Source organism: Primulina tabacum, chromosome 2 (assembly GCF_025594145.1).
Source record: "Primulina tabacum isolate GXHZ01 chromosome 2, ASM2559414v2, whole genome shotgun sequence".
Lineage (NCBI taxonomy): Eukaryota > Viridiplantae > Streptophyta > Magnoliopsida > Lamiales > Gesneriaceae > Primulina > Primulina tabacum.
The window spans coordinates 5981146-6107130 of record NC_134551.1 but is presented as its reverse complement, the minus strand read 5'-3'; the positions used below and the strand labels follow the sequence as shown (position 1 = coordinate 6107130).

Here is a 125985-nt window from a genome sequence, read left to right as displayed (position 1 = left end):
ATTTCACACAAAACAAATTCATATATATTTTCAACATCCGAACAGTCTCGTACGCATTGATTTATCATACAATTAAATTTAATATGCAGACCCTCATATACGTGTATATATGGGAAAGTGAAGCTGGTAAGGGCAGCGGGCGGCCACTGGTCAATGGGTTTTCGTAGCCACAAAATTTTAGCGAGGACCAAAATTATTCGGACCTATATGCAAATATATATATATGCATGTGTGAGTATTCGTATTTATCGGCGACAGAGACCAGCTGTCTTTTTCAAATTTTTTTATAAAGAAAAACTATAAATTAAACAGAAGGCTTCTTTCTTCATTCACGCTTCTGTTTAATCTATTGTTTCTCTTATAAAAATTTTTTTGAAAAAAACAGCTGACCTCTGTCGCCCATAAATACGGTTCGGTCGACCCTACCCCTGCGGGCACTGCCTGCAGGGGTCGATTCGAGCCAAATTTTTTTTTTTTTTTTACATGGAGTGATCTGGGCCGTTCATTGCCCATGCAGGTAGTAAGTTGAAACAAACCCATAAATACCTTGCACCCTTGGTGCAGGGTATCAAGTCTCTATATATATATATATGTATGTATGTATATCCCTATGGATGACTTTAATAATATAATGTGAGAAAATGGGCAGCACTAGCTAGTTGTTTAGTAGGAGAGGCTTTGCGTGCACATAGGCAGAGGTCAGAATAATTTTAGTGAGGTACATACGAGAGGAAATATATTTTTGGTTTCTATATTTTTTAAATTTATCATATAATTGATTAATTCAAGATTTCAATTATCTAACTTGAACATTTTTCAAATTTATTTTTTTTGCTTGAAGTTTTGACGTGACCCCAGACATGTCGTCAATTTCATATTTCATGACAGCATTTTCTGGTGAGACGTGAGTATTTTCTACTGTAACGTCAGTATTTTGGTGAAATATAACCGAAATTGAAAAAATATTCAAGTTACATGACTAAAATCATGAATTGACCAATAACATAAACAAAAAATGAAAAATGCGCAAATTACAACATAACAAATGTAATTTTCCGGTATCTACATGTATGTGTGTGCGCTTGCCCACACATAAGATTTAATACATATTATTCTTATATTCTTAGAAAGTGTAATTACCTAGAATTTGAGCGAGTTAATGACAAAGAAGGATTTGAGTTTGTGTCACTATACGGTTTGAAAAGATTCGAATACACAATTAAGAGTAATTGTATATAATTTTTTACTCTTGATGTTATAATAAAATATTTTTTGATTACTAAAAAATAAACGTTTGCATCCAAATATTTTGAGTGAGCGTTTAATTTTTTTACACAATTAAGTGTCTAATTTTATTAGGGTGAGATATTGAAAATATGTGTGGTAGTTTAATTTGGATGAAAATTTGAATAAGATATATTTTTCCTTGAAAAAAGATATTTATGGAATTCTAGAAAAAACTTCAACAACACACCAAGAGTTATTTATTCGAGATTTAACTTTAATTAATAGTATTAACGGTATAGATGGACGAAAAATCAACTAACCATTAACTAGGGACAATTACTCCCCACTTAGTTAAATTTTAAAATAAAAAAATAGTCACCTACAATCAGAAATATTTCGATTTTTGCAAAACAATTTAATTATGCAAATGCAAGGGTAATTTGATCTGATATATGTGGAGTGAAATTGGAGAAAATGGCCAGCAGGGTTTTAAAATAAGTTTACTTCAAATATTAGAAAAATCATACAAAAATACTCCATTTATCTAATGTGATAAAATTTAAATTTCGTAAGTTAAACTTATATAAAAAATTCATATTTAATTTTTTTTAATGTAATAGGGTGAATCTGGACCTTATCTAACTCAAAAAATAAAAATAATTTGTTGGTTTTTTATTTCATCGTGTATTGTTATTATTATTATTATTATTTGAAAGGATTTTTAATATATTTTTGGTCTACTAAAATGGCATTTCAGAGCTTCGAGAATGATTCAACCAAAACATGAAAAATGACTTGATAGGCATCAACGAGCTAGTTGTTCACCGGTTTAAGTTGTAAGAAATAAATGCTCCATAAAAAGGGGATCATATTCCCATAGCTGTCACTTAAATAAAAATAAATTTGGTAGTTTTTTATGTGTTTGTTTTTCTTTTCTTTTCAATTTTTTTTTGGGTCGGGATAATAAGTATCAAGTGTTGATGGCATCAAATTTGCAATATCTTTTGGGAAAAAAAACAAGATTTTAAGAGTTTTGCTTGTAGGATCACGTGTCTCGAGCAATGATAAAGTTATATTCGATTGTAAATATGTACCCGACTTTTATGAAAAATAAAATATCTCAAACTCCATCTTTTGACGATAAAAACTTGTTACAACATGAAATTATTAAATGTTACCTAATCTCTATAACCGTGGACGTATAAAGTCTATGGGTCTATCTCTTTTGAGTCCTATAATCACAGTCTCCATGAGCTCAATTGGTACCGAGTTTCTTTAAACATGTGGTCTGGATGGTCTTAGGTTTGAGACCTGAGGAGACATGTACTCTACTGTCATGAGTGAGGAGTTCTGTGGGTAAGAGCTCAATGGACTATCACGAGGGCTGTGATTGCATGACCAAAAGGGGGTAGTCTTGCAATCACATACCTCATGAAAGCTAGCTCAATTGATATTAGGTCTCTTTAATTCAAGTACTTATGACCTGGACGGTCTTGGGTTCGAGACATAGGGAGACATGTACTCCCTGTCAGGATTGAAGAGTTCTGTGAATAAGGTTTTTATGTCATATCATTAGGACAGTGATTGCAAGACCCAAAAAAAGTAGAAACATATGCCTTATTCGACCTAACCTAGTTTTTATAAAAACCTAACATATATTCTTAAAAAACTAACATATATTATTATGATATCAATTAGAATTATGATAGCAACTTCCATATTATCGAAAGTTCTTATATTAATGTTAATGACATAACTCTTTTTTTTTAAAAAAATATTTATATAAAAAATCTCATGGACGATATTTGTAAATATTGTGTCAAATAAATAACAGTACAAAATAATGGAGATGATAATTACAAAGACGGAGCACCACCCAACAATTATTTTGTTGGTTTTCTATTAAAACAGTTGGGATAAGTGAGAAGGGAAGAGAAGTATTTGGATAGATGATCTTTTGAGAAATGCATTGATATTGTGTCATTTGATCTGGTTGGCTAAATTACTCATAAAAAGAGGGACGTCAAATCTTAATGAATAATAATATGATGTATCTGTTAAGGACAACACTAGCGGTAGGATAAGGATAAGACTAATCTCGATAGATGACCAGAAGTGACGCACAACCCCAAAGCCCCTCTCGGATTCATCGGCCAAACAACTCAATCCATTGGCACCCACATCAGTGTAACTCCTCACGTCAACTTATTACTTAGCATGAGGTTATGTGTTATCACAAGTATAAAAAAATAAAATTGTATCTCGATTAATAACTACTTTTGATCTAATGGTAATCATTTGATCTAACAAAATCTAAGTCGCCCAATTTGTTATATTTAAAAAAAAAAAAAAACTAGGTTTGGTAAAAATAGGCATGATTATACATTTGTATGTAATTTTAGTAAGATAAATGTAATTTTTTATAGTTCAATTTGAATTAGAATTATTGACCCAAATGAACATTTTTGGGCAATTCCACCATCGAAGAAGGCGGAAGCGGAAAATAATTGGGTTCTTCAATTTAAAAGTAATCAGATCCATAAAAAAAAAAAAAAAAAATGAAAATCAAGGAACTCAAACCTGTTAAAAAAGATTTTGCCACCAATTCCCCCTTGTCATGTGTAGGACAAACTAATTAGTATTGAAATAAATTTAAAAATAACTGAACTGAGACATCTAAATAATTTACTCACATGGGAACATGATATTAAATGAATAATAAAGACCCAACAAAAATCAAATAATGTTGCAAATTGTATTTTGGTTTAAAGAAAATTAAATGTGACATTCATAAGGAATATCGGTTTCTTGCATCCGTGAACTTTAAAGAACTCTTTGATATGTTTGCTTTTGTTTTGGAGATTTGAAGCCATTGGATTTGAAAGGAAATATTTATTTCTAATTTTAATTGATATATCTTATTGATTTATTTCCCTAATATTATCTTTTCTTTGTTGATTTGATTGAGTATAATATTTAATTATGGTTTTGCCTTTCTAGATAATTATGTTAAGATTTTATTGTGATATGATTTCTTCCTTGAATTTAATTTCCTATTGATAAGATTATGTGGAATATTGGGTTTTATCTTTCTAGATATTATCTTTGTGATAAATATCTTCTAGATATAATATTTATGATAATGATTTACATGATATGATATTATTGATTTGTTTATAATAGAATTCTTGTTTACCATATCTTAAAGATTTCTTTATGGAAGATAAACTCTAGGAGAGATGAAAGCTATACATAAGAGGTGATCAACGTGAGGTGATAGAGGGCGAATAGAGAGAAGAGTGTAGAGAGAGACAAAGAAAAATCAGAGAGTTTTAGTGGAAGAGATTTTTCGTGGAAGAGTTTTTCGTGGAGATAGTTTTTCGTGGAGGTGATTTTCATGGGAGTTTTTCGTGAGAGATTTTCGTGCTGCTTCTCCTCTCTCGGTTAATATTCACTCACGTGTGCACGTTCAGGAATTCAGAGAAAATCTATTCAAGAGACGTGCTGTGAAGAGCGTGATAGAGTGTTGCTCTGAATGTTGAGAACATCTGCGGACAACATCTGGGAAGAAGTTGGCCGAAGATTGCTTCTCGTGGATTTACCTTTTTGGATCACGTTTTTTTGCTTTCTTGTTTTAGTTTTATTCTGGTTGTTTGTTTTAGAAAGCTTTATTTTTCTCAAAGGGTTGAGAAAATTGATTTTCGTGAAAATCACTAGTGATAGGTTTTTGTAAACGATTTGGTTTTCTAATGATTAATTTTTGCCATAAGGCACCACACAAGTATTTATACTTGTGCAAATTTAATCTAGTCCATCTGTTTATTTAAAGTGAATTTGTGTTACAAAATATAATATTCCGCTGCATGTTGTCCGAGATGTTGTAACATCTGGCACAGCATTTAATTCTGATAAAACACGAATTTACTATTTTACATCATATTCTGATATTTTTATTATTTTGAGCATCTGTCGGACAAAATAATCCTTCCAGGATTCACTTGTTTCATGTTTCAAGATTGAGTTTTGATTGATTAATTATTTGGAGAGATGAATTTGATTTGAGAAATGATTTGAATGACAATTTTTTAATGACATTTTCTTAGGTATATTTTCAACACATGACTTGACATGATTTGAATTTGAACTCCACTTGATTTTTATCTATCCAAATAAGTCAAGAAACGTGAAATCAATTGATTGATTTCAAATCCGTAATATCAAATTCATCAAGTCAAGTACAACCCAAGTGAATTTTAAATTCACTTTATATCAAGTTTAGCACTTTCAAATTCATCAAGTCAAGTACAACCCAATTGTATCAAGTTTAGCACTTTCAATTGTAGCTGTGATGAATTTTAAAGTGTAAAATATTTGAAATTCATTTTCCAATTCATTTATCAAATAAAATTAAACATAAAAAATATTGTAGAAATAGAACTATTATTACATTTCCCTAATCGCACAAAATTTATTTAATGATTTTTTTTTCGGTTTATGTAAATATAATATTTCTTAGAAGAGAAAAAAAAAAAGTTCAAGTTAAATTCAAAGATTTGGTGGAGATATAAAAATATGAAATATATAATTTGGTTGGAAAATATAAAAATGAAGGATAATTATATATTTTTACGGGCACCATTAAGGCACGTTCAGTGAGTGCAGAAAACGCACGATGATGCGAGGAAGATGGTGGGCGTCGCACACGGATGTTTCCGCATGCGAGGAAGATGGTAGGCCCCGTGTGGAGATATTTTACGTGGTGAAGTGCCTACCAAATATATTTTTTTAAATTTTTTTTATCCAACAATCATATTAATCTGACAGTTTTAAAAAATAAAAAATTTAATAATTTTAAAATCATTAAAAAGTACAAAAATTGGTTTAAAAAAATGTGGTTTTTTTTTTTTAAGTATGAAAATCCAACAGCTATATTTTATAAAATTCAAATATTCGTGGCTACAAGCCCTTGAGAAAGCTAGTTTCTATAAATAAACTTCAATTTTATTTTCATTTTCCACACAATCTTCAATTTCTTACATATAAAAAATATTCAATATTTTTACCCACGTACTCTTCGATCTTTCTCATATCAAACAAAAAATCTTTAACATCATACAATGAAAATACGTCATATTATGTGATGAACCAATTGTTGCTCTCGTCAAGAGTCAAGACGGCAACCAACCCAGATATTATTGGCACACGCTGTTGTAGCACTTGAAGCAGGGGAGTCAACCCGCATACGTGGTAACAAATGGTAACAAAAACATCTATTAGATATAACTAACTGACGTAGTTAGTTACAAGTAGTTAGTAACCAAAATTATAACTAAGAAAGTGATTTGTAAACATTAATTCATTTCAGTTCCTATTCTTCTGATATATGAAATAAGAAAGATTCTTCTCTCTCGATAAACTTCCGCAATATGGTATTAGAGCAAACCGCTCTGCTCGCCGGAAATCAGAGCTGAACCGTTCTGCTCGCCGGAAATAAATCCCTCATGCCGATGCTGCTCAGATAAATTTAACAATCCGCTGAATATCTTCTTACATATACTCCTTTGACCTGATTTGATTCATTATCCTCTACTTCGTTTGGATTAAGGGTTTCAGAATTCATGGCGAACCCAGGCACATCAACATGGAACTTACCGGTGCGATCGGCAACTGATGATCCATTGAGTCCTTATTTTCTTCATCATTATGATAATCCAGGAATTACGCTTGTTTCTCAACCACTCACAGGTGACAATTTTGCGTCGTGGAGCCGAGCTATGAAGATTGCAATCTCAGTCAAGAACAAATTTGGTTTTATTGATGGATCCATTCCCAAACCAGCAGAGTCTGAATCAAATTTGATGAATGCTTGGAATCGTAACAACAACATAGTCATATCATGGCTATTGAATTCCGTTTCTAAAGACATTTCAGCTAGCGTTTTGTTTGCAGAATCAGCTGCAGAAATTTGGAACGATCTCAAGGAACGATTCCAGCAGAGCAATGGCCCTAGAATCTTCCAACTTCGCCGCGAATTGCTCAACCTTAGACAAGATCAAGATTCGGTTAGTGTCTATTTCACCAAACTTAAGGCACTATGGGAAGAGCTGAATCATTTTCGCCCCTCGTGTAATTGTGGAAAATGCATATGTGGTGGAACAAAGAATGTTGAGGCGTATGTTCAAACGGATTATACAATGACATTCCTTATAGGTCTCAATGAGTCTTTCACTCACATCAGAAGTCAAGTTTTGCTTCATGAACCACTGCCATCAATCAGTCGAGTCTTTGCTCTAATTGTTCAAGAAGAACGCCAACGGGAAATCGGAGGACATCAAGGCACTATCCTACCAAATCAAGGCATGGAATTTACACTCAAAGCTGATCAATCTCAGGCACAACTGAGTAATCGCAAACCACAAAAATATCAGAAAGGAAGGCCATTCTGCACAACCTGTAATATTCCAGGACACACGATTGACACATGCTATAAGATACATGGCTACCCACCTGGATATAAGACTCGTTTTAAAGGGTGGATCTAGAAACCCAGTTGCTCCTGTCAATCATGTGCTGGGACAAACCAGTGTCCCTGAAACCCAAGATGACACAAATGTTTTCCATAATATCAACAAAGGCCAAATGGAGCAATTAATGGCCATGTTTATTCAACAACTTTCTTCAGCAGACACAAAAGGAAACTCACTGGATAACTCCAGTCCTTCCCCATCACAGGTACTTGCCTATCCATCTCAATTCCAAATGCATTGAATATTTCTACATGTTGGATAGTAGACTCAGGTGCATCTAGGCACATTTGCTCCAACAAAGACAACCTTTATAGTACTTAAGGCAGTACATGATTCAAGAGTGACTTTACCAAACAATGAACGAGTGGAGGTGCACTTCTGTGGTGAAGTTCGGTTGGGAGCAAACTTGATTATTTCAGATGTTCTATATATTCCAGAATTCAAGTTTAATCTACTGTCTGTCAGCTGTCTACTTGCCAACACCGATAATATGATGAGTTTCTATCGTGATTCTTTTATAATTCAGGACACCCGAACACAGAAAATGATTGGCAAGGGTAGAAAACTAGCAGGGCTATATGTGCTGGACTCGGATTCCATGGGTATTGATCACCACATAAATCTCGTTGGGAGTCAAACTTGGCACAAGAGACTTGGACACCCCTCCCCGAAGGTCATGAATGCTTTAAAATCTAGTCTACAACTTGAATCAGATGTTATTTGTAGCAAAGATTTTTGTCATATCTGTCCATTAGCAAAACAGAAACGTTTGCCATTTGCTTCCAATCATAGATTGTCTTCTACTGCTCTTGAACTCGTACATTGTGACATTTGGGGTCCTTATCATGTCCCTACATATAATAATCAACGATATTTTCTGACCTTGGTTGATGATTGTACAAGATTTACATGGGTTTTTCTTATTACACATAAATCTGAAGCAACAAAGGTTGTTTCCGAATTTTGCATTATGGTTGAGACACAATTCAGTAGTAAAATCAAGGCATTCCGCACTGATAATGCTAAAGAACTTGCCTTCACTGAATTATGTCAACAACGGGGTATACTTCATCAGTTCTCATGCGTTCAAACTCCTCAACAAAACTCTGTTGTAGAACGGAAACACCAACACTTACTCAATGTGGCGCGAGCACTATTTTTCCAAGCTCGGGTCCCTATCAAGTTTTGGAGTGAATGCTTATTGACAGCTACATATCTGATAAATCGTATCCCTTCACCATGGACTGGAAATAAGTCAGCCATATGAATTACTTTACCATCAACAAGTGGATTACGCTCATTTTCGAGTATTTGGATGCCTAGCTTTCTCATCCACTTTAGCTGCACATCGGGATAAATTCATGCCACGAGCTCGTGCATGTGTGTTTCTAGGATACCCTCCTGGAATTAAAGGCTACAAACTGATGGAGATTACGAGCCAAGAAGTATTCATATCACGTGATGTCAAGTTTCACGAATCAATATTTCCTTTTCATTGTCTTCCTCATAACCAGAATGCTTTTGATCCATTTCCAGAAGTAGTTATTCCTCAAGCAGCATCAATAGACATCTCTAATCATTCGGTCAGTAACCTGCCATCAGCTATACAACCCGACCAAGTGGTTTTAGTTGAACCCACGGAAGCTCTCACTGATTCATCTGAATCATCACAAGTAGTTCCCATTCGTTCTTCCACAAGAGTTTCAAGAACACCCTCTTATCTCCGGGACTATCATTGTCACATGCTCACACATAATTCTCCCCCTCCTTCCACAAATGTCTATTCTCTTAACAACTACATTTCCTATTAGGCACTCTCCGGACCGTACCGTAATTTGGCACTCAACATATCATCTCAAGTTGAACCTCAATTTTATCATCAAGCAGTTAAGTGTGATAAATGGAGAATAGCCATGGGAGATGAACTTACTGCCTTGGAAGCAAACAACACTTGGACAGTAGTACCACTTCCTCAGGGCAAACAACCCATTGGTTGTCGTTGGGTCTACAAAATAAAACATAATTCTGATGGTTCCATTGCTCGATATAAAGCTCGTTTAGTGGCCAAAGGCTACACTCAACAAGAAGGAGTGGACTTCTTTGAGACTTTTTCCCCAGTCGCCAAACTTGCCACAATCAAAGTCATTCTTGCATTAGCGGCAAGCCAAAATTGGCATCTTGCTCAATTAGATATCAACAATGCTTTCCTAAATGGTGATCTTTCCGAAGAGGTCTATATGGATCTCCCACTGGGATATAACTCTCATTTTCCAACCTACCACAATAGTCCAAAACTTGTTTGTCATTTACGCAAATCACTTTATGGGCTCCGTCAAGCATCAAGACAATGGTACACGAAATTTTCCGATGTGTTGCTGGAATCTGAATTTGTGCAATCCAAAGCTGACCACACATTGTTCACCAAAGGTTCAGGCCATAGTTTTATCGCCTTACTGGTTTATGTCGATGACATAATCATCGCAGGTCCCTCTCTTTCCATCATACAGCAGCTCAAATCTGATCTCCAAGGGAAGTTCAAACTTAGAGATTTGGGTGATCTCAAGTATTTCATCGGTCTCGAAATAGCTCGATCATCGAGTGGCATTTTCGTGTCTCAACAAAATTATGCACTTCAACTACTCGAAGACACGGGTTTCCTCGCTTGTAAACCTGCTAAAATGCCAATGGAACCACGTTCTCACATCACTTCTGCTGATGGTGAGCCTCTAGTTGATATCACTACATATCGCCGTCTAATCGGACGCCTTTTATATCTAACATTAACGAGACCTGATATTACATTTGCGGTCCATAAGCTCAGTCAATACGTGGCTACACCACATACTTCTCATTTGCATGCAATTCACCAACTCTTACGGTATATCAAATCCAATCCCGGTCAAGGATTACTCTTCTCGGCTTCATCACCAATTCAGCTCCGGGCTTTCTCAGATGCTGATTGGGCAGCATGCAAGGATACTAGAAAATCAGTAACTGGGTTCTGTGTATTCCTTGGTGATGCTCTTATATCGTGGAAAACAAAGAAGCATCTGACAGTCTCTAGATCATTAACTGAAGCCGAATATAGAGCCCTGGCCACCACCACCACCGAGATATTATGGCTCATATAACTCCTCAAGGATCTTCAGTTTGACATCAACACACCAGCTGTCATTTTTTGCGATAATCAGTCTGCCATTCATCTAGCCAATAATCCTATTTTCCATGAAAGAACCAAACATATCGAGATTGACTGCCATTTCATTCGAGATAAGATTAAGGAAGGCTTCATCAAACTATTACCGATCACTTCTCACTTGCAACTTGCAGACATGTTCACTAAGTCTCTTCCATCCTCCAATCTCTCCTCATTAATGTCCAAGATGTCTATCAAGAACATTTATAGTCCATCTTGAGGGGGGACTATTAGATATAACTAACTGACGTAGTTAGTTACAAGTATTTAGTAACCAAAATTATAACTAAGAAAGTGATTTGTAAACATTAATTCATTTCAGTTCCTATTCTTCTGATATATGAAATAAGAAAGATTCTTCTCTCTCGATAAACTTCCGCAATAACATCGAAAACGTGTTGATGGGGCTGAAGTGTTATATCAAGATTACTTCGTTGATAATCCCGTCTACAACGAGAAAGATTTTCAAAGGTGATTCTGAATAAAGAGATATCTGTTTTTAAGAATTGAGAAAAATTTACAAATCAATGTGTCTTATTTTGTCCAACAGATGAATGCAATCGATAGTCTTAGGTTGTCATCATTTCAGAAAGTTTCGATTGCGATCCAACTGCTTGCACATGATTTTCCAGGCGATAATGTTGACTATACTCGAGAATGGATGCATCAACCACGTTCGAATGCTTGAAAATATTTTACATGGGATGTATGACATATTTTCTGAGCAATATTTGAGACAACCAACACTCGTGTACGTTACTCGAAAAACTGCTGAAAATGATTAAATGTGATATCCCAATATGCTTGGAAGCATTGATTGCATGCATTAGCTTGGAAGAATTTTCCAACAGCATGTGCATGATAATATCAAAGTAGACTCCAAAATAAACTTTTAATCATATTACAAGCAGTTGCATGACATGCATATTTCAGCATATTAAGATGCAACAAGGACATCAACGTGCTGTAGAGATTTAATTTGTTCTTAAATCTTGCAGAAGGTGAAGCTCCCCCAATGCAGTTTGAGGTGAACGAGAATAAGTATAACATGAGTTACTGCTTCGCCGATGATATTTATCCATCTTGAGCTACTTTTGTAAAAAGCATCCTAAGTCCCTTTCGCAAAAAAAATAAAAATATTTTTACACGTTATCAAGAGTTTGTGAGAAATGATATTGAACTAGCCTTTGATATACTCTAAGCATGTTGACATATATTGAGAGGTTCATCTCACATGTGAAATCCAATTGATTTAGATTATATAATGAAAACTTGTATCATTCTCCATGACATAATTATTGAGGACGAAAAAGATGAAAAGTAGGAAGATAGTGATTTCCCAGCTCGAGACGATGAATAAATGCCCTAGATGTTGTCCTTTCAAGTGATCTTACCGTAGAATTCAATGCATTTCTGGAGTGACGTGTCCTCATTCTGAGCCAAGAATTGCACCACAGACTTCAAAAGAACTTGATCGAACATAGTTGGAATTTACATGATGATGCATAGTTGAATTATTTCATTTTTTTTAAATTATTTGTATTATAGATTTTTTAAATTATGTATATTTTTCTAATCATGTTTTAAAATTTAATTATATGTAATTGTATTTTTTAATTATGTACAATTGTGTTGTTTTCAATTTAATAGAAAGTTATTAAATGAAATTAAAAAAAATTAATATTTCGATATTATTTCTACAATATCATATCACCAATGTAGAAATATGGGATGACATTATCAATACCGACATAAAATTCGATCTCACCAACTTGCTCACGCTATGAAGATGCTCTTACAGATACCACATAATACAAATAAATACTTCTGTCCTTGATTTTTCACCAGCCACCCGGTTAAAGACTGGGACCCCCATTTGCATTGATCTATTTTCTACAAAATTTAAAATTTCCAGATATTTTAATCATAAATTTAATCGAAAGATACGAACAGTAGATTTTTTTTTGTTTTTACAAGATTCAGAACATTATTGGGGAGGGGTTGAAAAGACATGACATGTAAGATATTAGTTACGCTTCTACCACTGATTAGCGACATTATTGTGAATTATGAAGCTGTATACCATTTTCTTATATACTCATCTATTTCTACCATATAAAATTGACATATAATACATATATTATGATCTTAAAACGTATATAAATACTCGTGCGTCCACGAAAGCATTGTACCTGTCGGAGGTAGATTATGCAACTGTAAATATGTTGTCATGAACATATAGACTCTTGAATCGTTCAAGTTTTACGAGTGAATAAACTTATAAATCATTATATTTATCGATAATATATATAATATATATATATTATACATTTTTATCATGTCATCTCAAAAGCCAAATGACCATCTTTGTCGAGTCCGAGTGGAAATTGAATTAAGGCAACAGGCCCGGCCCTAGTTTATAAAAATTTTAGACATAAGAGTGTGGTTATAAATGCTGCAATTATGTTGTTGTGAGGACCGAATATTTTTGTTAACCAACCTTGTAATTAATCTTTTCAAAGAAATTAGGACATTGGATTCTTGAATTAAATGAGAAACATATTGTAAATCCTTGCATTAGAAATTTTATACATTGGAAATCTTTGGTATCAAGTTAATAATATTTACACCAAGGCATGCATATTTTCGAAAATTGAAAAGGGAATTTACAAAATTGGAAAACCATAGAAAGTAGAGGAATCTCAGTGCCTAGTAAATGTTATGCATGTGATAAGAATGATGTTATGCAAGTTATGTGATTTTCGAAATTATGCATGTCGTTATATTATGCTCGATACGGCCCCACTTGCTGAGTATTTCTCAAAATACTCACCCACTTTCAACCTTTTCCCAGATAAACCCGAGGAAGAACTCGATGAAGAGAAGTCGGACCAATTTTGGGGCTGGTGAAATTCAAGATTTTAGCTTAAGTTACAATTATTATTATTATTCAGTTTTTAACGCTTTCACACTACTATTTCATTTAGGTTGTAAAGACAATGGTTATTTCGTTTGAATTATGATAAATAAACTGGTTTTGGTTTATATTATGCCACGAGACTGGTTGTTTTTCGATTGTGTGATTGTTAAATAACGCCGGTGTCAACCCTGAGTTTCGGACACATTTGTGGTTTAACAGAAGAGTACGTTTGAGTTCGGACTACGAGGTAGGAGGAGGCTTCTTGTTCCTCAACCACATTTCCCATCACATGTCATGTATTTTATAAGAACATGAATGCTGATCGAAATAAAGCCCGATAACTGAACAATCGGTATTAACTCAATAAGATATAAAGTGAGATTCAATGCAATTTAAACTTTGATCTGTCGGCACTCACGGTAGAAAACTCTAAGGCCATAAAAAAAAAGGAAAAAGAACAGTTGAAACAAAAGATTTACATGGGGTTGCATCCCCTTATGATGATGCATGTGGCGAGTGTATTTTTGACTAGGCAAATAAAGAAAGTAGAAAGAAATCACATGGGAGGAGTCTGACAGGTTGAATTCTATGTGTGTTCCCAATCAATGGACAGGGATATCAAACTGCCGGTGAACTGAAGGGCTAAAATCAGGGAGGTAAATGAATCAAATCGTTTGTTAGTTATTCGAAGCTCGATTCGATAAAAGCTCGTTTGATGAGGCTCGTTAAGATAAACGAACCAAGTTCAAGCTCTACAATATTCGGTTCGTTAGCTCGTGAACATGTTCGTTAGTAAATTCATAAGTAATATCTTAGATGAAAAACAATAATTTTGATATTTAATTTATTGATTTAACACATTAATTATGAAGTATATAAAAAAATCTATTAAATTTATTTATTATAATAAATTGACAAATTTTAATAAGAATATTATATTTTTTTCTAAATGTATAATTTATCTTTTAATGAATTTAATGAATATTTAAATGTACAATTCATATTTATTGAGCTCGTTGGTTCGATAAAAGCTTGAATAAGCTCGTGAGCCATGAATATATTTGTTAAATAAAGCTCGACTCGGCTCGATTATAAACAAGTCAAGCTCAAACATTTAATAGCCATGGTTTTTATTCAAAAACACATCTCGTTTCTAAATCAAAACCTTGGTGGTACGTAGTATGTTTTTCGATGAGGGAGCACTAATCCTGTTCACCACCTATCTTGTACGCTGCCCCCTACAGGTGGATTCTTGATGTAGGATAAAAAAAAACCATTTATTGATCCTTATGTATATCTCTGGGCACGTACTCTTTAGTCGAGCATTTAAACTTATTCGGTTTCATCCGTTTTGCTCGGTGCATTATTCTACGGTGTTAGTTGTGCTTAAAGACTCCTACCTAGAATTCAAGAGCTGCTGCAGTCTTTACAGTCACAATTCAATGCGTTTTTTGATTGGGAATCATCACCTTCAAGAGGGAAATGCTTGGATTTTCGGAGGGCTGTTTCAGTAATGGAAAGGGATTCAGAAAGTTCAAAGGGGTGGGAGAGGGAAAATTTAGATCTGCAGAGTGAGAAGTCTGATGAAATCCCAGAAAAATATGGTCACTCCGCATGCCCATCAGGCTGTAATTTATGTTCATACGGTGATGAATTAGGAATCTGCTCGTTTTCGATGCCTCCCGCGTCTGAATCCGCCGCTGTCCATTCTGCAGATGGTTACTGGAAGTTTAGTTCTTCGCCTCAGCACAGCAGGAAGATATATGGTACTGTTTCAGATTGTTCTGAGGCCTCTGTCTTCTCTAGTGAGCTAATGCATATTGGTTTAAATCTTGGAAAACCGAAAGAGTACAGGGATAACTTTTTTCCTATGAGCGCTAAAAGTTTGGTTTCTACAATTCCTGCATCGGGTACCGTCCCGAAAAGATCGAGAGCCTATTACCCAAACTTGCAGAATCCTTTCTGTCAAGTTGATGGGTGTAATCTTGACTTGACCTCAGCAAAAGATTACCATCGCCGCCATAGAATCTGCGAAAGCCATTCCAAATGCCCGTCAATAACCGTTTCGGGGAGCGAACGACGTTTTTGTCAACAATGCAGCAGGCAAGTGTATGATAAATATAGCAGTAGCGTTTGGAAATAAAAAAAATATGTTAAAAAAAAGTTTATACTTTCAAGATTACTAGACGTCGTTGATCTGAATTTCTTGATCGATATTTGATTTCTGAAGGTCACTGTTTCAATGTCTTTCTAAGGTTACATGACTTGTCTGTATTTGATGACAAGAAGAGGAGTTGTCGGAGGCGACTCTCAGACCATAATGCAAGAAGGCGAAGGCTGCCACCAGAGTCTACTAAGCTCAGTTCGCCTGGAGTACTATCTACTGCATCATATGGTGTTATTTCAACCCTTTCAAACTCATCTTCCTCAGTTCATATTCCTTGAATCCTCAACATAAATCGTTTTTCGTTGAAATTAGCAGATCAGAGGCCACATAATGTTTTAGTGGACAGGCTTTCAGCCCCAGTTTTGAATCAAACATGGGAAAATACTAGCATTTCCCTGGCAGCTCCCTCAAAATTTGGTGGACTCGAAGGGACAATATGCTTTTCAGATGACAAGATTCATGATTCTGTTCCCAGTCTGCAAATTGACCAAGAGATGCTACCCGGCATCCAGATTCCAAGTCCTCAGAATCTTAATCAGTGTATGTCGTCAAATTCTCCTCGTCTATTCACAGTTTGAATACTACTTATGTTTGTAATTCTGTGACACCAAATAGAGCATCCCCTTTGAGCCGCAATCATGATTCTGTTCCCTCTCCTCCTTTGTACGGCTACATCTCTTTAACATAAAAAAACAATGAAACATGAGCACCATTCTAGAATTTTCGCAAACCTAATGTGAGATGCCTAAAATTGCCTTCATAAGTTGGGACTCGAACCTGCTTTTCTTCGTTACAATCTATAACATTATGTTATCCATATATATTATTGACACGGATCCATCTTTCGTAAGTCGCTCCTAGTACGATAACAAGGATATATGTTGTCGAGCCTAACTTACAAGACCAAACCGTAATCAGGGACTACCATACTGTACTATCCTTCCACCATATCCTGTTAACTGGATGTGGCTCTTGCACTATATCAGTCATCTCTCGAGAAACCATAGCCCAAAATGACCTAATATTTTAATTTGTAATTGGAGAATCTATGCCTGTTAGTTGGCCATAAATACTGCTCTGATCTAATGAAGTTCTACTCACTGGGGAAATACTTTCTCCAAGAATTCGAGCAAATGGAAGATTGTCCAAATCATGGTTTCTGCTACATCCAATGTCGTGACTTAATATAAACTTAACTGTCACAGGTTTGAATGTATCTCCGGCTAATCCTCAGGCAACACCCGATCTTCTGATCGTTCACTCTCTTCTGTCGTCTAATCCTTGGGTATTAAACGAAGCCATTCCCACTCCAACAGCGTATACTACGAATGCAAATGGTCATTATAATCCAGAAAGCCAGTTAGATCCACATCACTGGGCGGCGGCAGCTCTGCTTCAATCGAGCAACTACATTTCAACGGAACAAGGCCGGATTCTTGTTCCCGATCCAGGCACACCCCTGTTGCAAGAATTTCAATTGTTGAGGGCCGATTATGAATCTGATTGCAATTACTCCAACCAAAGAGACTCGTGATTCCATTCGTAACCCGTTTCAACTGGAAGAGTAGTTGATATAATCTAGGTTTCTCTCTTTTCAAATTGTTCTTCCCACCTTGTATTCGCCTCTGTTTTTTGAACATGTATTCGTTTTATATATATTTCTTTATTTTGCCAACAATTTCACGTAACCCAGCTCATGGAGAATTTAGAACTTAGGTTTAATTCTATCTGTATTTCGATATCTTTAATTTTTTAGCATACATTATATATTATTTCATTCATCTCAAATATCACAAAAACCATTGGGCGGTCGTATCACGAGTCAACTTTGTGAAACGGAGCTTCGATCATACCCAAATAAAAAATATTATTTTTTATGATAAATATATTAGTTTTAAGATTTTGATGTTTCTATCTTTTGGTATTCCGTATAATTTTGATCTATTCATTGATTATTATTATAAATTTATTTATTCATTCATTGAAAAAGATGGCAAATATTTGAGTATACCGTTGATTGCATGTGGACGAGAGTCGAAGGGGTGTTTATTAGTTGTCTGCTGGAGTTGTTTTATGGTTTTTTCGGGAGGTGCAGTGACAATGAATTTTGTATGGATCTGTTTTCAATTACTGATGTCGTTCATTTTTTGTAGGGTGTATTCTTGTATCTCACAAAACTTTGTTGATGTAGAAAATATTTTATTTATTTATGTATTGTGCTTATGACAGAGGAACCAATAATCGATGTCCTCTTATGAGCATGAAGTAAACTTTTGACTTTTTAATGCAATATCCTACACTTCACGTTAAATGATAAACAGATTGTGCAATAGTCTCGTTCAAGAAAATATTTGTAGGACAATCAATTTCATGATTATTTGGCACAAACTTGTCTGTTTTACTAACTCGGATGACCCTAGAGTCCATAAAAAACAATAATCTTTTGTTGTTGCGTGCTTCTCTTTAATCAAAGACCCCTTGGCTTTCGGGTTGACGTGTGCCCTCTCATCCTAAGTATGATGCCACTACATCCACTATCAAAATGGGTTGTGAAATCTGCATCAATTTTTATAATGTTTTATTTCGATGTTTCATGCAAACTAATTGTAGTAATTCATATAAATTAGCGAATAAATTAAATGTAAATTCCTTGAACAATTTAAAAAAACAAATTTATTGTTGTCCATGGATTTGGTAAACAAAAACAATACAACAATCTGACTCACTATTTAACAGGATTTTCTTTTCAACAATGAGGAAATCTTGACCGGAGAAATTATACTATCTGCAATAACAAAAAAAATATTTAATCTTTCACCAATTTTTTTAGTATAAATTAAATAGATGAAATACAAATTGTTATAATATGATTATAAAAAATAACATTAATGACTTTATATCTGTAAATAATCAAGTAATAAAGCTATTCTTACCATTATTATAAATAAAACTCATATTTGAAATACAATCTGCTGCTGTTTTTCTATGATATACAAATGATATTATCTTATAAAATCATGATTTAAAAAATAGTATTGAAACATACAACTTAATTTAACAATGTTTTTTTATTGATGGAAAAAAAAACTATCTTCATTTAACGTTGATTCAGAATTACATGAAATCCTTGGATTTTCATGTTTTTCATCTAATATGTTTACGCCAAAAAACGAGTCAATGATAAATGAATTATTAATCTTCAAATTACTAGGACACTCATCAATGGATCTCTCAACTTGGACCTCATTAGTTTTCACACGTGGTTTCTTACTAGTTAATTTAAAATATTTCAATTATTTATTATTATTTTTCACATGAACACACTGAAATTCAATTTTTATGAACGTGGTGTGATATTCACAAACATTTAGCTTTTAGGAGGAGCTCCAATATGAAATGGAATAAATGAGGAAATATTTTGATGAACAAGTTTATATTTCTCCTCGCCATATAACTATTGTTTCCCTTTCACATGTACCATCGATTCCCTCATAGGCTAGCATTGAAGTGTCTCTACCGCCCTTTTTGTTTTGATATTTGGGGAGGGGTTTTATACGAGTCTCAAACTCGAGATCTTGTCTTACCTGAGCAAGATATACGTAACTTTTACCCCTCTACTAATTTTGATGACGAATCCATGAAGCACAATATGCAATATCCATCTATTGCATCTTTAGCAGAGATAGGGGCGGAGTCACATGCTCCTTTACCCGGGTGTATATGTAACATTTAATTTTTATATATAAATATACTAAGTTGGATATAAATTTTCTTGTGTGCAAGAGCCCACTAATGCCTCAACATAGATATATCTATGAAATCTTTGGGAAGCTCTTCTTCTCTGCCACCTCCTTGGTATTTTCTTCCCCAGCCATGGACATGTAAAAAATTAAGAGCAGAATTGGCAACTATGGAGGATTGATTATATGCACAATGCGGGGAATGTAACACTCAAGTTTTGTACTCAAGTTTTATCGGATGAAATGGTCAAATAAAAATGCAAATTATGCTACAAGATCAATGTTCTTTACATATTGTGTTGGTATCAATGAGACGATCTAACATATATAGATCTGTGAGATATTTTTAACCAATCCATATTAAGAAAGAAAAATAATATTTTTGACATAAAAATTAATATTTTTTTATGAGATAGGTCGAGTATGAGTCCTGTCTTTGTGGGACGGTAGCTTATGTGTTTTTGTGTTACATTATTTAGCTCTAACCCATACAATTTTGTTAATGACGATCCTCTATAAAAATTGATTCTCAGTTGTTACCATGTTTAATTTTTTTGCTTTTAATTTATATTTTATCTATTAAAATTTTATTTATACTTTATTTAATATAACTAAATAATTCTTAAATTTTTATATTTCATAATTATATAAAAAATCATATTAAATATCATAACTAAACCAAAAAATTTGAATTAAAATAAATAAAATATATGTTCATGTATTATGTTACTCACACAACATATGTGTTCGTCGACGGTTAAAATTATACATATTAACCCATTACTTATGAACTAGTATTTAATTAATTTTAATTCAATAAAACCTCACACACACATTGTTATTAATTTAAGGCAAAAACTTATGTGAGACGGTCTCACATGTCGTATTTTACAAAACGGATATCTTATTTGGGTCATCCATGAAAAATTATTATTTTTTATATTACTGGTATTATTTTTATTATTAATATCGATAAGATTGACCAACTTACATATGAAATTCGTGTGACAGTCTAGCACGTTCTCCTAATCTAAAAGAGTAAAAGACTAATACCCATTGGTGTCCGTTAATTTTCAAACCCTCCCGCGAAGACTTTGTTTTGCATTCCAAGATTCCCCGCTACTCCAAGAACACCAATTCTTTGGGAGTAATTGGGATTTTTCACAAGCGTATGCATGATTTCAGTTCAGCTCTTTGTATTGGGTATCTGTTTGGACAAGTCTGAAATTTCTCGACTATTTTACTTCTTTTGATACGATCAGACTTTAATCGGTTACTTTTGATTGGTCTTATGGAAGATTCTAATCAACAGAGCCTCGATCGATTCACCCCCTTTCATACCCCGGTTTGTTCTTTTACATACATCGATTGTACGTGCGTATTTTATGTTCTGTGTGTGTGTTCACAATCAAGAATCGATATGTGTTAGTCTACTCTTGAATGTGATTGAGAATAGGGTTGTAGTTGAATGTTTATGGCGGAAGATTTTCTTTCTTGCAAGGACATATGAGTGAATTGGTTAACTTTTTGAACGAAATTAACAGTCCTGGAAATTAAGGATAACTTTTCTTTTCTTCTTCTTGTTTTTTAGAATCGAGCACTTAAATTTGTGAGAATTCTGATTGTTTGAAGCCTTATTCATGTTTGCATGGGTGGATTTCTTCATCATGGTTCAGTTACCTGCGTACGCAAGAATGCTCATCCCATGGCTCCATTTGATTGATTCAGTTTTCTGATTTTTGTACTTCTTGAAGTTAATAAAATGGCACTTGTCACCCCGTATCAATTTATGCAATGACTGTTTTACCGATTTATTTTAATTGGAAGGGATTTCTGAAAGTTATTTCCTTAGTTTCATACTTCCAATTTGCTTGTTTGCTCTCACCTCATCATATAATGCATATTAGAACTACGGAGTCTTCTGCCTCATTGTTGGTCAATATATCCATTAGTCGACAGCAAATTACTCGGTCTTTACTAATACATGTGCATATAATTAACAAGTCTTGTAAATTTTCCATTTCTTTATTTGTAAGTTGTGTTCTGCCTTGGTAGATGCAGATAATGGAGCTATTGAGATACATAACATGACTGAACATGTGTTCTACTTCAAATTATTATGTACTTGGTTTTTGTTCCTTCAGAGTTCTACATTATAATTTGGTAGAGTTTTTACTCCATGAGTCCATCTCTTTGAATTTCTATGTATGTCAGTCAAGTTTGCCAGTCTATGAAACGGTGTCTTCTACTAGTCCTTTCCCTGATGAAGCAATCTAAGGTGCTTTAAGAAACAACCAGGATATGCTTTCAACTACTGAAATAAGTGGAGGTCAGTCCTCTAACGCTCATCATCTCTTTGGTCAATGTTGTCAGTATTATCGTGTTCAGGCATGGAAAGATCCACTACTAGGATAGTCAGCCATGGTTCATGAAAGATATCAATTTATATTCAATTTAATTATTTCTGGCAACGATCCTCACTGATCTCCCATCGACATTAAGTTTGCTGAGACTCTCTTTTATTTATCAAGATAATTGTCTATTGATTGTGCATGTAATGTCACTTTTTTTAGTTATGCAAAGCTTAATTACGGTTACCCACCTTGAGTATTCAGCATTTGAAATCATCTGTTGATAATTTTTTAGGTTAGAAATACATATTTCAAGAATGAATGCTTAATATCAGGGCTCAAACAATCTGGTCAAGGCTTCAAGCCTGGCCAATAGCCAAATAATGAACCTGACCTGATTGAAACAGGATTTGAAACTGGATATTTGGTTCCTAAGACTGACTGTTACTCTTATATGACCTCGGGTTACACGGGTCTAGTTGATACCCCTAATTAGCAGTCTTGATGAATAGGAAGGTTGTGAATATTGTTGAAAAGACCTTGACGTGTCAATATAACGAGTTAAGTTCAAGAATAATGTGAGGAAAATGAGTATTCACGCTTTCATTCTTTAGAATTCATTACTCATGGACGGTTGCAAGAAATATGATGAACTACACAAAGAAACTAATTAATCATGAAAAGGGAACTAAATCACCTAAAGAAGGAAGGAATACAACCGAGAGAAACATTGACAGTATAGTAGAAGCTAAGATTACAACAAATTTGGTATATGTAGTCCTTAACTCTCTGCAACAGGATCATATATTTATTCCACACCACCTCTTTAATAAAACTTGTTTGTATGGAATACAAATCTACGCTCTCCCACCTTTGCAAAATAATTTATGTACAAAATAATATTCTTAAATAATTATTTGGATTTCTAATCATACAATGGGAATGACCTGAGTCAACAATTGAAGACCCATACCGGTTTTTTGAGGTACCTCAATAGGCTTGCGCATGGTTCTGGAACTGGTGATTGTGGTTCCAATGGTAGGTGGAACTTGAATTAAACCATCTTTAGATAGTTCGGTTCTGTTCCAAACATTTCTGGTTCAATTCAATTTTAATCAAATTTGACTGCCTCAAATTGTAACAGCCAAGGAAAACAATAGCGGAGAAACTTAAGAGGTGATCAAACTATCAACGTCAATGTGTTCAATTATTCAGAACTTGCAATAAAAAAATTTCTGTCTTTCTTTTTTACTTGGAATTACCAAAAAAAAAAAAGAGGTTGGGCATAGTTTATGCTTGTGGCAAGGTACACAATGTAAAGACATCGCATATTCTAAGATATTTTTAGTTATGATGATTTCTAATAGTTTATAACAAACCAATCTAAAATGATTTGATAAATTTGTTATGGTAGTGGGAGAAGATAGGTGGCTTCAATCATTTTACAGGACTTATCATTCACCTTTTTTTTTATCATGGAAAGAGGAGTATGAGTAATTTTTCAACCATAAACCTTCTTCCTTATATTATAGATAAATCAAGTATTTCGAGTTCTATAAATTAAATGCTGGGTAAATTGTTGTGATTCCATATGGTTTTCTATTTCCAGTAATTGAAGCTACACTTTGATTCTTTGTTTCGGTTACAGTTTTAGATATCAAATCAAAACCAAAAATGCTTTAAGTTTTGTTTTTCTGAGACTGTTTTAGTTTCAATTCATGGTTCAAGCCATATCATGGCAAGTGTATATCTAAGTATCGGTGAACTTAGCTTTCTGTGCAATTAGACCTGTTCCAAAACCAAAGCAGACAGATGCTAGGATTGTAATTGGTTGATTTGTGTTAGCAACTTTTGGAAACCATCAAATTGTTCCTTATTGAAAGGGATGCCCTTGCCCATGGGGTTTATAATCTGCTAGTTTTCCATGCAATCTTTATCATTTGCCTGTTGTATGACAACCATAGGAATGTTCACATGTGAGTCTTTCTTTTTTTGATTGGTTTTCATTGGAATTTGATGCATGTGCTTGCACTGTCTTGGTTTTCACTTGTTGCTTTGTCCTCCATGCATTAGTTTCTCCTACTCTCATGACAAGGAATCAGAAGTAGATTCTTGAAGTGGTGGCATAGGCTATCCTCCAGCTATACGACCTTGCACTAGATTGTGACCGAGTCTAAACTCATCAAAGCTTGTACATGAGCTTCTTCTCAAAGAGTTCTTGTAATTTAATCCATCATTCGAATTTTCCCACTCATAAATCTCTAATTAATCGAATTGTTTTCTTTGAATGGTTGGCCGGTTGAGCTATTAGGTCACACCAAGGTGTCCTTGACAAAAACCATTAAGTATCCCGAACCTCCTTCTGTGACAAATGCAATACTTTTTTCTTTGAAAATTTATTAGTTGCATCCATGCAATACTGTTTTCTTTGAAAATTTATTAGTTGCATTCCATATCTCTTTCACTAGGAACATGAATTTATCACCATTCCTTCCTGTCATCAAATTGATTAACCATGTTGTGCTTGGCAGTCCTGGATTTGAATTTGAGGTCCCCCTCTGAAGACTTGATCTTGCTTCCCTTTTCCTTGTAGATCAAAGTCGATTGATACCTCTGAACATAGTATATGGCCTGAAAGCTTATGAATGGTCAAGGGTGAATAGTGTATAATTTTTGAAATTGCCATGATTTGAGAGTTTTTCAGGGACAACAGTGGTACCTGAAGAAACAGGAGGTGTTGGTCAGTGTTAGCCACCGGATTGTTTTTTTGAAAAGAGACTTGGAGTATTTTGAGAGCAACCAGTTTTTACACTTTTATCATTTTAATAGAGGATTACCATCATCAATAAAGTACGCAATGAAACTAATTATCAACAAAGAAGGAAACTAAATCAACAGAAGAAAAAGAATCTGTTCAAGAGACGAGAGTTATCGGAATGATAAGTGATGTAACCCGGGCGAAACGGACGAGTCGGGTCAGGAACTCTGCCGGGTAAACTATCAAGATATTGAAGGAAATAGGAGTTAGACGCTGGACTTGGATTGTAACTTCTCGAGCTCCTTAAAGGATCTGTGAACAAGAAAATAACCACGTGAATGGGCGCCGGAGGGGAGTCCGGCGTGGCCACTCCGATGCTTAAGTCAGCAGGGTACTCAAGCAATAAAACCAATGTAGCCAAGTGATGGCTGTGATGATTGGTGTGTAGTAAATGAGATTATTAAATGTGAATTAATGTTGACGCAGTCTAGAGAAATCTTAGGCTAATTGTTAGAATAATTGCAATAGTTTAGGTCTAGAGAAATCTTAGGCTAGAATAATTGCAATAGTTTAGGTCTAGAGAAATCTTAGGCTAATTGTTAGAGTGATTGCAATATTTTAGGATGTGATTAATTAGTTTTATTCTTTCCTTTTTTATCTCTTGTAACCTACAATATAAATAGATAAGTCTGTATTTACGCTTCCGCATGTTTCTATTTCTTTTGAGTTGTAAAGACAGTGAACTTTTGGGAAATTTATGATAATAAACTGGTTTCGATTTATGATGTACTACGAGGCTAGTTGTTTTTCGATCGTGTGGTTGTTAAACAACGCCGGTGTCATAACCCGGTCTCGGGGCGTGACATTTAAGTCTCATTGTGATCATACATTGTTCTATCATCGGGTCAAGGATAAGATTGCTATTCTTATTGTATATGTTGATGATATTATAATCACCGGGAATGACGTGGCTGAAATAGAGCGAATTAAGAAGAAATTGGCCACTTCTTTTGAAATGAAAGACCTCGGTCACTTGAGATACTTTCTCGGAATGGAGGTAGCTAGAAGCAAGGCTGGAATCTGTGTTTCACAGCGACAGTACGTCATTAACTTACTCAATGATACCGGATTGATGGGTTGTAGACCGGCCGATACCCCCATGGATCCTAACATCAAACTCGAGGCCAAACTAGATGATACACCTGTCGACAGGGGGAGATTTCAACGGTTAGTCGGCAGATTGATATACCTCTCGCACACCCGGCCGGATATTTCCTTCCCCGTGAGTTGCATTAGTCAATTTATGCACTCACCATACCAATGTCATCTTGATGCTGCAATCAGGATATTACGGTACTTAAAGGGCACTCCGGACCGTGGTCTCATGTTCAGAAAGCAAGAAAAGAGGTGTGTTGAAGTCTTTGTTGATGCCGATTGGGCTGGATGCCCAAATGATCGACGCTCCACGTCTGGGTATTGCTCCTTTGTCTTTGGAAATCTGGTTACTTGGCGCAGCAAGAAGCAATCAGTTGTTGCACGAAGTAGCGCGGAGGCAGAACTTCGATCAGCGGCTCTTGGAATTTGTGAAGCTCTTTGGATCAAACTGTTATTGGAAGAACTGAAAATAGAGAAAAAGAGCCCTATGCTTATCCTATGCGACAACAAAGCTGCCATAGCTATTACTCACAACCCGGTTCACCATGATCGTACCAAACACGTTGAAATTGATCGGCATTTCATAAAGGAGAAGATTGATAAGGGGATACTTGAAGTGTCCTATATTCCTACGTCGCAACAAACTGCTGATATCTTAACAAAGGCTTTGTTCAAGCCTATGTTCGAAAGACTGATTGACAAGCTTGGGATGTACAACATTTACCATCCAGCTTGAGGGGGAGTGTTGACGCAGTCTAGAGAAATCTTAGGCTAATTGTTAGAATAATTGCAATAGTTTAGGTCTAGAGAAATCTTAGGCTAGAATAATTGCAATAGTTTAGGTCTAGAGAAATCTTAGGCTAATTGTTAGAGTGATTGCAATATTTTAGGATGTGATTAATTAGTTTTATTCTTTCCTTTTTTATCTCTTGTAACCTACAATATAAATAGATAAGTCTGTATCTTAATTTTTTTTTATGAATGAATCAAAAATTATCATCTCATGTTCTAGTGCTTTTAATTAATATCTGAAAGATAGTAAATGCAAGTAAAGAACCTGATATTTATAGTAGATGATACAATGATGACCTCGTTTTTCGTGTGAGAGCATTAATTATAATAGGGTGGCTGATTATACCCTATTGTTCTGACATGTCAAATCGCACACTTGTCACATCCAGGCCACTTGATTTATTGGCCACTTGTAATAATGTCAGAGATAAATCGGCTATAAACACTATTTATCGGCGGCATTAAATACTTCACTCATATCGAAGTGGTCAGGGTGAGGTATTCCTCGGGATTCCTTATAAGAACATAAGTGTATAACTTCTCAGGGAGGTTATGTTTCGGGTGCTCTCGTGGCCTGGCCTCTGATTGACCGGCCCTTCCGTGGGTTCTTCCAGCCATCCTCTCGTTATCCCGGGTAATTTCATGACTCGAGTGCCGATCCATCCGATTACTTTATTGGTATGGTCAGAACCTTTTATTCTCCTGACCCGGGCGCTAACCGTGGATATTATCCATGACCCGGGAAGTCCCAGGGTTTATCTATGACCCGGGATATCTCGGGGCATCATCACTCATTCCTTAATTAGTCGGGCTAGAGTCCACTCGCTGTCCCGATTAGTCTCGTGTGCCCGGTCGGGAAAATTGTTTGCTTACTCGCTTATTATTATTTTTTTTAGGCTGATCGTAGTATATGGACACGTGGATTATAGCTGACACAGGCCGTAGGATTTGTCAGAGACTCTTCTTTGTTAATGAGATCTCTTCATCGCATTTGATAACGGCTTCCCCGATATTCCCCGCATTATCTCAAACTTTGTATTAACTCTGAATTTCATCAATCATTAACCGATAATTTTCTTTTTCCAAAACAAAAACCCGCGGGACCGATACAACATTAATCTTTACTAAGATCGATAGGCGACCAAGGTACGGGTTTCTGGACTTGACAGATAACCGGGGTACGGGTCCCTGGGCCAGGGTATAGGTCCCTGGACTTGAAAGTATAACCGGGGTACGGGTCCAACGGGCCAGGGTACGGGTCCCTGGATTTGAAAGTATAACCGGGGTACGGGTCCACCGGGCCAGGGTACGGGTCCCTGGATTTTAAAGTATAACCGGGGTACGGGTCCACCGGGCCAGGGTACGGGTTTCTGGACTTGGCATATAACCGGGGTACGGGTCCCTGGGCCAGGGTATAGGTCCCTGGACTTGAAAGTATAACCGGGGTACGGGTCCACCGGGCCAGGGTACGGGTGCCTGGATTTGAAAGTATAACCGGGGTACGGGTCCACCGGGCCAGGGTACGGGTCCACCGGGCCAGGGTACGGGTCCCTGGACTTGAAAGTATAACCGGGGTACGGGTCCATCGGGCCAGGGTACGGGTCCCTGGATTTGAAAGTATAACCGGGGTACGGGTCCACCGGGCCAGGGTACGGGTCCCTGGGCTTTGAAATATTTGAACGCTTTCTCGAACAATCTTTTTATTTGATTTAGAAATCAGTAGATACAAGTATTTTCTACACATAATATCTCTTTAAATGAAAAGCATTCCATGGCCTTTTGAGAGTTTGTCCCAGAGAATCTTCAAGATAATAAGCTGCACCAGAACTGACTCTTTGAATTATTTTGAAGGGTCCTTCCCATTTTGCTTCCAATTTCCCTACATCGCCTACCGGTTTCACCTTTTTCATGACCAAATCCCCTATCTGAAAGTTTCGCGCCCGAACATTCTTATTATAGGATTTCATTACCCGGCTACGATAAGCTTCCATTCGAATGCTAGCTCTGTCTCGCCTTTCTTCAACCAGATCAAGTTCAATGGCCCGGGACTGATCATTGTGATTCGAGTTGTGCCCGGGCCATGGGGAAGGGGCCCACTATATCTAGACCCCATTGATCAAAAGGGCATGAGGCGGAGATTGGTTGCATACTTGCAGTTGGGCGATGGTGAAAATTGGAATGGTGTTGGCAACCCTGGCATTTTTGGACTAGTCTGGCGGCATCTTGATCCATCCGGGGACACCAAAATCCTGCTAATAGGGCTTTCCGAGACAGGGCCATCCCTCCCAAGTGTTCTCCACAGCATCCTTCATGAATTTCCCGGAGGATGTACTCTACTTCACTTTCTGAGACACATTTCAATAGAGGACCCAGGTATGATCGTCTGTAAAGAGTGTTGTTCAATAGAGTGAACCTGGGTGCTTGCTTCTTTATCTTTAAAGCCTGAACTCGGTCAATCGGAAGCTTGGCATGGACTATGTATTCAATCAGGGGAGTCATCCATGAAGTTATTTGGGTAGGTGATGCCTCATCAACAGATAGTACCAATCGGGTAAAACACATTATTTCCCGGGTACTTACTTTGGACATAGAAGCGGCTAACTTAGCCAGACTATCAGCTTCCCCATTCTCTCCCCGGGGGATTTGTTCAATGCTCCAGTCGGTAAAAGTGGCAGCTCGGGCTGTTATGAGTTTCAAGTATTTGAGCATTTTTTCATCTTTGGCCTCGTAAGCACCCTTAATTTGTTGTGCCACTAACTGAGAATCAGAGTAAATAATTACTCGGGAGGCTCCAACTTCTTGGGTGGCTTGTAATCCTGACAAAACAGCTTCATATTCAGCTTCGTTATTTGTAATCCGGGAATCGATTCTCAGGGCCTATTTTATCTTTTCTCCGAATGGGGCGACTGTGACCACTCCAACTCCGCATCCGGATAGATTTGAAGCGCCATCAACGAAGACTCTCCATACTTCCTCCTCTGTCGGTTGGATCATTTCTATCAAGAAGTCTGTCAGAGCCTGAGCTTTGATAGCGGCCCGGGGTTGATACTCAATGTCGTATTCCCCCAGCTCTATTGTTCATTTGACCATTCTTCCTGAGACTTCCGAATGTGTCATTATTCTTCCGAGTGGAGAATTGGTGAGGACCACTATCGGATGAGACAAAAAGTATGGCCTCAATTTTCGGGCAGTCATTACCAGGGCTAGAGCTATTTTTTCCACTTCACTATACTTCAACTCTGCTCCTCGGAGGGCGTGACTAACATAATACACGGGCCTCTGATCTGTCCCTTCTTTCTTGATGAGAACAGAACTGACAGCATGTTCAGTGGCAGACAAATAAATCCACAGCTTTTCCCCCGGCTCCGGCTTTACCAGAACAGATAACTCGGATAAGTATTTTTTCAAGTCTTGGAAAGCCTGTTCGCACCCTTCATTCCAACCAAACTTCTGGGCCTTTATGAGGACTTGAAAAAAAGATAGCTCCGGTGAGCAGATCGAGAGATGAATCGGGACAAAGCAGCAATCCTCCCGGTCAATTTCTGTACATCCCGAGTAGATTGAGGGGAGGGCATGTCAATCACAGCTTTTATCTTTTCCAGGTTGACTTCAATTCCTCTGTCTGTAACCATGAAACCCAGAAACTTTCCACTCTTGACCCCGAACACACATTTGGCCGGGTTGAGCTTAATCTCATACTTTTCCAACGTGGCAAAAGTCTCTGTCAAATCATCAATAAAACAAGACATTTCTCGAGTCTTAATCAAGATATCATCCACATATACCTCGATATTCCTGCCTATCTGCTTTTGGAAGACTTGACTCATTAGGCGTTGGTATGTGTCCCCGGCATTCTTTAATCCAAATGGCATGACCACATAGCAAAAGGTGCCCCCAGAAGTGACGAAGCTGGCCTTATCTTGATCTTCTCGGGCCATGGGGCGTTGGTGATAACCCTGATATGCATCCATGAAACTTAGTAACTCAAAGCCGGAAGTTGAATCCACCAATTGATCGATTCGAGGAAGTGGGTAACAATCTTTCGGGCAAGCTTTGTTCAGATCCCGGAAATCTACACACATCCTCCACTTCCCTGTGGCTTTAGGAACAAGGACCACATTAGAGAGCCATGTGGGAAATTGGACTTCCCTGATGTGGCCGGCTCCCAACATTTCCTTCACCTGCTCTTCTATGATTTTGTCTTTTTCGGGCCCGAAGTGCCTTTTCTTCTGTTTTATAGGTCGGGATCCAGGGATGATGTTTAATTTGTGCTCGGCTACTTTGGGTGATATTCCCACAAGTTCTTGTTGGGACCATGCAAAAATAGAGATATTAGCTCTTAAACAGGCTAGGAGTTTTACCCGGGTGGAGTCTTCCAGGTCTCGGGCCACTCGAATACTTTTTCCTGGTTTTATTTCGACCACCTCTTGCTCGTCCTCTGCAACAAAATTTACTTCATTCCCTTCTACCTCCTTTGCTCCCTGAGCCACTTTCTTTCCCATGTCCTCCCTTCTCGCCCTTTTCTGATCTACTCGGATTGTTTCACCATAGCATTTCCGGGAGGAGGGTTGGTCTCCCTTAACCTCTCCCACCTGCCCTCGTATCGGGAACTTGATCTTCTGGTGATAAGTGGAGGCTACAGCTCTCATCTCGTTCATAGCTGGCCTTCCAAGGATTATGTTATACGAAGATGGGGCATCTACTATGGTGAAAACTGTCATAACTGTCTTCCTCAAATCTCCACTTCCAAGTGTTAGGGGTAGAGTGATTTTCCCTTCAGGGTATACAGCATGACCGGCAAAGCCGAACAGAGCAGTCGCAACTACTTCCAGCGGATATTCATGTAAATCCATCTGGACCAGGGCTTCCTTGAAAATAACATTAACAGAACTCCCATTATCCACAAAAACTCTCAACACGTCATAATTAGCGACCCGGGCCTGAATGACCAGAGCATCATTATGAGGTAGGCTGACTCCTCTGAGGTCTTCCGGGCCAAAACTAATAACCGGCTCACTTCGATCCCTCCCATCAACTTCTAAGCACACTCTTCTACCCCTTGCTTTCCTGGCTCGGTTGGAATCACCATCAGTAGATCCTCCCGAAATCATTTTGATCACTCCCCGGATAGGGAGAAGGTCTTTTCGTTCCACTTGTCTGCTTTTTTCTTCCCGAGAATTCCCTTCTGTTCTCCTGCTTCCACTGGGGATGTCAGCCGATCTCCTAGGAACATTCGGTCCAGGTCGTCGCGATACCCAGGGCGGCGACCTGGGCTCCTCCCGAGTAGGGCGAGATTCCGGCTCAGTATGCTTCTTAAATCCCTTCCTTAGGGATCGGCATTCATTCGTGTTGTGGGAGCACTCTTTATGTAGGGTGCAATATCCGACCTTCTCTGGTCGGACCGGCCGGACTCTGAGATTAGGGAGTGGGGCCACATCCGAGCTGCACTCTTGAACCTCCATACCCCGGGCATTTCTCAGGGGAACATGAGAAAGATGCCCGGAACCATTCCTCTTGTTACTTCTTTCCTCAGGCCTGACAGCCCGGTCTCCCCTTGCTCTCTTCAATGCTTCTCTCTTCTGGTGCTGGGCTTCTTCCATATTGATGTACTTTTCTGCTCGGGACAAAAGATCTTCGAAATCTCCGGGCAGTTTTTTGGTGAGGGAGCGGAAGAAATCCCCTTCTAGCAATCCTTGCGTGAAAGCAGTAGTTTTCGTCTTCGGGCGCGCAAGCAGGCACGTCTGAGGCTACTCGGTTGAATCTTTTGATATAAGCTCTTAGAGTTTCCTCCGGGCGCTGCTTTACCTCGAATAGGCTAAAGGCGGTTCTTTTATATTTCTTGCTACTGCTAAACTGATGTAAGAACACCTTCTGAAAATCTTCGAAAGAAAGAATACTCTGAGGAGCTAAACCCTCGAACCACCTTTGAGCCGAGTCAATCAGAGTGGTTAGAAACACTTTGCATTTAATTTGGTCCCCATAACAATGCAACATAGCCATGTTTTCGAAACGAGCGAGGTGCTCTTCGGGGTCAGAACTCCCATCGTAGTCCTTGATTTTTGCCGACTTGAAATGCCCGGGTAATGGTTCCCGAACAATGATGTCAGAAAATGGGCAACCTTTTGCAACTGGAGCGTTGCCTTTAGAACCAACATGCCCCTCTAACACTTTCACTTTTTTCCTCAATTCTTCCAATTCTTCCGCAACAGTGGGAGACTTAGAACCCGCACTTGATTCCCCCTCCTCTTCCCTTCTCTCTTCCCTTCGCGGCTGTTCACGTTGTTGCTCGGGATGACTGGCATGGTGAGAAGTGGCCTTCTTTGCCGTGGCCATCTTAACAGCATCAGTTATAATCTTCTGTAACTCCTCGGGGGTTAAATGAATGGTAGGCTGAGGACCATTAGGGGGAGGACCACCAGCACCAGAGATACGAGTGTTGTTTTCTCCCTGAACTCGGGAAGTGTCTTGATTTGCTGTTCTTCTGGTAGGAGCCATATCAACGTCTTAGAACTCAGAATTTCCCACAGACGGCGCCAATGACGTAACCCGGGCGAAACGGACGAGTCGGGTCAGGAACTCTGCCGGGTAAACTATCAAGATATTGAAGGAAATAGGAGTTAGACGCTGGACTTGGATTGTAACTTCTCGAGCTCCTTGAAGGATCTGTGAACAAGAAAATAACCACGTGAATGGGCGCCGGAGGGGAGTCCGGCGTGGCCACTCCGATGCTTAAGTCAGCAGGGTACTCAAGCAATAAAACCAATGTAGCCAAGTGATGGCTGTGATGATTGGTGTGTAGTAAATGAGATTATTAAATGTGAATTAATATCTGAAAGATAGTAAATGCAAGTAAAGAACCTGATATTTATAGTAGATGATACAATGATGACCTCGTTTTTCGTGTGAGAGCATTAATTATAATAGGGTGGCTGATTATACCCTATTGTTCTGACATGTCAAATCGCACACTTGTCACATCCAGGCCACTTGATTTATTGGCCACTTGTAATAATGTCAGAGATAAATCGGCTATAAACACTGTTTATCGGCGGCATTAAATACTTCACTCATATCGAAGTGGTCAGGGTGAGGTATTCCTCGGGATTCCTTATAAGAACATAAGTGTATAACTTCTCAGGGAGGTTATGTTTCGGGTGCTCTCGTGGCCTGGCCTCTGATTGACCGGCCCTTCCGTGGGTTCTTCCAGCCATCCTCTCGTTGTCCCGGGTAATTTCATGACTCGGGTGCCGATCCATCCGATTACTTTATTGGTATGGTCAGAACCTTTTATTCTCCTGACCCGGGCACTAACCATGGATATTATCCATGACCCGGGAAGTCCCAGAGTTTATCTATGACCCGAGATATCTCGGGGCATCATCAATAAGATTACGAGAAATCTAGTATATCCAGTCCTAGAGACTAGGTGACTAATTTATGGTATAGAGCATTAAGCTGTGAAGTGAAGAAATCGTGTTAGGCATTGCACAGTGAAGAAATCATTTTTATTATTATTTATACTGTTGATATTTCTGCTTCATGTTGTTTTTATTCCTGACGAACTTGCTTTGGGTCAGGTTTTAGCAGCTGTAGGGGTAACTGGGTTGAGCATTCAAACTATTACGATGACAACGATTTGTGTGTCATTTGGGTGGGTATTGATAATTGTCTTGGGTCTGGATGATCTTTTCTCGATAGAGAATATTCATAGACTAAAGTGTTTCTCATCTTGTTTAAGGCAATGTACAATGATAGTTCTTCGATGTTCCCTCTTCCCGAGTATGGCTTTGACAGCTGGATGGCATTTAAACAGTTTACCCCACTGTCTCACCCTCAATATAGAGTAACAAATGGTGGTCAGCTCTTCTCTCCACATCAAACACATGTTACTCCTCCTTACAATCAACATGCAGTATTACCTGCCCCATTCCATGTTACTTATGTGCCAGCAGCTTCACATACTGAATTGATTCCATCAGGAAGTGGTAGTCAAGAAAACTTTATCAACAGTACTTATTTTGGGCCAGAATCTTTCAGCAGAGGAGATCACTCTCGAAATAGTGTCAGTGATCAGTACAAATTCACAAGAGAATATGGACCTAAAGAACCTTTGCCAAGTGGCCCAAGTGCCTTAGGTACCAACAGGTTCATATCTCCATCCAGAGTTCTATCCTCTACCAATTGACATCAGATCATATGAGCAAAAGTTTGCAAACGTTTGTTTAATGTTTCCTACAAGCACACAACTTAGACAGTTCATGGAACTAGATTACAGCTCACTGCTAGAGAAATAACAACATATGAGCAAAATTTTGCAAAGGTTTGTTTAATGTTTCCTACAAGCACACAAATTAGACAGTTCATGGGACTAGATTACAGCTGACTGCTAGAGAAATAACAACATATTTTTCTCATTGTCGTTGATACTCATTGAAGCTTTACAATAACCACATTTTTCTCATTGTTGTTGATAGTGATAGGAGCTTTAAGTATGATATTTGCTTAAATGTTCGATTTTATTTTCCGCTGGGTCATTCAGCTATTACCTTGGCCTGTGGCAGTATCCAATAACAAACATTCACTCAATTACTGTGGTGCCAAATAGCCCTCTTTTCTGTGCAGAACAGATCATTTGCATGGTCATAGCACAAGGAAATATCAAAGGGATCGATTATAATAATCTAAATATGAAATGTTTTAATTTTACGATGTTAAACTGTACAAGTTTTTGTTACTTCTGCCTGTGCAGTTTTTTCTCCTGTTCCTCTTTGCTATTTTATTTTTCTTTGGCTATATATTGCATGCATAATATTTGCCTGGCTAGAAAATGGTTTTCAATAATGGAAAGTTGAAATATTTTGAACAATTTTAAGGCATTCACTCACAGATCCTTTCACATTCCTTGAATTCTAATTTTGTATTGGAGGGGCTCAACTTCAGGGCTTTGGATCGATGGTGAACTCCTCACCCCGGCATGGGGCTTATCAAAGAAATGTTGGATCTAGTTTTAATCGAAATCAATTTGCTAAAGACAAAGGTGGAATACATGGAAGGGATATGAATGCTGTCAGTATTTCTGCTGATGCACTTGGCAGCTCAGGTAACCGAAACCGTGGGCCCAGGGATTCGAAGCCAAAAGGCACTAGTTTGCTTGACAAGGACTCTATATCAGACATAAAAATGACAAATCTACTTCTGATTTTTGTGCCAACACATTTAACTTACAAGATTTCAAGACTGACTATGAACATGCAAATTTTTTGTCATCAAGTCTTTCAACGAAGATAATATACATAAAAGCATAAAGTACAATGTTTGGGCCAGCACACAACTTGGAAACAAGAAGCTAGATGCTGCCTACAGAGGTGTAAAGGAAATGGAAGGCAGTTGTCCACTCTTTCTATTTTTCTCAGTAAGTTAATTGAACTTCTGATCTGACAATTGTTCCACCTTATTTAAGCTCTCTAAAGAGTAAGTAGGTATCTCAAAGAACCAGATTGACATAGTGAATAGACGAGTTATCAATGTGAGCTGATAAGCTTAATGACATTGTCTTGGTCCAGAATCTGTTTCAGTGATTGAAAATATCCATCAATGGCTGTATAATAGTTGTTCTCCTTTCCTTAGCACCATAGGTGAATTGTAGGTTATTTCTGAAGTTGAACAACGGCCCACAACCAGAATGCAAAATATCAGTTTTTGGGTGTTGATATTTGAACTGTTGGGACCAAATCATATTCTGAATGCCAGTTTTAATGTATGAGCAGTTAACAGAAATTACCAGCTGATCATACAAAATAAGGAATGGAGGTGAAATTATTTTTTTACCTTAATCTGATTTTTTCTCAATCAAGCATTTAACAGTTTGATGTATGTTTTAATTGCATCAATGCTGAGTTTTTCCTGATGGATTATGTGTATGAAGTTGCCACAGATTTAGTAGTTAGTAATATGTTTTGATGAAAGGAGGATAAGCCTTGAAAATATTTTCTGCATTTGTAGCTTTGGCTGAACTTAGAGATGTACCCTTGATATTTTTTCTACAAGATGTGATGCTCCATTCGAGACAAAAAAATACCTCATAGAGTTGTTTTCTATGTGGAGACTGGAGAGGAAGACAATGCCATGTTTCTTTGGGGGCCTTCGATCTTTTCCCATGGATTGCACTATTATGCTTTGGTCATGCCAGTCATTTAAGAAAGCCATTTTGTGTGGTAAAATTTTAGCATGTGACGCCATTTTGAAAATTTGACTATTACTTTGGTGGTATTCATCAGGTTGCAAATAGGTGAGTTTTGGTGTTATGATTATCTTATTCAACCATTTTGAAATGACTGCCTATCTTCAGGTTAATGGTAGTGGACAATTTTGTGGGGTGGCTGAGATGGTTGGACCTGTTGACTTCAAGAATGATGCTGATTGTTGGGATAGATGGAGTGGGCAGTTTCCTGTAAAATGGCCTATTGTCAAGGATGTACCCAACAGTCTCTTCTGTGGCATACGTCTTGAAAATAATGACAAGAACTGTGTTATGTGGAGTCGAGATTCACAAGAGGTACTGTTACAACTGTCATCTGATTTTTTTTTCCAGGCTGAAAGCAGTTTGTTCCCATGTTTTGGTAACAGATGATTCAATTCAGAACTCACAGGACTTTCATATCCATGCTGCCCAAAATGATTAGATTATACTCAATTTGTTTCTTTTCTTGCATTTTCAACCTTTCAGTGGTATTTGGACTCAAGTTCCTACTCCTCTAAATAGAGCTGCCACTTGATATAAATGGCAGTCGAATGTAACATTTTGATGAGTGATTGTGTTCGACTTAAGCTGCATGCTATGATGCAAGTACGCAAGACAATACTTCAATGAAGCCAAATTTCATGTAGGATGGTAGTCAAATTATATAATTAGATTAATCATTGTTTTTTACTTCAGTATATCTCGATGTTCCATTTTCCTAATTCACTTTTGGCCTCTTGACCACTTCTTTTTATATTGATTTGGGTTCTTAACTGTAGTTTTGCTACTGAATTCTCTGCATCTCCTGCTCACACTTCAGACTAGCAACATATATACTTTCATTTTCTGCTACCCTCATGGTTTCGAGTTCATTTACCTTCCATATTATCTTCTCGGTTCGAAAAGTTGACATGCTAAACAGCTCTTCATTCTCGACTTATCCGCCCATGATACCTGATTTCAGATGGAACCGGAACAGGGAGTTGAAATGATCAAAATTTTCAAGAACCATGATGCTAAAACATTCATTCTCGACGATTTCAATTTCTACGAAAGGCGTGAGAAAGTGTTTCGAGAGAGAAAGGAGAAACAGCGGTCTAGTTCAACTGTAAACACATCAGAGCTTCTCCTTCCACGAACCAATAAATCAACTATCCGATAATTTGGCCGACACCCTGAATCTGGATAGCGGTGAAAGCCTTCAGTAGACTGATTTGGGAGTGAATGCAGTGTATCTCACGAGTAGCACACAGACTGTGATTGCATTCAGGAGCTGGGATTCTCAAATGGAAGCCTTTGACTATATAATCACTGAGCTAGGTGATATTTTCATACATCTCATTATAATAGTGTTCAATGCACAAATTCCTCTATCGACATACAATTTTGTGATTTCCAATACATGATTTACAAACTGATATAAAAGATTTTTTAACATCTTGAAATATGGATGCTTTGTCTTTTTAAAAAAAATAAAAAAATTCTCGTTTTAGAAATGGCGTCTAGTTTAATTGTTGTTGGATAATGTTGAATGATATAAGATATATTTAATGCTTAATTAAATTTGAAACAATCAATAAAATTTTGATAAAATCACATATATTATTTCATTGCATATTTCGATTTAAAAAACAATAATTTTTCTACATTGAACTTGTTGCGTGTTTAATCGATGGGACTGATTGACCAATTAGGCTACGTTTGATACGAGGGATGAGGTGGGTTTATAGTTTTTTAACCCACCTAATCTCATGTTTGATATGATTTTTACTTAACCAAGTTAATCTCTCCAATAAATGATTAGATTATATTAACTGAGATAAAATAATCACTCCTCACACCCTAGTATTATTTATCCAACTCTTAATTCATCCTATTTTCCAATTTTACCCTTCTTCTATATCCAAACTCACAACCACTTCCTGCTACCGATCGTCTACCAAACAACGGCCGCCGCCGGCCGACAACCGCCGCTGCCGACCGATCGCCGACTGACCACATCCGTCGCCGTCGGCCGGCCGATCGCCACACTGTCGCCGCCGCCGAAGTGGATGGGCAATTTTGTCAATTCATCAAAAGATTCTTAATTATCACATTCTTAACAATCATACCAAATATATTATTATTTTACCATTATATATTATATTTTTATTGCAATCATTCTTTTTATCATGTCTCTCTTAATCATTTAATAATTTTATATCCAATCAAACGTAGTGTTAAAGTAACAATACATGAAGCACATGCATCATTTATTACTGTTGTCAACAAAAATATATTTGAGCTAAACAAATGACGATAAATAAATAAACCCTAATGCTTTATTCTTCAACAATCTTTGTTCTTCGGGTCAACGTGAGAAAATTCCACCCAATTGCTCCTTTTGAAAGAACAATATTTTTTTCCCAAGTCGAAGTTTCAATATTTTTGATCAAATTTAAATTTAAAATTTTAATATTAAGAACTGAATTGTGATTGGAAATGGAACCACCGATTTCTGAAGCTAGTTTGTTTAGTTTGCCTTTATTTGCTTTAGTCTTAAAACCTGGACAGAGATCTTAACATGGAGGAGTCAGGTTATATAGTATGAAACTTAAAATATAATTTAAACTAAAAATAAAATAAAAATTAAGAAATCAAAACTTAAATATCGAATAATAAAAATATATTTATTTACTTTGAAGCACGTCAATTGCATTAGGTGTGCCTTCATTTATTATTTCATTCACCAACTTTCTTTTCCAGATAAAATGATTCCTTTTGTGACCAATGAAGTTCAAAGTTGAGAATTGCGAAAAAATCCTCGTCTGAATTTTTTCACGTTCACACTGCCACGTTTTGTTATGTGAAAATAGTAAAAATTGTATAAAAATACCAAAAAAATAATGTAATTCTTGAAAAATCAGTAAACTCTCTCCAAAAATTCCAAAAAAATTACCTAACCTACCTCTCATACCCAGAAACCAGTTGGCAAAAATTGTATCAAGATCGTCGAAGAATTTGAGCCAAAAAATAAAAACCGTGAATCACATGAAAGGTCTCAAACCCATGAATCACATTGCTCAGGTTGCATGTCATGAATGTAAATCTTATATTTGTGCGTTGTTTTTAGTTTAGAGGATAACATAAAAGTTGTTCTTTTTACTGTATAGAGTCCACGCATGGCAGCCGATTGGCCAAAAAGACAATAGACGGACAATCATTCCGGAAACAAATTTACTAGGCCTAATGTTTTGAAAACAAATCTGGGAAAAATTTGTTGTTTTTATCGGCAAACTTTGTCTACAAGAGTTGTAGATCTTAGTGCAAGTAATCAACCATAAAATTTTCGGCCACGCATGGCGGCTGGAGCTCAGCCACACGCCTGGGCGACGACTGCGTGAGTTACTCGCGCCACCTCGATGATCGATTTTCCGGTTTCCAAAGCTTTATGCGCTTAATATAGGAAGGTCCTGAAAGTTTTAACAATTTTCAACTTGCCCACTGTTTATTAGGTATAAGTTTTGTTCAAATATGAATTTCAAAAGTTCAAACATCTAATTCAACTCTAAACTATGTAAACTGACTACATTTATATTTTTACGATTTATATTGGCTTAGGATTGACTACCAAGACAAGATTGTAAATTCTCAATGTGAGATTTACTACCGATTTCTTGAATAATAACAGTATTTGACATTTGGTATGAAATTTACAATAATTTTCATCAACTATTATATTGCATCATATCGTGCATTTTTTAAATTTAATTGATCATGTTATCATGCATAGTTGATTATCTAGTGTTTTGCTTCATGATTAGCTATTAATGAAGTAATATAAATGAATGACTGCACTCGAGCTTAGACAATTGCCAATGTATCGGATTTCTAGTCCATTTTATAATATGATTTCAGCTCGAAAAGTGAGTTTAATGAACGAGTTATAAACCCGGGATATATAGGTTCATCTGAACAACACGACTTCGGTTCAAAAATGTGAGTTCGCATTAACTCGTGAATGGTCGATTTTACAGATTGTACTAGAGCACGTGGAAAAAAATGTTAAACCAAATGTTGTTATGAGCCACATCTTTAGACTATATTATTTATTTTAGGACACATATCAGTTCTTACATATGTCATATCATGTTGAATTTTATGCCAATACATTATTGTTTGACATTATGTATAATTGTGTAACTAGGTTATCACTTTTACTAAGTTATCAAGTAACTAGCAACTATTTATAATAGATTACAAAAATATAAGAGAATCATAGTCACTTCTAGAAGAAAATTTCAAAAAAAAAAAAAAAACAGACAATTTGTTGGTTAAATCATGTTATATTATAATGTATTTTGTTGTATTAAATGATATCCCTTCTGGTTCTTGAATTAAAATACGGAACATCGATAAATTATTTATAAATATTTATTTATTTGATTTCTCTTAAATATTTTTATAAGTTGTAATCTTATCTCATATATAATTTTTTGTATGCATGATTAAGTTGTATGCATGTTAGGCAATAATTTAGCCTAAAATCAATAAATTAATTAATTTGAAGAACTAAAAAAATTGTAGGTAACATTATTAATTAACATAATCCATTCCCATGTCTCCTCTCCCTGTCCGTGGTCTGATTTCTCTCTCTAAAAGGGTTTCTCTCAAGGCTCCGTTTTTCCTACTCTATCTTTGATTCTTACTGTGTACGGTTGAAGTTTTGTGGGGGCTGAGAGGGGGGCAAAATCGTGAATTCGCCAGTCTCCTGCGGGATTACATCGCCTTTGGCTGACCGAAGCCGTCGAAAAAAGTGAAGTCAAGCCCTCTTGATGAGATTTTTTTTTTATGTTTGTTGTATATTTTACCATCGGATCACTGAAATCTTTACCTACTCGGAGGTTTTGTGAGCTTGTTCTTTTGATTTTGTATTGTGATTTTCTGGGGTTTCGTTTTGGTATGATTTTTAGCTGGATTGATGTTTTGGGTGTTGATTTTATCGTGTGAAGATTTCATTTTTGTGGATTTGTTGATAAAGGTTGAATCTTGGGTCTACTTTTTTTTTTCTTTTGTTTTGGGAAGTGAAAATTTGATGGTGAAACTGCTAGTTCTGTTATCTGTAACGAGTCTTCTACTCAGGAAAATGGGAGGGAAATGAGTATCTATGGCATGAGCATTGCGATTCTGTTGAATATCAAACTAGATTTATTTTAGGAACTGTGTTTTGAGCTCAACGAAGCTAGTTTAGTTTTGCGTGTGTACGTTTATGCGTATTTCGGCTCTTATCATATAATCTAGATCTGTATTTTTGTGGTGTTACTAGAGCTTCTTTGGTGGTTTTGAGGGTCTTGTTAAAGTTTTGATAATATAAGTAATTTTGGTTTTTTCATTTGGATCAACTATCTTATTGGGCAGGAATTTCTTTTTTATTACAAAACATATAGATGGAGCCATGGAACTTTATTTGGAGTTATCATTTCTTTTTGTGTTCTTTATAGGTATTTGGTGTGAGAGGTTGAGCTTGGAATGCTAAATCATAAAGAATAAAGGGTTTTCAAGGTTCTGTGTAGGTGGTAAATATTGATAAGAAATTCGAGAAAATGTTGGAGGGTCCGAAATTTACTGGAATCATAGACCTTAACCGTAGCCATGAGAATTATGATTTTTCCCAAAATTTCTATCGCAAGCTCAATGAAGGATCAAACATGTCGATAGATAGTTATGGGAGCTTGCAGATGAGCAATGGTGGAGGGTCTGTTGCCATGTCGATGGACAACAGCAGTGTTGGATCAAATGATTCCAACACTCGTATCTTGGGTCACCAGGGCCTCAAGCATGTACACAACTATTCAGTTGCTGCTAGTGTCAATCATGGGAAAGCATCTCAAGGGCTGAGCAATGATGCGCTGGCTCAAGCTTTGATGAACCCTCGGTATCCCACGCAGGGACTTGGTGACTATGATGAGTGGACCATTGACTTGAGGAAGCTGAACATGGGGCCAGCTTTTGCTCAAGGGGCTTTTGGAAAGCTGTACAGAGGCACGTATAATGGTGAGGATGTTGCAATTAAGCTTCTTGAGAAACCAGAGAATGATACAGAGAGGGCACACTTAATGGAGCAGCAGTTTCAACAAGAGGTAATGATGTTAGCAACGTTGAAGCATCCAAATATTGTTCGCTTTATTGGTGCATGCCGCAAACCCATGGTCTGGTGTATTGTGACTGAATATGCGAAGGGAGGTTCAGTGAGGCAGTTCTTGATGAAGAGGCAGAACCGTGCTGTACCCCTTAAATTGGCTGTAAAGCAGGCTTTGGATGTGGCAAGAGGGATGGCCTATGTGCATGGGTTGAATTTAATCCATCGTGACTTGAAGTCCGATAATCTTTTGATATCTGCTGACAAATCCATCAAGATTGCGGATTTTGGTGTGGCTCGCATTGAGGTACAGACCGAAGGAATGACACCAGAGACAGGCACTTATCGTTGGATGGCGCCGTAAGTTAATTATTCTTGTTGTTTCTCTTCTTCTATGTTTTTATACGTGTTCAATCTATTTGGTCACAAGAGTTGTGTGCTAGTCGATTGTATTTTATCTCTTATACATACAAATTTCCTGTTGGTCTGATAGGGCTCACTATTTTTGCTGCCTGAATTAATTATGTAAGAAATTCCATTTCATCATACATTCGAACTGTTTGAATCTTCATAAGTCGTGTGGCCAAATATATGCCTTCTTCTGCGTGATTTTTTTTTTTTTTTGAGCTCTCATCTCTAGCTAAAGATCCTTGGTTTTCTCTAAATTCAAATATTGATGCTGCAGTTCAAACAGTTCAAGTGTGTTGACCGAATATTTGGGATATTGTTCTTAAATTTTAGGGAGATGATTCAGCATAGGCCATATACACAAAAAGTCGATGTATATAGCTTTGGGATTGTGCTGTGGGAGCTTATAACTGGGATGCTTCCGTTCCAGAACATGACTGCTGTTCAGGCAGCATTTGCAGTTGTCAATAAAGGTGTTCGACCAACTATCCCCAATGATGGCCTTCCTGCTCTTGGTCAGATCATGACTCGTTGCTGGGATGTTAATCCCGACGTTAGGCCCTCATTCAGTGAGGTGGTCAGAATGCTCGAGGCTGCAGAGAATGAGATCGTGACGACTGTTAGAAAGGCTCGTTTCAGGTGCTGCATGAATCAACCTATGACTACAGATTAGCAAGCGGGAAAAAACTGGAAAAGGGAAAAAAAGGTGATTCCATGTCGGGTGTGTATGTATCTAGGTTTAATTTCTTGAATCTTGCCCGTGGATAGACACGGGGAGGATGTTTATTACTATGAAAACTGTTTGTTTTGTGGTTCTGTTTTTTGAGTTTATGGATTTAAGATTCCGAACGATCGATAATAGAGGAGATGCAATGTGTATCCATGCATCCGCTTTGTCCAAAATATCAATCACTTTCGATCAAATATAGCAGGTAACATTGAATTCAGTCGAGTCGAGTACGAATCGAGGTACATGCCTGTAACCGGTTCATCTACCGCCGCGTAAAGTTGGTTTATACATTTTGAGTTTCTTGTATGATGATGATACAATATGATACTTCTCTGATCTTTTTTTGGTTCATGGAGTCTGTAAAATTCGAAAATATTTGCAGCAAAGATTTCAAAATCGTTTGCAACAAAGTTTGGCCTTGTAGTGTACGCGAGTAGCACGGTGGATGTTTGGGCCAAACTTTGGCTTCATCGAAATATTTTTAGTACAATTTTCAGTGTTTTGATCAAAGTTCGAGGTACGATGATAATTTAAAGTTTTAAATATTATTTATCTTAATATTTTTGCAATCTCATCAACGACTGAAAATTCACTTTTTTTGTATGCACATCAATGATATAATTCTCAAGTTGATTATGAAGTAACACAAGATCGAATGCGCTTTAGTATCGTATCATTTCTCAAATAGAACTGTGTCCATCTAAAAAAATTGATTGGGATGATTTTGAATAGTTTTTGTCAACTCTATAAAACAAAAAATAAACTAAAAAAAGCATAGAATGTCATAATGTTTGTTATAAAAGTAAATAGTACTAATTTTTTTTTGTTATTATAAAACTTGAGTCAATTGATATATTTATCTTGGTCGCGTCTGGTGTATTTTAATTATATTAATATTAATGTAAGGTGATTTCCACCTTCCACCACCATAATTTTAGAGAATTACAATAATATATTTTAATATATGAAAGTTAACAAAGTTGGTTGGTGTAAATGCACAATATATCATTCAACTTCGTGATCAGTCTAACTTTGACAATATATCATAACAAAAAGGGTCGGTCTTTTAATTTAAAAAAAAAAAATTTAGAAATAAAAATCTATTATTTCAAACTACTTTTAATTAGACCCTTTGAAACATAAAAGTATTTTGAAAAATTTTATTTCATAATATACTAGCAGGACGAGGCACACATGTTACATATATGAGCGATACATAACTATTACACTTGACATATTTATAATATAATGTATTTTATTTTTTGTCAAGATATTTATGCTACATATTCTTTTCATTGAATAATTTGTTTATAGACTTGATGCCTGATTAACTTCTGATTTCGTGGAACGTTTTGGGTTTTGGAATTTTCGATTCACGTGTGAAAACTAGTGATTTTTTGGGGGTTCTTTTTAGCTTCTGAAATCTGGAGCTTTGTTTTTAAAATTTGTAAAAATGACTGTATTTTTATATAACCAATAAATAATCCATGTTATTCTTTTATAATTGTTAAAACTCGTGATCGTTATCATTTGATACGTACCGAGTAAACTCCGAATTAATACAATAAACTACAAATTGATCATGTCAGTCACGAAAATTACATTGGGCAAGCTTTGTATAATAAGTTTCTCCGTCGAACTCATGATCATTGATCAAACATTCACATGTTTAATTAACACGAACACGGGTCAAGCACACTATCTTTTTATCTCTAAGTGGGTGGTCAAAGTTGGTGGTGGAACACAATCATACATTTATATAGTTACATTCCCATCATCATTGCCATACATTTCATAACTTTTCAAACTAGGATACTCTCTAAAATCACATCATAAAACAAAATAAAAGACCAAAAACAATTATTAGAAATACAAAATTACCGTAGAAGCCTTAGATACGTGTAGTTTCCTTCATAGAGAAAAGGGTACAATAGGAATTCACATATTATTTCATGCCTTGTGTGGAAAAAGGCGAACAGGCAGTCCCTTGGCCGGAACAGGCATTGGGTTCACCACAATCTTTTCATCGGCAATCATTTTCTCCCACTTGAATCTCTTGACAAGATGATGCATGAATACAAGTATCTCTAGACGGGCATACTCCTTTCCGGGGCACATTCTCGGGCCTCCGCCGAACGGAACAAATGTATACGGGGCGGGTCCGGATCCTTCAAACCGAGATGGGTCGAACTTTCTCGGATCAGGGAAACACTCGGGGTTGATGTGTGTCGAGTTCGCGCTCCAGTATATCTATTTCACAAAACTAACTTATTAAAATTGTCATGAGATAAATGAATATCGATCGAAAAATTTGAAAAATCTAATAAATTTTATACCTTCCAACCCTTTGGAATAGAGAAACCATTGAACGTGAAATCGGAGAGGGCTTCTCTAAAAGCGCCTTGGAGGGGTGGTGCAAGCCTCAACACTTCACACGCAACATTCCATGAATATTTCATCTTTTGAATATCTTCCCAATTCAATAATTCACCGGGAGCCTTTGCGTTTGCAATTTCCATTTGCTCTATACTCCAAAAATAAAATAAAATTAACATCTTGCAAAATTATATAAGCTTAATTTCTTATAATAAATTACATCTAAGTTTATTTTAAATATAAATTAAAGACCACGACGACGAATTAGTAGTAATTAAGGGTCCTAGCAAGGATCATAAGTTGAAATATGGAATTGTTTTGAAAATGATATGTGAAAAGAAGAAATTAATTAGATATTTGGAGGGTGGAATTGTTTCGAAAATGACCAAAATAAAGTGGCAGTACACTATAAGCCTCCAATTATCACCTATTCGTCAATTTATTATTTTTAAATAAATATGAAATAAAATTTTGGATCAAATATCTAATTATAATTGTAATAAATAAAAAAATATTCGTCCATAATTCCTTGTTAAATCACGACGATATATGATTTCTTAACTTTGGTAATCATCTGAAAAAATAAAATAAAAAATCATGGAGATCAAAATGAATTAACCATATTCCTAAAAATTATCAAGGGAAACAATATTTTCAATTGTGCATATTTGTTTTTTTTTTTTTAATGTTAATCAGCTATGTTATTAAATTTCAATTTTAGCTATTTATATTTCAATTTTTAACAAATTTAATATATTCGCACTGAAAGTTCGGATGTGACAATACATAAATGTCATATAGATAAAAAAACTAAAATTATCCCAAAAAATAATAAAAAAAGCGTATTAAGACTGAAATAGTCGTAAAGAAACTAACATGTATATCAAAAATACAATGTTTTTCCAAAATAATAACCTATTTGTCGATTATACACGTATTGCTGAATTTATTCGATAGAAGTAGATTTACTCGACAGGGTCGAGCATTTGCAAACTTCTAAAAATAGTATCTAAAAATTAATGTGCCTACTGACATCCAAAAAAATAAAATTAATGTACTTACTACCTATAAAAATTAAATAATTTTTCATTAAATTTTTTAGCTTCGAAACTCACGAAGTCTACCATGTTTGTGCCAGAGGATTAATGTGGACAAGAGTACTAACCCATCATTTTTCTTCTTTTTCTTTTTTCAAAAATCATTTTCAATTTTTTTTCTTTAACATATATGTTTCCATGCTCAATCACATGATAACAAACACTAAAATAACACAAAAACTCTTGTGAGACGGTCTCAAGGATCAATTTGTCGAATATTTTGTTTGGGTTATCCATGAAAAAATATTACCTTTTATGTATTACTTTATATTGTGAATATCGGTAAGGTTGACCCGTCTCACAGATAAAGATTCGTAAGACCGTCTCACAAGATATAATTAAAAAAACATTAGTCGTTTAAAAAATTCGAACTCACTGAATATATATAAGCAATAGTTTTATATATTAATATATTCGGAAAAATAAATGAAACCATCCTAAAAGTTGTGCTATTCCAACTCAAGGACAAAACATATATAGTTTATCGCACTAATATCAAAGACAAAAACAAAATTGAATAATGCAATAAATTTGTCGGCAAAAGTCGAAATCTTAAGACGTAGCAAGCAATAAGGTAAATAAATTTTTTTTAAAAAAAAGGCAAGAAGAAGAGAATGAAATGCTGGGCTTACCCTTGTAGACTCCGTCGTAGATTTCAGGCAACTCCGCAAGGTATTTGACGACGAAAGTGCAAGCAGAGCTAGCAGTATCGTGCCCACCAATGAGCAGACCCAAGATCTTATCAGCGATGTCCAATTCATTCATGAATTTCCCATTTTCGTCGCTTGTAAGCAGCATGTGCGACAGTATGTCTTGTGTAGCAGTGGCTTTTCCCTCTGCTAGATCGATTTTTCGTTGTTTGATGATGGAAATAAGCTCTTTCCTGATGAAATTCGATGCCTTGATCGCCTTGTTAAACGGTGTTCCGGGCAAGTCTACAGGGACTGAGATCAAACCAGAAGCCAAAAGATTGAAAGGATCAGCAAATTTAGCCACGTGAATTGGATCCTCAATGCTCACAAACAGCCTACACGCAAGCCAGAAAGTGTAGTTCTTTGCGAGGGGGAACACCACTATTTCTTCCTTGTTTTCCCACCCGTCCGCAAAGTGTCTTCTCGCTATATGATCCATTATCCCCACGTACCGTTGCAACGCTTCGGGTTTAAAGAAATTTGGGAGCATTTTTCTCATCTTGATAGCCTCTTCCTTGGACGAAGATTGATTAGAAGATGGGAAAACCTTGTCCACAGAACTAGGCCACCATGCTTGAACAAGCTTATTCTCATTAGAAAACAAGAACTTGTTGCCGCCCGCGCCACAAAAAACGGCCGCCGGTTCGCCCAAAAGATGGGTTCTGAATACTTGCGACGAGTACTTAGCTATGCGGTCGAATATAAATTTCTCCGGGTATCCCTTCCAGCCTGTGGAGAGGAACTCCAGGCTTTCACCGACAACCGGCCAGCCCGTTTTCCCCGGAGGGAGGGGCGTGCCTCCATGAGTGGATTTGTTCCTGTAAAAGAGGAAGTTGAAGGAGAGAAGAACAAAGAGGAGGAAGAGGGAGAGGAGAGATACATAAAAGAATTCCATGTCCAAGTTTAGATGAAAATGCTGTCTCTGTGGTTTTGTGCAGGTAATTTTAGCATAAGATTTGGGCTCATTTATAGGACTTACAGATGTTGTTTGCCAGTATAATGAAGTCAAAACTTGGAATTTTTAGGTACCCGGCCATCATCGGTTCTCCATAACATTAAAAAATTCTTCTTGGATTCACAACAGGTAATGGAATTTTTATGATCATGACCATGATTACTACTTTTTTTAAAAAAAAAAGATTTTATATTGTCGGGTAATTCTATCCACAACAAGAGATGGTGGCTTAGCTACAATATTGCTGTATATTAAATTATAATGGGCCATTTCTCTAAAGCAATTTGGTGAGAAAAACATTACTAAAAAGTCGCGGTTTATTGGATGCTGACACGTGAAGAAAGGGAGATTATTGACTCCATATATGATTGGATTACCAAATTAATTTTGTTTTATTAAACTGATAAATTTGTTAATACAAAGATAAAATGATATGGGATATTATCAAGATATATTTAATACAATTTTTTTTTTGATTTGGGGTAAGATAATTTTTCAAGATGATGTATGATTTATTTGAACGATGAATTTTAAATCCATGATTTCAGATTGCTCGACTTGTTTAGATGGAAAAATTCAAGTATTTCAAATTCAATTTATATCAAGTTAAACAATTTTAATAATAATTGTGATAGATTCAAACATACACAAAATACGTGTTATTTGAAATTCATTTCTCAAATACTTTCTCAGTCAAATTCATCAATCCAAACGTAATTCAATTTCATTATTTTGTTCCTACATATAATAGTACAAAAATATATGGCAAAAACTTGTGTGAAACAGATTCATGGGTCGTATTTTGTGAGACAGATCTCTTATTTGAGTCATTCATAAAAAAATTTATTTTTTATGCTAAGAGTATTATTTTTTATTGTGAATAGCAGTAGGGTTGACCCGTCTCATAGTTAAAGATTCGCGAGACCGTCTCACAAGATGGCTACTCAAAATATATTTGTTTGCGTTACTTCTTCTGAGTTCAATTTGTGTAATTGTCAAAAAAAAATCAGGTTAAACAAATATGATTAAGAAAGAGATCAATATTTTTAATGCATAATCTTAATATTAGCAAACAAATCACCATGCATGTTGTTTTAGCACTGACGTACAATTTACTTGTGTCACAATTCATTATTGAAACTAATTATATATCTGTGCGCTTTCCATAAGGTTGAACTAAAAAACTAGTTCGATAGTCGACGATAAATAAAAACACAGTTAATGTATTAATCCGAGACGATTAATGATTATAAATCTCTTAATCAAACTTCATACATGGTTTATAGCAATCTCGAGTTCTTTTTTAAACTATGCATAAACATCAACTTATTACCAATCAAATATGCCAATGTTTAGTGAGTAAAAAAAATCAGACAATAATAGGCTTACACAATATGTATAAAACACCTAATCAGACATATTTATTAGCTTAGGTTTCCCTAAAATTCAAAAAAGTATAAGCTTGAACTAATTAATAAATTCAAAAAAAAAAAAATTGTAAACTACAAAATCTTGATAAAATGGAAGTTAGCTCCGGAAGTCAATTCAAGTTAGCTCAAATTTAATGAAATATTAATAACATTGTCAAAGTCTTAATTAATTTGGTGGACGATCAAGAGTTGCCAATTTCTTGAACTTGTGTTTCACATTCCCATTAGCTATACTTTTTAGGACATGAAAATTGAATCCACCACAGGCAAAACCAATAAAGACATGAAAATGCCTTCACTACATAGGCGAGTGCGTAAGGTTTGACATGGGTCGGTACACTCCAGCATCATAAGATCTATTCTCGTGTGAAGCATAATTCTCACAATCTATATATCATACAACCGCGTTTGAATTCTTTTCCTAACGCATCTACTTTTGAAGAAAATCAATCAAGCTAAAAGAGAAGTTGGAAATGTTTTAAAAGGCCCAAGAATGTGTTTTTTTCCAGGAAAAATAGCCAGTCTTTTTTGTATTTCAATCAATACATAGGGGAAGACTTTTAAAAACACACAAAGCGGATCCATTGGCTTTAATTTCCCTCTATTTTAAATATTCTTTATTGCCGGCTAGTGGAAAAATATAGCATTACGTATTTCTATTTCATTAATATATATATATATATATATATATATATATATTGTTGTTTGGGGTATTTAAATTTGAGAGGAGAAGCAAGAAGAAAACAAAGAAATGGCTTTGTAGAGACAAGTGTTGAACACTTCTCCTTAAGAAGAATTTGATCCTCACAATGTGCTAGAGGTTTGTGGCAATCTTCTCCCAAGATACAACTACAACTCTTGAATAATGAGCACTCAAATATTCAAGTTCTATCACAAGAAAATGAAGGAACTCTCTCTTGTTGAAGAAGGAAGAAGAACAATATGCAAAATGATATGTTATGTTGTGTATATGTTTTTTATTTTCAATAAATCAAACATTTAATGTTTTTCATGTGAAAAGACATTATCTTTCATTCATAGTGGTGTCCCTTAGCCATTGTAACTGACCACAATCATCAAACAATGCCAAGGAAATGAAAAAATACCAGAAAAATCCGAAGGGACACGAAACAGCACGAAGGGGCGCGTGCAGCCGCCCCTGTGCGCGCAGCTCCACGCTCAAGTGCGCGCAGCTCCACGCTCAAGTGCGCGCCTGCTACTGTTTACGACCGAATTTTTTTTTCGTTTTCGTCCCTTACATGTTTCGACTACTCGTTTGAATTTCTTTCAACATTTGATGAAATCGTTTCGAGTTTAATTCAGAACCATCGAACTTAATATTCGTTTATTAAGCTTCGTTTTTCGTTTCGAATTTTTCCAATCAAACACATTGATTTATTTGCTTAATTTTAATTCATTAAACATCAAAATTCCAACTATATATATAATATATATATATATATATATATATAACAAAGACATATATATACATGACAAAAAATTAGTTAGTAAAGTATATTCACTTAATTAATAAAATAGAAATAAGCAATGCTGTATTTTTCCAGTAGCCGGCAATAAAGAATAAAAACATTATTTATTATATCAAATTAAGAAAATATTCAATGGTTTGTCTACACTTGGGGGAAGAGGTCAATTGAAATGCTTAAGTTCGCATTATGTGCCGATCGCTTAGAATATCGTGATATAGTTGGATTGTGCTGGATGGTGTGTTTGTCACTTTATTGAAATCTATAGTTTGCGGTAATTGTGTAATTCAAATATTTTTAAATTGTACATTAGAAAAAAAAATCATATTTCGATTGTTCTATCTATCATTAACAATCATTGTACCAACATAAAATTGATCGTTTATGCAATGATATTATATATATATTTATATGAATGTTGTGGTGACAAATAAATCAATTAAATATTGAAAATATTATTAATATTTATAACCAATCATAAAATTTGACAATTTCAAATCTGTGAGTATTTTTTTTATATGAAAAAGCTTCCGATTTTAGTCAACTCTGTGAGTATTTAGTAGTCAAAAAATCAACAATTAGGTAAATAAAAAAAAAAATCTAATGGCTAAAAAATGAGGTCATATTAAATGACTACTTTTCCTATTAATTTTGGTTTTGCTTTAAATTAAGAATATAATCGTAATTTTATCCCAAATTTCACCAATTAATTGAAAATTAGTTAATTAAAATATATCTACTGTAATAATATAGTAAGATAACTAATATACGGATCACACATTACATGCATTTAGAGTATATATTTTTTAATATTAAATATATATTTATGCAAAATAAATATATATTTTTATCAATCACTAATTCAAACGTACAACGATAACTTGTATTGGAAAAGTAATTATTTTAGATTACTTGAATTCCATTTATATTATGAGTAGGTCTCTTGTGAGACGATCTCATGACTCTTTATCAGCTGTAAGACGAGTCAACCCTACCGATATTCACAATAAAAAGTAAAACTCTTAGCATAAAAATTAATATTTTTTTATGGATGACCCAAATAAGAGATCTGTATCACAAAATACGATCTGTGAGACAATCTCACACAAGTTTTTGTCTTATATTATATGTTAATGATTCTTGGATAATTTCTTTTATTTATATTACGATGGACAAGAGGGATTTTTGCTTCCACATGTCTTTCACATTAATCTTAGACAAATCATACTCTTTTCTGTGGGCGCTCGCCTCCTTTGTTTGAAAATTCTGGCAGCGTCACACTAATTTTAGATATTAAGACATTTAAAAATTTATAATATATGTTTTATTTTTTATTTATTTAAACTTTTTTTATATTTAAAAATATGCTACTAGATTCTCGTAAAGTCGTTTAAAAAAATTAATAGGATAACAGTTAAACCGACACATCTTTTGATAGTTTAATAATCTTTATTCAAAATCCGGTCAAATAAATAATAATATTTATTAAAAATAATTAAAATAAATCTAAATTTTATTTATTTTCTTTAACTTTCTCATATTCATTGTCACTTGCTATTTCTCCCTTCACATTCACCAAACAATGTCTAGCAATACACTGATCCATGGGTAAATTCTCCTAGCTTCAATTTGCACGCGACATACACCTTATCCACGTACATATATGCTTACAACTTATTTTAATTGCACAAACACATCTAGAATACCGTTTCGCATGTTAATTTTGTGAGATGTATCTCCAATTAGATCCAAGCTATAAAAAAATTATTATTTTTTATGTCAAAATTATTAGTTTTCACCGGAGGTATGACCAAGTCGACCGTTTCACAAGTTAATTTTGTGAGACGTGTCTCTAATCCGATCCAACATATATATAAAAAAATTATTACTTTTTGCGTCAAAATTATTTTTTATTGGAGGTATAAGCTAAGTCCACCGTCTCACAAACATGTATTTCCTCGAAAGAATACAAAATTAAATCTCGTAAAAACTAACTTTAAAAAAATCATGCAAAACTAGTACGAAAACGTAAAAAAAAAGTCCAAAATTTTGAGTAAAATGATTATTACATTTTTTCCCTTCATTGGAATAAAAATACTGAAACACCATACAAAATGCTCAAGCCTGCTAGCTTAACAATTAATGAGTATATATATGTTTTTTCAAATAAAATTTCAAGAACAAATCTCCTATTTACATATAAAGTATATATATATATACACACACACACACACACACATATATATATATATCATCAAGCTTTATGAGGGAACAGTCGAACTGGAAGACCCTTAGCAGGAATTGGCATTGGATCGACAACTGTTTTCTCGTCTGCTATAAGTTTCTCCCATTTGAATCTCTTCACAAGATGATGCATGAATACAAGTATCTCTAAACGGGCATACTCTTTTCCGGGGCACATTCTCGGGCCTCCGCCGAATGGCACGAATGTGTACGGGGCGGGTCCCGATCCTTCGAACCGAGACGGGTCGAACTTCTGGGGCTCCAGGAAGAATTCTGGGTTTTTGTGTGTTGAGTTTGCACTCCAATATAGCTGCAGTCAAATTAATTATATGAATTAACTACTTTAAACGAATAAAATATATTGTAAATAAAATTTGTTATCCTAACGGGGTTGCGTAATATTTTTGTTGTTTGATTAACGATATTTGAAAATAAAATTATTAATTTTTTTACCTTCCAACCCTTTGGAATCGAAAACCCGTTGAAAACAAAATCGGTAATGGCTTCTCTAAAAGCTCCTTGGAGAGGTGGTGCCAGCCTCAAAACTTCACAGGCAACATTCCATGAATATTTCATCTTCTGAATATCATCCCAAGTCAACAACTCGCCTGGAGCTTTTGATTTAGCAATCTCCATTTGTTCTGGATTTTGTAGTTTACGATAAATTAAATAAGAAATCAAGAAACGTGAATATATAAAAGAATATGTAAAAAAAAACACTTCAGAAATAGATTATTTTACCTTTATAAACTCCGTCGTAGATTTCAGGCAACTCCGCAAGATATTTGACGATGAAAGTGCATGCAGAGCTAGCAGTATCGTGCCCACCAATAAGCAGACCCAAGATCTTATCAGCGATGTCCAATTCATTCATGAATTTCCCGTTTTCATCGCTTGTAAGCAGCATGTGCGACAGTATGTCTTGCGTAGCCGTGGCTTTTCCCTCTGCTAGATCAATTTTGCGCTGTTTGATGATGGAAATAAGCTCTTTCCTGATGAAATTTGATGCCTTGATCGCCTTGTTAAATGGTGTTCCGGGTAAGTCTATAGGGATTGAGATCAAACCAGAAGCCAAAAGATTGAAAGGATCAGCAAATTTAGCCACATGATTTGGATCCTCAATGCTCACAAAAAGTCTACACGCGAGCCAGAAAGTGTAGTTCTTTGCGAGGGGGAACACCACTATTTCTTCCTTGTTTTCCCACCCGTCCGCAAAGTGTCTTCTCGCTATATGATCCATTATCCCCACGTACCGTTGCAACGCTTCGGGTTTAAAGAAATTTGGGAGCATTTTTCTCATCTTGATAGCCTCTTCTTTGGAAGAGGTTTGGTTAGAAGATGGGAAAACTTTGTCCACCGAACTAGGCCACCATGCTTGAACAAGCTTATTCTCATTAGAAAACAAGAACTTGTTGCCACTCGAACCGCAGAAAACGGCAGCCGGTTCGCCTAGAAGGTGAGTCCTAAAGACATTTGATGAGTACTTAGAGATTCTGTCGAAGATGAACTTTTCAGGGTGTCCCTTCCATCCTGTGGAGAGGAATTCGAGGCTTTCACCTATAACTGGCCAACCGGTTTTGCCCGGAGGCAGGGTCCCGGAGCCAGGTTTTGTCTTGTAAAAGAGTAGGTTAAGGGAGAGAAATACAAAAGAAACAAATATGCAAAGAAGAGAGACATAAAAGAACTCCATGCTTGGTTTACAAATTTGAACCAATAGGACAAGTATATATAGGAGATATCTGAGTCGAAAAAGATGTCAAGTAATGGAAATTTAACTGGGGAAGAGTTGGGAATGTGAATATATTGAAACAAAAAACACAAGTGGCGCTGTGTGGTTTTGTCACCGCTTTTGGCTTTCTTAAGTGCGAAACACCTTATTATTTGGTGTGTTGAATGACTCTTAAAGTTCAAAAGGAAGTGATAATATATTTTAATTTTATTGTTTATTATATATAATTGATAAGACATGCATTATATAATTCATTTAAATAAAGGAAACAGTAATTAGGGACGTAAACGATTCAAACCAAACCAAACAGTATCAGGCTTGAGCTTGGCTCGTTTAAGATTGTTTGAGGCTCGAGCTCGAGCTCGATTCGAGCTTTTATTATCAGGCTCGAGCTTGGTTTATCTTGAAATTACCAAACTCGGGAAAAGCTCGAGCTCGGCTCGTTAAAAGCTCGTTTAGCATGATAATCAAGCCACGCTCGAGCTTGATTCATTAATAGCTCGTTTAGCATGTTTAACAAGCCTGGCTTGAACTCGGCTCGTTTTCGAGCTCGTAAAGCATATAATTGAGCTCGAGTTTGAGCTTGATTCGGGCTTGTTAAAAATTAAATATTTCTATAAACTAATTTTAAATCAGACATAAAAATGTAAATTCATTCATAAATAACCAAAACGACACAAATTAAGAGCTAAAAAAACATAAATCAATATATTATTGAACATTCCAAAATAATACATCTAGAATATTCATCATACACTGATATCACCATATAAATAACAATGAAATAATTTCACCCCTTTAACACTTCAACTAAGTCTGGTGAGAAAATATGGAGGATGTCAAAGAATCCATTAAAATCAGGAATTACATAATCATCTCCAATAACAACTAGTCAAGTATCCTGCAAAGTTCATAATAACATTAGTATTAATATTTTTATTTGTCAACTCAACAAATGAGTCAAGCTCAAGCTTACGAGCCACCTAAACGAGCCGAGCTCGAGTTCGAGCTCGCGAGTCTATTATCAAACATGTTTGCAAGCTCACAAGCCGAATATCTTTAGCCTTGAGCTTGGTCTGATTAAATTTTCGAGCTCAAAATCGAGCTTAAGCTTGGCTTGATATGATTAACAAACGATCTCAAACAAGCTTTTTATCGAACCGAGGTTCGAATAATTCGCAAACGGTTTGATTCATTTACATCCATAAAAGTAATGTGAAATAACTATTTAATGTTGAAAAACTGGAACGACCATTTTCATCTTAGTCAAATGAAAACAGCTGAGCGTGGAGGAAAAAGTGAGCATGTGGATATTATAAATCTTGAAGTCTCAAATCATGAAATTAAAGCATTACTTTAAAGGTTGTTAAATGGGTTGTCATGGTGATATCCAGGAAACTGTGATGAAGTTTGTGTAACAAAAGTAAGTATGATGTGTACCTGTTTTGCATATCTATATATATATATGACATGTCGATTTTGTTCGTATCTTTATTGAGAAAAAATTTTGACATAAAAAATATTATTTTTTATAAGTCGAATACTTTTATTTTAAATTAAAATATATCACACAATATTTTTCATAATAGAACTGACTTAAAAAAAATGATATTTTTACACTGAACAATAATACTTTGAACATAAAACGTAATATTCTTTTATTGGCCAGGTTGACTTAGAGATCACTTTCACAAACATGATCCATATGAGTTTTTGTGGTGTAATAATATTATGATACTTTCGCCGTTCAATACATACGGAGATCTATATGTGTTTTCATATAAGTTAAATATATAAATTTATTGGAAAATTAAATATCATAAGATATTTTCCATTATACTCTTATTTAATTTGATAAGATATTTAAGAAAAATGTTCTCATAATATATATATACACACACATACTCAAGGAGCTATGGGAAGAACATTGACTCATTTGCTGGTCTATTAATTTTGGTCCAAAGTGGTGGCTCTAAACGTTCTTGACTCGAGTCGAGACGATGAAAAATATATAATATAATGATGATAAATCAATATATTTAAATTAAATAATGATGTAAATATGATTTACACATAGAAACAAATAGATCTATAGTAAGCATCAACTGCTGACTTATTGTGTGATATCTGCACAAATATTTAGATAATTTTCAACATTTTACACAAATTATTGTCGCCATTGCAACAAAACGCAAGCCTTCAAGTAAGAACAAAGACCACTAAATAATCCACCAACCCTTTCACCATCATCTACCTCAACATATGACTAAACGATTTTAAAAAAATTATTGAAATCACAATTTTTTCCAAAAAAAATCTAGGGTAATTATTCACTTTTAAGTATTCTTTTTGAGTCGTAACATGTTCGAATCGATCCGGTTCCATCATGTTCGAATCGATCCGGTTTCGATTAATTTGATATTAGCTCGGGTGGTTCAATTTAAAAAAGTAAAAGATTATAGAGTTTAAAATCTTATATGCTCTGGCATTGATGCTACTGCTCACTCTGTCGAATTAAATGACAGCATGTTTATTAACTAATTATCCAATCAAAACCTCATTTTACAAGTGTGTTTGGTATTATTCAGAAAAATGGGATTTTATAGGCCATTTTTTAAGAGAGTGGAATTATTCATCCAAACATAGTGTTATGGATTTGGCCCGTTTGGGTATTACTTGTGCATTAATTTCAGCGGCCTCATGTTATTTTGATGATAAGTCAATTGTCCAGCCCAACAAAGTATAGCAGGCTGAGTGACAAAGCCCACAGCCAGTTAATTATTTAATTTGTTTCTGATTTTTTTTATTTTATTATCTAAATTTATATGTAGATATATGCGAATCCATCCGAATATGAATTTTTCTTTTTTTACTTGAATTAGATGTATTCGATTTCGTGTTCGATTCGAAGGTCAAATAATTTGAAATTTTTTATCGAATTAGAGTTCGAATTTTTTCGATTATAGAATAGAAGTAGCTAAGGTTTGATCTAATTTAAGTCCATGAACTCGAATTTAGCTAAAAATTAAATTAAATTTTCATGCAAGAGTAGCTAAGAGGCGACAAATTTTTAAAAATCAGTTGATTTTATAATGAAAAGCACAAATTATTTTGGAGTTTCGAATGTCTAGAAAAGATGACCTAAATATGTAAAAATTTGACAGATGAATTTGAAACCTTCATTTGTCTTTGTAAAATGAGTAGATTTCTTGTGAAACGGTCTCACGAATCTTTATCTGTGAGACGGGTCAACCATATCGATATTCACAATAAAAAGTAATGCCTCTCAGCATAAAAAATAATAATTTTCTTGGATGACCCAAATAAAAAATCCGTCTCACAAAATACGACCCATGACCTTTCACATCGTGATCCACCAACTCATAAATGTTGTCATCCCAATCGTCCTCGTGGCATCCAATCACTGGCCAAATCGCCAAATCTTTGTCACACAAATGTTGATTAGAGTAATTGCCACATCATCAAGTCCATATTTATATGATGTTTGTTGGGTGCAATAATTGTCTATATTGGTTAGAGAAATTGAAACATTTAGGCTTCGACTATTGTACGATTTAAAATATTTGAATAGTACTGTTACCACCATCATCAAGTCCATATTTTTTTATTATTATTATTAACTTGAAAATGCTTGAAAATTTGTCTAAAGGGCCATATTGAAAATAGGGGGTTTATACGATTATTGGGCTAATAACCTTAGAAACAGATCTTTTACAAAACCGTGATTTTTGTGGACACGGTGAGAATGGTAATTTTTATTTGGTAAATTAAATAATAGGCCAAGTTCAATAATGATTCAAGAACACGAGTTTGTCGTAATGTTATCATAAGTTTTACAAAATTATCCATTCGAAAAAAATTATGATGTCGAACCCGTGGTCAAATCTGGGACTACCACGATAGTTTGGAAATCACATTAGTCAGGTAAACCATATTGACAAAATCTTATGTAACAAAAAAAATATCAATAAAAAGAATCATAATCTTAACCATTGACCAACCCTTACTTAAATCTTTTGGGCAAAAATTTGTATGAGACGGTATCAAGGGTCGTATTTTGTGAGACGGATATCTTATTTGAGTCACTCGTGAAAAAATATTATTTTTTATTGTGAATATCGGTAGCGTGAAACCGTCTCACAAATAGTAATTCGTGAGACCATCTCACGATAAATATACTTAATCTTTTGACCAAATCAAACATTGAGTAGCCAGTAAGTTGCACAAATCGCCCTCCTGTCCTCATCTATGGTTGCGTTGAACCGGTCAACTCAATCCAAGACAAAGGAAATATTTAAAGAAAGTATATGGGCTCTCAAAATCTTGACTTTTCATGCTTTAAAATTTTTATTTTTTTTTATTTTATAAAAAGTTAATTCAAAAATTCATTCCCAGTGTTTAATATAAATCATTATTACATATTTTAGGGTAAGTTCGGTGTCACCCTTAGATAATCGTTCATACTTTTTTCAGTATATCTTTTATATATGACAAAATGTCCACTCTTAGATTTAATCTTAAAACAATATTCTATTGAAAGCACCGATTTCTTTCACATTTTAGATATAAAAATTACTAATTATTATATGTGCACAAAAAACTTTCAAACTCAAGTAGTAGCCGCTCGTTAAAAAGGTTCCATATGCATTTTCATAAACTTTGAAGATACTTATTTTACATAAATATTGAATTATATTGAATAGAAAGTATAACACCAGGTGTATCGTTTTTCCAAAAGCTATAGTTTGTGATAACGATACAATTTTAATAATTTAAATCGTATAACAGTTCAAGCACCTACGTTTCAATTGTTTTACCCAATATTTTTCAGAACTGATCCAATGATCGAATCAGTTTACCTTATAAAGATTCAAATGGTCAGACCGAAAAAGCGTAATATTATATATAATAATAATATAATATATTTTACATCATAAATATTTTAAAGTGTACATAAACAATGAAAAGATATATTTATATAAGCTTAAAGTCTAAACATTATGCATATAATCAAATATAATAATATCTATATTTAAAAAAAAAAATCAAAAAATTGGGGACTATAATTTCTGAAAGAGTATATTCCAACATAAAGTTTAACAAAACGTATATGTATTTTATTATATATCCGCATATTTTATATCAAGAGAGAATCCATTATAATATTTTTTTAACAACAAAATATATTCAAATAATATCCCTCTTTTAATAGTTTATATGTAGTTTATAAAACATATTCAAGACAATCACCTAATAATCAATTTTCCAAAAATAAGTATCTTTTTTCTCTGACTATTTAGATGAATATTAAGTAAAAGTTTCTGTTTTCCACTCGTCATTTTTCCAAAATACCCTCTTCGTAATACAATTTGTTTATAAAAATTTAATTTAAAAATATTATTTCAATATAATTATGCTCGAGATCGCATTTGTTTAAAAGGATTGACTGGCAGACGTTGACTGACAGCTGGTCATTTCAAAAGAATCGTTCGAAAAATTGATTACCATAAATAAATATTTAATTTTATTTTATTAAAATAATTTTGCATGGAGAAATAGTATATCTAGAACCGTGTGTTACTGTTTTCAACCGCGTAAAGCATCGGTCAACTATTGATTTCAAATATCTAACATTGCAATCCAAAAAATAAAAAAATAAAAATTAAAATAAAAATTAAAATAAAATCTTCAAGAACATTGCCTTAAATTCCAGAACTACCCTTATATTTATAATATTAATATTTTTAATATTGAGATTTGATTTTGAATAATGTTCATGTAAAAAAACACTAACAAAGAGATACTACAAGATTGCATGTTATATAATTGAATGAGACAAAACCAATAATGCGCACCTATCGTCACTTCTCATAAAGTACCTAATAATCTGAAGTTTTTGCTTTGATAAATGATAATTTGGACATTGATAGTTTTTTTAGAAGGTTGCACGGATTTTTTAGTTATGAGATGAGTCATTTATTTTCATATTTATTATGATCAGTGATAAAAATAGATGATCTGTCTCACAAAAAGATCCGTGAAACTGTCTCATAAAAGTTTTGTGTTTAAAAAAACATATTCACGTATTTATATTCTATATTAGTTACATATAATATGATTTTCTCAACAAAAAAAAAACACGTAAAGTGCTAATTGCGGCTTGGTATCACCAAAAAAAAAAAAAAAAATCTTCGGGTTGAATGATGCAAATCATTTTCCTTGGCATAGAAATTTTCTTCTTTTTGTTTTGTTTTGTTTTTTTTCTGGAAGAGAATAATTTTCCTTTTTGTAATAGTTACGTACGTACATAAATTTTCTTTTTTTATGAGTATATAAACGTTGCAATCAATGAGCATCCTTCCTTCCTCAAATAGCCTCGCGTCAGTCTCAGAGTCTCACTCAATCATCTCTGTTTCTTGAATGTTTATGTGTATATAATACATAATCTATATCATTGATTTCATATCTGGGGAATATTCAGGAGACCCGTATCAATTTCCGGTGGATTTCTTTTCGATTTGGTCGCGCAATCGTTTGGGTTTCTTCGTGGTTCGTTGTTTCGTTTTGTGAATGAAATGGAGTAAAACCAGTGCATAAAAATCCGATTTTGAAGAGATATCGGTTCGAATCATGGAGCTGGAGATGTGAACCTGGTGCAGTTTTGTTTACAAATGGGTTCTTGTTTCAGTGTTGTAGAAGATGAACAACAGTACACTGATAGCAAATCTTCCACCCACAAACCAGGTTTCATTTTCAACAACTGATATTGCTTATGATCTTTGTGATTCAATGTATGTCTCTTCATTTAGAAAGAACTGATTACTTTTTTCCATTTTTTGGGTTTTGTTTGAACTGGGAAATGAGTATCTGCCTGATTCTGAACTGGGAACTTGCATTTTAAGAAAATTTGATCATAAGAATTAACAATCACTGCACCGATAACAGATATTCCAGTCATCAAACAGGTCTTATTTTTAACCATCGATGTCGCTTACTTGCTCACGATCTGCCATCCAAATATGTTTAGCTGCTGATCATGCAGGCCAGAGGAGTTGCTTAAGTGAAAACTGCAGCAATTTTCATGTGTTGTAACAGAGCATAACACCCTGCCCGCTCCTTTTAAAGAAAAATTTGCTTGTTATCAGCTGGAAAGTCTATTTCCTATCTTCGAAAAAAAAGAAAAAGAAAAAGAAAAGTCTTTTGCCTCCGTAAATGGAAATAATGGTTCATCCTTGTCTGAAATTCTTGGTGTTTATATGACTAGTTTCAGGTCTAGAATTTTCAAAGGGTTAATATTCGAAAGTATATATAGATCCTCACTTATTTCTGAAAGACGAATAATTCCATCTTTCCTTATTACCGGCTTTGAATTTATAGCTGTGGCTCAACTACAATGCGTGTTTCTGTTGCTATTCCCTGAACAATGCTGATACTGACTACTTTTGTTAGGTGTTTGCGAAGAGTTGGTGTCACCGAAAAAAGTGGACTCTGTGAATTTAAACACCATCGTGGTAATTTCGAAAAACATAAAGGATCTACTTCAAAGTCCTGGGAATGGTGATCTTGATATTTTCACTTACGAGGAGATGAAGCTGGCTACCAAGCACTTCCGACCAGATCAGGTTCTCGGTGATGGTGGGTTTGGTATCGTCTATAAAGGAGTGATAGATGAAAATGTTCGGCCTGGTTACAAGACAACTCGAGTTGCCATTAAAGAGCTTGATCCCGAAGGCCTACAAGGAGACCGAGAATGGCTGGTATATCCTTTTCTAACCACATATTATATTCATCGAGATTTTCTGATCTTTTGGCTCTTAAAAATTAGCTCAGTTGTTGAAGGATGTTCGTTGCATCAGGCAGAGAGTCACTTAGGACTACTGACTAATGGGTGCAAGCGCTGGCATGCTGACAAGAATTGATTTACTCGTATAGAGGAAGACATTAGCTAAATGGCATACTTTTCCTCTTTATAGAATTAAAAACCGACTGTGTAATCTCTCTGTTTTGCATTCCTAAATCTTCTGAGTTAATGGCCTCAATTCGAGAGAGTATACGGATGCTGCATAAATATGCCAAAAAACTGGTCAAAGTTGTGTCATCTTTAAGGTCCGAAGAATGAAAATAATTTATAATTTACTGATCATATCATGTTACCAGAAAGATTAGGGACCTTTCGTGTCTTGTGGACGGTCGCCTTGCAAAATGTCTTTGCAGATTCTCATGCCCCGTTGAAATCAATGCCTTTTAGTTTTTCTGATTAAGATTGAGATACATTATATAGCAAAATGAATTATGCGCCATTTTGTAAGCTGGTTTAAGCAGCAAGAATTATAAACACGATATAGATATGTTTTATAGCAGAACAAAAAACGAAAGAATGCCTGCACCATATGGTTTACCGCTCAGGATAGACTTTTTTCCTTCTCCAAATGAAAACTTTGTTGAAGTTTCTCGTTTTATTTGCTATATATTGAAAATTTACACTGAAAAAGGTTGTAAGTTGACTCATCGTTAAGTTTTTGCACTTGCAGGCAGAAGTCAATTATTTAGGACAACTTCGGCACCCAAATCTGGTGAAACTGGTCGGCCATTGCTGCGAGGGTGATCACAGACTTTTGGTTTATGAATATATGGCATCTGGAAGCTTGGAGAAACACCTTTTTCACCGTGAGTCTAAAACCACATATCTATCAGTCAGTGTTGGTTAATGTTTATTTCTGATTTTCTTACAATAACTGCTGTTTGCTAATTATTCGGCCTAAGAACACCAATAAATAGCCATCTGAGAATCTTTTATATATACATATTGAACGTGTTGAGTTTGTATTAGTTTGATATGATGCCAACGAGAACTTGTGTTTGCACAATCATTTAAAATAAATATAAATATTTTGCATGTATTTTTGTACAAATTCAATCTATTTTTTCCCTTGTAGGAGTACGTGCCACCTTATCATGGCACAAGAGATTGAAGATTGCTTTGGACACTGCAAAAGGGCTTGCTTTTCTTCATGGTGTGGATAATCCTATAATATACAGAGATTTTAAGACGTCGAACATTTTGCTAGACGTGGTAAGTTGAGCATTGTCCTGTTTACAGATCTAACTAGTATATTCAGGACGTGGAAATTAAATCTGAGAAAGTAGATGTTCCATTCAACAAAAGGAGGGTACAAGTATACCACGAGTTGCAAAATTTGCAAGGATCCTGGTATCATGTGGTTCCTTTGTTATGGAAAGTTTATTTTTTAAAATCTCCATTAGTTAGAACTTAGACAAAGGCTAAAGTGTGCAGAAAACTTGCAGGATTTTAACGCAAAGCTCTCCGACTTTGGACTGGCTAGGGTCGGTCCAACTGGAGATCAAACTCATGTTTCAACCCGAGTGATGGGTACTTATGGTTATGCTGCCCCAGAGTATGTGATGACCGGTGAGTCTTATGTTGGCATACTGGTATCTAGCTTTATGTTTATGAAGTACCTTTTTCGATACCAATTTGAAGATAGCAAGATCTCTTGTTACCAATCAAACAAACCAGTGGTATATTGTTGACTTTTTAAAAAATAGGCCTTAAGTTTGTGCGTGAGTGAATTTCAAAAGACAGTCATTATCAAGACTGATCCTATAATCATTTTTACTCCATCTTTCAGGACATTTAACTGCACGAAGCGATGTATATGGTTTTGGGGTCGTTTTACTTGAAATGCTAATCGGAAGGCGTGCAATGGATAAAAGCAGGCCTAGTCGAGAGCATAATCTTGTCGAGTGGGCTCGTCCAATCCTCAACCACAACAAGAAGCTTTTGAGAATACTTGATCCTAGAATTGAAGGGCAATACTCCACTAAAATTCTCATGAAAGTGGCCCATCTAGCATATCAATGCCTCAGTCAAAACCCAAAAGGAAGGCCTGTAATGAGCCAAGTAATCGAAATTCTTGAGCCCCTTGCAACACAAGAAGCTTATGAAGAAGAAACGATTCAACTGAATGGAGGTGCCAGTGTAACGCTTTATGAGGTTCCGAAAAGGTTGCCAGACACTCCAATGGGGAAGAAGGCGGATATAATAAAGAGCGAGAGTCATCGAGAAACCGAGCATGCAAAGGGTAAACATGTCAACGGAAGGAGCAAAAGTGAGCCTCCAAAGGAGAACTTTCTTTGTAGTTCTTTTCAAGAACGAAGAAGTGTTTAGTTCTTTCCCAAAGTGTCAAAAAAAGAGCCGTTCCTTTGAATAATAATCATCATATGCGTTAACTGTTCAACAAGTAACAACAATTCTTGGCAGTCATATTAGATTAAAATCTTGAGAAAATCGATGGAATTCTTCAAGACAATTATAGAGTAGGTTGCTACAAAGGTATTAACAAGTTTCATGATTTCAGGGTTTTGTTCTTTATCGATCGAATAACTAAGAATCCACCAAACATCGTAAGATCCAAAAAACCCGATGAATTCTTTGATCCTCACATCCATGTCTATTTCCATCTCATCGAGTGTAAGTTTTCAGTATCCCAAGTGTTGTTTTTCTGTATTTTGATGATCTTACCACAATTTTTAAGTTAGCTTGGCTAGATTTTGCTTTCCAATTTTTTTTTACCGATAATAACAAAACCTTGAAAGTAAAACTTATATGGATGAATGCATTCTTGTATTGATGGTGAGTATTTAGTTTTATTGGTCATGGGTCATATTATTATTTGGTTGTTTCCATGGAGAAAAACAAGATTTTGTTGAAGAATGTCATTTTTGTTTTTTGTTTTAAATTTATTTTTTGTTTAGGATTTATATTACAATTTATTTAATTTAAACATAATGTTAATCATTTTGAAATATGGGATTTAGAAAATAATTAGTGCTTGATTTGATGACTTCATAGATATAAAGATTGAAATCATTTTATTTAATAATAAATTTTACAATCATTATATTTTTAATAAATAATTTATTTAATTCTATTTTATTTCAAATTTTTAATTCACAATTATAATTTTCGGGAAATTTTACCTCCAAAACCTTTACTTAATTTTTTTTTTTTGAAAGAAACAATGATTTAATTGTCTATGTGAGTTTATTTAAAATGAATAACGAATGTTTTCATTAACGTGGGTAAAATTAAAGAATATAATTTTAATAATTTGAAATGAGATATGATAGAGTTGTATATATTATTTGTTTTAGAAAACATTACATATTGATTTATTATTAATAATTTTAGTGATACATGTAATCTATATAATTTTCAAAGTTTTTACTAATTTTCTAATAATTTAATTTTTTTCAAATATGAGCCACAACCTTAGAGTGAAATGACATTGGAACTAGAAAGTAATCATCACGAGTCGTTCCACCATAGACTCCTTATCCCCTCATTTTGCTTTCCATGTGGAAAGTAGTTAGACGCTCCATTGATGAAGTAGTTGCATCAAAGAATAGATGCATTCTGTCAAATTGATAGATTAATTTTGACTCTGATTGTTTGGAAAGTAGATATGTTTAACAGGTTCCAAAATCACTTCGAATCTGTTAGTGAGTGGATCAGAACCAGTTAGAATTTTAAAAATCAAGGAAAACAATCCTTGGGATTTGAACAAAAATGATTCGGATCCGGTCCATCCACCACCTTGGTGATGGATCGAATTGTTTCCAATGTACATACCACGGAATCGATTCCTGCACAGATGGATCCGGAGCAGGAACCCCGGAACTATTAGGTATGTCTGGTGGGAAGTGGCCATAAAAAGTATTCAATACACAGATTGTTTATAAAATTTAAACATTTCAATAGAATCCGATATCTATTTAACTTGAAATGACCAAGGAAGAATTTAAATGTTTTCAAAATAAAAAGACAAAAACTTGTGTAAGACGATCTCACAGGTCGTATTTTGTGAGACAGATCTCTTATTTAGATCATTAATAAAAAAATATCTTTTTATGCTAAGAATATTACTTTTTATTGTGAATATAAAAAACTTACTCAAATAAAAAAGTTGATATCACTTTCAATCCAACCGCATCCTGACTGGATAAATGGGCTCTAAGTCAGACTATTTATAAATAAGATTAAAATAACTTTTCAAAAAATAATTAAAAAAAACCTACTTTCATTAAAAAAAACTATACTATTTGAAATATCAGATTATATTATTCATATATAATGTATAATATGAATTGTAATGTATTATACACATGCAACACGAGTGTGATATTATTAGTTGTATTTATTTGCTGCAGTTTTAAAAGAACAAGTGAGACAAGGAATTTTTGAAAACATCTGAAATAAGACACAAAACTACAAGCTTCATAACAATTTGGGCAGAAAAATATTCCACTTCATATAACAAGCCAACAGGCATTACGTGGGGAAATATTCAAGCATATTAGTTAATTTTTCAAATAAAACATTCAACAGACATTGATTTTTATATCATTTTCTTACTGTGCGTCCTCAGCAGCTCCGATGTCGCTCAATCCACAACATCGCACTTACAGCATGTTGGAGTGAATTTGTTGGCAAGGTCTATTTCCTGAAGAAACATGACAAATGAGAACTTTAGAACATTAAAATATAAGCAAATTTTCCTTTTGAAGGGTTGAAATATAATCCTTTTCTTACTGGTACACATATGAATAAAATGTATGGCATTTTCGTCTCTCACATGAATCAGGAAATCGCAGGTTTCTGATCCTAACCAACACACAAGAACTTCCCAGGATTGTACGTTGAATGTAGATTAAAAGACTCAGTTACACAGATATGAATATTCTAGACAACATTTTCTTCAAAACACAAGCATCAGAAAATACAGGTAACAAAGCAAAGGCATTGCTTTTATCTCATGGACTTCCATAACTCTTCATCTATATCTCCTACACAAATTTATGTCGCATAAACTTTAAACTAGATAAGTTTGGAGTTGCTGTTGTTCTCAAGTTAATATCAGATTATCGCATTTGTGACACTTACATTTATACAATGCATCTTTTCCTTAAAAATTGAACAGGAGAATCGTTTTAAGAATTTGAAAAAAGATCCAGAAACATAATCTTATTCACAATATTTCGGAATCAGATTTAGATATTTATAGAACAAACTTTATATTTTGAAATAAAATATGCAAATGAGCTAATGGAGGACCATTAAGAATCATAGATGATGCATATTCTAACCCCAAACGTGGCGCATCATTTTTGCAAGCTCAATAAAAAATTTCCTTTCAGCAGGCTTGAAACCATCCACATTCGCAGATTCCTGGATTGAAGCTATAAGGTCTCGCTTTAATTTTGGAGAGAGCGCCAGGTAAGTTGGTCCATGGATGTTACTGAGGTCCGCAAGCTAAAAAAGAACATTATATGACTGATGATTTGAGAATTGGTAATGCTAACAAATATTTTAAAAATCTGGCTCATAATGTCCTAACCCTTAAATCCACAATGATTTGAGACAGTTCCATTACAAGTGGAACACTACAAGAAATGAAGCTTTGAACTCGTATTATTGAACTAAAAATCATCTTGCGCTAACTGAGGAAATATAAGTACTGTGACTCTACAAGTATACGATAAATACGAAGTAAAAAATTGAAATGTATCAAAATAATAGTCTGAATGAACAAAGTGACATTTAAATATATTTTTTTGTACATGCTATCAAGACTAATAACAAAACCAGCTTTTCAGTACATTGTAACCTGTCAGTGTTTAGAAAGCATAATATAGATTTTCTTCACTTCCATTAACTAGCAGTACAAAAGTGTGAATGATGCATCTAGAATACTTTCACATTTGTCAGTTTGTGACCAAAAGAACAAAAATGACCGATAGATGTCAAGAATAAGTTGAAATATAATAGAAACAAATTTTGCCATGTAGTCAACAAATCCCTAACTTATTCACAACTATTGTGTATTGACAACGCAAGATGCACAATGGGATGGTTTAAGAATATCCATGCCACCTATATGATGATTTCATATCTTAATGAAAGCTTGTTCGGCTAGTGTAGAATAGCTGTGATCATAGTTATCCCTCAAGGCATGCGTCTAAACTAACATGCAGCAAGACTCAGCCAAGGCACAACAGTTCAACAAAGAGCGCCTTGGTTTCGAGCTTTGGTGCATCATACCTTTAAAGTGCATCGTAAATGTAAGGATAGTGAACTTTAAATGAAATGCAAGGTGAAAATCAATCATTTTCATCTATAAACTAATGAATGTATACTTTATTGTTGTGCAATAACTTGTAAAGATGATAAGTAATGAAGTTTTCTTTAGAAATTATACTGTATATTTCCCCTCAGTGCACCTCAATTCAATTAGAGGCACACCTTACCTAGCCTTTCGTGCCTCTAATAGCAATGGCTATGTGATGAAACTGTAAGATGCAATGGATATCTCCTGATGATAAAATATTTTGCAAATAGGATGACTTGCCTGCTGAAACCATGGAATAATAGAATTCACAAATCTCTGCTCCAATAAGAACTTTGCCAATGTGCTTAGTAACTCATTTGCAGTTTTTTGAGATAAATTTTCCAGAATTGGACCTGTTTTATCTAGGAGCTCAAACAAAAGGAATTCGTTCCTTGAACAAAGAGCTTCTTCATATGCAAAGTCAAAGTCCCCATCCAAGATGTAATCATTTATTACTTTCCGCGGGTTCTTCTTAGCTTCCAGTTTATTTAGTCTTGACTCGATGCAGGGATTTGGATTGAAGAGATTGCCATTTATTCGCATTTGGCCTTCATATATTTCTGAACAAAAGCTCGGAGAATTGTTGCTTTTCCCCAAAGAATTGTCTATTAGCTTAGGAGTAGCATCAGACCACGTGTCTGAGTTTTGTTTCCCATAACCATTTGATCTGCCCCTGATAAATGTGTTCTCCCATTTTCCTGCATGTTTAAATGGAGGATGCCCATTACTCTCAACAGAGGCCCTGGGTGTACTCCCAGAAAGTCTGGGGGAAACAATGCTAGGACTACTTTTCAGAACTTTGTTTGCCAGCATATCTGGATATCTTCCTCCATGAACAAGTTCTTGTGCTATTTTGTCCACCACTAATTCAAGATTTGACACTTTCAACTGTACCACGGACATGCTATCTGCTATGGTGGTTGTAAATGCCTGAATAAAGAGCAGAGGATTTAGATGATCAAAGATTTTTAAAGTTTTGAAAAAAAATATTTTTTTTGTTTCCCCACGAAGTTCATTCTGAAGTAAAAGAAAACGGTGCAAGTTTTTCCGTGGGGACAGGTGGGTTGATGTAGGAACAATATAAAACATGGAAAAAAGCCTTTTGCCCTAACTTCTGCATTTCAATACTCACACTTACTTACATTCATGGCAGCACAAACTATCTATAAAATTCTTTGTTCTAAATTTAGGGCATGCCAAAAGCGTATGACTTGATTCAGGTTCCATTTATTTCCCAAAGAATAGGAATATTAGCTCTGTATTATATTTGCATATGCCATGTGTCAATTCCAGAGAAAAACATACCTCATAAAGCATAGTGAGATTATTTTATGGCGTTTAAAGTTTGATGCTTAACATTTCGGGGCTTCCTGTATCAACACTATCATGGACAAAGCAATTGCGTGTTTACAAAATATTAGATCATTTTCCTTAATGGTAGCTGGGCATCTACTCCAATGAAAAAGCAAAAGAAACAGAGAGAGAAACCTTTTAGTAACTACCTTTAGCATATCCATCAAATTTGTTTGCTTGTCTTCAATCTCGAAAAGCTGCTTTCTGATGAGAATCAAGTCTTTTTCAGTTTTTAAGCAACAACCACGCATAATTTGCGAAGTGGATTCTCTAACCGTGGAATTTAAGCTCCTATGATCATGCATTTTAGCCAAGTATCTTTGCTCTTCGATATTAGCTTCATCATTAGCAAACCTTCGACTAGTTCCAGTTGACTTTACCAAACTGGCATCATCAAAAACATCACAATGTATAGGAACAACCTTTGATTTGATGCTTTCCGTGAAAAGAGTGGACGCAGAAGAGAATTCCTGTTTATCATCGAGTTCTACATAATTATATCCAATATTTTTTGTACTCCTAACATTAGTATAAATCTTTTCACATCTCTTTGTAACAGAGCTACACTCGGAGTCATCGTTCTGGTTCTCTGATACTGAAAAATGATGATTCTTTGGTATTGTAGTATCTATTTGCCAGTCATTTGTTCCAGATTGCTGAGATTTCTCAATGTTGGTTCCGCCAGCCGTTCTGGATGACAGAGGAACTCTTTTCTTTGCCAATTCACAAGCAGATCTCATTTGTTTAATATCGTTTAGCTTTGAGCCACTGGAGCTGGTAACATCACCATAGTCAGATGTGTAGGAAATACCTATAGGAGATCAAAAATGTTTTACACGAGGAGCTACAAACATACTAGCACGACAAGGTGAGAGATGCACGTAACAGCAAGGAGACATTCACTTCAAATAACAGAATTTACCAGGCGGGGTGAAATACATGGAAAAACAAGTTCATATGTGTCAATCAGAATTCAAAATCCACAAAATAAAGTGGACCTGTATGGATCAGCTTCAGTAAAAACTGCACATAGAAAATTAACTAGTCCCTTTTTGTGTATTACTTCCCATGCTTCTAGTTGGTGGTGTGCGTGGAGTCATGGACTTGTAGCAGACTCACATTCATTCCATAAAAAAATATGGATCATAAAGTGAATAAACAAAGTATATGGAAGATAATATAAAATTGCCCCTAATTCAACTTCCCTATGAGAGTATGCTCTCACCCAAAAAAGAAACATAATTCTAGCATATTTTAGCAAGTAGATCATCCTTGTCTAATCTAGACTAAGACAATAGGGTATCAAAACCTGCATAATCTCTTCTCACAGCATAATACTATAATTCACAAAATTCATTCTACTGTAACTCCGCAAATATAATGCACTCATAAATTAGTTATGGTTAATTCATCAAAAAAGAAGCTTAATAACTGTGAAAGTGTACAAATTTTGTTTTAAATCCGCATAAAGAACGCCATACATGAATATTTGGCTTCAACTTATATGTGGTACAATTGTAATTTTAAAGAAAATATCCCAATAAAAATGTCAAGACACCAAGACAATCAACAATCTTTAGAGATTGGGCTACAATCTTTGCGGCTGGTAATCTGTAATGAAACAAATAACATGGCATTGATCACAATAACCTTTGACAGAAGATCCAGCTTCGGAAGGTTCAGGTGTAACCGAACCAGGAAGCTTTTTCCAGAGTTGCAAGGCCAGCAAAGCTGCGTCCCTAACTGGTTTCACCTATTCAGAAGGAAAGATGTCTAAAATTACAGATTAAGTATTTTATGAAACGAAGCATATGAGTTATGACATGTTAAATAATACAGCCAACCTTGTCAAAACGACATGATTCAAGACAACAGATGACAGTTTTACGAAATGTGCCCAAGGAAGATACTAAACAAGAAGCTATGTCGCCTAATGCATTGCAGGCCGCTTTACGAGTTGCCCATTCGCTGTTCTTCGTGGCTTCTTGGATGCTTGTCAGAGCAGCACTCAGTGAATTAGGCGTAGGAGCACCACCAGCCTAGAACATTCAACAAGAAAATAAAATTTTGACTTAAGTACATATGCATCGCTAACAGACAAAAGTACAAGTCGATGTTGATTTTTGGAATGCGTTGTGATAATTGTGAGACCAAAGCACCTTCTAAGAGAGTTAAACTATCAAAGCTTTCTTAAAATTTCCTTAAATTTTCCACAGTGATCTCTTAATTGACCAATACAGTATATGTGCACTGTATATTCTCAACCAAGACTTGTATCATCTAATGAAGCTATGTGAATCATTCTAAACATGTGATGTGGACAAGATCCAATTACAAGAGTTATGTAAGTGATGCCCAAGGTTCAATATCGAAATCATTTATGAGGTTTCACGAGTTTTTTCCATACCGATACTAGAAACACCTGAACTAACTGAGCTCAAGTATTAACCAAATAGCAATTATTAAAATGCCACCTTTTATTCTAATTTGGGAAACCCCAACAACCCAATCATATGAGAAATACGGGATTGGATCAACTAAAATCCCACAAACAATGTAGAACATGATGACTATAGTTCCAGGAATAGATTTGGCAACAGATGAGTGAATGAGATCTTCTTTAAAATGATAACGTAGCTCTTGAACACTACATCACACAACCAGAAGAATTAAATATAACCAGACGTGAACGCAGGAGCAAAAGTATAGGGCAAATATAGGTGTCGTGGGTCTAGACAAACCAGAATGATACTCCTATTCAACTCTATGACAGCTGGTTTTGCCATGAAATGCTGATTCTTCAGCAACTTGACAGTTCTTGCCAACATCTTCTGCAAAACCAAGGGTGGAGGATCATGAATATTGTCAATGACACTTGACAAACACAACGCTGAACCAGATTGCACTTGCTTGTTCTGCTCGCCCAAGGCTTCAAAAAGTGGCCTCACTAGCACGACAAAAGTGCTATCTGTTTCAACTCTATTGCCACTCAATTTGGAAGCCAAGATACCCACTGTTTCTACACACACATCTCTCACAGCAGAATCAGTGTCCTTTAACCTTTTAACAATGCTAGCTACCATCCTGCCCAGATGAGGTGCCACCAGAATCTCGTGAAAAGATGCCAGTTTTCCCATCAGGCGAATGCATTCCTTGCGAACAGCACATTTCTGTTCGGAATCTGTGTCCATTATGCAGGACAGGAATGGAGCAATTCCATCATGAGGCAAGCATTCAATGGTTTTCTCGAGCTCCTCGACCCCAATTTGACAAGTGTCCCTATCTCCAAGCTTGTTAAGCGCAAGACCCACTCTCTGTTTCAGCTCAAAAGCTGCTTGCTGACCGTTCATTCTGGAACCAGCTTTCCCTTTCACCATACTTACATGTGACTTCATCGTTATTCACCTGAATTGCGTCTAAGGGGCCATAACATCTCAGATTTTAACTCAGACGTGAACTTTTAAGCTCCCCTCTTTCATAACTGTTGCCCTTCAGTGCACAAATAGAACATGCCAAACAGAAAATAATAATAAGTCGCGTATCCAAATTAAGAAAACCATCAACACGAATCGCAACTTTTTTTAAAACTATCGATTGAAGAGTCCTATTTCACAATTCAAAAAATCGACATTCTTGCTCTTGCGTAATTTTTAAGACAAAATAGAAAATATGTATCAGACTAATTAGGATAATAACAGCATGAAGACATGACTTCAAATTGCATGTATCCAAGAATCGAGCTAGTATAAGCACTAGACTATGAGCTTCAAGAACACAAACACGCACCTCCCTCTCAGATGAATGCGTGAAAACTTACTTGAAAGACCAGCCATTCTGAGCTTCACGTCGGAATAACATCAGGTAAAACAGCACTACTTGAACAATGCTTTGAGAATGGAGCAGCAGAAGTAAAAAAAATGCTACTGTAGTCCTGTTCGATTCGTTCAAATTCAAATTCGAAAATATAATAATGAAAAGAAACATCAAAAGAACGAATCTCAGTACAGAGAAAAAGAAGTCAAAAGCAGAGTTCAATGATATTTTACCCGTCCGTACGCACAGAGAATAGAGCCACTTCGTGTGAGAGAGAGAGACAGTATGGCGTGGGAGGTGTGCGTGAATTTGGGGATCTTGAGTTTTGGCGGTTGGGTATCCGTTTTTGAAATTTGAGGAGGCCCATGGCTTTTCATATGACCATGTTTAAAGGAAGGGAGTCGCTCCAATTTTAAGTTGGGTTTGGTACAGGGATGGTAATTTTCCCCCGGTTTGGAGATCCGCGAGTAAAATCCGAAATGACGATAGAGATTTTCGATTTTTTCTAGTCGAAATAATACGAAACGATCATGAGATACTATCCTCATCTCCAAACATGTACAGTAAATAATATTAATAAAAAAAATCTTATTATTTTTAAAAATATTACATTAATGATATTAATAATAACACTGATAATAATAAGTCTTCGAACCCGTCTGTCTAGTCTCTTTAATATTTTTGAAACGAATATGAGGTGTAAATTGAGATTTAATCTCCTCAATATAGAGATGGAATTCGAGGACGAGTTTGAGGCCCATTGTCATCCCTAGTTTGATATTATTTGATTCGACATCGTTCTCCTTTCGATGTTTGGTTAAGTTTTACAAATTTCATATTAAAATTATGAATTATTATGAAACAACCTCTATTTTTTTCCTGATCTTAAACCATAAATTTTAAATTACTAAATAAAATAATTTAATATAATCATGAATCATAATAATTTAACAATTTAAATCTCAAGTGCATAAAATAAAATCATAAATCATCGACTAACCAAAACTCCTAAATCGACCCTTAAGAAGATGGCTAACAGTAAAATTAAATGAAGGATCGTTTGCTGAGCATCTTTCGGATGCTTCAAACAAAATATTCTCCAATGAGATGCAATAGCTTGTGTTATAAGAATATCAACACCGATGAATTAAATCGAGTTTGGTTAAAAATCAAGCGAAAGAAACTCGAAGTAATCTTTCGTGAAGAAAACTGTTATATTAGAAAACGTTTTAACTTAAGTAAACTGAATAACCGAAAAAAGGTAGATTAGTTTCTGCATTCATCAGTTCAGTTATGGTGACAACTGAACTGACGGATACTATAACTGATCCAAACAGTTTGAAAACAATAGTTAATCAGTTAAATACACAAGATATGTTTATGGATGTTCGGAAACTTCGACTGCTCCTACGTCACCCCTTCTACCACCTCGAGTAGGATCCACTAGAAGACTTTGATTTATACAACTCTTTGTACAAACACACTAGGTTAGGACTTACACTACTGCCTAAACTGAACTCCTAGCTACGACTGAAGGAAGCACCTTCCAGCCAACACTTCTTTAACGTCTACATGTCAAAGACTACGTACACAAATTTAACGTCTTTGTGCAAGACTGTATATTAGTGGTTGAAAGAATTTGTGTGTAAGAACTGAATAAGGATGTTCTCACACACTGAGATAAAATGACTTCTAAACTAAGCAGATAACACGTTAAAGTGTCCCTCTGGGCTGAATGCTTCTGAAAGCAGATTTGCAATGTGCGTGCCCTTTCTTTTCTCTCTTGAAGAAGCTTTTTGTATTGAATCTCGTTGTATTTCTTCACCTTCTTCTTGTCGTGTATATTTCTTGTTATTTGAGTCTTCACTAATCTTCTTTTTATATAGGCGGGAAAACTGAACGTACAGTGAAAATCATTTATTGTATCAGTTGCATCTTGAATTTGTTTCTTGGACTTTATGTCTCGACTTTTCGAATGCCCTTCTGAAATGTTTTGTCTTTAATGCTATGATGTTATGTCCGTTATTGTCCTTGGATTGGACAATGGCTTTGTACATTCACGTGCAGCTGGACTCCACCGAAAGAGTTTGTCTTCATACATGACTGAAAGATTCTGACTGATGCTTCGAACTGGTCAGCTGAACTGATCTTCATTTGAGCTGGTGAAATCAGCTGACTCGTCAGTTGAACTTATTTCACTATTGTTCAGTTCAACTGGTCAGCTGGATTTCTTCATCAGTTGAACACTCCTTCGGCTGACCAGGCTTCTGAGGTTCTCCTGCTGAACCACCTATCAACTGGACAATCAGCTGGACTACTCAATTGACGTAACAGTTAGACTGATTCAGTTGGGTCATCAGTTTGCGATGTAAACAGCTCATGAGTGATCCTAGATGCTGCACACTAAGGTAGATTATTAGTAACATAATTAACAAGTTTTGTTATCATCAAAATCAAGATTACGAACTTAAAAAGCTCCAGCATTAAGCATAAAATATCTCTAATAAAAATCATTAACATAATCTTTAAATCTTTAATCTATCTAGCTAGTGCGAAAACATAAAAGCCCCCGAGTGTGTATTGCTGCACTCGATCCACTCAATCGTCACCGCCTCTCATAAATCATCAAATCCTGCATCATACAAACCTAGTGAGTCTAAAGACTCAGCACGTCTTAAACATGGATAGCAAATAATACATATACAATCACATGCATTAAAATCATATTTTTATTTAAAATATCTTTTGAATATAAATAAACCATTTAAAAACCATTTTAACATAATTAAATCATAAATTGTAAAATAATTTTAAGCATAAATAAATCATTTAAAAATTATTTAAAATAAGCTTTGAGGATAAATAAATTATTTTAAAAATAGTTCTAATCCTCATCATAAATCATATGTCATAAAATCATTTTAATCAATCACATATCATTTTGGGTGAAGTTTGATCCTTGAAAGTGACTAGCTTTTATCCTTTGGTCGACTGCAGTCTTAGCTCCACATGGCCCATAGGGGTGTACACTAGGCTCTACCGTGGAAATACGATCGTCGGGGTTCCCTCGGGGGTCTTTTCCCATAGACGGGTTCCCTCGGGGGCCTTTTCCCACAAATGGGTTCCCTCTGGGACATTTTCCCGTAAATGGGTTCCCTCTGAATCATTTTCCCCTCACGACATTCCCATAAAATCATATATCATAAATCATATCTTTTGTCACAGTCAATTCACATCACTCAAAATATTTTTCATTTTCTTTTAAAGTCATAAAATAACATAACTTTCCAAAAATAGCATTTTAGATAGTAAAAATTGCACAGCTTTACCATAAATTTTAAAAATACATATTATCATCAAAATCATCATTTTAAATCATATAATATCATTTAACATGTGTTATGATCCTTCGGGACGCTGCCAAGCGTTTACGTATTTTCCTAAGTGTAAAATTACTGTTTTGCCCCTGGACTTAAAAATTCTCGATTTTATCTTTTTCTTACTTTTAATGACATGGGATTACCTTAAATAATTATTTAAACTTAAATATAATTTTTTATAATTTTATAAAGCCTAAAACTAGACTTTTCAATTAATTATTTAATTAACATTTTGTGGGACGATAAAATTCCGGATAATTCCAAAACTCATTATTTTGATCCCAAATTTTACACATAACATTTTTATTATTTATTCTACCCTTCCAAATCATGAGCCACACCCGTGGACCCATGAATTCAATTTTTGTTCTATTATTTTTGAAATTGACCCTTATAGGAACACACCGAGCCATCTCCCAAAATACTCAAGCCACTTCAAGTCACTTCGAGCCAAACTCTAGCCAACCCACCTAGGCACCCTACTGACCAAGTCCAACCCAAAGAACCACCCCCTAGCTCATCCAAACTCTCCTGGAACCAAGCTACACAATCTGCACATGGATGAACTCACGTATAAGAACTCCTAGTGACCCTATGACTCCTCCAGCTGAGCCACCCTCGAGCCCACACGACCCTAACCATACCTGGACCATGCTCAGACCCAACCCAGACCAGCCCAGCCCCTGGAACCCAAGCAACGAACCCCCCCTTGAATCAGAACAAGCTGCACGTAACTCCATCTGCACGTAGGAATCTCCCTCTCGCAAGGGACTCTTTTGCCCAAGCCACCACCGAACCACCATGACCCTAACTAACCCTGGACCACGCCCAGACCCAGCCCAGACCCTGGAACCCACGTGCGAGCCACCTGGATCAGAAGACAGCATGTGCGTCACCTTGGAGCTTCCCTCGCGTTTCTTTCGTTTGGTTCGAGCCACAGCGCACCCAGCCGCTCCAGACCCTGGACTGAACCCTGCCCATCACCTTAGGACCCTGATGGACCATCTAGCTCAGCCCCAAACCGAGCCACCCTCTGAAACTCTTGGCCACACCAGAAATTACCTTCGAGAAGTATCCTATCAACCGAAAACTCCGCTCCAGCCCTGCTAGGACCCATCCTAGGACCTAACCACGTCCCAAACGAACCCTCCTCAAGACCTGGTCGAGCCCCTTGACCACATGCATAAAAACCGAACCCATGATGCAAGTGCAAACCAACAACACCCCACGGTCCCTACCTTGATAAAACCCACGGTTTCCAGCTTTTATTACCTTTAAATTTATCATGTTTTGTTCATGTTTCAATCATATCTTATCATGTATTGACAGCGTGTCTATTGGATACAAAACGTTTTTCAAAACAAGCATAAAATCTACGTATTTTTGAAAATAAACGTCCCACCGTAAATATTCAGACACCTATTTTTTCATGCATAAATAATTAAATCATGCATATTATGATTTGTATGATGTTTAAAAGAGTTTAGAAAACGTGTCTTTGCGTTTATAACGCTCGAATATACGACCTTCGGCGAGGGTGCGACGTTGGATAACCGGACGATGAAAACTCCTAGCCTTTTCTCCTTCCCTTAATTTCAAAAACTGTGTGTGTGTGGGAGTGAATTTTCAGCTGATTGAAGTGAATTTTGAGGTTATGAAAGCCTAGAAGTCCTATTTATAATTTAATTTGCAAGTTAAATGGGTTTTGGTTTTGGACTTGCAACTTAAGGGTAATTGGGCCTACTTAAATTAATTAAATTGGGCCCAATAACACTTAATTAATTAAAACATAAAAGTTTTTAAAATTATTTTCCATAAAATAATATTTTTGATCTTTTAAAACTCCTTGTTTGCCCAAAACAAGCTTCCCGGGAAAAATCGAGCTCGACTCGTAAAATAATTCGAACTCCAACATTTTTAAAAAAATTAAATCATTTTTAATCATATTAGGAACCCTTGCCATTATTTAACGAAAAATAAATATTATTGTCTTGGTCGTCCCCGGTCTCCTTTCCTGTGCCTATTATCGAATATTCGAGTAAAATCCTTAATTTCATGGAAACATGTCACATCATTATTTAATCACGCAATCATACATTTAATCATATAATAAATATCATGCAAGCATTTAAAAACAATTAAATAAAACAATTAAGAAATTAAAATAATTTTGCATGTATACAGTTTACGTGGACTGATTTTTCGTACTACATATTATGTCATGTATATATACGGATTTCCCCTTTATCATTTATATATGTTGTATATTTTTTATCATCACGTCTTTCGAAAATAAAATAAAAATACATATATAGTAATAACTTTTTAAATTGACACTCACAAAATTAATAATTTCTTTAAAATAATAATTTTTGGCAAAAACCTGTGTGAAACGGTTTCACATATCATATTTTGTGAGACGGATATCTTATTTGGGTCATCCATGAAAAAATAATATTTTTTATGCTAAGAATATTATTTTTATTGTGAATATCGGTATGGTTGACCCGTCTCACATATAAAGATTCGTGAACTCTGTATTTTTTAGTAAAATTATTTGTGTATAATTATGTGAACATGTTGAACAATCAATATATTTGTTATTTTATTTTGTACACCGTGGATTTAGACACAATATATGTGTATATCAATTACTTTACCAATATTATTATATTTTATTTTTATTTTTCCAAAAAAAATGAAAATAATTATTTAAATTGAAAGAATGCTTCTAGTTCTCGGATTTATCAAGTATAAAAGTTAACGTGAGACGGTCTAATGAGTTAATTTATGAGATGAATATTCTATTTAGGTTAACTATGAAAAATATTATTTTTATTGTAAACATGAGCAAGGTTAAGACGTCTCACAAATAAAGATATATGAGACCCTATAACATCTCAATATATATGAATAAAAAAAATTGATGGTTAATTGTGTCATATATGGTATATGTCACTACCATATAACCCAATAGATATGTTCAGAAATTACCCAACGGGTTTGAGAAGTCGAGATGATTACACAATTGGTCTGGTACATACAGAATGAACCCGAACTCGACTCTACTTAACCCGATGCCCGCACAGGGCGCATGGAAATTGTCGAACTAGTCTAGCTAAAATCTATCAATTATATTCAATCTAATACCGCACAAGCACATACACACAATGGCCGAAACCGTCGCACAGACGCCAACCTGGGAGGAGATCGAACGCGCAGAGAGGTTATTGATTAAAAAAGCTCGTACTTTTTTATGTCATGGAAGTACCCATAAGCTGTTTATTCTATTCTTGGCTAGTTGGCTATTCTCGTGAGAAAATTCTTACGTATTTTAATATCTGTACGCTGCAGCCTTCTTGTTTGTTGTATGTTCGATGAAGCGGTGGCGTTATCTTCCTCTGTTTTGAGGCGATGCCTTGAAAGTCATAATCTCGGCAAAAGGGGCTGCGATGTTCTGGAGATAGATGAAAATGAGTGGGGGGATATGCTGGAATCAGCAGGCATGGTTCTTGTGCAGTCCTTGAAGCAATTGCAGAGGTAATTTGAATGGTTTGAATTGTGAAATAATTCATCTTTAATTTTGAAGATTTTAGTTACATGAGCAATTTTTATTGAATTTAGTCCCTGTTGTTTCTTTTGCGTAATTTGCAGGACTTCTGAAATACTGAACGAGCTCAAATTGTTATTTGGTTCGCTTGCCGCCATTCCTGTTCAAGTTTTCCTGTCCGGGTACCTGCTAGTTTTTGCACTGTATAGTCATGATTTGGTTTCCAGTGATTTTTTTTCCGTCTCTACGATTTTGTTCTGGATTTTTTTTTACCTTTGTATCGTTTTAATGTAGATTATTTCTTTGGGGGTGTATTCATTGTAGCAGAAATCACATACTTTGCACTTAAGCTCGAGCTTGATTGAAAGCTCTACACGCTCAGTGAAATTTTACTCGAACTGGACTCAAGTTCAATAATTTGAGTCAAAAGAAATGCTATTTCAGTCAGCTTTAAAAGCTTAAGTACCAAATTGACTGGTTTATAATCCTTCCAGCTGGAGAACACTGTGCTTACATGACCCCTCTTTGGCTGCAACATGATTGATTCTTACATATGGTGCCACAGTCATAGTTGGTTTGAAATAAAAAAAACATACGAATGAGATGATGTAATTGAGAGGCACATAGTGGTCTTCCTATTTACTTCTGATAAATGAATTATCTTGATGATTTACAATGATGACTTCATTTTTTTCTCCAAAAAAATGGCTAGTTGGTATTCTCTGAATAAGTAGAACCACTTCTCCTTTGTTTGGGGGTTTAGGTATTGATTTAGACCGCAGTGTCAAGCATCATCATTCACCTGTATCTGCAGAATTACTAATAAAAGAAATACTTTTAACCTATTAGCATATTATTTTACATTCTTTCCCCAATATTTCTGTTTGCGGCAATGGTTCATGGTCTAAGCACTTTTCCTGTCCTTCAGGGTGTGTTTGCACATGTCAGAAAGTCCCTCGGCTACTGTTCAAGCCCCTCTTGAGGAATTTCTTGACAACTGGAGATATGTGGGTGATCGATATTATCCCCTCCTGGATGAAGAATCGTGTGCTTCAGAGACAGAAGGATCTTGTTTTAGGTTTTCTGTTGGAGTTGACAAATATTTAGAAGTTGTTGAGCTCTACGTGATAACACTTCTTGCCATGACTTTGAAGGAGACAGATCTAGCCATCTCTTGGGTGGAGAAAGCTATGCTACCCATGGAGAAGCGTCAGGTAAAATTTAGATGCTTTATTGCACTTTGAGAGACCTGAGAAGTGGGAAAACGTGTTCTTAGCGTTTAGTTCATTTATTAAGCACTCACTGAGATATTCAGGCTTGATGGGTTTTGTTTAAAATTGTCAGGGATTACAATTATCAATCCATTTTTGTGATTTAATTATAGTGATTGGAATGTTTGTATTGCACTGCAGCTTTTTGGTTCTGCAACTTACTCATCCCCTCAAGTCAAAATTTTGTGCCTTCTGATAATGATGTCTAGTGCATTTGTCTTTCGCTTCAACTTCGGTGGAATCTTCTGCCACTATTTCTGTGACTCTGAAATTGCTTATCCCCTTTTCAAGTTTCCAAAATCGATAATAGTTTCGAGAAATATGAAACTTTTTATGATACCAGAACTTCTTACTGTATGGGCTCTTAATTACCTACCTTCAGTGCTTGTGAACCATTTTGAAGTACTTAATGAATAGCAAGAGATGCACAAAATGTTGATTCTTTGGGACCATGTTTACCCAATTCTTACACAAATTTCTTCAACAGAGCGTTTTATTCATCGCTATTTGAACTAAATTATTTTGAAAAATTAGTGACAGGAATATTTCATGCATAAGCTTATTACTATATGATATAAGTAGAGAAACCGTGAATGCTGACATTGAACAAAAATGTTGCTTATATTAGTCTCAAGTTTTATGATGATATGAAATCTTCGTAAACATCTAAAAATGCAATTTCCTGTAACCCACCTAGTATATCGAGGGTAGAGAATGCTTCATAGAAACTTCTCATGCGCATGCATGGCTTTCTGTCTTGATTTGAAATTCATCTTTTTTAAATTTATTTTAGGCATTAAAATAACTGATTACATGATATATGACATGATACAACTAAGAGCATTACACCTCTAATCATGAATATTTCAGGAACTTTTGAGAAGATTGAATTCATTGAATTTTTCCATGGTCACGAGTCCATCCCAAACTTCTGTGTTACCTCATCTGCCAGATGAATATAATACCAAATATGATACTTCACAAGATCAACAACCATATAATGGACATCCGAAAGGATTTGAAACCGTAAATCTTTCCAACAGAGGGAGTACAACAAAAGAAGAAATTCTGAAATTGTCTCGACAAAGAGCTCAGTGCATCTGGTGGTTTCCTACCATCAATTTAAAGTTTTGCAATACTCAATTAGCTGTACCAAGTGGGAAAATTGTACTCGCTTCTCTGTTATTGCTTTTGTATTATTTCACAAGGAAAAAACATACTGCTTTGAAGAGGTAAGATTTAGTTTCTTGGTGTTTCATATTGAAGCAATTAGTCATTGAATATAAACAAGCATGCTCCTTTAGCTCCAAATTATATCGGGATTGTAGCTTGATTTCCGTAGCCTATCTGAATACACACTAGTCTTTCATTTTATCAAGCATTGGTGGTTATTTTTCTGGTGATACTGTTGTACGTCCTAGGCAAATGTCAGTTATTCTTGATAAATTTGGGGAGGGCGAAACTTGTAATTCATGACAAACTACTTATAGAATTCAGAATATTTTGTTCCCATTTGGTCTCTTCTGCCCCTACCTCACACCATATGCAATCTTCATATGCATAGAGGCCAACACTTGTTTATTGGTTTCTATTCTGCCCATTTGCGAAAAAACTTCACGGATTCAGTTTTGATACCTATCATTTTCTTCATGTTCTATGGCATAATGTATGAGCGTGAAATATATGTATAGTAGCTATTGTTTCTTGTCCTGTTTATAGGGTTCTTACCGAGAAAGCTGTGTCCATGAAAAACGCTCTATTGGACTTGTGGCAACTTGCATTCTCGTACCAGGTGAACCCTCTAGCTGCTGTTCAATCCCTTCCTACTTCAAGCTGATGATGACGCCCGCATCTCCAGGTTTGAGCCATGCATAACCCTATTTGATTTGTTAATGTTCCAATTTTGAATCTGAATTGGGTTTAATCACTGTTAGAAATTATTGATCAATAAAAAACTGTGGCTACGCATTTGAGGACAGTTATCTTTTGTTGTTTCTCAAATTTGTACAGCTTCTGACATGTCCTTCAAGCAATGTTATAAGATAGTTTCTATCTTTCTGGTTTCAGAGGACTGTGTTGTAAATTTTAAATTATTCCCTTTGATCTAAAATTTTGAGTCGATACAAAGTTTCTTGACTAAATCATTGTGCAATTTTTTCTTACTGTAAATTTGAAATCTGTGGTTTTCTCAAAGAATATGATTCTGTCTGATGCATGAAATCTGTGGTTTTCTCAAAGAGTATGATTCTGTCTTATGCATGAAATCTTGTAATAAAATTTTCAGTCATGATTATTTCTTTATGATATATCTACTGTTAGACAAGCCAACATTAGTGACAAGTTTCTTTTTCCAAGCAAGTTCAAACTATTGTTGCAATTGCCAGTTGGTAACAAATTGTATAATTGGTTAAAAAGGATGCCAAATCACACAAGCAAATTGAAATGACCTTTTTTTAGAAAACTAAAAAACCTACACAATTTTCTTGTTTAATTATTCCATCATAAATATTACGCATTTATTCATCTTTTCTCGGTGTTCACAGGTTGCAACCGGCGTTCAAACATAAGATATTACGCATTTATTCATCTTTTCTCGGTGTTCACAGGTTGCAACCGGCGTTCAAACATAAGATTAACCCATTATTTTCACATAATCATCAAGCAAAGCCACGATCTAAACATTACATTACTGGTCAAAATTTAAATTCGAAAACTATTTAAAATAAAGTCAAACAACGTTCCGATATATTTTCGAACTTGATAAAGATCCTATTTTTCTAAGAATCTCCGTAAAATTAGACGTGGTTCCCACGTACCTCTATACGTAGAATAAATTCATATTCATACTTTAAAAGGTCCAAATCTCCAAGTATTTCGGCCGAAACACGGAAGGCCTATCGCATACTTCTCATGCAAAAAACTTTCCACATCCCATGCAATGAAATAACGGACACTGTCAGTCGATTTACCTTAAAACTTTCACCACCTGTCCGATGATTCAACCGTAACCAACAACCACCCTTCTCTCTCCTTCCACACCCACAAGATTTTCATATCATCCTCCTCCATTTTCTGCCCTCAAACAAGCCATTTCTCATTTGTAGGATTCCATGCCTTGGGCGCGCACACAAGTGTGCGCACCACCACCTCTTGTCATCGTTCCACGACATTACAATGGGTCGAAAAGGACGCTTTCCCTTGGGTGGCGTGGTGCTTTTTCTAGCCATGTTGTTGCATTTTGTCTGGTCTTTGGGCGAGTCAGATGCTGAAATCTTGCGCAAGTTCAAGGAATCCCTTAAAAATGCTGATGCGTTAGCCAACTGGGACGGTTCCAAACCGCCCTGCAACGGCTACCATGAAGAATGGCGGGGAGTATTGTGTGAAAGTGGATTTGTTTGGGGGCTTCAGCTTGAGAATATGGGATTAAGCGGTGTCATTGATGTGGACGTCCTCGTAGAGTTGAGAAATTTGAGGACTTTAAGCTTTATGAACAATAACTTTGATGGAAATTTACCAAATTTTACTAAACTTGGTTCCCTTAAAAGCATTTTCCTGTCCAATAACAAGTTTTATGGGGAGATTCCAACAAATACTTTTAATGGGATGCTGTCATTGAAGAAAGTTCATTTGGCAAACAATAAGTTTTCGGGTTCTATTCCTGAATCATTGACTACATTGCCGAAGTTGATGGAGTTGATGCTTGAAAACAATGAATTTGAGGGAACAATACCTCATTTTCCACAATCTGACAGGTTGAAAGTGTTCGATGTATCAAACAATCAATTGGTTGGGGAGATTCCTCATACCCTCAGTCACATGAAAGCTTCTGCATTTTCTGGTAAGCTTTTTCCCCCCCTTTTTTCAGCACTTTGTGCTACATGTCGAGCAGATTCAACGTTCCAATCACATTTCTCTCACTATGAGATATAAAAGAGTTATTACACCATGAATTGCATTGCCCTTTCATATTTAATCTCTCCCGAAATGCAGGTAATGATTATCTATGTGGGGAGCCATTGAAACCCTGCCGTGCAAAAGGTAACCTGTCCATCGGCACAATAATCATCGTCTCAATACTTGTGGCGGCTGCATTAGCAGCACTTGTAGTAGTAGTCATCATTCTAGGTCGCAACAGAACGCCACAGCAACCCAATCAAACACCTTCTATCACCAATTTAAACAGAATTGAAGAAGGTCAATCCACTGTTGCTGTTGTAGGATCATCACCGCCTGATCAATCCAAGAAGTCTGATCAGAGTGTAAAGCTCACGTTCTTGAAAGAATTCAATGACAGATTCGACATGACGGATTTACTCAAGGCCTCGGCCGAGATCCTAGGTAGTGGGATATTTGGGTCGACTTACAAAGCCGCTCTGAATGATGGGAAAGTCATGGTTGTGAAAAGATTCAGGCATATGAATAATTTGAACAGAGAAGAGTTCCATGAGCACATGAGAAGATTGGGTCGATTGAATCATCCAAACTTACTTCCGATCGTCGCGTTCTACTTCAGGAAAGAGGAGAAGCTCTTAGTTTCCGAGTTCATGGACAATGTCAGCCTTTCTGTTCATCTTCACGGTATTCCACAAAAAACCCCCACTCTTCCAAAAACTAAAAAGGACTAGAAGCAGAACAAGAGAAAAACAACTTATTGGCCACCAAACTTTGACTTCTGACTGACTAACAGGATCAAGAAACTGTTTAAACCAAAACATTAGTGTTGCATGTAGAAAATATATATTGCAGCTGAAATTCCTTTCTCCCCTAGTACTTGTAACACTGTACCATTTGATTAACGACCTACTAAACTTAATTTGTTTCAGGCAACCGATCTCGCGGCCTTCCATCTCTCGACTGGCCAACCCGATTGAACATCGTGAAAGGAATAGTCAGAGGTCTGTCATACCTCTACGACCAGCTCCCGAGTTTAACAGCACCCCACGGTCACTTAAAGTCCTCGAACGTGGTCCTCGACAGGTCTTTCACTCCGAGACTCAACGACTATGGACTCGTCCCAGTAATCACTCAAGAACATGCTCAAGAACACATGATCTCCTACAAGTCACCCGAGTACAAGCACAGTGGGCGTGTCACGAAGAAAACCGACATATGGAGTCTCGGAATCCTAATCCTGGAAATCTTGACCGGAAGATTCCCATCCAATTTCTTGCAGCAAGGCAAAGGAAGCGACACAGACTTGGCGACATGGGTCGAATCCGTTTTACGAGATGACAGCAGCAGTGTAAACGTTTTCGACAAGGAAATGGGGGGGACGAACAAACGATATGAAGGAGAGATGATGAAGCTGTTGAAAATTGGATTGAACTGCTGTGATGCAGAAGTTGAGAAGAGACCTGACATTAAAGAAGTCGAGCGGAAGATCGACGAAATTAAGGAGAAGGAAGGTGATGATGATTTCTATTCCTCGTACACAAGTGAAGTTGACATGAGATCCTCAAGAGGGTTGTCCGATGATATCAATCATGCCACGTCTTAATATACATAGCCAGTTGGAGCTGAATTAATCAGCATATAGGGGATGTCACATTTCTTACAGCTTTTTATGAAGTTTCTCTGCCAATTTTGATCCTTCAGTTTTTTTATTGGTTTTTGCTAATTATTTTATGATATGTATTATTAAATCAACTCTTGTTAATTATCATGTATATGCTGTATAAAACTGTGAACGATCCTTGATATTTAATTTATTCTTTCCACAAGGAAAAAACTCTTCATCGTTTTTACAACAGCATGAGATTATATGCGTGCCCGGTTTCGAAGCGGGTCTCCGTGGTTACTGTAGATCTTTGATGGTGGATGAAGCCGGAGAGATGTTGTTACTGATCTTTTCTTTCTTGATCTTAATAATTGTTTTTTTCGTGTCCCCGTTAATTTTTTTCGCCTAAAATTTTAACCCAACCCACCTATTTTTCAAGACTAGGAAAAGACATGTGCGTTGCACGTGGAAACACACTTTTATTGTTGATAAATGTTGTTAAAGAAATGAGTTAAAGAAGAGATTATAAGTTTGCAAATAATTAATGATTTTCATCTATTTTATTTAGTCAAACAGTAAAATTCAATGTATATTAAAATAAATATGAGATAAAGAAAAAATATAATCTATAGTGTTGATCACATTATTTTACCACTATTAATTTAATTCAAGAAAAATAAAAATATAACGTAGATAATGCATTCTAAAACATAAATCAAATTATTGTATCAACATTTTCTTCTTTTATATTTTGGAATTTTCTATATTTCACTAGTTTTTTCTTTTTCATTCGCCCTTTCTTCTTCGTGAAAAAAGCAATATTATCATCATCTTCAATAACTATTCTTGTGGTGTTATCGCCATCAATCATTTGCATTTTCAGATCTTTATTCTTGGATGATTCTTTTCTTGGACGACCTCTCTTTTTTTGTATTTTTTTATGCTGAAAATCTTTCCTTGTAGGAGAAGCTATAATTTCATCATCCTTAATCTCCATATTTGTATTGTCGTGGTCTTCTATTATTTGTATGCCAATATCGTTAATGATATTTGTTGGAGATCCTCTTTTCTTTTTAATATCTTCTTGTTCGAAATCTACAGATCTCTTTTTGCTTGCAACGTTTTTGTTGTTGAAATTTGTGCCTGGATTTTGAATGCCTTCAATTACAAATGCTAATGTTCCGTCTTTTATTTCAACTGACTTGTCTATTTTGAGAAGAAATGTATATTCTTCTCTATTTGGTGTCTCTAAAAGCTTGTAGTATATTGAAGTGTTGCCATCCTGTAGAAAAAGAATATTTTTATTAGTAAACGGTAATTATATATATTCTTTGGAAAAAAAATCATTATTTTGTATATCTTAGTGATGGAATCGATATAATCTTCAACGCTGCAGCCAATAAAAACATTTGCGACATTTCCGAACAATGTAACACTTGCAGTGGCAGTGCCATCATTTACGCTCATCGTTATTCTATATATACAATAACAATTTAATGTAAGGCATTGTTATCAACTCATGTAAACTTATAAATATAATGTTTAAATGTAAGTTTATCTTGACACAATACTGATATTGAAGTCTATGCAGTTATTACAGCTCCGGGTTTTCATTGTTTTGTTGACTGATTTTGAGCAATTACTACATGCTTCGTACCATGGATTCGCCTTATTTTCTACCTCATATATGTATGCATTGAAGCAATAGAATTTGTTCTGTATTTGTTAATAAGTGAGATACATAAAGTCAAATTAAATATCAATTTGTGATTCCCTATCTAATTTTTTTATAAATGTCATTAATAAAATATTTGCTCCATTGAATAATGTAGGACCGAGTGCTTACCGCTTTACCAAAAGCTATAGCTAGTGGAAATGGTGGAACTCAAATCTTTTAAACCGCACAACAGCTCAAGCACCACGGTTCGATCGCTCTACCAAGCAGGGACAATTATTGCACCCAACAATCTCCCTCCCAATAATTGCACTCATTGCAATCAATGGGAATCAAACCCGTGACCTTGGCTCTGATACCAATTGTAGGACCGAGTGCTTACCACTTTACCAAAAGCTATAGATATTGGTAATGGTGCAACTCAAATCTTTTAAACCGCACAGCAGCTCAAGCACTACGGTTCGATCGCTCTACCAAGCAGGGACAATTATTGCACCCAACAAATAAATATTCAAAAAAATAATCGTGAAGTAATAAAAATAAATTGAATAATAAATGATACGTAACCTTTGGTAGAATATTAATCTGATCGAGAATTTGCCTCAAAGTAATTTCTTCAGCATCTTTAATTTGATGGGTCATCCATAATTCTTCTAGACTTCTTTCTTTGAAGTTGTTACCTAACATGTAGTAGAATGATTAACATAAAGATATTTACAAACTTGAATATTAAAAAGAAATAATATCAATATTATAGTTTTGTTAAAAACAATCGAAAATAATACTACCATATATTTATTGTTTCTTTTTCTATGCAAGATGGATTTGTGAACATTGTTGTTGTTGTTGTTGATTTGAACTGAAACTTTCCTATTATCAGTCATAAGGAGAAGTAGTGAGTTATGCTAATGAATAATTTTTGTAAATATTGATTATAAAATTTTTAAGAAAATTACCTTCAAATATATGTCTTTTCAAGTTACAGAAAGCTATAACCGGTTTATCCATCTCTATCTCTTGTAAAAATAGTCCTTCGTTAATAGCAAGATCATCCCATAAAGTTATTGTTATAGTATCTAGCCTTTAAGAAGAGGGAAAAATAGTTAAAATCAGTAAAAATATATTTATCCAATCATATATCGTAAAATTTTAATACTAAAATAAGGCTTTGAAAAATATTAGTTTGCTTTTTCTTTTTTATAAAGACATAAAGATAGAATAAATACTCACGAAGGATTTATAAATAATATCTCTCTTCTATATCCGATGATGTTCATATGTTTTTTGTGAAATTTATTAAGCTGTCGAACTTCCTTCAGAACACCAATTATGTCTGCAAAATTTTTACAACATTTGATAATTTCATTACATAAATCTAGAAAGTTTTTATTGGTCGCATAAATCGATACCTATATCTTCATTAGTATGTGATTCTCTGCTCGCATCATCGAACATTGTAAATTTAGAAGTCACATTGGAACAAGTGAATTGAGTTTGTAGTTCGTCAATTGTCGTCTTCGTTTGGAAAATCAATTCTATCCGTTTGTTGGCATTCAGATAATTGTTGTTGACTTCTTGAATAATTGGATCGGAGATGATGTTAGTTTTGTTTATCTTCAACTGATCTTGAAAAAAATCTATTGTGTTTGAAAACATTATTCCATGTATTTTTGTTCCCTTCAATGAAAACGGAATATGTTTATTTAATTATTATAACAATTTAAATATAGATGAATATGGATAAGAAGAAAGTACCTCTTCGTCCACAAAGATCAGTTTTCTTATATGCTTCGAATTTGATTTGACGGGTATTTGGCTTCCCTGTCGTACTACTTTAACCTTTATGGAAGCATTGTTTTGACTCGGTTGCAACGAGATGATAGGACATATGTGCAAGGTGTCCATTCGAACTATATGATTTTGTACTCTTTAATTGGCATGACACAAAAAATTTTGAGAATGAAATATATTAAACAACAATAATTTAAATAAATAATAAGTATATTGGAAATAAAAGAAATTGGTAGATATTGGTCTACCACATTGTGATTGAAATATAATATTTTGGCATGGTACACAAATCGAACGGGTTCTTAATTCAAATTGTTTGGAAAATGAAATAAATACAATTATTTAAAAGCAATGGAACATTGGGTTACAAAAGTCGATGATTTGATTTCTCCATGTTTTTAATTAAATTCATCGAGTCTATTCAACACAAATACGTTTAATACAACGCACGAAGATTAAAGATCAATACCTGTCAAATTTTTATTTAAGGAGTTTCAACTTTGAATGAATATCCAGCCTACCTCCAAATCCCCAGCCTTCTCCGAATTTCGAGACGCGTTTATGCAAACTTTTAGAGAAAATTCCTGTGTATTTTTGTTGAATACATTTGAAAGTATTACACTATATATATAATTATTAATATAATAATAGAGTCTTAATAGAATCCTTCTTATCTTGTGTTAAACAAATCCTTTTTATCTAGAGTTCTTCTTATCTTGTGTTAAAAAGAATCCATCTTATTTAGAGTTCTACCGAAATAATAACTCAATTATTAAAGATAATATAATTTTATTTAAAATTACTTAATAAATTATTATAATCATGTTAAAATAAGTTTATGTTTTTCATAACCTTTCATGCTTATTTCATTTATTAAGTTTTAAGCAGATATATTATAGCTATGACGTATCAAATCTAAGAAAATCAAATCAATATTGCTAATATCTTTTTTTAATATATATAGAATAACTAAATTTGATATCAAATTATGTTTTTTGATAAATCAAAAATAATATTTATCTCGAATTACAAAATTTTATTTTTTTATTTATTACAAATTATCATCTCATATTATTTTTTTATAAACCAAAAATAATTTTTTTTTCCTCGATAGAAAGAATTACACTACATATATAATTATTAATATAATATTAGAGCCTTATTAGAAATCTTCTTTATCAGCAGAGAAGGCAAATAAAAAGTCGGCAGTCTCTCTGTAATAGAGTATCACCTAGAGTATGAAGAAAAACTCCAAAAAATTGAAGTGGCATAGCAGTTGAAGGCTATAAAATTGTATATATAATAATTAAACATAAAAGGAGTACAAAGAATAAGTAATTGGAGTTAATTAAGAGTCCAGTAGCAGCTCTAAAGACACACAGGAATTCTCAAGTTCAACTACAGTTCAGTAAATTTAAATTAGATTCAAATATTCTTCAAAATCAGCTCAAAAAATTCGCGAACCAACTCAAGGAAGAAGAATGCACATTTATTTTGATTACTCGAAATAAAAAAAACAGTGAATGTAAATAGATTGAAATCCACCGAAGAAAGACAACAATATAACTCTTGGTGGATAAGAATGATGAATCAGGTCAAGGATCTTACAATCTGAAGTTTAATAGTTTTTCCATCTTGCTCCATTGTGCGTCTTTTCTGTGTAAGTGAAAAAAATTAGACCCTGACTGAGCCAGGTAAGCATATTTTTTCAAAAGAATGACCCTTACAGAGTCAAAACCAATTGTGCTGATGTAACTAACTGTCCAAGTATAAATAATCCTGTATGAAAAACCGTCAACATTCAGTCACAGACCCAAATTCACAAGTTGATCCGTTCAAAACAAAAAAGACAAATTCATTATACTAACGAATAATAGTTTCATTACAAGACACAAATTCTGAATCAACTCATTTTCATACCTAAAGAATAAAAAAGAATTGAGAGGTCGATGAAAATTTTACAGAGGTTTAATGAAAAAAATACACAATAATAAGAATTCAAAAGATATATATTTGTATCGACAAGAATCCGACATACTTAAGCTTTGTCCTTTCACCCACATTTGTTGCAATGCAGTCTCTTTTATTTCCACTCTTTCCCCTTGACCGTGGCCGTCTCCTGGTCTGCAAATTCAGATTATTTAATAAATATATCAATTTCATACATGCAATATCAAAATTATTCTGACAAATAAGTTAATGAAATTATGGACCTTGACGAATAACTTCTTTGTATACAACATTTTTTGTTCTTGCATCATCAATATTTGTGATTGAATTTGGCTTTATCAAGACTTTTGTAGCGGACATTGAAGGGCCTCTAGATAATGCAACGTATAATTGGCCATGCGAAAACACAGGTTGTGGTAGGTAAGGTATAGTTTGACCTTGTGCCTTATTAATTGTCATTGCAAAGCACAAACGAATCGGAAACTGTTTTCTTCTTAATTGGAAAGGATATCCCTCGTTCTCAGCAGGAGACAAGGGTATTCTTGGAATAAAAACATGTTTTCCAGCATGATGTCCAACAGTTATTTCTGCATGGATGACATTGTCTTCAAATTCCTTACAAACCATTCGGGTTCCATTACACAGGCCTTCAGATGGATCTAAATTTCTCAATAGCATAATTGTACAGTTTTTTTTTCAAATCCAAACGATGAGGAGGCATTCCATTTGGAGTCAAGGTATTTAAAAATTCTTGGGGATAAAAATTTTGAGTATCGTCAACAGCTTCATCAAATCTTGCATATGTTTTACCTTCACCTGGGAAAATTTGAATAATTTTCTCATTCAACTTGTCAACATATTCATTTTTTGAAGTAAGTATTGCTCGACTTGTCATATATGCTGTTGATTCAGCATTTTCTATTAGATTCGGGAATATGTGATTTATAAGCATTTCTTCATAAGACTCCTCATCATTTTTGCTATATTTGATAATCATTTCATCGGGAATTTTGATATTGCCTTCACTATCGGTAGGTTCAATCCCACTGCCTACTTGTAGCAAAAAATCGCTAAAAACAGGGTCAGATTTTGCTTTCATATTTTCAGTTAGAGTCATATGTTGCATTTGTTTATACAAATAAGATTTTACTAAACTTGCATTAATTGTTTCTCGAATTGTGGCTTTTGGAACTACCGGCAAAACTTGCATGAAATCTCCTCTAAGAACAACCACCTTTCCACCAAATGGTTTTTGGATTCCAGTTATATCTTGTAAACTTCTATCAACAGTTTCAATTGCTATCCGCTTTGCCATAGGTGCTTCATCCCATATAATTAATCGTGTTACACGTAACAGTTCTGCAAGTCCACTTTGTTTTGATATTGTACAATAGCTTTCTTCATGCAAATCAATTGAGATTTTAAATCGGGAATAAGCTGTTCGACCACCAGGTAATATCGAAGCTGCAACTCCTGAAGTTGCTGTGTGGAGCCCCAAACCTCGCCACGTAATCGTGCAACATGTGACGTCATATGCATAAATTTTTTTTCTTTTCGACGACGTAATAATATAATGCATATACGACAAAATAGTGCAATCACCACACTATCTACGTCAGTGTAGCAGAAACAGTATAATAAATACACACATACAACTCAAATAAGACAATAAGCTATACTGTCTCTATCTACTATCAACTACAAGACTGTTTGACTAGACACACCTAGTCCTTCACCACTATCCTGTCTCACGCATAGTCCTGTAACCTGCCCAACAGAAACAGCCCTCAAAGGGTGAGCATATACAACAATCATCATCGTAATAAATAACAGTTATATTAACAACATAAAATATAACTGAAATCATAATAGAAATACCCCCTTTGCCGTTTCTGGACAATCAGCCAACAACGACCTCAACAACATCACAATGCAACAACATCGACGATACGTCGCACCCCAACACCGGCGACAGCAATATCGTCGAACGAACAACAACATCGACGATACGTCGCACCCCAACACCGGCGACAGCAATATCGTCGAACGAATAACAACATCAACGATACGTCGCACCCCAACACCTGCGACAGCAATATCGTTGAACGAACAACATCAACGTGACAACATCAACGAGACGTCTCCCAACAACGATAACCAACAACATCAACAATAATAAACACAAATATAATACCAAATCACCCAAATCCAGTGATTTATCGTCGTTCAACACAATAGTATTCATCAATACTAAACAATAACAACATATGCTCGTACGTCAACACGTACATGATAATCGAATATATATACAATCTGGCTATTTCTTTGATCCTGAGGCTTGTGATGTATCTAAATAATTCAACAACAATTATCAGATCATTGTCACCGTATCAACACAATCATAACAACCTCAATATATAACATCAAATAGCCCAACAACAATTAATTCAACAAAATATAAAACTCGATTATAAATTATTATCGCTCAATAATTTAATATTCTGGTGTATTTAATTCGCAATACTACCATCAAATACACCCTAATTAATTTAACATCAAATAATAGGCTATTTTACAACATCCGTCAAATTGCGAAAACTTTATATCAACGTGTAGCCTATACTTCGTAGACACCGAATATATAATCAGAATTAATAACAGCTGACAAACAACTCACCAATTTCAATTCAACGATTAAAAATCCCTAATTATAATAATTTAGGAATAGTTCAAAACAACAACACAATAATCTTCTCTACTTCGTTAAGATCATACACTATTCAACAATCTTCAATTTCAGTATGATTTATCGGATTTATTCCAGAAATCGACGAATTTCAAATATCACCAAAACTATAAAATTTATACCTCAAATCGAAGACATCATGTCAACGATCCCAGAACTGAAGTCAGTTCGTCGATTGGATAAACCGATAAGTCGCACGATCGAAAAGAAAATCTGAAAACTCTTATTTCTTATTTCTCTCTCACCTCTCCGTAACTCACTGTCAAAAAATGAAATTCATTCATTCTCGAACAAGTTTTTCAAATTTATCCTCATTTTATTTTATTTTTTTTTAAAATATTATATTATATTATATTATTAATATAATATAATATTTAACATCGGTATATCCATTTGGACCAGTCAAACGATAAAAATTTCCAAAACTCAAAACATGAAACTTCTATATCTTTGAGTTTTCTACGTTATATCCAAATTTCAAATCATTTGGACTTCATATGACCAAAATATGTCATATTTCATTCTTTAAAAATCATTAATTATTTAGTAATCTCATATTACTAAATCAACAACTTGTGATATTACTTCAGGCATTACATTTCTACCCCCCTTAAATGAATTTCGACCCCGAAATTAATCAACAACAGTAATAACATGCATAAATAAAAGATGTCATACCATCAGAATAAGTAGGGGTAGAGCTCCCTCATATGCCGCTCTGTCTCCCAAGTGGCCTCTTCGACACCTCTATGTTCCCACTGAACCTTGACCATCAGTATAAGCTTACTACGAAGCTTCCGTTCAGATCGATCCAAAATACAAACTGGTCTCTCAACATAAGACACGTCAGGATCTAACTGAACCTCAGAAATATCCAACACATGTGAAGGATCCGGCTCATACTTCCGCAACATCGATACATAAAACACATCATGAATACCAGATAAAGATGGAGGTAGAGCCAATCGGTAAGCCAAAGTGCCTATCCACTGCAATATCTCATACGGGCCAACATATATCGGTGCCAACTTTCCTATCATGCCAAATCGCACTGTGCCACGAAAAGGAGAAACTTTCAAAAATACTCGATCGCCCTGCTGAAACTCTAAAGGTCTTCGTCTTTTATTGGCATAGGCGGCCTGTCTATCTTGAGCTGCTTTCAATCGTTGGTGTATCAACTTTACTTTCTGTTCCATCTCATTAATCATATCAGGACCGGTAATTGCAGCTCGATCAACATCATCCCAGTATAACGGAGATCTACAACGTCTCCCGTACAATGCCTCAAATGGAGCCATCTGAATACTACTCTGATAACTATTGTTATACGCAAACTCTACCAATGGAATAGATGACTGCCAAACAGATATAAAATCCATAACATAAGCACGCAACATATCCTCCAGTGTCTGAATAGTACGCTCAGTCTGACCATCTGTCTGGGGATGATAAGCCGTACTCAATCTCAACTCTGTCCCCATCGCAGTCTGCAATCCTTCCCAAAAATGAGAAGTAAATCGAGGATCCCTATCAGAAATAATAGACACTGGAATCCCATGCAACCATACAATCTCTCGTATATACAACTGTGCGATCGTCAAGTACGTACTACTCATGCTATAGGGTATAAAATGTGCAACTTTCGTCAATCGATCAACAATCACCCAAATAGCATCAATAGTTCCAGTGCTTCTTGGCAAATGAGTCACAAAATCCATCGATATGTGCTCCCATTTCCAAGTCGGCACTTCTAAACTCCTCAATTCACCTCCCGGCCTTCTCCTCTCAGCTTTGATATGTTGACAATTAAGACATCGACGTACAAAATCAATCACATCACGTTTCATTCCCTTCCACCAAAACTGAGAGCGTAGATCCTTATACATCTTCTTGCCACCAGGGTGGATAGAATATCGACTACAATGTGCACGCCGCAACAGGCCCTGGCGCAACTCAGATATATCAGGAACTACCCATCTATCATTCATCATCAAACTGCCATCATCAGCCACTCTAAAACGAGTATCTTGTTTCTGAGAAACTAACTCCCTCCATCGCTGAACTCTCTCGTCTGTCATCTGTGCATCACGAATACAACCATATATATCAGGTTCAGCTAATAAGGTAGATACCTGGATAGGAGTCGTCGAGATATCAAAATCATATCCCAAGGAACAACAAGACATCATCATAGCTGATAGACGACTCACATCCTCTGCAGTACAACTCACTTTACGGCTCAATGCATCAGCTGTAAGATTGGCTCGACCAGGATGATATTCAATCTCACAATCATAATCCTTCAGCAAATCTAACCATCGTCTCTGTCTCATATTCAACTCTGTCTGGGTAAACAAAAATCTCAAGCTCTTATGATCAGTATAAATCGTAAACGAGGTACCATATAAATAGTGTCGCCATATCTTCAAGGCAAAGATAATGACTGCCAACTCCAAGTCATGCAAATGGTACCTTGTTTCGTGTGGTTTCAGCTGTCTCGAGGCATATGCCACAACATGTCGATCCTGCATCAAAACACATCCCAACCCATGTAATGATGCATCCGTATAAACAACAAACCTCTCATTTTCTGTAGGAATCGATAACACCGGTGCAGTCGTCAGTCGGTGCTTCAACTCCTGAAAACTCCTCTCACATGCTTCAGACCACTGAAATCGCACACATTTCTGAGTCAACTGTGTCAAAGGCCTAGCAATCTTTGAAAATCCCTCGATAAATCGACGATAATAACCTGTTAAACCCAAGAAACTACGAATCTCAGGTACAGATGTAGGTGCAGACCACTGTAACACGGCTTCAACCTTCGTTGGATCAACAGAAATCCCATCTCTCGATAAAACATGACCCAAGAAGACCACTCGATCCAACCAAAACTCACACTTACTGAGTTTGGCATACAACTGTCTATCTCGCAACACCTGTAACACTGAACGCAAGTGCCCTGCATGCTCAGCCTCACTCCTGGAATATGTCAATATATCATCAATAAACACAATAACAAATCGATCGAGATAAGTCTGAAATACCCTATTCATCAAACTCATGAACACAGCTGGAGCATTCGTCAACCCAAACGGCATAACTAAAAACTCTTAATGCCCATATCTGGTCCTGAATGCTGTCTTCTGAATATCCTCCTCTCTAACTCGTATCTGATGATATCTTGACCTCAAATCAATCTTCGAATATACTGAGGTTCCCTGTAACTGATCAAATAAATCATCAATACGAGAGAGGGGATATTTATTCTTAATCGTTACCTTATTCAGCTGTCGATAGTTGATACAAAGCCGCATAGTTCCATCTTTCTTTCTCACAAATAAGACTGGTGCACCCCAAGGCGATACACTAGGGCGAATGTATCCCTTGTCCAGCAAGTCCTGCAACTGGGCTTTCAACTCTCTCAACTCTGCTGGTGCCATTCTGTAAGGAGTACGAGAAATAGGGGAAGTATCTGACATCAACTCGATCCCAAACTCCACCTCACGAGCTGGTGGGAAGCCTGGAATCTCATCAGGAAATATATCGGCAAACTCAGCAACAATAGGTATCTCCTCTATTCTCACCTCTTTCTTCTTTTCTGTCACATCTACAGCATAAATAAGATAACCCTCATGCCCATGCTCCAATAACCGAGACATCCGGATGGCAGATACCAACGGAACACGGGGACGAGAACCCTTCCCATAAAATGTCCAACGCTCTTTCTCATCTGTATAAAAATATACCATCCGCTGATAACAATCAACTGTCGCACAATATCTCCTCAGCACATTAATTCCCACAATACAATCAAAATCAGTCATCTCTAGAATAATCATATCAGATCTCAGCTCATAGCCCACATAAGAAATAATACCATCTGATATCATAGATACAACTGATATATCAACTCCAGAAGGTGTCGAAACAGAAAGAGGCATAAACAATGGAGACGAGCGCATATGATGCTCAACCACAAACCTCTTCGATATAAAAGTATGCGTGGCACCAGTATCAACAAGAATATAAGCAGGATAAGAACATAAATAACACTTACCCGCTATCATCTCCTCTCGTGCCTCCTCTGCCTGCGCTCGTGTCAAAGCATACACCTGTGCCTGAGGCGGACCAGCTCCCTGCATACGTGGCTGTCCTCCAGAAGGTCGTGGTGTAAACTGCTGAGGCTGTCGTCCTCCTCTCTCTGAGGATCTACCTCTAGCACTCCTAGGCTCTCGCTGTCCCTCACGACTAGGACACTGTCTCGCCAGATGACCAACACCGCCACACTCAAAACATGTGATCTCGGTCTGTGTACACTCTCTGATCAGATGAGATCCCCCACAACGATAACATCTCACAGCTCTGGACTCTCCTCTCTGCCCCTGAACAGACTAAGAACTGCCCCCACGACTTTCAACACGTCGTGAATCAAATCGACGCTTCCCAGATGATGCTAAAGAAGAAGATGAACCCTTCTGATATTTAAAAGACTGTCCCTGAGATCGCAATGACTCCCTAGTCGGCTCTGATAATCGTCCCTGAGCCCCATACTCCTGCATAACTAACTCAGCCATCTCAGCCCTCGTCACTGCATCCTCAAATGATACCGGGTTATTTGATTGCACACGATCAAATAACTCTAACTTCAACCCTTTCAAGAAATGCCTCATCTTAGCATGAACATTCGTAGCAATATGTGGCACATATTTCAACAATGCAGAATATCGAGTCTCATACTCATCAACAGACATACTACCCTGTCTCAAATCCTCAAATTCTTTCTCTTTCTTTTGTCTGGCTGCTATAGAAAAATATTTATCAAGAAAACGAGATCGGAACACATCCCAATCAATAGTACGGCCCTGTGCTCTCAATCCGGCCTCAGTCGTCTGCCACCATAATAATACATTCCTCGAAAGCTGAAATGTAGCCAATCGTAACCAAGCAGACCTAGCACACGGAGCGGTCACAAATATCTGTTCTATCCTCTCAATCCACTCCTCCGCTCGCTCACCAGTCTCAGAACTATCAAATCTCGACGGAAGATAACTGCTGAACTGTGCCAAAGTCAACTCACCAGGCAATAAAGGCTGATCTGTAGGTGCCTGTCCCATAGGAGGAGGTGGCAATGGATTCATCTGTCCAAACCCACTATCAACCTCTTCTGTTTCCTCGTGTGGATGTACCTGTTCTCTAGCTGCCATCACTGGAAATCAAATTGTTAATCATAACATTTAACAATTACAATCCAGTAATCATCATCACACCTTTCGCACGAAAACACACGCAACTAAAGAACAATCAATCATATCGAGAAATCATCAATAACAAGTCAAATGCACAGACACACGCAGATAATATCGTCATCAAACTCCCTCATCACAAACCCAACTCCTAACCATCCCAGACATCTAACATATGCTCTGATACCACCAAATGTGGTGCCCCAAACCTCGCCACGTAATCGTGCAACATGTGACGTCATATGCATAAAATTTTTTTTCTTTTCGACGACGTAATAATATAATGCATATACGACAAAATAGTGCAATCACTACACTATCTACGTCAGTGTAGCAGAAACAGTATAATAAATACACACATACAACTCAAATAAGACAATAAGCTATACTGTCTCTATCTACTATCAACTACAAGACTGTTTGACTAGACACACCTAGTCCTTCACCACTATCCTGTCTCACGCATAGTCCTATAACCTGCCCAACAGAAACAGCCTTCAAAGGGTGAGCATATACAACAATCATCATCGTAATAAATAACAGTTATATTAACAACATAAAATATAACTGAAATCATAATAGAAATACCCCCCTTTGCCGTTTCTGGACAATCAGCCAACAACGACCTCAACAACATCACAATGCAACAACATCGACGATACGTCGCACCCCAACACCGGCGACAGCAATATCGTCGAACGAACAACAACATCGACGATACGTCGCACCCCAACACCGGCGACAGCAATATCGTCGAACGAATAACAACATCAACGATACGTCGCACCCCAACACCGGCGACAGCAATATCGTTGAACGAACAACATCAACGTGACAACATCAACGAGACGTCTCCCAACAACGATAACCAACAACATCAACAATAATAAACACAAATATAATACCAAATCACCCAAATCCAGTGATTTATCGTCGTTCAACACAATAGTATTCATCAATACTAAACAATAACAACAGATGCTCGTACGTCAACACGTACATGATAATCGAATATATATACAATCTGGCTATTTCTTTGATCCTGAGGCTTGTGATGTATCTAAATAATTCAACAACAATTATCAGATCATTGTCACCGTATCAACACAATCATAACAGCCTCAATATATAACATCAAATAGCCCAACAACAATTAATTCAACAAAATATAAAACTCGATTATAAGTTATTATCGCTCAATAATTTAATATTCTGGTGTATTTAATTCACAATACTACCATCAAATACACCCTAATTAATTTAACATCAAATAATAGGCTATTTTACAACATCCGTCAAATTGCGAAAACTTTATATCAACGTGTAGCCTATACTTCGTAGACACCGAATATATAATCAGAATTAATAACAGCTGACAAACAACTCACCAATTTCAATTCAACGATTAAAAATCCCTAATTATAATAATTTAGGAATAGTTCAAAACAACAACACAATAATCTTCTCTACTTCGTTAAGATCATACACTATTCAACAATCTTCAATTTCAGTATGATTTATCGGATTTATTCCAGAAATCGACGAATTTCAAATATCACCAAAACTATAAAATTTATACCTCAAATCGAAGACATCATGTCAACGATCCCAGAACTGAAGTCAGTTCGTCGATTGGATAAACCGATAAGTCGCACGATCGAAAAGAAAATCTGAAAACTCTTATTTCTTATTTCTCTCACCTCTCCGTAACTCACGGTCAAAAGAATGAAATTCATTCATTCTCGAACAAGTTTTTCAAATTTATCCTCATTTTATTTTATTTTTTTTTAAAATATTATATTATATTATATTATTAATATAATATAATATTTAACATCGGTATATCCATTTGGACCAGTCAAACGATAAAAATTTCCAAAACTCAAAACATGAAACTTCTATATCTTTAAGTTTTCTACGTTATATCCAAATTTCAATTCATTTGAACTTCATATGACCAAAATATGTCATGTTTCATTATTTAAAAATCATTAATTATTTAGTAATCTCATATTACTAAATCAACAACTTGTGATATTACTTCAGGCATTACATGCTGTAGCAAGGGCAATCATATTTCTTTTCCTAACATTTGCTAGCAAAGCACGATATAAATATGTTTTCCCAGTTCCACCAGGTCCATTGACAAAAAAAGGCCACTTCCAATGGAATCTAAGCACTCGAGAATTGTTGAGAATGCTTTTCGTTGCCCTGCATTTAATTTGGATTGAGCTAACAAGTCGTCAGGTGAAATTTCAATAGACATTTCCTCTCGAGCTTCTGTACAAATATTATCTTTGTACTCATCTATTTCAATAGTTATTCTTGGCAAATCAAAAACATGAATACTTTTTCCCATACTTTCCAAAATAAAATTCAAGTTTTGCAATGTCTTTGATACCAAAAATTACTTGTGCCATCATTTTCTTTCCTAAAATCTTCGGACAACGCGTCAAAGTAAGTGTCCCATAATTTTCTTACATCGGATGGCTCACAATATACTAAGATTGTTGCAAAAAGTCTTCTCAAAGCATATGGCATTTGGAAAGCTCATAGCCTCATTCAAACACTCAAAGTTGCTCTGATCTGATTCAAGCAACCCCTTTCTCTGTGCTGCTTCTTTGAATGTGAAACAAATCTTTCCATTAACCGTTAACAAATAGTTAAACGAAGTAGGTCTTCTTACATGATTGAGCAATAATCTTAAATATTACCTTTCTCCTTCTGTAGGATTTGCACCATTTATACGTCCAATAACCTTTACTTTTTTCCTTTCATACCAACACTTGTTTCTTTTGTCCCATACATAATGTTCCGGGAATTCGGCATACAAATAAGATCTCGCTTTAGAATTTATTGAGCACATATGAAAAAATTCAGTTAGCATTGTCTTTGAGGTCAATTCGTGTTGAATGACATTTTCCAAATTTTGATTCCTCCAAAATGTGATGCATTGTTTGTTAGGCAAGTGTAATGCCAAACTTATTACAGCTGGGGATATCTCGTTTAAATCAAATTCAAATATTCTCCACAGTGCTTCTTGTGCTGAGACCCACCTTGCACCTTGAAAGTTCTTAATCTCATCCACAACAGTATCACTATTGTTGGAGGCAATATGCACAACAACTTTATCATGTCCTTTATATATATATATATTTGTAAAGATATTTGACAGCCGTCAATCCAGAGCATACTTCGACATTAACATGACAATCATACCTTAACAGAAGGTAAGAATTGTGAGGAACAACCCATTGATTGTTTAGCTTTGCCTTTCGTATATCAACTATTTGCCCATCATTTCTTCTTCTATAAATTGGATAACCATATTTTCCTTGTGTTGTACTTCGACAAAACTGGCGTGGATAGTTGCTTTTACAATGGCCAGCAATCATACAAGAATTCTTTTTATTTAAATCCCCACAAGGACCATGCATCATATGCTTCACAACAAAATTATGAAGGTTGGGATTTTTGTCTTTGTTTGGTAATTCTGCTGATACATAGTAATCAAAATTTTCAGGACCATTGATTTTAGAATCTTGCCTCAAAATAAGCAACATGTGCATATGAGGCAACCCCCTCTTCTGAAATTCCACCACATAAACAAAAGCAGCAACCACTCCGAATATTGACTTGGTAATTATTTGATTTTTTAAATCTTGTAACTTAGCTCGAAATACCCTGGTAGTTAAATCCGGTCGATCCTGAGGTTGTTGACCTTCTTTCAAATTATATGTGATCTCTTTCCATTCTGGATTACAAGTCATTGTAATGAAAAGATCAGGTTTTCCAAACTTTCTTACTAATGCCATTGCATCAAGATATCTACGACGCATATCCCTTGGTCCTCCGATAAACGATGCTGGAAGAACAATTCTTCTTCCAATTTCATTTCTTTTTGTTTTTCCATTTATAATGCTGTCAACGATACCTTGATAAAGTTCTGACCTCATTTCCGCTTGGTTCCTTCTAAAGTAATCCAATCTAGTTGTTTCAAGCTTAATATACATATCAACTGCATATTGTTGTAACAATCTTCCAGCATATAAAAGCATCGATGGCATGTTATCTCTTATTTGGAATTTGTAACAATAGTACTCTCGGCAAGAAACCGTCTTTTGCTTGTCTTTGTTGATTACTATGATAATATATTAAAAAGTGAAAAAGCACTCATTCAGAATATGACATTTTTCACAATTTACAAATTACAAATAAATATTATATATAATACAAATAAAACCATGCATTAAATTATAAAAATTAGAGAAATATTATATAGTGAATTGGTAAAAGTTCTAACAATGAATTAAATTAAATCAAACAAATTAGATAAGTACACAAAGCATAAAAACACCAAAACATCATTGATACATGTATAATCTTAATGTGATTGCAACTAAAATACATAAGATGCATATTACATAAGTGGTAATGAAATCTTTTGAAAAATTCAAAGTCTTGTCATGTGGATTCAATTATTTCATCTATCATGGAAGTGAAATATTTGTAAAATTGATGAAATCTATTACTTTACATATATATAGATTGAAAAGACAAAAGATGGAAACATGTACCATGTTGTTCCTCTTGAAGGATATTTTCGATAGAAGAAAAGTTCGATTGGACGGAAATATTATCTTGAATTTGATTATTAGCTTCCATGGACTTGTATTTGGGAATATTTTGATGCCAACCATTATCTCCATTCGGAAAAAGAAGTGGATATTGTAAAGGATCATAACAACCAAAATAATGTTTAATTCTATGACTCTGACCATTACATTCATGAATTACGATGTCTCTATCATATGGTATATTAGCATTTTTGCCTTCGATCCAAATGGCAGCAACTTGATCAGCTGTAGGTGTATTGTAACATCGTTGATCCACAACAGCATTTTTACAAATATGTAGCCTAATTTCCTCAAGAGACGACCAATCATTTATTCTGCGTAATAATTGAGCGTAAGGGTTTCTTTTGAGAACCTCCATTAATAGTCTCATTGTCTCTTCATCGATATCAGCATTGCCCATCACATTCATTCTATTATTTAATTCATTACTTGTATCCCAAAAATACAATTGAAAATGAGATGGACCAGCCTCACCGGGCGCCATAGGTGGAAGAGTGTGGAATATTGTAAATTCCACGATTTAAAGAAGCAAGTTCTTTGTCAATTTTAACTCCAAAAGAAGTAAAAGAGAAGAGACTATTATAAACTCTAATTTTTTTCCGAAAATCAACAGCTTTGTGAGATTGATTTCCAGTGAACAGATCTATCAATTCAGGCGGCATCACAGTGTTTGCCAACTTAATTTTACCATTGTCACAACAAAATGTTGGAGATTCAAATTCAAACTTTCTCGCTTCACAGTAGCGACATATGTTCATAGGTTTCAATTCGTGCAGATCAACAAGTGATTGACCTAAAAAAATATAAAAAATATGATAAACATAAAACAAATATGCAGTTTCCCGATACTTTATAAAAGTGTATGGAACTAAACTTGGTTTTACCTTCATGAATCAAAGCTTTCAGTAACCAAACTGTATTTTTCTTATTTAATTTTGTAGATGTGCTGGATTCACATTCTTTTAATCTTTTTTTTCTTCTAGAATTCACAACATTATTAATGTATTGACGTTTTTTATCTATTGACAAATTCGAATATTTGTTTTCGGAGGTGCAACACCTATTAAATGTCAATAAATCTGCAATTTTTAAAAAAAATTCAAACAGCTTGTTAGGAATCAAATTTGGATATATATTATTTCAATTAAATACTACAAATTTGAAATTTTCAATTGATGTACCTTGGTTAGTACGATTTTCAATTGATGGATTGGTTGCTTCAAAGAACTTACTATTTAGCAACACAATTTGTTACAACTTTTTAGTTCAATATATTGTCAAAAATGCAATGATGTTAAATAAATATAGTTTTTTTATCAATACCTCTTCGAATTTGAGGAAGAAGCTTTTCTGCCCATAATAAATAGAAATTTTGTAAATTCTACGAATAAGGGCTAAAATTTCCGTTGATATCTCGAATCGACGCAACGATTGTACCTACACCCAGAGATATAACAAATATCAAATATTAGTACCAAAATCAATTTTAAAGCTTCATGGTGTGGACCGTGCCGGTTCATATCACCAATATTGGCTGAGATTGCAAAGAAAACACCCCATGTTCTGTTCTTGAAGGTTGATGAACTTGAGGTAATGTTATACTTTGCATTGCTATTTTTAGGCACTTTAGAATACAATTGAATATCCAAAAACACGATTAGCTAACCGTGTACAAACTTTCGATTTAATTGAAGTAATCTGTCATTGGTTTGTTTTGGTTTGTTCATATCGATTTCGACAACTTGTAATTGCTTTTTGAGCATCCATCGTCATTGGGTTGCTAATTTGATACAAATTTCTTTAGGATGTGGCAAAGAAATTCCAAATGGTGGTGATGCCGACATTTTTGTTCTTCAAAGAATGGAAGGAAGTGGTTAGGTACATAGTCGCAGTTGGTGGCATAGGAGTTGTTTATACACTTGTTCAAATCCCATTTGCAATATATAATGTTGCAAAAGAGAAGAGGCTGATACGCAACGGATTCCTCCTAGAGTTTGACTTTTATGGAGACAAGGTCAACAATTCTTCAACTTCTTTGATTTTTGCGATCAATAATATTGAATGTATAAATTATTTTTCATCAGTATTATGGCATAGATTAGTATGATAAAAAGAAAATGTTTGGGTTTAGGTAGAAAAGAAAATTCCAATTATATATATACATACCATGATGAAAAAATATATTATTCCATATGCAAAATGATCGAAGAAAATTTTAAAGTGTGAAACTTTAGCTAGCTTTTGAAAAATTGCAAAATTTTGTACTGCACAACATTTCTACCCCAAATTTTATGATTTTTTTCTCCTCCACAGAAAAACAAAGAGAAACAAATTCAACAGTCGGTCTCTCGAGGAAGTTTTGCACAGAAACAGGGTGACTAACATCAAGAAAATCGAAATAACCCCCCTCAACAATTGGTACCAAAAGTCGAGCTAAATTGAGAGGTTAAAAACTCACTCACCGACAGCCTATGAAACTGGAGCTAGGACAAGATTTCAGACTCCAAATGCCTTGAAAAGTCAAGTCCAAGCAACGGCGGAAGCCCGGTCCGGTGAACGATCGGCGGAAGAACGGTCGTCGACAAAGTTGTGAAATACCCCTCAATATCGGTATCAATAGAACGATTATGACGAGATTTTTTCGAATATGTATTTATTTCTAAATTTTGACGACGTACGGCGAGAAACCGGCGGATAGCGGCAAATGATTTAGAATTGTATGGAGAGAATATTTTAACGGGGAGGAAAGTTTTATTGGAGAGAGAGAGTGGAGATAATAATAAGAGAGAGAAATGATTTTTTTTTAAATTGCAAAAAAATTTAATTCAATCAAATTTAATTTTTATTTTCAACAAATATGTTGATATTTGTGGGAAAAATTATTTTCATTTTATCTATAACCAAATAATTATAATAATAATAATAATAATCAAAGTATTTTGACATTTTTAGAAAAAAATATGTTAACTTTAGGTATAATAAAATATTTTAATATTTCAATCAAACTTGTTTTTTATTTTCAACAAAACATGTAGATTTTCGTCGAAAAAAATTTGTTCACTTTATCTATTACTAAATAAAAAGTATTCATAGAAAAAAATATGTTCTCAAATTTGATGTTTATCCAACAAACACGTATTTTTACAATTTTGACCTTATCATAATAATTGATTTTACTAAAACATCCTTATTAAATTACTCAGGTATGTACAAAACAAGGACAAAGTTGACAATACACAATGAAAAACTTTGACCTTGGTTCAAACTTTTATAATATGTATAGAATAGATAGATAGATAGATAGATGAGACGGGTTGATCGGATTAATTTAACCGGTTTTGCTGGCTCTATCCTTTGTGCTATCGTTTTAGGCTTAGTCATTATCTTTCAATTTTTATTATTTATCGTTCCACACAAAATCATGCACGCCCACACACACACCAAACTTCATGTACCAATACTAAAATATTGCAAGAACAAAAACTTAATTATGAGCCCCTAGCTAGACTACGTTTAGCTAGTTAATACTAAATATGAATAAAATTGATATATTGACGAGATATTACTAATATAAATCGCAATTTTGGTCATATACATCTGTTTCTGTACAATTTGATTGTCTATGTTGTTAAGTTGTACTCTTTCAAATTTTTGGCAATTTTAGTCATATTTCGTCGAAAGTACTGATTTAGCACTGCAAACGTAAGCATACTTTCGATGCAACATCAACGTCGTATCGATGTCACATCATCGCTACCTCTAAAAAAAGAATAAAATTGAAAAAAAAAAAAGAAAAAAAAAAGATAGCTTATTAAGATTAAATTTTAATTACATAAATTACCAAAATCACAAATATACAAATGCATAGATCAAATTGTTATTTTTCCCTTGCTAGACAGTTTAACACTTCATTTTGTGCACATATATACAATGTGCATTTGTCAGTGTACACATTACATGTGTTTATTATTTTACATATTTTATTAATTTTAATTCTTCAAATTTATAATACGAATGAGGCATTTAGAAAATTAAGAAAAGACGAAATATGAAAAGAAAAATTATTATAAAAATGTATTTCAGAAATAATTAAAAAACACATACTGCTACAAATGACTCTCCATTTATTTGAAATTATTATATTACATATAACATAAAAAGCTGTTATAAAATATTTTGTGACTTTTATTTCAATATAATATCTAGAAGTTCATACGAATGTAATCTAACATAAAAAAAATTAATGTGTATGCACCCATCGCGTACTATACGTGATGCTAGAAGTTGACACGTAGAAAAATCTATAATAGCATGACTAAAAGGAACAAGTTAATTTTATGAGGAGTAGGTCTCTTATGAGACGGTCTTACGAAACTTTTTATGTGAGACATGTCAATCATATCAATATTCACAATAAAAAATAATACTCTTAGCATAAAAAGTAATATTTTTTCATGGATGACCTAAATAAGAGATATGTATCAAAAAATACGACCCGTGAGACCGTCTCACACAAGTTTTTGCCTTTTATGTTTGAGTAGGTCTCTTGTGATATGGTTTCACAAATCTTTATCTGTGAGACGAGTCAACCATACCGATATTCACAATAAAAAGTAATGCTCTTAACATAAAAGTAATATTTGTTTATGAATGACCCAAATAAGAGATCTGTCTCACAAAATACGACTCGTGAGACCGTCTCACATAAATTTTTGCCTTTATGTTTATAGCTAGATAAGAAGTATTTTCATTTTAATATTCAAACGTGAGAACTTCCAAAAAAATTTAAAGACAAAAACCTAACTTTTGAGTCCCTATAATTTTAAGGCTATATTTAAGCAGAAGCGAGCAGAATCCTATGAGTCGTGATAACATTCATTTGTTTTTACAAAAATAAAAAATTATTCGTTAAATTGTGATAGGTGGTTGTGGAAATTGGAAAATCAATTCTTTTGTTGCAAAAGAGAACGGGCTTCTAACCCACTGGTCTCGTCCCTATAAAAATTTGTGAAGGCTCGAGTTGGAGTTGTCATCCTCACACCTCTCCCCTGTATTAAAATAAAAGGTCCACTCAAATTATATAGAAGAGACATTGTATATTAACGAAGGAAAAACTGATATTTGCCATAATTATATGTACGAACACGATATGACGTGTGCTATGTTATTTCAGTGTCATGGTGAAAAAGTGATTAATTTGAAAAAATATAAGACTGAATTTTGATAATCTAAATAATCAAAATGGGGAAAAAAATCATCATACGAAACTAAATTATAATTTCCCTTTATTTGATCACACACTTTTGACTGTATCATAATCGGAAGGCTTTGTCTTGAGAAATAAACTTGAAATGATCAATAAGAAATGGCGAAGAGAATTGTATTAATACTACTGGTAGTGTAATTAGAACAAAGAAATGAAAAAAAAAATATTATTATTATTTCACGAAAATATGACGGTATTCATGATAGTTAATTTTTTTTTATTAGGTCTATTGTGAGACGGTCTCACGAATCTTTATCTGTGAGACGTGTCAACCCTACCGATATTCACAAAAAAGTAATACTCTTAACATAAAAAGTAATATTTTTTCATGAATGACACAAATAAGAGATTCGTCTCACAAAATACGATAAGAGATTCGTATAACAAAATACGACTCGTGAGACGATCTCACATGCGTTTTGGTTTTGTTTTGTTTTTTTTTTTTTTCGAGGTTCTAATTAAATTTGTTCTTAAAAAAAAAAAAAAAAAGCAAAATGATACTTTGGTAAATATGATGGAATATAAAGGGCAAAATTGACTCTTTGGTTTACGTTTCCCCTGAGTAAACTTGAGGACTCGCATTCATAGACCGATGAGATCTGTCCATCGGTGGTGGAATATCAGATTTTGAGCTCATAAAAGAGAGGAATGGCGTTGCTAGAAGTTCTGCCTAACAACGTCGTATCGCCGGAGATGTCGAATCTTCTACCGCTTGCCACCGCCGAGCACCAGCCTTACGTGTCCGAGCTTCTCTCTTTCACTCTCGATCGCCTCCATAAGGTATGCGGATGTCCTAAATTTAGTCAGGATTTGGAGTTTTGAGGTATTGAATGTGTTTGGTTGTTTCAGGAACCGGAATTGTTGAGAGTGGATGCGGAGAGAATCCGGCGACAGATGCAGGAGCTGGCGGTGGGGAATTATCGAGCGTTCATCGCGGCGGCAGATGCTTTGCTCGAGATCCGAGAGGAAGTTACTTCTGTCGATAGGCATCTGGAGTCTTTGGTAATTTTAATTTTGGTTGATTAATGACTTTTTAGCTTTTTATTTGACCACGTTTGATTTGATTGTTAATGATTTGCCATTGTCGTTGTAACATCTACTAGTTACCGGTATTTTGATTTTGAATGTTTAGGTTTGGAACGGATTTTACAATTTTGATGTTTATATAACTCTGTCAAGAGAATCGAACACAAGCATTAAAACTTGTAGCAGGTTCCAATCGGATGCATTTCTTGAACAGGGCTTTGGGGATAGGATATTCATGAATAATTGATAGTTTTGGATTACACATTGGCAGATGGGGTTTCCTTTTGCCATTTTTTGCATGCAAACTTTGTGGGTGGGACTGGAACACTTCGGTGTTATTTCTTAATGCTGCTGTTTTAAAATGAAGGTCCAGTTTGGATTAAATAGTTACTGACTTAAAAAAAGCTAGGAAATATTTTTAGCAATTCTCATGACAGCATTTAATTGCAGTGATTTAATTTGAAGGCATTCAATTGTTAAAGATTGAGCTGCTGCAATTATATTGAAAGGGTAGTAGATCAAGAATATGACTGGATATTTATTAAATAGTTTGAATCATTAACACGAAGAATGATAGTTTGGCTATCTTGTGTCCTTATGAAATCAATAACAATAAATTTTTGGGCATCTTCAATATAGTGCTACATATGTGAAGCATAGGAGATGTTTAAGTTTCTCTCTGCGTCTTCACTGCAACTCATAAGTCCTAAAAGCTTGTTTCCGTTGTAGATAGCTCAAATTCCAAAGCTTACATCTGGCTGCTCCGAGTTTGTTGATTCAGCAGAACAAATTTTGGAGAAAAGGAGAACGAATCAGACGCTGCTTGCTAATCATAGTACTTTGCTTGATTTGCTTGAAACTCCTCAGCTGATGGACACGTAATTGCGGAGCACATTTGTTTACTACTTCTATATATTCTGCTGATACCTTCTCGACATAGCTTTCCATGTTCTCCAATGATGATTTAATCTTATCTTGATGCAGTTGTGTGAGAAATGGAAACTATGATGAGGCTCTTGACTTAGAGGCATTCATTGCAAAACTTACAACAATGCACCCAAAGTGAGTTGCTTCTGTAATTGTCTATGCAATAAAATCCATGTTAAATGTCAACCTTATTAAAGCATTTATTGAAACATTATTTTCTGTCCTTTTCCTACTTTTCTCTTTCAAAAAAGAATTCCTGTGATTCAGGCTCTGGCCGCCGAAGTCCGGCAGACCACTAAGTCTCTTCTATCTCAGCTTCTGCAGAAACTTAGATCAAACATTCAAGTAATTTTTTGCATCTCGAATTCAGCCAGTGATTTCGGCGCCAACAAATTTTATTGGACAATATACCTTGCTGTCATTAGACGTTGATTTCGATTTTGCCTGCAGCTGCCAGAATACCTCCGGATCATTGGATACTTACGTCGCATTGGAGTATTTAGTGAGTACGAGATGCGCCTACAGGTACTCATATTTTGATTTTTTTTAATCCTATGTCAGGTTTTATCTTTGTTTTAATATCCTGAGCTACAAGTCTTACAAATTTTCTGATCAAGGATCCATTTCTGTTATTCAGTTTTTAAGATGCCGAGAAGCATGGCTTATGGGGTTACTTGATGATTTAGACCAGAGAAATCCTTATGAATATTTAAAAGGGATGGTAAATTATCACAGAACGCATCTTTTTGATGTTGTTAACCAATATCGAGCTATATTTGCTGAATACATGTCAGGGAGTGAAGAAAATTATGATGGTGGCCTTCTCTTTGACTGGGCCATGCATCAGATCACCTTGCACCTGAAGACTCTGAAAGTGATGCTTCCTAAGATAAGTGAAGGTGGATCTTTGTCCAATATTCTGGATCAGTGCATGGTGAGAATCATTTTATTATTTTTGCTATGTCATGGTTCGGCGCTTCTTTTTTGGTCGCTCAATCGCTTCCCTCCTAGAACAAAATAAAAGACTAAAAAAGAAAACATTTATTAATAAAACAAGCTGGTGAATTAATTCTTTTCATTATTTTGGGTAATTATTTGGTGGATGTGAATGAGGAGTAATTGCTGTTTTTTGTTACTTGTTTGCTTGCTGGTAAACTGTGAGCGCTGTATCGGCAACGGTTTATCAAGAACTTTATGGTAGTTGTGAAAGAAAAAGGGCTTTATCCTTAAAAATTGCCAATACAGATCAATCATTCCCCAATTCTTTTTTGGAGTTATTTTTTCATATTGTCAGAGATCATCTGCGTGTTTTTATAGTAAATAGGTGCCTCCGTGTAAGCTTCTTTTTTGCTTCATATCAATGCAATTATTGCTGTGTTACTTGCTACTTGATTTTACGTAAACAATTTAAGCACTCTGTTACAATTATGCTCTCGGCTGTGTTTTGCAGTATTGTGCTATGGGCCTCGGATGGGTTGGATTGGATTTCCGAGGACTACTTCCCCCTTTGTTTGAAGAGTAAAAACATTTCCACATAGTTTTCTATTTACGTATTGGGAATTCAATTTTGGTCTCATTGTAGACATTCTTTTCTTCACAGAGCAGTGCTTAATTTATTTTCAAAGAACATGAGCACAGCTGTTGAAAATTTTCAGGTATAGTGTCCTATATAACTAGTAGTGCCATTTCTTAAGTATTTTACAATTGCTTCTTGACTTTCTGTTGCACAGATAATTTGTAACTTCTGTTTTCCTACATCAAAGAATACATTATCTAGTTGGAGTAGTATTGAATTTTTTCTCACTACAGTTAGTCTTGGATTCTCATCGTTGGGTCCCATTACCATCAGTTGGTTTCCCTGCCAGTGGTTTTGGTGAAGAAAGTTTGGATGATGTCACTCCTCCATCAAATCTCATGGAGCATCCACCTCTTGCTGTGTTTATAAATGGTAAATTGAAAGTTTTTAGTGGTCTATTAGTGAACTTTTGCGGTTAGATTTAATAGTTGATAAAAGTTTGTTGACGGTCATGTTTCCTCTCTGCCCTCTGGTGGTGGCAGGTGTATCTGCAGCAATGAATGAACTACGTCCTTGTGCGCCACTCAGTTTAAAACATGTGCTCGCGCAAGAACTAATTAAGGGTTTGCAAGCTGTTTCTGATTCTCTATTGAGATACAATACAACTAGGATGCTCAGAAGCAACGAGTCTGCCCTTTTTTTTAAACTTTGCCAAGCGTTCAATGAGGTGATGTCAGCATATGAACTTCTCGTTTTTAGCTGCAAATTTGGTCATTTATCATGTACGTGATTTGCGTATCCCTTTCCTTTTTATCTAGGTGGTTTTCCCCCATTGTGTTATGTGCTTCAACCGGTGTTACCCTGGTGGGGCAGCTCTGATTGGGGATGCCAAGAACTTGTTTGAAGGAATTGCCCGTCTTTTAGCAACTTCTCCTTCAAGAGAACTACCAAAACCTAGACGTAGTTCCGAGACCAAAAATGCAACAGAGAATGGTAATGTGCCTGGGGTTGAAAACGGCGTCCTACATAGTATTGAGCGAACTGCAAGTGCCAGCTTAGACGAAAAAGAAGAAAATGGGAAGAGCGATACCAGTTCACAAAATGTGGAGACAGATGAAGACGTTCAACGGTCACCAGTACCATAAATTGTCCTGAAATACCTACCAGTCAGAACCTATGTCCTCTTCAGTGTATGTAATTAAATCAGAACTCACCCTTTTTTTTATTCATTTTTTGTTAATTTGATATCAACTCTGAGCGGGGATTCCATGAAAATCGATATCATGATAGTTACTTTTTCCATTAAGAAGTTGATTCATTTAAGCAGGATTTACAGTGATTCATTTAAGCAGAATTTAGCCGACAATGACTTGAAAGTATATCATGTAACAGTACTATCTTATTAGGTGTATCACCCTTATATACAGCGAAACTTGACAGTTACCTGAATTTATGATTGTTGTCGATTCTTACAAAACAAGGTTGTGTACTTGCTACTCAAAACAGCCCTGTAAACCTTACTATGAGGTTAGACTCGATGAGAAGCTCAATTTTTTCTCTTTTTCTTTTTTCTTTGCCTTTTCTCTTTCTTTTTATTTCTCTTTCATATGAGGTCAAATGTGGATCCCTTGTGTTTGAACAATTGAACCGATAGATGTGCATTTGGTGTAACATAGCCTCATTGGAGCATCCCATTAACCACAAAACTAGCTTACTTGTATGGTTGTCAGGTACTCTAGTTTACTAAATTTGTGGAACTATTATCAATTCTTTTGAGGATGGTAAAGATAGAACCAAAATTATAGAAAAAAATTAAATGTAGTGGCCAAGTGAATTCCAGCCTATATTTATATAGAAAAAAATACTGAATAACAAGAAAATTTAAGTATCATATGGTTTGTGTGCCTGAAGTGTTTTTTGTCAGCCTTTATATGCTTCTGATCTCAAAGTTGGTCTTCTTCTTTCAAATAGAGAATGAACATGGCTGATGCAATGAACTTCCCTGTGTAACTTTTTTTTTTAAATATAATATACTATATATGTGTGAAACTTACCTTTATCATCTTTGTTTCATAAAAAATCATTATAATATTTTCACTGTTAATATGACGGTTAAGGTTGGAATAAATCAATTTATCACCGGAATTTAACAGTTTTTCCCTAGAAGAAGTAATGTATATGCAAATACGTATAATCCCCTAGTCATCTCAGCTTGCTCCATGGATTTAAATTGTGAACCCACCACCTAATTCATTCAATTCGTTATATTCAATTTCCAATCAGATCGTAATAAAATATTCCGGAAAACAAACTTAAAAAACATTTTAAAAAAATTAAAAAATCATATTTGTAGGTTAATTATTTTAAGTTTGTGTCAACTTTTTTTCCTAAAAATATACATATCCATTTGTTAAAAGCAAAATACAAATAGAAACTATAACTTTTTATGTCTGATTTTATGTGCTACACGCCTTCTACCTCACAAGACTGAAAGCAAGAATGGAGAGAATTCTTATTATCAAAGTCGGATCTGAAAAACAAAAATTAGTTTTGCATAACAAATATGCTTATTTTTATTTCAGTTGGAATATGAATTTGTTAGATTGAATATTGTCTCAAATTTGGGATATTCACATAAACATGTTTATTTTAAATAGATAATAAACTATTGTTTTCTAAAAAAATATATATTTATAATTTTTTTGAAATTAATTTAAAAAAAATATTATATTTATTCGCACCTTATCTAATAATATAATATAATAGGACAATAATAATAACTTTGAACATCGAAGAATTCCCTTCTCCGGAAGCTTTACTCCTCTGAAACGAGATATGGTAAGTGCTATTACTACACACACTAGCACAGACATTCACTTTGGCTAGCCCAATTCTCTATTAATTTTTCATTTCACTTTTGTGTCTGAGACACGAATTTGTACAGCTTAGATTTTTGTTTTCACCGGCAATCTTTATTTCTTACGTTATTTTTTTTTGGGCAGAGCTGGAGCCTGAGTTGTGGGAATTATTGGAGTTTCAAGCCCAACATAAGACCGAGAGCCTGCTTTTCCCAGGTGGGCGTGAAATTACTTCGTTATTTTGATGTGTTTAATTGTGTTTCTGTGGTGAGTATTTTTGCAGAATGAAATGATATATAGTTGAATGCTAAATTTGGGTAAAGCTTTGATTTTTATTATCTCGCTGGTCTTTTGAATTTTTGTGGTGTGTTGGGAGATTCTTGGAAAGAATGAATAAAAATATGTCCACTTGCAATTCTGAAGTGATGAAGAAATGGTGGGCTGGTTGGTTGTTGCTCTTCCGTGAAATGACCGTAGATTTGATGAGACTTTATCCTTTTCTAGGAAGCGTAACTTCACTAATCAAAGCTGCTCTGGAAACAAAGTAGCAAACATGTTCTAGATGATACTCGATAGGTTTGGATTTCGAAATTTGCATTTTTAGAAAATTTGAAGTAGAAGATCTGAATTTGTTTTATGTGTGCACACTGGATGAGTCCCCCAATTATGGCGGGGATAAAATATTGGGACAATGGTTTATTCTCATTCAATTTTTCATAGTAGATTCATTAACATGCTGCATTTGTTTTTAGTTTTCCGGGTTACTTTGTCATCTACACAAGCGGTATGTCATGTGTAGTGCAGTGTACATTGGATATGAAGACTCCTCTTTTTTATCCAGTGTTACGTAAAAATGTTTGAAAAACTGACCAACTAAAATTTCCATTTGGTAGCCAAAACCCTTTACCAACATATTTTTTGGTGGTTCACGTGTTTTTTAATCATCACAAGGTTGCACAGTTCTCGAAGTCGAAAATGTTATTCTAAATGTAAAGGAAATGTAAATATGTTTCTTTTATATATATATATATATATATACACAACCAAAAATAAAAGTAACATGCTTATGTTTTTATTATATTCAGAATGGCAAATTATGATATTTGATGACTAATTTTCGGCTGATTTCATGTATTGTATGGGCGTATGAGACCTACGCACACCACACACAAAAAATGCCGGGGCTTTTTAGCCTTTCATAACACAGGAGGTTCATGTGCAATACCCATGTAATGGAGTTGTTTGGAGCACTGACTATTTTGGGCTGGGATGATTGCCCGAATGCAGCAATCGAAATTTTCGATTTTCTTCCTGTGAGGAATTTTCTTGTATTATATATGTTATGCGTTTGTAGCCATCGGTGTTATCTTTCTTTTACAGCAAATTACGTTTAATTAGCTGGGGAGTGCTCTTAAGAAATTCAAAGGGTCAATCAACCCCATCAACATATGTGCCCACAGTTGTTTCTAGAGTAGCAATTCTTTTAATGCTGTTTCGACAAGTGAAGCTCAAATTTCGAACATATGTTTTCCTGTCTTTTATGTAAGCAAATGATGGAATCTTTTCCCTTACTCCATCCGCTCTCCTTAGCAGCACAGAGAGGACCCTAGGTGGTCCGAGTAGACACTAGTTGAAAGCATTCTCATTTTCTCTCAAATTGATGCAGATCCCGTCTTGGATGAATCTAATTCATAGTTTGTTGTTGTCATTGATGTTTTCTTTGATATTATCTTTCCAGGACCGTATATTTTTCATATCATTAGATTAACATTAAAATTTTAGATTTCGTTTTTCTGGATATTTTGCAGGAGAGTTGCCACATAGCACTGGGGAAGAGTTTTCAACAGCGGGTGCAAAACGAAAATTTAGAAACTGTCATTACGGACAAAGTTCGCATAAGAGATTCTCAGAACGTCAAGGACTCCAGACTCCCACCTCTTGTTCGTGCATTGAAAGCTTCTGCAGAAGAAAATGCAGCCAGCTTTCACTTCCCCGGACATAATAGAGGGCGGGCAGCACCAGCATCGTTGATTCAGCTGATTGGTTCAAGACCATTTCTACATGACTTACCAGAGCTTCCAGAGCTCGACAATCTTTTTGCTCCAGAAGGGCCTATTTTGGAAGCCCAAAAAGAGGCTGCTGATCTTTTCGGAGCATCAGAGACATGGTTTCTTGTTGGGGGCAGTACATGTGGAGTTCAGGCAGCAATTATGGCCACTTGTATGCCCGGAGACACTCTCATTCTTCCTCGAAATTCTCATATCTCTGCAGTATCCGCCATGGTACTATCTGGTGCTGTTCCCAAGTATATTGTCCCTGAGTATGATCCTAAATGGGATATTTCTGGTGGCATCACACCTTTACAGGCAAGTTCAATGCATGATCATTGATATTTTGAATCATGTCTTTAGATCTTATGGTTCTTCAGTAGAAATTCATTATTTCTTTGTTTAATGTCTAGTAAAGGAAAAAAAACAATTGTCAATCCATGTCCTACAAGCTCGCTATTGAGGTTACTAGTCAAAACAGGAAGTCATGAGTTCAAATCCTGTAGTTTCAATCCCATCACCATGTTCCCTCGCCTGTGGCTTACACATGAAAGGAAGTGTGAAGCATAAGAATTATTTTTAATTAACGTCCCATGAGCTTCAGCTTTTGGAGAAAATTCAACTAACGTGTGGTAGAAATAACTGTTGTCCTAAAAGCCATCTTTTTATCTACTCTTGAGAATTTCTTCCTTTAGGATTTTCGGGTGGGTGCTATTAACAGGTGCAGAAAGCAATCAAGGAACTAGAGATGGAAAGCCGAAAGCCGGCAGCGGTTTTAATCGTTTCACCTAGTTATCATGGGATTTGCTGCAACATTGATGCCATTTCAAAACTTTGTCACTCTCATAAGATCCCAATAATTGTCGATGAGGCACATGGAGCTCATTTCGGATTCCATCAACAGCTTCCTAGCTCGGCACTTGCTCAAGGGGCTGATCTTGTTGTGCAATCGACTCACAAGGTGCTGTGCTCTCTAACACAATCATCGATGCTCCATTATTCAGGCAGTCTTATAGACCGGGATAGAATTTGCAGGTGCCTTCAAATACTTCAAAGCAGTAGCCCGAGTTATTTGTTGTTAGCCTCACTTGATGCAGCTAGAGCCCAGCTAAGTGATAACCAGGGAACTGTTTTCAACATGGCTATTGAGCTAGCTTTTGAAGCAAAAAGTATGATCAACAAAATTCCCGGAATCTCACTCCTGAACTTTACAGACTTCCCAAGATTCCCAGCTATTGATCCATTACGATTCACCGTTGGGGTCTGGAATCTTGGTCTGTCTGGTTATGAAGCTGACAAAATCTTATGCAGGGATTTCGGGATAATTTCTGAACTTGTTGGGATACAATCTTTCACATTGGCATTTAACCTCGGAACAACAAGAGAGCAAATCTTGAGGCTTGTTTCTGGATTGAGGTGTCTGTCAACAGTTTTCATTCACTCGAATGGTGAAAAAAATATCATGATTGATGAAAGACAATTCGCACCTTTTACCCAGTTTAACATGATTTTGAGTCCTAGAGAAGCTTTTTTTGCTCATAAAAGAAAAGTGAGGGTTGAGGATAGTGTTGGTGAGGTATGTGGGGAGCTTATTTGCCCTTATCCACCAGGGATTCCGGCTCTGATCCCTGGCGAAGTTATCACCGAGACAGCGCTGAAATATTTATTGCATGTTAAAAGCAATGGTGCTAGTATCAGTGGAGCTGCGGATCATCTCCTCTCCTCCATTGTTGTATGTGATTTTTGACCTATTAATTTGATCGCGGAGCCTGAGGCACGCCGCTGTTGTGAAGTTGCTTTCACTTTGAAGATGCATTCATGGCATAGGATCAAGGGTTTACCGCACAAATTGTTGGGAATATAAGATTTTTTTTCACATGCTTCAGGAAATTAGCAAGTGTGAATTTTAATTAGATATATTGTACTGAAAAATCTTACTGACGATACACAGTAGTCTATAGTGAAGATGTTCCCTTTTCATTTTCTTTTGCCTTTTTCTTTCTTTTGTGTCATTTCAATTCAATTTTCCTTGTAATGGCCAACTTTACTCGTAAATGTAGTCATTTCACATATACATACGAAACATTCAGTTAAATAAAATAGAGGATGGCGCACCAAATATGAAGTAACTGAACTCATGTGGGGTGTAGAAGTTGGAATCAAACAAAGGTCGAAGTACCATTCAATTCTTATACAAATATTAAATTTGTTCGGACCGTAAAGCACATCCGACAAGGATCAAGGAGGGCCAACTGAAATATCCTAGAATATGGTGGACAAGACATAAAACATTCTAAATTCATGTGGAAAGACCAATAAGAATTTACACCCCCATTATATGTTAAAATAAGAAACCACCGGAGCCGCCGAAACATTTATCTTAAAGTCTGTTATTTTCATTCATACCACTTCTGATCTTCTTTCCTCGAGAATTGAATAACAAGGTCTCACCCTAACAGTCATTTCATTTTCTTTTTTAAACAATGAACCTTTAAAAGATCCCAAAATTTCTCCAAGAAAACCTTAATCATTCCTAAAATGTCTATACAATTCAAGATTTTGACATACATTCACATGAAAATACTTCATAAAGGATGCATTTTTATATGTGTAGGCCGATGCGTTTTGAATGTTCTAACATGTTTGACAAAATTTAAGAACTCCGTGTTCGTATTTTATATTGAAGATTAAATGAGATTCATTTCATATTTGTTATATATGAAAAGTTAATATAATTATTGAGAGTTAATTTATGCATTTTTTTAAGAAACTATAAATGAGATATTCACAAGCAAAGTATAATCTGTGCACGACTAAGGAGAACAATAAATTATTAAAACTCATGATCAATGTTGTCATGTGAGGATGACGTGATAAGAAAAGGATGCTGAACAAAAGAACAATGGAAAAAATATACTTCCTACTCTTAACACAAAAATAGGTTGTGAAAAGGCTTTCACACAATATCAAAGTCGTTTGAAGTATTTCAAACAACGATACAATAACTATTCTAAGCTTACACATCATAGTTCTAGGTTTGGATGGGATCCTGAGACAAAAAAAATCATGGCTAATGATGAAGCATGTGATTAACATTTTAGGGAGAGAATCTTCAAATTATAATAATAAAATTTACATTTTTCAATTAAAATTAGAATTACTTTTAACACTTGTTACTTTTTGTTCTTTGACAGTCTCATCCTAAACATGAACATTATCGGACAAGCACTTTTGAGGATTATGAAGATTTGAGAATTGTAATTGGGAATGGAAGCCACCACCGGAAAGTGCTTAATTGGATCAGGAGATGACACTGATGCGAGAACATTTGAGACTGAACAAAATAAGATTACTAGCTTGATAGATTATTACATGTCTGATTACGATATTCATATCAGCTTCACTTCATGAGGAACTTACTTTTCCATTATCTTCTCAACCAATAAGTTCAGATGTTCCACCAACCACTAGAAAACAAGATATGATCGAGTTTGAAATAAAATCGAGCACATCAAAGAATCCTAACAAATATATTATGCATAGGCTCTCTTACAACATTAAGAAGGTAGCTTTAGGGATGTAAATGAACCAAACTGTTTGCGAGCTATTCGAAGCTCGGCTCGATAAAAAGCTCATTTGAGTTCGTTTGTTAATCATATCAAGCCAAAATCAAGCTCGATTTCGAGCTCGAAAATTTAATCAAACCAAATTCAAGCCTAAGGATATTAGGCTCGTGAGATCGCAAACATGTTTGATAATAGGCTCCCGAGCTCGATTTGTTTATGTGGTTCGTAAGCTCGAGCTCAACTCGTTTAGGTGGCTTGTCAGCTCGAACTTGGCTCATTTGTTGAGTTGACAAATAAAAATATTAGTACTAATGTTAATGGAAGGAATTGAACACAAACATAGTTGGAAAAAAGATTAATTTACACCACATAGTCACAATTACATTTTTTATCTTACTTGCATATCATTATACTAAAATGTTTTTTAAAACATGATAAATTAACAGAAATACATCAACATATTCTTTTTTCCCCAAAAAAATTACATCACCAAGTCAAATACACGTTGAGTAACTTTAAAAATTATTATCCTAAAATATTATATTAAATTGAATATAATGAATTTATATTGATTAAAAAATAAAATTTATTTGGAACACAACAAATGGATTATTAAAGAAGTGAAATTGTTGCACTGTTATTTATATGGTGATATCAGTGTATGATGAATATTTGTTATCTGGATGTTGGATGTATTATTTTGGGATGTTCAATAATATAATGAGTTTATATTTTTTTAGTTTTTCTTTTTGTCGTTTTTGTTATTTATGAATGAATTTATATTTTTATGTCTGTTAAAATTAGTTCATAGATATATTTAATTTTTAACAAGATCAAATCAAGCTAAAATCGAGCTCAATTATATGCTTTACGAGCTCGAAAACGAGCCAAGCTCAAGTTAGGCTTGTTAAACACGATAAACGAGCTATTAATGAATCAAGCTAGAGCCCGGCTTGATTAACATGATAAACGAGCTTTTAACGAGCCAAGCTCGAGCTTTTTTCGAGCTTAGTAATTTAAATACAAACCAAGCTCGAGCTTGATAATAGAAGCTCAAATCGAGCTCGAGCTCCTCAAACAATCCTAAATGAACCAAGCTCAAGCCTGATGCTGTTTGGTTTGGTTTGGATTGTTTACATCCCTATGTAGCTTCAAAGATTGAATCAATTGGCATTATAGATGATAATTGTTGAGATGCTATTAATTAGGAAGTCCTAAACTTGGATAATCACACTCGGTACAATGTGTTTGACTTGCTTAATACTAGAGCAAAGAAGATGGTTTTCTTGAAAATAACAATCGAAGAGCGTTTGGAATGGA

General features: G+C 35.2%; 13 protein-coding genes and 1 pseudogene across 21 annotated transcripts; 8 read left to right on the top strand and 6 right to left on the bottom strand.

Annotated features, from left to right (window-relative positions):
• The first annotated feature begins 15022 nt into the window (after positions 1–15022).
• Positions 15023–17800, top strand: LOC142537340 (squamosa promoter-binding-like protein 12). 2 transcript variants are annotated; one of them, XM_075642878.1, is made up of 4 exons: positions 15023–15973; positions 16126–16265; positions 16350–16577; positions 17243–17800. In XM_075642878.1, the coding sequence occupies exons 1-4, from the start codon at positions 15384–15386 to the stop codon at positions 17569–17571; spliced, it is 1287 nt and encodes a 428-aa protein (XP_075498993.1). In that variant the 5' UTR covers positions 15023–15383; the 3' UTR covers positions 17572–17800. The 2 variants fall into 2 exon arrangements, with proteins under 2 accessions (XP_075498993.1, XP_075498994.1); XM_075642879.1 differs by having other exon boundaries at positions 16353–16577; positions 17243–17798.
• Positions 17801–28885: 11085 nt separating this feature from the next.
• LOC142537427 (uncharacterized) lies at positions 28886–33328 on the bottom strand. Its single transcript, XM_075642946.1, has 4 exons — positions 32639–33328; positions 30382–32580; positions 30032–30289; positions 28886–29590 (listed from the first exon to the last, which is right to left on the bottom strand). Exons 1-4 carry the CDS (start codon positions 33326–33328, stop codon positions 28886–28888), a joined length of 3852 nt encoding a protein of 1283 aa, XP_075499061.1.
• A 1246-nt stretch (positions 33329–34574) lies between these two features.
• Positions 34575–38482, top strand: LOC142537426 (uncharacterized; annotated as a pseudogene).
• A 3166-nt stretch (positions 38483–41648) lies between these two features.
• On the top strand, positions 41649–44633 carry LOC142528098 (serine/threonine-protein kinase STY13-like). Of its 5 annotated transcripts, none has more exons than XM_075633173.1 (3): positions 41649–41868; positions 42554–43551; positions 43933–44633. In XM_075633173.1, exons 2-3 carry the CDS (start codon positions 42656–42658, stop codon positions 44270–44272), a joined length of 1236 nt encoding a protein of 411 aa, XP_075489288.1. In that variant the 5' UTR covers positions 41649–41868; positions 42554–42655; the 3' UTR covers positions 44273–44633. The 5 variants fall into 5 exon arrangements, with proteins under 5 accessions (XP_075489288.1, XP_075489293.1, XP_075489307.1 ...); XM_075633178.1 differs by having other exon boundaries at positions 41659–41868; positions 42471–43551; XM_075633192.1 differs by having other exon boundaries at positions 41659–41956.
• Positions 44634–46059: 1426 nt separating this feature from the next.
• On the bottom strand, positions 46060–49553 carry LOC142528093 (beta-amyrin 28-monooxygenase-like). The gene is made up of 3 exons (XM_075633152.1): positions 48435–49553; positions 46666–46853; positions 46060–46579 (listed from the first exon to the last, which is right to left on the bottom strand). The coding sequence occupies exons 1-3, from the start codon at positions 49387–49389 to the stop codon at positions 46280–46282; spliced, it is 1443 nt and encodes a 480-aa protein (XP_075489267.1). The 5' UTR covers positions 49390–49553; the 3' UTR covers positions 46060–46279.
• A 4843-nt stretch (positions 49554–54396) lies between these two features.
• Positions 54397–56339, bottom strand: LOC142528081 (beta-amyrin 28-monooxygenase-like). Its single transcript, XM_075633140.1, has 3 exons — positions 55352–56339; positions 55064–55251; positions 54397–54920 (listed from the first exon to the last, which is right to left on the bottom strand). The coding sequence occupies exons 1-3, from the start codon at positions 56298–56300 to the stop codon at positions 54621–54623; spliced, it is 1437 nt and encodes a 478-aa protein (XP_075489255.1). The 5' UTR covers positions 56301–56339; the 3' UTR covers positions 54397–54620.
• Positions 56340–62717: 6378 nt separating this feature from the next.
• LOC142528182 (putative serine/threonine-protein kinase PBL17) lies at positions 62718–66632 on the top strand. Of its 2 annotated transcripts, none has more exons than XM_075633224.1 (6): positions 62718–63104; positions 63822–64117; positions 64892–65027; positions 65297–65433; positions 65667–65790; positions 66011–66632. In XM_075633224.1, the coding sequence occupies exons 1-6, from the start codon at positions 63032–63034 to the stop codon at positions 66547–66549; spliced, it is 1305 nt and encodes a 434-aa protein (XP_075489339.1). In that variant the 5' UTR covers positions 62718–63031; the 3' UTR covers positions 66550–66632. The 2 variants fall into 2 exon arrangements, with proteins under 2 accessions (XP_075489339.1, XP_075489337.1); XM_075633222.1 differs by having other exon boundaries at positions 62719–63104; positions 63810–64117.
• Positions 66633–68637: 2005 nt separating this feature from the next.
• Positions 68638–76098, bottom strand: LOC142528065 (TORTIFOLIA1-like protein 2). 3 transcript variants are annotated; one of them, XM_075633132.1, is made up of 9 exons: positions 75949–76098; positions 75689–75833; positions 74644–75383; positions 73747–73941; positions 73553–73655; positions 72052–72713; positions 70790–71479; positions 69496–69693; positions 68638–68884 (listed from the first exon to the last, which is right to left on the bottom strand). In XM_075633132.1, the coding sequence occupies exons 3-8, from the start codon at positions 75295–75297 to the stop codon at positions 69523–69525; spliced, it is 2475 nt and encodes an 824-aa protein (XP_075489247.1). In that variant the 5' UTR covers positions 75298–75383; positions 75689–75833; positions 75949–76098; the 3' UTR covers positions 68638–68884; positions 69496–69522. The 3 variants fall into 3 exon arrangements, with proteins under 3 accessions (XP_075489247.1, XP_075489231.1, XP_075489239.1); XM_075633116.1 differs by having other exon boundaries at positions 69528–69693; XM_075633124.1 differs by lacking the exons at positions 75689–75833; positions 75949–76098 and having other exon boundaries at positions 69528–69693; positions 74644–75659.
• Positions 76099–82179: 6081 nt separating this feature from the next.
• LOC142528056 (protein APEM9) lies at positions 82180–86057 on the top strand. The gene is made up of 6 exons (XM_075633106.1): positions 82180–82321; positions 82450–82635; positions 82750–82827; positions 83574–83859; positions 84787–85148; positions 85636–86057. Exons 1-6 carry the CDS (start codon positions 82266–82268, stop codon positions 85751–85753), a joined length of 1086 nt encoding a protein of 361 aa, XP_075489221.1. The 5' UTR covers positions 82180–82265; the 3' UTR covers positions 85754–86057.
• A 742-nt stretch (positions 86058–86799) lies between these two features.
• On the top strand, positions 86800–89610 carry LOC142528047 (pollen receptor-like kinase 4). Its single transcript, XM_075633094.1, has 3 exons — positions 86800–87754; positions 87907–88494; positions 88740–89610. Exons 1-3 carry the CDS (start codon positions 87091–87093, stop codon positions 89411–89413), a joined length of 1926 nt encoding a protein of 641 aa, XP_075489209.1. The 5' UTR covers positions 86800–87090; the 3' UTR covers positions 89414–89610.
• Positions 89611–95084: 5474 nt separating this feature from the next.
• Positions 95085–96144, bottom strand: LOC142537425 (uncharacterized). The gene is made up of 2 exons (XM_075642945.1): positions 95640–96144; positions 95085–95488 (listed from the first exon to the last, which is right to left on the bottom strand). The coding sequence occupies exons 1-2, from the start codon at positions 96142–96144 to the stop codon at positions 95085–95087; spliced, it is 909 nt and encodes a 302-aa protein (XP_075499060.1).
• Positions 96145–105961: 9817 nt separating this feature from the next.
• Positions 105962–109906, bottom strand: LOC142537423 (uncharacterized). Its single transcript, XM_075642944.1, has 4 exons — positions 109251–109906; positions 108782–109042; positions 108640–108689; positions 105962–106962 (listed from the first exon to the last, which is right to left on the bottom strand). The coding sequence occupies exons 2-4, from the start codon at positions 108814–108816 to the stop codon at positions 105962–105964; spliced, it is 1086 nt and encodes a 361-aa protein (XP_075499059.1). The 5' UTR covers positions 108817–109042; positions 109251–109906.
• Positions 109907–113281: 3375 nt separating this feature from the next.
• LOC142528038 (conserved oligomeric Golgi complex subunit 8-like) lies at positions 113282–117646 on the top strand. The gene is made up of 12 exons (XM_075633082.1): positions 113282–113504; positions 113574–113726; positions 114480–114628; positions 114735–114812; positions 114929–115022; positions 115128–115202; positions 115315–115611; positions 116128–116195; positions 116278–116332; positions 116487–116625; positions 116736–116920; positions 117012–117646. Exons 1-12 carry the CDS (start codon positions 113373–113375, stop codon positions 117336–117338), a joined length of 1752 nt encoding a protein of 583 aa, XP_075489197.1. The 5' UTR covers positions 113282–113372; the 3' UTR covers positions 117339–117646.
• Positions 117647–118970: 1324 nt separating this feature from the next.
• On the top strand, positions 118971–123084 carry LOC142528032 (uncharacterized). Its single transcript, XM_075633070.1, has 4 exons — positions 118971–119031; positions 119196–119267; positions 120860–121417; positions 121821–123084. Exons 1-4 carry the CDS (start codon positions 119029–119031, stop codon positions 122844–122846), a joined length of 1659 nt encoding a protein of 552 aa, XP_075489185.1. The 5' UTR covers positions 118971–119028; the 3' UTR covers positions 122847–123084.
• Positions 123085–125985: the final 2901 nt, after the last annotated feature.

Coding starts and splice junctions, on each gene's coding strand:
- LOC142528047 (XM_075633094.1), top strand. CDS start 87,091: ATGGGTCGAAAAGGACGCTTTCCCTTGGGTGGCGTGGTGCTTTTTCTA. Junction 87,755..87,906: donor GAAAGCTTCTGCATTTTCTG/GTAAGCTTTTTC, acceptor CCCGAAATGCAG/GTAATGATTATCTATGTGGG. Junction 88,495..88,739: donor CCTTTCTGTTCATCTTCACG/GTATTCCACAAA, acceptor AATTTGTTTCAG/GCAACCGATCTCGCGGCCTT.
- LOC142537423 (XM_075642944.1), bottom strand. CDS start 108,816: ATGGGCAGAAAAGCTTCTTCCTCAAATTCGAAGAG. Junction 108,690..108,781: donor TCTTCCTCAAATTCGAAGAG/GTATTGATAAAA, acceptor GTTGCTAAATAG/TAAGTTCTTTGAAGCAACCA. Junction 106,963..108,639: donor TGAAAATCGTACTAACCAAG/GTACATCAATTG, acceptor ATATTATCATAG/TAATCAACAAAGACAAGCAA.
- LOC142537340 (XM_075642878.1), top strand. CDS start 15,384: ATGGAAAGGGATTCAGAAAGTTCAAAGGGGTGGGAGAGGGAAAATTTA. Junction 15,974..16,125: donor TTTTGTCAACAATGCAGCAG/GCAAGTGTATGA, acceptor TGTCTTTCTAAG/GTTACATGACTTGTCTGTAT. Junction 16,578..17,242: donor TCCTCAGAATCTTAATCAGT/GTATGTCGTCAA, acceptor TAACTGTCACAG/GTTTGAATGTATCTCCGGCT.
- LOC142528065 (XM_075633116.1), bottom strand. CDS start 75,297: ATGAAGTCACATGTAAGTATGGTGAAAGGGAAAGCTGGTTCCAGAATG. Junction 73,656..73,746: donor AATCATGTCGTTTTGACAAG/GTTGGCTGTATT, acceptor CCTTCTGAATAG/GTGAAACCAGTTAGGGACGC. Junction 72,714..73,552: donor AGCTGGATCTTCTGTCAAAG/GTTATTGTGATC, acceptor GATCTCCTATAG/GTATTTCCTACACATCTGAC.
- LOC142528038 (XM_075633082.1), top strand. CDS start 113,373: ATGGCGTTGCTAGAAGTTCTGCCTAACAACGTCGTATCGCCGGAGATG. Junction 115,023..115,127: donor AACTTAGATCAAACATTCAA/GTAATTTTTTGC, acceptor TTTTGCCTGCAG/CTGCCAGAATACCTCCGGAT. Junction 116,333..116,486: donor CAGCTGTTGAAAATTTTCAG/GTATAGTGTCCT, acceptor TTCTCACTACAG/TTAGTCTTGGATTCTCATCG.
- LOC142528098 (XM_075633173.1), top strand. CDS start 42,656: ATGTTGGAGGGTCCGAAATTTACTGGAATCATAGACCTTAACCGTAGC. Junction 43,552..43,932: donor ACTTATCGTTGGATGGCGCC/GTAAGTTAATTA, acceptor CTTAAATTTTAG/GGAGATGATTCAGCATAGGC.
- LOC142528032 (XM_075633070.1), top strand. Junction 119,268..120,859: donor CGAGAGCCTGCTTTTCCCAG/GTGGGCGTGAAA, acceptor GATATTTTGCAG/GAGAGTTGCCACATAGCACT. Junction 121,418..121,820: donor GTGGCATCACACCTTTACAG/GCAAGTTCAATG, acceptor TGCTATTAACAG/GTGCAGAAAGCAATCAAGGA.
- LOC142528093 (XM_075633152.1), bottom strand. CDS start 49,389: ATGGAATTCTTTTATGTATCTCTCCTCTCCCTCTTCCTCCTCTTTGTT. Junction 46,854..48,434: donor CTACGACGGAGTCTACAAGG/GTAAGCCCAGCA, acceptor TTTGGAGTATAG/AGCAAATGGAAATTGCAAAC. Junction 46,580..46,665: donor CTATTCCAAAGGGTTGGAAG/GTATAAAATTTA, acceptor TTTGTGAAATAG/ATATACTGGAGCGCGAACTC.
- LOC142528056 (XM_075633106.1), top strand. CDS start 82,266: ATGGCCGAAACCGTCGCACAGACGCCAACCTGGGAGGAGATCGAACGC. Junction 82,828..83,573: donor GTTCAAGTTTTCCTGTCCGG/GTACCTGCTAGT, acceptor CCTGTCCTTCAG/GGTGTGTTTGCACATGTCAG. Junction 83,860..84,786: donor TACCCATGGAGAAGCGTCAG/GTAAAATTTAGA, acceptor TGAATATTTCAG/GAACTTTTGAGAAGATTGAA.
- LOC142528081 (XM_075633140.1), bottom strand. CDS start 56,300: ATGGAGTTCTTTTATGTCTCTCTTCTTTGCATATTTGTTTCTTTTGTA. Junction 55,252..55,351: donor CTACGACGGAGTTTATAAAG/GTAAAATAATCT, acceptor TACAAAATCCAG/AACAAATGGAGATTGCTAAA. Junction 54,921..55,063: donor CGATTCCAAAGGGTTGGAAG/GTAAAAAAATTA, acceptor ATTTGACTGCAG/CTATATTGGAGTGCAAACTC.
- LOC142537427 (XM_075642946.1), bottom strand. CDS start 33,328: ATGGCTCCTACCAGAAGAACAGCAAATCAAGACACTTCCCGAGTTCAG. Junction 32,581..32,638: donor CCGCCTTTAGCCTATTCGAG/GTAAAGCAGCGC, acceptor TCAACCGAGTAG/CCTCAGACGTGCCTGCTTGC. Junction 30,290..30,381: donor CCCCTCAATCTACTCGGGAT/GTACAGAAATTG, acceptor GTCCTCATAAAG/GCCCAGAAGTTTGGTTGGAA.
- LOC142528182 (XM_075633222.1), top strand. CDS start 63,032: ATGGGTTCTTGTTTCAGTGTTGTAGAAGATGAACAACAGTACACTGAT. Junction 65,028..65,296: donor GGAGAAACACCTTTTTCACC/GTGAGTCTAAAA, acceptor TTTCCCTTGTAG/GAGTACGTGCCACCTTATCA. Junction 65,434..65,666: donor CGAACATTTTGCTAGACGTG/GTAAGTTGAGCA, acceptor GAAAACTTGCAG/GATTTTAACGCAAAGCTCTC.
- LOC142537425 (XM_075642945.1), bottom strand. CDS start 96,144: ATGGCAAAGCGGATAGCAATTGAAACTGTTGATAGAAGTTTACAAGAT. Junction 95,489..95,639: donor TCAAATTTTCCCAGGTGAAG/GTAAAACATATG, acceptor TGAGAAATTTAG/ATCCATCTGAAGGCCTGTGT.